General features: G+C 40.8%; 3 protein-coding genes, 1 non-coding gene and 2 pseudogenes across 24 annotated transcripts in view; 4 read left to right on the forward strand and 2 right to left on the reverse strand.

Annotated features, from left to right (window-relative positions):
• The window catches only part of CHD9 (chromodomain helicase DNA binding protein 9), a 234,466-nt gene extending 201,151 nt beyond the window's left edge, over positions 1–33,315 (forward strand). For 8 of the 12 annotated variants that reach the window (XM_078438705.2, XM_078438704.2, XM_078438706.2 and 5 more), the window contains 12 exons: positions 1,095–1,137; positions 2,318–2,537; positions 5,083–5,285; positions 8,343–9,251; positions 10,246–10,409; positions 11,765–12,037; positions 12,773–12,941; positions 19,027–19,166; positions 19,447–19,668; positions 23,936–24,064; positions 27,007–27,111; positions 29,816–33,315. In XM_078438705.2, the coding sequence (XP_078294831.2) occupies positions 1,095–1,137; positions 2,318–2,537; positions 5,083–5,285; positions 8,343–9,251; positions 10,246–10,409; positions 11,765–12,037; positions 12,773–12,941; positions 19,027–19,166; positions 19,447–19,668; positions 23,936–24,064; positions 27,007–27,111; positions 29,816–30,694 (3,456 nt within the window). In that variant the 3' untranslated portion in view covers positions 30,695–33,315. The remainder of the gene's footprint in view (positions 1–1,094; positions 1,138–2,317; positions 2,538–5,082; positions 5,286–8,342; positions 9,252–10,245; positions 10,410–11,764; positions 12,038–12,772; positions 12,942–19,026; positions 19,167–19,446; positions 19,669–23,935; positions 24,065–27,006; positions 27,112–29,815) is intronic. The other 4 variants (XM_078438709.2, XM_078438713.2, XM_078438710.2 and 1 more) reach the window with 3 other exon arrangements.
• LOC144614727 (U6 spliceosomal RNA) lies at positions 24,173–24,276 on the forward strand. The gene has a single exon (XR_013552760.1). It is a non-coding gene; the product is annotated as a U6 spliceosomal RNA (small nuclear RNA).
• A 17,660-nt stretch (positions 33,316–50,975) lies between the features above and the next one.
• Positions 50,976–106,463, forward strand: RBL2 (RB transcriptional corepressor like 2). 7 transcript variants are annotated; one of them, XR_009615371.3, is made up of 23 exons: positions 50,976–51,330; positions 53,545–53,675; positions 56,303–56,503; positions 59,691–59,755; positions 63,280–63,408; positions 67,753–67,913; positions 67,998–68,062; positions 68,701–68,887; positions 72,829–72,995; positions 76,501–76,610; positions 77,310–77,413; positions 79,906–80,043; positions 81,273–81,437; positions 81,955–82,066; positions 84,665–84,934; positions 85,122–85,402; positions 85,493–85,669; positions 93,321–93,392; positions 94,032–94,137; positions 94,739–94,944; positions 96,015–96,179; positions 104,043–104,186; positions 104,993–105,106. XR_009615371.3 is itself a non-coding variant. In XM_060650771.3 (22 exons), the coding sequence occupies exons 1-22, from the start codon at positions 51,091–51,093 to the stop codon at positions 105,161–105,163; spliced, it is 3,423 nt and encodes a 1,140-aa protein (XP_060506754.2). In that variant the 5' UTR covers positions 50,976–51,090; the 3' UTR covers positions 105,164–106,463. The 7 variants fall into 7 exon arrangements, 6 of the variants coding, with proteins under 6 accessions (XP_060506754.2, XP_060506755.2, XP_078294842.1 ...); XM_060650771.3 differs by lacking the exon at positions 104,043–104,186 and having other exon boundaries at positions 104,993–106,463; XM_060650772.3 differs by lacking the exons at positions 50,976–51,330; positions 104,043–104,186 and adding an exon at positions 52,200–52,248 and having other exon boundaries at positions 104,993–106,463.
• Positions 65,096–66,417, reverse strand: LOC132690387 (large ribosomal subunit protein uL18-like; annotated as a pseudogene).
• Positions 73,376–76,488, forward strand: LOC132691286 (putative protein FAM10A4; annotated as a pseudogene).
• A 59-nt stretch (positions 106,464–106,522) lies between the features above and the next one.
• Positions 106,523–116,546, reverse strand: AKTIP (AKT interacting protein). Of its 4 annotated transcripts, none has more exons than XM_060650778.3 (10): positions 116,438–116,546; positions 113,503–113,617; positions 111,758–111,963; positions 109,520–109,584; positions 109,332–109,432; positions 108,754–108,842; positions 108,578–108,676; positions 108,378–108,485; positions 107,496–107,556; positions 106,523–107,332 (listed from the first exon to the last, which is right to left on the reverse strand). In XM_060650778.3, the coding sequence occupies exons 2-10, from the start codon at positions 113,542–113,544 to the stop codon at positions 107,222–107,224; spliced, it is 882 nt and encodes a 293-aa protein (XP_060506761.1). In that variant the 5' UTR covers positions 113,545–113,617; positions 116,438–116,546; the 3' UTR covers positions 106,523–107,221. The 4 variants fall into 4 exon arrangements, with proteins under 4 accessions (XP_060506761.1, XP_060506762.1, XP_060506759.1 ...); XM_060650779.3 differs by lacking the exon at positions 116,438–116,546 and adding an exon at positions 116,243–116,366 and having other exon boundaries at positions 106,523–107,329; XM_060650776.3 differs by lacking the exon at positions 116,438–116,546 and adding an exon at positions 116,243–116,365.
• Between the last annotated feature and the right edge of the window lie 27,633 nt (positions 116,547–144,179).

Raw genomic sequence — 144,179 nt, forward strand, 5'->3', positions numbered from 1 at the left:
CTGTGCTGACAGCTCAGAGCCTGGAGCCTGTTTCAGATTCTGTGTCTCCCTCTCTCTGTGACCCTCCCCCGTTCATGCTCTGTCTCTCTCTGTCTCAAAAATAAATAAACGTTAAAAAAAAATTAAAAAAAAAAAAAAAAAGACCCACTTGAAAAGGAATGACAGTGGTTCTAATTTCAGTCTTCTCTAAAATAACAATAGAAAATAGTAGTCATTGGTAGCACCTGACTGGCTCAATTGGAAGAGCGCACAACTCTTCATCTTAGGGTTGTGTGTTCGAGTGCCACATTGAGTGTAGAGGTGACTTAAATAAGTAAGCAAACAAATAAACAAACTTTAAAAAGATAACAGTTGGGGTGCCTGGATGGCTCAGTTGGCTAAGCCTCCGACTCTTGATCTCAGTTCAGATCGTGATCTTATTAATTCATGAGATCAAGACCCACGTTGGGCTCTGTACTAACAGCACAGAGTCTGTTTCAGATTCTTTCTCTCTCCCTCTCTGTCTCTCTCCCCCCCCGACCCCTCTCAAAAAATAAATAAACAATAAATTAAAATAAACTTAAAAAAATAGTAGTCATTGGAATAAAACCACCAAAGTTATGAATATGTTTACAGTAATGTTGGAATACCTAATTGGAGCTGCTCTGTTGACAGATAAAGATTAGATATACACCACAAGCAAACTGTTCAAGGCTGAAAGAAAAAAGATTTGCTGGCTAATAATCAGATATGAGAATGAATAAATTATGGAAGTTGGTATATAGAACGAAAAAAAAAAAAACCAGCAAGAAAGCCTGGGGCATATTTGCAGGTAGAGGAAGGGTGGGGGGAAAGCAACTGGACCAAAAGTGGTCACGGAAGAGGAAAATTGTAGTGCAAAATAATTGGTCTGAAGTGTAAAAGGCAACAGAGAAGTTGTAAATGGGTGGGAATTTAGAACAAGAAATTAAAATTTTTAATTTTGATAAATTAATCATTAAAAACTCTATTACAAAAAGTTCTCTACTACTATATTAAGAAACCTGATTCTCTTTTCTTCTTCAGTGTATCTTGACCCAATTACCCTGTGACAAATTTCTGTTTTCTTTTAAAAGGATGATGTTTCTTCACCAGGAGATCTTGTTATAGCAGATGGAGGTACATTGCATTTATCTCTTTATTTAGTATTATTGAAAATTCACATTCTCATGATACCATGAAATCAATAAACTGTTCCACTTTTGTGATGTTTGATGCATATGACATTTTTATTGAAGACAGTTGTAATCATTATAAGACATACTAGTTGATTGGAAATGTAACAGTATTTTTAGTTACAAATAGTTACACAGTGACTCACTAAGCTTTTATGGAATCAAAGCTTTGATGATTTTATGGTTACATTACTAAATTTGCGTATGAGATTTCATCATTAAAGTGTTAGTTCAGTAACCCATCCAACAACTTATTAGTTCCATATGCACGTTAGGGTCCATTCTTTCTCACACCCCTTTTCTACAAAGCCTTCCTTTGCAGGGTCTTCCTTCTACTTCCTTCTGGTTATCAAGATAGAAACATACTGTTAGAGTACACTCACTCCCACCTGGCACCCAAGTGGAGTCGGGCCTCATCTTTTCATAGTTTGACTAGGGAAGAAGGAATAGCATTGGCTTAGCATGAATGATTACTGCTTAATTATGGTGTATGTAATTAGAAGATTATTCCCTGGAAACAGAGAGCTAGGTCCTGCACTTTATTAGGTGAATAAGAGCATAAAAGTGACAGCATTGTTATAGGGAGTTTTTTATAATATATGTTCCTCACTAATGGCCTTTAAAATGTTTTGGTTCTCACATAAATTGAGATAGATTTAATACAGAAGAAGGCATTACTTAAAAGTGTCTACAGTATTCAACTTCCCAAAGATTTCAGTTTGATTTTTAATTCATTTAAATTAAGGCAAGTGAGTATTTGCCAGGCAGTAAAACGTATTAGGCCTGGAAATGCAAGAGTTGTATTTTCTGTGCAAGCGAAGTTCAATAGATAATATTGTGGTTCTTTATTCCACTGTGACCTACTTTTTTTGAGCTGCTGTAAAAACTTGTTGTAATGTTTTTACAGCTGTAGTTAAAACCTTTTTATAATGAGAGGTTTGGTTTGTGTGGGTTTTTTCCCCCACATAATCAGATTGAAAGAAAAAATATTTTAAGTAAGGAAATTTTGCTCTTTTTGTGAGCTTCATTTCATTATCTGTTTAGTTTGGTGGGGGGGGGGGAGGGTCAAAATTGTTTTCATTTTTTAGTTTTTTTTTTATTGATATGAGTTTCTTTAAATACAGATGGTCAGCTGATGGAGGGTGATAAAATTTATTGGCCAACTCAATCAGCTTTAACCACACGTTTGAGGCGTCTCATCACTGCATATCAGCGTACTAATAAAAACAGACAAATCCAACAGATACAGCCCACGTTCTCAGTGCCTGCCAGTGTCATGCAGCCTCTTTATGAAGAAGCCACTCTGAATCCTAAAATGGCAGCCAAGATAGAAAGACAGCAGAGGTAAGACAGTAGCACTAAATTTTTAATGTTAGTATCTAAATGTAGTTTTTCATTCCGAAGCCTCTTAGAGTGTGATTATCTCACTTTGTGAAAAACATATATAGGTAGAGAAGTTGGTCAAAGCAAAGTGCTTTTATGCATGCACACAAATATATCAAACAGATAAAGATCATTGCATTTTATCGTTTCTTGCACTCTTCGTACTTAATCATTATTCTGTTATTTATGAATACTGAGGTATTAAAAAAATGAAATTGCAGAGCAAACTCAAGAATTAAATTCTTAATAAAGCATACATTTAAGTTACGTGAAATAAAGTCCATTCTACCTTACTTTATATTGACATTTATGAAATGTAAGAATGTATGGAAGACAAGTCCTTATCTGTTTTATACAGAGGATGAACCCTTGCAACCACTCATATCAAAGGAGAAAAAAATAGTATACCTTTCTGCAAAAGACCTTGTTAAGAAGACAGTCATGCTACTCTCCCCCCAAAAGCTTTAACTTCTTAAAGAGGATAGACTACACTGAAAAGAATAGCAATGTTTAGCAGTAGCCTGGCCTCCTTGTTAAACCTGGATCCTTGGATCTTCTCTGGAAAATATATCTTGTTCTTTGGTATTTATTTGCAGCACATCCATCATAACCAGAGTTTAATTCATCTGAAACAAGATTTCCAATGTTCTAGATCTCTGTAAATACACTGTTTCAGTTACCTACAATTGCATCGTAACCCACTCCAAAATGTGGTGACTGAAACACCAGTTTTTTTTTTTTTATTTCCCATGATTCTCTTGGTTGACCAGGTGGTTCTTCTGCTTCCCGTGTTTTTGGCCAGCAGGTAGGAAGTGGCCTCACTCAAACACCTGGCAGTTGGTGCTGGGCTGCCAGCTGGGAGCTTGAATGAGGGAGCATTCCCAGTGACAAAGGCAATAAAAGCTGGAGATTTCTTAAGGCCTAGTCTCAGCAATTATAAAGCATCACTTCTGCCACTTTCTATGGGTCAAAAAAAGTCACACGGCCAATGAAGTTTAAAAGAAAAGGGAAAGAGATTATACCTGTCCACGGGAAGAGCGGCAAAGAATTTATGGCCATCTTTAACCACATACATTTTCCCTTGGTCTGTCAGATCTCGATCAATCTTCCTAAAATACTAGTTTTCTCTTGATATTCAATGGCTCCTTATTTACTGTAGGTATAAAGTTTAAGTTCTTAAGCCTCAGTCCAAGAGTCTCTTCAATTTAGATGTCAGCATGCATTTCTAATTCTATCCAGTACTATTTCCTCTGCCATAATATCCTACGTATTCTTGACTCAGTACCCTAGCTTATGTTGTTCCTATCACCTGGGATACCTTTCTTCCTCCTCTTTAGTTCATACCTAGCCCATCCTTCAGAGCCCAACCCCTGTCCTATCTCTTATATTAATTTTTTCTCAAACAGGCCAGCTCACAGTATTCTGTTTCCTGTACTCATATAGCACTTATCCAAATAAATTACTCATTATCACACTAATACAAGATGTTATAAGGACGTTTTTCCTTTCCCTGTCTTGTCTTCCTAAGTTGTAAGTTCTTTGAGGGTAGACACTGTGTCATATTTTTGTGTGTTCTGTGTAGTGTTTTAACTCATCCTTTCTATTCTATTCCTACTTCCATCACCCAGGTGTAAGCTTTATAAGATTTAATTGGTTTCCCAGGCTATTTTTGCAGCATTATTACATGAATCTTCTTAATGAAGCACTATGATAAAAATGGCCTGTTGATGTTTTTCAAAGGTCTCATATACTCTTTCTCGTTCTCACAATTCTATAAGTTAACTAGGGAAAAGTGTCTATAAGTTAGACTGTGTTTGGAGATTTGTGGTATGTGAAGGTAATATTACCCTCTTACAATATCTTTAGGAGCTTTCAACTGAATAGAGACTATTTTTAGCCAGGCATATGAAGTGTTTCATAATCAGACCCCATTTCTGCCTCCAATATGAGCCATATCCTTGTCAAACTGGAATGCTCGTCATCTCCCCCAAATGTAGATTACTTCCTACTTTGCTTATACTGTGTCCGCTTCCTAGAATTCCCTACCTGATCTTAGCCTTGTTCCATCTTAAAAGCCACTTACTTCTGTGATGCTTTCTTGATCACTCAGGTCTGAACTGGACCTCCCATCTTCTGCACTCTCCTAAAATCCTTGCTTCCTAGAATGCATACAGCTACAACATACCACCTTATACTAGGGATATGTTTGAAATGTTTCACTGTTTCCTTAAAGGTAGGGTCATCATGTCTTACGTAATCTTGTATCCTCTGCATATTTTCTTACATAGTAGATGTGCAAAAAACTATTATTTTCTGAAGGAAGAGAAGCATGGTTGGACAGATGAGTCAACTGGCATATATTTGCAAGGCAGTAGTACCCTTGCATTTAATCCTTTAAAGTGTTAGGTATTTGAAATGTTTTAAATTTTATTTTAGTCATTATATTCAGCATTAATATTTATTTTAATGACCAGTGTGGCTCTTTCTTTAATCTGACTCAAAATAGATGGACAAGAAGAGAAGAAGCTGACTTTTATAGAGTTGTGTCCACATTTGGAGTGGTATTTGATCCTGACAGAGGCCAATTTGACTGGACAAAATTTAGAGCTATGGCTAGGCTGCATAAGAAAACTGATGATAGTTTGGAGAAGTATTTGTATGCATTCATGTCCATGTGTCGGAGGGTTTGTCGTCTTCCTTCCAAAGAAGGTAGGTATAAAACTTCTTTTTTTCCTGGTTTTGGTCAAAGAGGCAAAAATCCCTAAAATTCTGAAATTTCCAACTTTTTTTATGTCAATACTGTCTAATTCAACACATCAGTTATTTTTCAAAATTGTAAATTAACTATGTTCAGAGATTCCCCCTATTTGTTAATTCTGCTATTAAAGTTAGATCAAAAGAGAATAAAGTTGCACCTTGAGTTTTGAGGAATAGCCAGTGCTTATTCAATATTAGATTGATGATCGGGGGAAGGTAGAAGATAAATAGTAGCTTCAGATAAACAGAACTAACCTGTAGTTTTAGTCCATCTCATAGGAACTGTTTTACAGGGTTTATTCAGTGAATAATTTTGCAAGGAATGAGGCCTCCTCTCTAAAGACATTTCAAAGAGTTTTAATAGGGAAAAAAAAAATCACCCAGAGCCTTCAAAAAAAGGAGAACAACAACCAATCAGAGGTGCTTATGCTCAGCCAAGGCACTGGCGAGGCAGATTCACCCAGGAGAGTGACTTTCATCGTCTTTGAAGCCCAGAGAAATCACTCATCCTGTCAGCAATTCCTCTCAATCATGCTATTATAAGCAGCTGTCTCCATTCTTTGTTGAATATGATTTCTGACTGCTAAACCCAGTGGCTTCCTAATCCTATTTCGTAGTCAAAATATAAATTGCTAATAAAAGGACGTAAATTTCATGTGGGTTGGTTGGTTTGTTTTAATTTTATGTCCTAACAGATCTGTTGTCAGTCTACTGGATAGAGTAGCCCATCACTTGATTACCCAAATACCAGATAATCCAGAGTAGTCTACTTAAAGGTCTTTTGAGAGACTATCCATGGGTTTAAAGAGATAAAGCAAAGTATTGTGTCTTCTATTATTTATGGTTACTGAGAGGCCCTCATTTCTTTTTTTTTTTAATTTTCTTAATTCCCAAACGATATAAAATGTGATGAATAAATTAACCACTTTGACTCCAGTTTTTAAAAAGAAAGGGTTAATTACTGACAATCAATAATGATCGAAAAGGTAGTTTTCTTGTTAGAAATGTGAGTGAGGTTTTACTTAGATCAGTTTTCCAAACTTCCTCAGCTCATAGATCCCTTACTGTCTCAGTAATTTTTCACAGCACCTGAGGCCAGAAGTTCTGTTTAATGAATAATTAGATCCAAACAACTTAAGTATTTGTTTCCAACAATCTAGTAATTGTTTGAAAACATAATAGAAGCTGAAAGAAAAAAAGTACTACTTTTCTTTCTTAAATAACCTCAGTTACTTACTAATGAGATGTATACACCTGTCAGGGACTATACAACTGTCACATCCTAGAGGTAGAATGGATATGCCCACTCTTGTTTCCTGTTCTACACTGATGTCTGCATGGTCTTTTTTTTTTTTTTTTTTTAACTTTTTGTTCTAAACTACTTTCAGACTTTGAAAAAAGTTGCAAAAAACCACAGAAGTTTCCATGCATTTCTCACTTTGCCTCCCCTAAAGTTAAAATCTTACATGACTAATTACAGTATAATTATCAGACTAGGAAACTTAACAGTACAATGCTGTTAACTAAATTGAATGCCTAGTCAGATCTTACTGGTTTGTCCACTGATGTCCTTTTTTGTTCCAGGATCCCACATTGTATTTAGTTGGTCTTTCCCCTCAGCTTCCTACAGTCTGTAACAGACCCTCAGTTTCTCTCTTGTCTTTCATGACCCGATTGCATTGAGGTTATGCATTTTTGTCAAGAGTACCAGAGAAATGATGTGTCCCTCTCAGAACATATCAATGGGTTCATGATGTCAAGATAGCTAACACTGATGGTGTTGCCCTTGATTGCTTGGTTACAGTAGTTTATGCCATGTTTCTCCAGTGTAAAATTGATATCCTTTCCCCTGCAGTTAACAGATACCTTGAGGAGATACTTTGAGACCACACAAATCCTGTTTCTCCTCAAACTTCCACCCATTGACATTAGTATCCATGAGTAGATCCTTATGTGTAACAGCTTTTAATGTGGAATTCTGCTACAAGCAAGAACTGTTGTTTCCGTTTCATCTGTTGATCAATTATTCACTTATTCATATCAGAATGGACTCATAGATATTTATTTTACTCTATAGGTTAGAACCCAATACTCTCATTATTTTGATACTCAAATTGTTCTAGATTTGGCCACTACCAGCTCCTTTAAGTGGGCCCACATTATTTCAACAAGCCCCTGTCGATTTCTGAACTGCCAGTATCTCTGCCCACAAAGATATAACCGCATCAAAAGGAATATAGCAAGATCTAATGTTGAAACTGAGCCAGCTCAAGCCACTACTTCACATAGCCTTTGACAGTGTTCCTGCACTTCCCTGAAATTTTAAGAAAGCCTTAAGTGTTCCTGTGAGTTCACCACAATGCCCTGAATTTCCTTGGTGCAGCTAGAAATATGTGGACTTCTGTTTGTTTATCGGCTATGATTTAACAGTTTTAATTTGTATTTATAAATGAGTTCAAGTAAGTGTTTGTCTCTTTGATTAAGACACAGATTAGTGGGGTACCTGGGTGGCTCAGTCGGTTAAGCATCCAAATTTGGCCTAGGTCATGACCTTGCTGTTCCCCAGTTCAAGCCCGGCATCGGGCTCTGTGCTCCAGAGCCTGGAGCCTGTTTCAGATTCTGTGTCTTCCTCTCTCTCTCTGCCCCTCCCCAACTTGTGCTCTGTCTGTCTCTCAAAAATAAATAAACATTAAAAAAATAATAAAAGACACAGATTAGTAAGGACATAGCTCATAGGGAATTTTTTAAAAGTAAATTCATAGTTATATTAACATATTTCCCAAAAACATTACGTTTTCCCCACTTTCAGAAGATCCAGTGTTATACACTGTATGTATGGATTTTGGTACTTTTAAAAACTTCTATCTTTCCTCATTTAAAAATATTTTAAAAATTCTGGAAACTACACAGTGATATCGAGTAGAGTTGCATTTTAGAAGTTGCATTATTTGTTTAACTCTGTAATAAAGTGTTTCCAAGATTAATGTTTTTGTTCTTGTCTTAACATAGAATTGGTGGATCCAAATATTTTTATCCAGCCAATCACAGAAGAACGTGCTTCAAGGACTTTGTATCGCATTGAACTTCTAAGGAAAGTACGGGAACAGGCCCTCCGACATCCACAATTGTTTGAACGCTTGAAGCTTTGCCATCCAAATCCAGACCTACCAGTCTGGTGGGAATGTGGCCCTCATGATAGGGACTTGCTCATTGGAGCTGCGAAACATGGGGTGAGCCGAACAGACTATCACATTCTTCGTGATCCTGAACTCTCCTTTATGGCAGCTCAAAGGAACTACAGTCAAAGTAAGATGGCTCCTTCAAGGACTTCTACCCCACTTTTACAGCAATATCAAGTAGCACTTTCTGCTTCTCCTCTTACCTCTCTACCTAGGCTCCTAGATGCTAAAGGTATTATTCTAGAGGATATGAAAGTTAAAAGTGAAAATCTTAAAGAGGAGCCTCAGTCTTCTGAAGAAGAATCTATGTCTTCTGAGGAAACCAGGACACTAATAAAGTCTGAGCCTGTAAGTCCAAAGAATGGTGTTTTACCGCAGGCCACTGGAGACCAGAAATCTGGTGGAAAAGGTGAAACAGACAGACGCATGGTTGCAGCCAGAACAGAACCCCTAACTCCAAACCCAGCTTCTAAGAAACAGCGAGTCCACAAAAGAGGATCCGAATCTAGTTCTGAGTCTGACTCTGATTCTGAGAGATCATCCTGTTCTTCCAGATCATCTTCTTCCTCGTCTTCCTCCTCCTCTTGTTCCGACTCTCGATCAGGCTCTAGTTCCTCTTCATCCTCCTCCTGTTCTTCAGCATCGTCTTCATCCTCATCCTCATCCTCTTCCTCATCATCCTCCTCCTCATCTTCATCAGAAGAAAGTGACAGTGAAGAAGAAGAAGTCCCAAAGCGAGGTATATGCATAAAGTGCTTTTGCTGTTTTAAGACATTTCAAGTGAAAATGAAAACGAATTCGGTTCACATAACTTAAGCATGCTTAAAATTGTTAACCTAAGTCTTATATGTACAGATTTTCTTAGAGAAGCACTATCGAAAAGGAAACTCGTGTTACTGGTGCACACTCCCTATTCAGTACTCAAGGCATTGCAAAACGGGTTAATCAAACAGGAATTAGACATTTTGTACAATAATGGGTTTCTTTGTGATCACCTTCAGTTTAGTGTTCCTTTTTTTCTGAACATGCTGATCAGTGAACACATCAAGATCATATTCTGTAACAGCCAGCAGGGTTCTTAGATTAAGCCGTCAGACCAACAAGAGTATCATAGGCCCTCCTTGGCAGCTGTCTCCTCAGAACGACACAGGAACTACAGTTTGCCTGTAGAGGAGTGTCAGGTGGCTCTGTCCTTGCTGCAGCCCACAGTTCAGGTGCAAGGCAATGAGTTGATGGCGAGCGGGTGCAAGAGCCAGTCTGGCCTAAGGAGCCTCAGATCCTGCAGAAGCCAGCGTCTCTTGTGACGGCTCTGTGAGCACAAGTTTCAGGGTTGCCACAAGGACATGCCCCGGCATACAGGTCCCCTCCTGAGAGGATGTCAGTGTACTCCTCAGGTTTTTATGGTCCCCTCAGTCCAAATGCACTTTATCATTCTGGAGTTTATATGTGTCCAGGGAGACAGACCTACAGGGTTAACTGAGGGTCAGATATTTATGCAGAAAGGGATATTTTGTTAACCCTTCCCCCTCAACCTCTTTAATGCCACTTATTTTGCTTTTGTGATAATTTTTTTAAACAGTGGGCACCGCATTGTATTCTAGGTGGATTTTTTTTCCTTTTTGGCCATTTGTTTTTACTTCTAACTTTTTCCTTTGAATAGTTATATAAGATTTGAAAAGTATATATAAAATTGTTTTATAAAGTCTTTTTAAAACGGTTATAATTGTTCTCAGCAGAAGGTACCCCTCACGTGAAAGCCTACGATGAAGAAAGTGTTGCGTCACTGAGCACTACCCAGGATGAGACCCAAGATAGCTTCCAGATGAACAATGGGACACCAGAGTCCGCTTATATCTTACAAGGAGGATACATGCTAGCAGCCTCATATTGGCCAAAGGTAAATGAGTAATGTCTTACCAGAACAGATCATTTTTTGAGTATTTCTCTATGTTGCTTTCATGGTAGATAACTTACTGTGTGGAGAAATAGGTCACTATAAAACATAGGATGGGGGTGCCTGGGTGGCTCGGTCGGTTAAGCGTCCGACTTCGGCTCAGGTCATGATCTCACGGTCCGTGGATTCGAGCCCCACATCGGGCTCTGTGCTGATAGCTCGGAGCCTGGAGCCTGTTTCAGATTCTGTGTCTCCCTCTCTCTGTGACCCTCCCCCGTTCATGCTCTGTCTTTCTCTGTCTCAAAAATAAATAAACGTTAAAAAAAATTAAAAAAACAAAACAAAAAACATAGGATGGCATTTTGGTGTTAGCATCAGAAGTATCAACTACTGTTACCAAGTAAATAGGTGTACTTGAATATGTTTATTTCTCAACATAACCTTAGAATGTTTAGAATAAGAGATAATGGATGCTGACATTCACATACAATATTCAAGGGCTTGTTTATGAATGGGTGCTTCGAGCTGAGTCTCCTTGAAGAAATTTACCATAGCCATTTATGACTTAAAAAAAAAGTTCACTTGGGGCACCTCGGTGGCTCAGTTAAGCGCCTGACTCTTGTTTTTGGCTCAGGTCATGATCTCACACTTCATGAGGTGGAGTCCCTCACTGGGCTCTGCGCTGACGGTGCGGAGCCTGCTTGGGATTCTCTCCCATCCTCCCTCCCTCCCTCCCCCCCTCCCCCCCTCCCCCTCTCCCTCTTTCTCTCTCAAAAATAAATTAATTAAAACAACCATTTTTTTGAAAGTTCACTTAAGTGTATATACTTTCAGTGGTAGAAGTTCAGATCGGATTAATGAAATTCTGTCAATGTGGCTAGACTAGTACAAGAGTACTTACCTTTAGGAGGGAGGTTGTGAAATGGGGAGGTGAAGAACTCTACTCTTACCTGCTTCTGAGTTGATTGAATTTTTCCAACGAACTTGTATTACTTGTATAATTATGAAAATAACAAGGCTGAGATACCTGGGTGGCTCAGTTGGTTAAGCATCCAGCTTTTGATCTCTGTTCAGGTCTTGATCTTGGGGTGTGGGTTCAAGCACCGTGTTGGGCGTGAAACCTACTTTATAAACAAAAAATGAAATTACAGAAGACTATCTGTCATATATTTTTGGACTCCAATGGAAATTTGTACTTGAACTCTTACGGAATTACATATGTATGTGAGAGCATGTATACACACCAAATGCACATAGGTTGTACCAGGGTTAAATCCATCAAGGCCCTGAGCCATTTTATCTCCGAAGGGCTGGCCTGACTATGAAAACCACACTTAGATGTTTGCATGCTTTTCCAGGATCGTGTGATGATCAACCGGCTGGACAGTATTTGTCAAACAGTTCTGAAAGGGAAGTGGCCTTCAGCTAGAAGAAGTTATGATGCCAACACAGTGGCCTCTTTCTATACCACAAAACTGCTGGACAGCCCTGGCGCAGCTACAGAATATAGCGAACCCAGTGTACCCACACCCCCAGGCGCCGGTGTTAAAGAAGAACACGATCAGTCAACACAGATGTCAAAGGTGAAGAAGCATGTACGAGAAAAGGAGTTTACAGTGAAAATCAAAGACGTATGTTTATTTTTATTGCCCTAGGACCCGATTGCGATTGCGTGTGCAGCATGCTTTTTCTGCAAGTGGCTGCCTGCTCTCACTCTTACTTCCTTCACATACTTGTTTTCTGGTATTTGGATTGTTTTCTTTTTGATATCCAGGTTATTAGACTTGAATATCCTACTAGAAGGATCATCATTAAATGTTTCTCTACCTATACTTCTGAAAATAGTCCTGCCAATCAAGAATGCTTTCTTAAACAGTCTGACAAATGCTAATTGTTTTGGTTCTTTTGTATAATATTTAAATGGTATGTCAGTGCACTTTCTCTTTTAAACATTTAGCATGCTCTGTTCTCAGTAACATTTCATTTTTCAGTATGATTTTTGAAGCTAAATTGATTATTCGGTGTCTAATATGTGGGTTACGTCCTCTGAAATGTCCTAATAATGTACATAGAGAAGTATGTCTCAAGCTGATAGTGTTCCAGTGTACCAGTCACATGTAAAACTTTGTTTTGCTCAGAAAAGTGTATGTAGTACCTGTTTTTTTTTTCATTTAAGACAGAAAACATAATATTCATTATAGAAATTGGTTGACGTTCTTTTTCTTTAGTTCATTTCTGAATAGGAAGATGATTAACGTTTCAGGGTTTTTACTTCACTTTTTCTAAGTAAAAAATTTCTCTTACTAACCTGAAATGGGTTCTTTTTTTTTAATTGTTTCTTTCTTGATAATGGTGTTTGTTAACAGGAAGGTGGTTTGAAGTTGACGTTTCAGAAGCAAGGGCTTGCTCAGAAAAGACCGTTCGACAGCGAAGACAGTGCCCTGGGGCAGCAACAGTACCTTGCTCGGCTTCGGGAACTGCAGAGTGCGTCGGAGACCAGCCTCGCCACCTTTCCCAAATCCGTGCCAGTATCAGGTGAATACGGTCACAATAATTGCCTCAGTAGGAAATATTCCTGCTGTCGTTTCCAAATCCTCTTTTATTTATTCTTCTAATAAAAAGTCATCTATCCTCTAATGTCGGGGTCTCTTTTAAGTCTGTAATCAGTATAATTTTAGTTCTTAATAAATACCTGTTGAGGCGTTTAATATGACATTTTAAAGCAGGGTGCAGTTTTATTTGGGGGATTTAAATATTTGGGTGGAAATATTCTGTCGAGTCCCTTTATGCAGGTAAAAGCTCAAACAGCATTTCAATATAAAACCAATGATGAATTTGAAAGCAAACACCTGAACCACAAATGAATGGTGATTTGTAGAGAAGGTTAAAATGAGAAGTTTTAGAAAGACTTTAGAGACAGTGTAGTCCAGTCGTCTATAGGATACAGGAATTGTCATGACTAGTCCCTGAAAGACAATCTTTCATTCTCATGGAATATTTACAGGAAAAAGATTGTTACTACCTTAAACAGCCCTTTATATTACTCGGCAGCTCTAATTACCACAAAATTCCTTCTTACTTAGAAGAAAATTTTGCTTGCAATTGTTTTTTCTCAGTGATTGAGATTCTGACTTTAAAGGCGTCACAAGGGGTGCCTGGGAGGCTCAGACGGTGGAGCGTCTGCCTCTTGGTTTCAGTTCAGGTCATGATGTCGCAGTTCATGAGAAGGAAGGAGCCCTGCATCAGGCTCTGAACTAGATGTGGAATCTACTTAACACTCTGTCTCTCCCTCTGTCTGTCTGTCTCTCTGCTCCTCCCCCACTGGTGTGCATGCTTGTGTGCTCTCTCTCTCTCTCTCTCTCATAAGTAAATATTTTTTTTTAATATGTAAATGTCTGACTCTTAATCTCGGTTCAGGTCATGATCTCACAGTTTGTGGGTTCAAGGCCTGCATCAGACTCTGTGCTGACAGCATGTAGCCTACTTGGGATTCTCTCTCTCCCTCTTTGTGTTCTCCTCCCCACTTGTGCTCTCTTTCTCTCTCAAAATAAATAAATAAACTTTAAAAAAAAATTTTTAATTATTAAAAAAGTAAAGGCATCAGAGAATTAACCTATTCCTATGTTTGCATGATCATCTTAACATTTTGAAAGCAATGATCATATCTCCTCCTCTTTGGGACTGTATCTCTTCTAACCTTTTAACAATTTGAATCAATAGTGTTTGTTAGATACCAAATCGGTGCCACATGTTGTGTGCTCTGTAGGTGCTGAGGTCCATAAGAAGTTTTGTTTTGTTTTGTTTTGTTTTGTTTTGTTTTGTTTTGTTTTGTTTTCTTGATCTTGGTCTAGTGTGCTTTAATTTGTCTGTGTCCCGTTTAAAGTGCAGTATCGGAAATTGAGAATTTTACTCATGATCAGCTGAGTCTTTACAAAATGCAGGTTTTCAATTAAAGCAGATTAGTGACTTGAATTTCCATTACACCTACCATTTACATAAGGCTGAGGACCCTGTTTCAGTATTCTACTTGATCTGGTTGCCATGCAGTATTTGAAAACATTTCAGATCTCCTGCTGTGCATGAGCACAGTGTGTGGGACTCCTACGATTTGGGAAAATAATGCTTTGTTATAAGTGTTAAATTGGTTGCTATTCCCAATTGCTGCTGTCATGACTTTTTAATTATAAATCATAGTTAAATTACAAATTAGTACCGTCAGTATTACTTACAGATTCATTAACCATTCATTGTAATTCTCTAGTTCCTGGACTTTCAGACATGTACAGATTGCAGTTCAAATATGAATCAGCCATGCTTCTACTACTGAAGTATAAATCCCCAAACTGTGCTTTTCATTAACAGTATTGTATTAAAGGAGCTCTGTGTTTTTAGGGGAAAAATGGGAACAAATGGGGAAGATAAGCTGTGGGCTCTTTTGACTAACCTAAGTGGGGTTTAGAAATACAATTTCTTGTACTCTGATAACTCCACCATAAAATGGGATTGACACTAATATCATCTGACCATTTTATTGCTATTGCAGCTGAATTGTACAGTGTTCACCTTTAAGGTTATTTAAAGGTTACTTTGGCAAACATTACTATTTTTAATAGTATAAGTAGTAATTGTGACACTAATCTGCAGCTATGTAAAATATTAAAAAGCCTCAGACATTAAAACTAGGAAGAGTTATTATCTAAATTATATCTCATCCGTCTTACTAACTGCAAATGTGAAATCTAGATTTGCCTTCCTATTCGACTCTTAGAACATCTCTTAACAATTTTTTCCCTTTTCTTGTTTATGAAATGAACGGTTGGGGTAGGAGAGAGTTGTTGGGTGAGATAAATAATATGTGTAGAGTGGCTAATACAGAGCCGGGCACATAATTAGATGCTAAACCAATGTTAAAATTGGTACCTCACAGGTTTTAGAATTAGATGCTGAATAAATACTATTATCATAATTCTTAATATTCCAAAGCCTAGGCCCTTTTTATGTTTATATGGGTCCCTCTGAATTTTATCTGAAAGTTTCCAATAAAGATACAGGTTGTAATGTAATTTAATTAATGAAGGGGATAGTAAAATAGCATAAGTTACAATAAGACAAAACTAAAGAGCCCATTCCAGAAACTACCTAGAATAATGAACAGAGGGTGTTGATAGAGCCAAACAGCCTAGGGTTTAATTCTGTCATTTGCCAGCTGTGACATTAGGCCAGTAACTTAATGCTTCTGAGCTCATTTATAAAATAGGCCTCAGATTACTTCTGTGTTGGGGTGCCTGGGTGGCTCAGTTGGTTGAGCATCCAACTCCTGATTTCTGCTTAGGTCATGATCTTGTAGTTGTGGAATCAAGCCCCACACTGGGCCTCGTGCTGAGTGTGGAGCCTGCTAAAGATCTCTCTCTCCCTTTGCCCCTCCCCCACTCTCTCCCACATGAGTGCTCTGTCTTTAAGCAGAAAAATTTTTCTTTAAAAAAAAAAAATTTTTTTAATGAAAAAATAATGATACCTCTATGATTTTATTGTTTCGTTTTTGATGATTTAAGAAAACACTGTTTAAACCGCGTTCGGTGTGTGGCACCTCGTAGACATTTAGCAGAAAGAAGCTATTTTTAATAGTGTTATAATTGCATCTATGACAAAGGCAATACAAGCTTTATAAAGGAGATTAAGTTAAATTTTCCATTTTGGATTCTAGCTTAAATCAGTAACGTTTATAAAAATCACCCTCAGAAATAACTCAAGGTGGCTCAGTTTTTTTAAGAAAGAAAAAAAGGAAGGAAGGGCATCACAGTAGTATATAATTGGCCAAAGAAAATATGTTTATGAATTGTCAAATAGGGTATGTTTATAAATGCACACTTTGGTGTATATGCAGTTGTTTTTCCAGAGATAATTAAGTACCTTTTTATATTACACCGGAAATATAGTAAAGAGAAAGTAAAAAGAAACATAGACACTGTCTGCCTTTCAGTTGCTTGGTAGACTAAGACCTACATGTTAAAATATTAGACAAGACTTTGGAGCACCCGTGTGGCTCAGTCAGTTAAACATCTGACTTGGCTCAGGTCATGATCTCCCGGTTCATGGGTTCAAGCCCCGAGTGAGGCTCTGTACCGACAGCTCAGATTCTATGCTGTCCTGCTTCAGATTCTGTGTCTTCCTCTCTCTCTGCCCCTCCCCCTCTTGCACTCTTATTCTCTCTCTCTCTCTCTCTCTCTCTCTCAAATCTAAACAAACATTAAGAAAATTTAAATATCAGACAAGACATTAACAAAAACAAGATAATATGTTTTGCCACACAGCACATTATAGTTACTAAATACCAGAGAAGAGGGGAGCCACTGCTGTCTAGAAACTTAGGCAGAGTCCTCTGGAAGAGGTAGAATTGAAAAAGATGTATAAGAGGCAGATTAGATAATGGTCTTTCTGGAAAGTGACCTTCCCAGGAGAGGTGGAAGAGAAGCAGAGAATAGCATGAACCAGAGACTTGATAGTATGGTTTTGTGATAAGATTGACATAGCTAGTATGTAAATCCCTACTGGAGAGATATTTGTATGAAATCAGAGCCTGCTTAGAAAAGGTGAATCTAGGTTATACACAACATAAAAACTGAGCTGGGGCAGGGATTGAGGGTTGGGGGTCATGCTGGAAAGGGGCTGATACAAGGTATTTCATTCATATTAGAATAGGAAGTCATGGGGCACCTGAGTGGCTCAGTCAGTTGAGCGTCTGACTGTTGATTTTGGCTCAGGTCATGATCTCATGGCTTGTGGGTTCGAGCCTTGCATCAGGCTCTACACTGATGGCACGGAGCCTGATTGGGATTCTCTCTCTCTCTCTCTCTCTCTCTCTCTCTTCCTGCTCCACCCCCTGCTCACAGTTTCTCTCTCTCTCAAATAAATAAACGAAAGAAAAGAAAAAAGAAAAGAATAGGAAGTTATGAGAAGTTCTTATAAAAAAGAATAGTACTTTTGGGGCGCCTGGGTGGCTTAGCTGGTTGAGTGTCCGACTTCGGCTCAGGTCATGATCTCACGGTCTGTGAGTTTGAGCCCCGCGTCGGGCTCTGTGCTGACAGCTCAGAGCCTGGAGCCTGCTTCGGAGCCTGTCTCCCTCTCTCTCTGCCCCTCCCCCGCTCATGCTCTGTCCCTGTCAAAAATAAATAAACATTTAAAAAAAAATTTTTTTTTAAAGAATAGTACTTTAAAAATGGTACTTTGGGAAAGTTTATTGTTATAGCTGAAATGTGCTAGGGGCACCTGGCTGGCTCAATTGGTTGAGCATCCAACTTCAGCTCAAGTCATGATCTCAAGGCTCATGGGTTCAAGCCCCACATCTGGCTCCCTGCTATCTGTGTGGAGCCTGCTTCAGATCCTCTGTCCCTCCCTCTCTATGCCCCTCCCCTCTTGCTCTCTCTCTCTCGCTCTCGCTCTCGCTCTTTCTCTCTCTCAAAAATAAGCCTTTAAAAAAATAAAGTAAAATGTGCTATAGTGAAAGTATTTCCAAATCATTTATAATGTTTTGTGAATCTGGTTATAATGAAATTCACTAGGTGGATAATGAAAGCTTTTCTTTATAAAGTTATGTCACATTCCTAGTGTACTTTTTTATATGCAAACCTACTTTTTAATCATTGTAACTAGCAATTCCTTACCATATGATTTAAGGTACCTTTTTGAAACTGAGATGTGATGAAGGTAAGTGGCTTCCGTAAGGTTGCACAGCCAGCCAATGGGCAACTCCTTATTCAGGGATACCCTGGACTTGCTCTAAAAATTTTCCTTGAATTGATTAAAAATGCATTTCTCACTATAAGCTGTGAATTATTTTAAACAAACATCTCATCCTTAACAGTATTTTAAGGAGAGCTCTAGATTATGTACTTTTGAGGACAGGAACACCATTTAACTCCTCTTCGAACCATTGTAGGACCTTGTACCTACGTACAAGCTATTCGATAAGTATTTATTTATTGGAAAAAAATGGCTGAATGCATGGAACTTTAATTCATACCACTTACAGACATTTTTATTGAAATGTGGAACAATAAAGGTCAGTTTAACTTGGCAACTAAAAAGTTAGTGGTGATCTTAAAACCCCTGCCAAAAGCTGGCACAGGAACGGACTGTGGGAAATTGAGGAAGGAGCTGGTCGTGAAAAAGAGAGCACAACAAATACTAACCTTTCGAAGGTTTGGGGAATTATAAAAGGCTGAAAGAGGTTTATTTGTTGTTTGAGTTAGGCCATGTTTTTAAGTCAGGGAAAAGAATCTGATATAGAATGGGTATTTTGGCACAAGAAAGTAGACTGATAAAACAAGCTTTCAGAAAAGGTAGGAATTAGTGGCTGCAGAGGAAGGAGAAGCATTTGTCTTATCCGTGAGAAAGACACACTTCCTCCTCTAAAAGGGAGAGGAAGATAAGATGTGTGAGAATCAGGGGGGGAAATTTGAAGAGACAAGTCAAAAAGTTGATTATAGTTTTCCAAATTTTCAAATGAGGAATAGGGGTGGTGTAAAATAAGAACTAACACTTCCATATATTTAGAAAAATTATTGCTTTTAACTGAACATCTAGATTCTGACCACTGTTTTGCATTTTTTTATTTGATTAGGTACTTCCATTCAGTCAACCCTTGGTGCCAATGGAGTTAGATTAGACAACCAGCCTATAGTCAAAAAAAGGCGGGGAAGGAGGAAGAATGTAGAAGGTGTTGACATCCTCTTTTTTAACAGAAATAAACCACCTAATCATGTAAGTAAAAACTACTGATCCTTGAGTCCAAAATTCAGTCCTAGTAAATATACATATTGCTGTTCTGTGAATGTTTTATAGCATAAAAATATTAATTAGGAAATTAGATTGTACTTTGGATTCTATTTCAGAGGCATCCAACACTGCCTAAGATTCATGAAAATTTTAAATTTGAAAAACTTACTTTTTTCCTCTTCAAAAACAGTTGCTTCATTGGACTTTGCAAAGAATTGAATGATAAAGCATAGCAATAAAATTTTCATTTGGTGTTTTTCTACAGGTAACTGTAGGCCTAACCAGCTCCCAGATTTCTACAGGGATAAATCCAGCACTGTCCTACACTCAGCCTCAAGGAATTCCGGATACAGAAAGTCCGGTTCCAGTTATTAACCTGAAAGATGGGACAAGACTTGCAGGCGATGATGCGCCAAAGAGAAAGGATTTGGAAAAATGGCTTAAGGAGCACCCAGGTTATGTGGAAGATTTAGGAGCTTTTATTCCTGTAGGTGATGCCTTACAAATCTTGGTATTGATTTTATTTCTGTGACTTACCAAATCTGTGCTGATGAAGCATAAATTTTTACCCACTTATGTAAATACACGTTCTGCCCAAGATTTAGGAAAGCTAACAGAAAAAAATACCATTTTCCCCATGAGTGCCTTTTTCCATTTTTCCATTCTGTGCTTAATAGTAATATATACAGAGTACCATGTAAGACCATGTTACCATGTAACAATATACAGAGTACCATGTAAGCCCAGTGAAGGTTATAAAGGGATAACATTTCCAATCCTTTTCCTCAAGGAGTTTATTTTAAAATACTAATGACCAGGGGCACCTGGGTGGCTTAGTCAGTTAAGTGTCTGACTTCAGCTCAGGTCACAATCTCACAGTTTGTGAGTTTGAGCCCCGCGTGGGGCTCTGTGATGACTGCTTAGAGCCTGGAGCCTGCTTCTGATTCTGTGTCTCCCTCTCTCTCTGCCCCTACCCCTCTCACACTTTGTCTCTGACTCTCTCTCTCTCCCCCTCTCTCTCTCTCAAAAATAAATAAACATTAAAAAGTAGTAATAAAAATAAAGTAAAACACTAGTGATCATATTAAGGGTGCCTGAGTTGCTCAGTCTTGGTTAAGCAAGACTTGATTTTTGGCTCAGGTCATGATCTTACCGTTCTTGAGATTGAGCCCCATGTCAGGCTCTGTGCTGACAGCGTGGAACCTACTTGAGATTCTCTCTCTCTCCCTCTCTTTCTGCCCCTCCTCCACTCACACACATGCTTTCTCTCAAAATAAATAAATAAACTTAAAAAAAAATACTATGATCATATTAAACATGTATTGAGATTTAGCTGTGTACCTGGCATCATAATTAGCACTTAACGTATATTATCTCATTTAACACTCATGACACCTTTATCAGAATGGCGTTATTATAACTTTTTTAGATAAAGAACTTAAAATACTAAAATTTTAAGTAAATATTACAAGCTACACAGTCTTAAATCCAGTGTCCAAACTACTACTTTTAAGCTCTTCTTCAGGCTATAACAGTATAGCTGTGTCTCTCCAGATGCACATTGAGTTTACATTAATCAAAGTGAGAATTGTTACATTTCATTTGCATTTTTACATCCCCTGAAATACTTTGTGCGCACTATCTTATAGGCATATGGCTTTCTTACTCATAGAAATCTGTTATTTCATCTTGCAGTATTTTTTTTTAATTTTTAATGTTTTATTTATTTTTGAGACAGAGAGAAACAGAGCATGAGCAGGGGAGGGGCAGAGAGAGAGGGAGACACAGAATCTGAAGCAGGCTCCGGGCTCTGAGCTGTCAGCACAGAGACGGACGCGGGGCTCGAACTCACAAACCGTGAGATTATGACCTGAGCCAAAGTCGGACGCTTAACTGACTGAGCCACCCAGGTGCCCCTCATTTTGCAGTATTTTACTATTAGATACTGATTACCAAAATTTGTGCCAGATCCTCTATACAATGAAGCTAGCAGACCTATTGTATCTGCCTTCATTATGAAGATTAAATGGACAGCCCAGTGAAGCTGTCTTAGTACTCTGTGAGCTTCTTAAGGACCGTGTCCTAGTTACCCCAGGACTTTGTATCCCCAGGACTTATTTAGTACATAATTCCTGATACATAGACTAGTATCTAGCTTTCTATGAATATTCACTGAGCCAGTGATTAAAAACTGAAAGTCTTTTGAAGATTAAAAAATTCTATATAAAGGTAAAGTTGTTATTTTATTAACAGAAAAAATTACTTGTTATTTTTTTCATGAAAACGAACTACAAAAGCTCCAGTCCCTACAGTGGTCTTTGTGTCTGTAATATGTACTTAGTCTAGAATTTTACATTGCCATTAATTGACACCAGGAAATAACCAAGTGCCTCAGTCTTGAGTTTCACATGCCTTTCACATCCCTGGTTTTCTCAAAGGATGCCACTAATTCTCGAATAAGCTTTAAATATGTTTGATTTTTTAAAAGCCAAATAGGGATGCCTGGGTGGCTCAGTCAGTTGAGCATCTGACTCTTGATTTCAGCTCAGGTCATGATCCTAGGGTGGTAGGATCAAGCCCCACATCAGGCTCCTCACTGAGTGTGGAGCCTGCTTGAGGTTCTCTTTCTCTCCCTCTGCCCCTCTCCCTACTCACACGTGTGCTCTCTCTCTCTCTAAAAAACAAATTAAAAAAAAAAATGTTTTAAGCCAAATAAAGCTCTTATAATTATGAGGGGAGGAATTTTCCCTAAATATGATGGATAATCTTAGAATGAATACTGCAATTCTAACAATAATGAGAATCATTAGTTTAACCCTATAACTTAACATGTTAGAAAATAACATTTATCTAGGCAACAGATTTTTATTGAGTAACTACTGTGTGCTAGCCCCTCTTTTAAGGGATGGAGTATAAAACCATGAGCAATATAAAGTTCTTGCCATCGTGGCATGTATACTGTAGTCTGTAAAGGATTCTCCTGTCTGTCTCTCATCGCTGCAAAGGAATCTTTATTAATTTTTTAAACTTACAGCCATTCATCATTTTCACTGCAAATAAACTTTTTATCGTAATGTTTTAGATAACGTTACATACTATTATTAAGATTTTGAAATATTTTTAAAAGCAGCATTGTGGGGCGCCTGGGTGGCGCAGTCGGTTAAGTGTCCGACTTCAGCCAGGTCACGATCTCGCGGTCCGTGAGTTCGAGCCCCGCGTCAGGCTCTGGGCTGATGGCTCGGAGCCTGGAGCCTGTTTCCGATTCTGTGTCTCCCTCTCTCTCTGCCCCTCCCCCGTTCATGCTCTGTCTCTCTCTGTCCCAAAAATAAAAAAAAAAAAAAAAAAAAAAAAAGCAGCATTGTGATAAAGAATACAAGATAACCGTTAGTTTGATTTCTGAAGGATACTTCACATTAATGATTTTTTGGCTCTCATACTCTATTGGGATATGTCTAGAGCTGAGTAACTATAACATGATAGATACAGATATATAATAACAGGTATGTATAGAGTACCATAGAAACAGATAAAAGGAATATGAATGACTCTGCCTAGGCCAAGTGTCTAAGGAAATGTGGAAAGAAAAGAGAGTTGACATACGTGACTGATGGATGATAAAGAATAAGTAGGTTTGACCAGGTTAACCCAAGAGGAGGCTATTCTAGGCATTATAAAACAATTATGAAGAGTTGAAAGAGGATAGGATTGTAAGACACATTCATAAAACAATGGCTAGCCTGATGTCACAGGGTGTGTGGGGGACCGAGTGGGGCAGTAGTAACTAGACAGAAAAGGTGAATTTAGGCCCAGGCTGTGATGGGACAGGTATGCCTTGCAGAAGAGTGTGAGCATTCATCTCTTGCAATGTTCTCGTTGGTCCGAAACAGCTATAAACATCAAGCCCTGCTTTGCTAAGCTGTACACGTAAGCAGCATGGCCTGATGCAAAGAGTTTTATTGCCAGATCCTGCCACTTGCTAGCTGTGTGGCCTTGACGAAGGTAACCTCTCCAAAGAGATAAAGACTATTAGTGAGATGAGATAAAAACTCACTCATAAAGACTATTAGTGAAGAGATAAAAACTATTAGTGAGATGACGAAAGAGGAGAGCCACAGCTAGCACAAGTACAGATTGTATCAGCACAGAAAATAACCCGATGTGTCAGGAGAAAAAGTAAAGAAGTGTACAATTTACAGGAGGCTGCTCCAACATTATTGGTAACTCTAAAGCCTTACTTAGTATTTTATTACACAGCGACCCTCAAACAACAAGGTTTGAATTGTGCATGTCCCCTTATACATGGGCTTTTTACAGCACAGTATGGAGAATGTATTTTCTCTTCATTCTGATTTTCTTAATAACATTTTCTTGAGCTTATTTTGTGGTAAGAATACAGGATATAACACATATAACATACAAAAGATGTGTTAATCAACTATGTGTGTTTTCAGTAAGGCTTCTGGTCAACAGTAGGCTATTAGCAGTTAAGTTTGGGGGGGAATCAAGATATGAGGATTTGTGACTATGGCAGGGGGGAGCACCCCTAACCCCATGTTGTTCAGGGGTCAGCTGTATTAAATATAAAAATATTTAAAGTTTAAGTCTTTTAAAGTATAACTAAAGGGTAAAATCTTCAATGTTAGATATAGATATCTAATATGTATTATACAGTATTACAGGATTAAGTAACTTGGTTCAGCTCTTTTGTACTGTTTGCACTGTTTTAAAGCTATTTCTTTGCTTATATATTTTAGAGAATGCAGCTCCATGAGGGGAGGCCCAAACAAAAGAGGCATCGGTGCAGAAACCCTAATAAACTCGATGTTAATAGTCTTACTGGAGAAGAACGTGTTCAGCTGATTAACAGAAGAAATGCCAGAAAGGTATTTATATATTTGTGGTTAATCCTTTGTATTGGTTCAGTGCTTAGGATTTCTCCAGAACCCTGTTTCATTATGCACAGTTTCCTAACAGACCTGGACAGATGTATTGTGTTCGCTTCGGCAGCACGTAGAATGAAACTGGAACGATGCGGAGATCAGCATGGCCCATGCACAAAGATGACGCACAAGGTCTTGAAGCGTTCCATATTTAACTAGCAGATTTGTGAGAAGAGACACGGGCTGTGGTTTTATACGGTCTAATTTCAAATCCCGCATCTTTGGCTAAGCTGTGGAACGAAATAAGCAAGTCACTTCACATGTCTGTGCCTATGCAGTGTGGCACTGCACAGGAGCACCACATCCAAAGCAGTGGCTCTCACTGGGAGCAATTTTGTCTTCCAGAGACATTTGGCCATGCCTGGAGACATCTTTGGTAGCCACAACTTGGGAGGTGGGGTGGTGGTAGGCAGGGGAAGGATGCTGCTAGCTGCTAAACGTTCTCCAGTGCAGACGATAATCCCCTACAGCACCAGCCCACAATGTCCATGGTGCACGGGTTGAGAAACTCTGATGTTCTCGTCACAGCCATCATGGATTTATATATTTATCACTCATTCCCTGTCAGATGGTCATAAAGTGATTAAAATCAGCGTATTGCTGGGATGAGCACTGGGTGTTATACGCGGGAGGTGAATCCCTGGAATCTACTCCTGAAATCGTTATTGTACTATTATGCTAACTGATTTGGATGTAAATTTAAAAAATAAATAATTTTAAAAACTGGAAAAATAAATAAAATCAACATATTGCGTAATTTTCTGGTAGATGAAAATAGAATGTCTTAAACAAAGGTCCCTTATAGAATAAGGGCACTGCTGTGTTTGTCTTAGTGCTTTATTGACTGATGAATGGCAAGAGTCAGGTTTTTCCAAATTCTAATTCTAAAACCAAAGGTGACTCAACATTTGTTTCCCCAAATTGTTTTTGTTTATGTTTGGATTGGTAGGTGTCTCTTTCAACTCACAGCATAAATGATACAACACTTGGACGCCCTTTTTGTAATCTTATAGCTCCGGTATTTTTATTCTGTTTTTGTTTTTGTTTTTGTTTTGTTTTAATACGGCTGAACATGCAACAAAATAAAGAAAAAGATGACCTCAGAATAAGAACAGCAGATTTTTCATTGAGTTCCTTCACTCATAAATTAATTTAACAACTGTTTTGATATTGTTATGTGTGCCAACTCATTAAAATTAATACAGATCTTTCCCCAATTTTGTAGAGATAGCTTATTCAGCTTTTGTTAGTACTTTAAAATGATGTCATAGGTGTATTAGGGAAAGAACAAGATGACATTCTAGTAGCATTTTACTTAATTTTGTGCTTATGTAGATTGTGTTACAAATCTTTGCACTTCATCTTAAAACAAAAATTAGCATTACTAGCTATGGATAAATTTGTCTTAGCCAGTTTTAAGGAAATGGAACAGTTTTGTATTTTTACTTGTTAGGTATTAAACACTCCTAATCTTATTTTAATTTGTGGTAACCTGATAAGGGACCTATTCATTTCCCTTAATTTATAGTTAGTTCTTGTTCAGAGTCTCTAGAGTACAGGCCTAAGGCTTGAAAAGAATCTACCTTCTAAATCCCCATAAACCACCCAGAGGGCCTCCATTTAAATTGGAGCTTAATGAAGGGAATAAAGAGAAGGAGAGTAGGACAGAAACTGCAGAGACTAAGTAAAGACTGTAGGAAATACTAGAAAAGGTTACGTACGGGTATTATACCTGGCCACATTAAAATCCTGTCTGTGTCCTGTCAGGAGATAATATATATTCGTCCAGAGAGGTATGGAAAAAGGACTTACGAAGTATCTTTAGGCTCCAAAGGAACATGAAGTTGATAGGTCCAAATCATTTTAATTTCATACTAACTATTATATATAGGTTTTAAATTTTCTCATATTGTGATTACTTGGTTGGTTGTATCGCTTTTCACATTCAAAAAATATGTATATTTTTTATAGTTAAGGTTTCAATTTACGTGACAGATAAGAGCGTGAGTTTTTGAGACCCGAGGTTGAAAGTTGACCCTAACACTAACTAGCTAGCTTTGGGCGATTTATATAACTTCTCTGAGGCTTAATTCCTTCGTTTGAAAAACAGAAATAATACTGTCTCAAAGGATATAGTGAGGACTAAAGTAAGTCATATACTTAAAATCCTTAGCGTACTTGGCATATCATAAAAAGAATAAAATATTTGTTATGTGCGAGATGCTAAAGCACTTGAGTTGTCTCATTTTTATCCTCATAAAACCCTATAAGGGAAGTATTGTTATCCCCATTTTCAAGATCAGAAAGCTGAGGCTCAGAGGGATTTATTGATTTGCCCCAGTTCACATAGCTGGTAAGTCTGACTCCAAAGGGTATATATGCTCTTAACTAGGCGATATCACCTATCCAGCATAGTAAGTGCAGAGTAAATGGTGGTTATTTGTTTTACTATTCTAGTCACTTAAAGCATTTAAAAGTTACATTGCCACATGTCTATATGTTATGTTAATAGTGCTTCTGGGGATGCCTGGGTGGCTCGGTCGGTTAAGGGTCCGACTTCGGCTCAGGTCACGATCTCGCGGTCCGTGAGTTCGAGCCCCGCGTCGGGCTCTGTGCTGACAGCTCGGAGCCCGGAGCCTGTTTCAGATTCTGTGTCTCCCTCTCTCTGACCCTCCCCCGTTCATGCTCTGTCTCTCTCTGTCTCAAAAATAAATAAACGTTAAAAAAAATTAAAAAAAAAAAAATAGTGCTTCTGGCCTGTGGTAGTCCTTTTTAATAAAGATTGTCAAAGGTGGTTCAAGAAATAAACTGTACAGCACAGAATAAAAGCAAGAAGTGTCTTCATATTTAGTATCTTTATCTAACCGTCTGTTTTTCATTTACAGGTTGGAGGTGCTTTTGCTCCCCCTTTAAAAGATTTATGTCGATTCCTGAAAGAAAATTCAGAATATGGAGTGGCTCCTGAATGGGGAGATGTTGTTAAGCAGTCTGTGAGTATTTCATACGTACTAACTCAGGCATCATCTCAAAAATTAGACGCTGTTTAGTCAAACTGAGAAAGACAGCTACCATATGATTCCGTTCATAAGTGGAATCTAAAAACAAAAATCAAAAACAGAACGGAACAGAACAAAAAGCAGAATCAGATCTTTAAATACAGAGGGGAGGTAGGTGGAGGCAAAATGGACGAAGGGGAGCGGGAAGTATGGGCTCCCAGTTACGGAATATGAGTAAGTCACGGGAGTAAACGGCACAGCATGAGGAATACAGTGAGTGACACCGTAACAGGACGGACGGTAGCTGCACAGCATAATGTATAAACTTATCAGATCACTAAGTTGTACGCCTGAAATTAATGTAACATTGTGTGTCAATTATACTCAAAAGGGAAAATTAGATGCCATTTAATTATACCAGAGATTAAGTTTTAAGAATTAAATATTGCATGAACGTGTGACAGTGTTTTTTAGTTCACAGTTTTTATTTTGCAGCACATGTTACAAATTTCTCAGATGCTTGTTGAGTTAGAATGCAGAATCAACATAGGCTGATCTGTTTTCATTTTAACCTCTAAGATAACTATTTGAGCAATGCTACCAAGATTAATCAAAGATGTGAGGAAAGGTGTTTAAGTATATTCATCATAGTATAGTAGTAAAAAATTGGGAATATATTAATGGTCCAGCCATCTATTGGAAAACTATGCAACTATTTTATTTCATTTTATTAAGTTTATTTATTTTTTATTTGAGACAGAGAGAGAGGGTGAGCAGGAGAAGGGCAGACAAAGGGAAAGAGAATCCCAAGCAGACTTCGCATTGTCAGAGTAGAGCCCAACATGGGGCATGATCTCAAGAACTGCGAGATCATGACCTGAGCCGAAATCAGAAGTCACCTAACCAGCTGAGCTACCCAGATGTCCCTTTGTGCAACTATTTAAAAAATTGTATCAGGGCACCTGGGTGGCTCAGTTGGTTAAACATCCAACTCTTGATTTCAGCAATCAAAATACAAAGCTATTTTTTCTACAAGTGTCTAAATGACAAGGGCAGGCTATAAAACTAGGTTCATTATGATTCTATTTATTTTAGAAACAGAAGTGGGAAGAATTGTAGAATCTGTAGATATGCACAAGGGAAAAATGGAAACACACATCCTGAAACGTTAGCCATGGTTCTCTCTGAATGGTGAAATTATGGATGATTTTTTTTTCTTTGTATTTTTTTGCTGTCTTATTTTCTGCAGTGAACCCTAATGCTTTTGTAAAGAAAACAAGTAAGTTGATCAGTTCAGAACACCATTTAAAAATAGTACCATGAGTGTCTTTGAAGCTGCTGTCGGGAGCTGCACTGTCACAAACGGTCGTCACCAAGCACGTGTGGTGATTGAGCGCTTGGAATGTGGCCAGCCTAAAACAGAGTGTGTGTAACAAGTGTAAAACACTGGGCTGGAATTTTGTTTTAGTATAGTTGACACACAATGTTACATTAATTTCAGGCGTACAACTTAGTGAGCTGACATGTTTATACATTATGCTGTGCTCGCCACAGTGTAGCTGCTGATGCTATCACAACATCACTGGGCTATATTCCTTATACTGTGCCTTTTATTCCCATGACTTATTCATTCCATAATTGGAGCCTGTGTCTCTCACTCCCCTTCACCCATTTTGCCCATTCCCCTACCCTGGTTTGGGTCTTTAAGACTGAGTTTGGAAAAAATAGAAAATATAAAATATCTTTATTTTCATATATTACATATTGAGATGATAATATACTGGTTAAATTTTATAAACAGACTATATTACTAAAATTAATGTCACATGTTTCTAATATTTTTTCTTTATTTTGAGAGGGAGAGAGAGAGTAAGCAAGGGAGGGGCAGAGAGAGAGAGAGAGAGAGAGAAAGTCCCAAGCAGGCTCCGCATGGTCAGCACAGAGCCTGATGCGGGGCTCGATCTCACGAACCATGAGGTCATGACCTGAGTCAATATGAAGAGTTGGATGCTTAACCAACTGAGCCAACTGAGCCCCTAACATCACCTATTTCTGTTTTACCATTTTTAATGCATGCAGTTACTAGAAAATTTAAAATTACATTATGTGGCTTGTATTTCTCTTGGACAATGCTGGTCTAGAGATTCTAAACTCCTATGACTTCTAAGAGTTTCTAAGCCCAGAGTCATGGGAGAATCACTTGAGTATCTTTTTCAGCGTGGCTGTGGCTCTCCCTCCCTATTCCCAAAGTGACAGAAGATTTGCAAGAAGCCTCTCATTTAACCTTTTACTTACTTTCTCTGTCCTTTTCCTTATCGTTCTTCTAGACTGCAGGAGAGGCACTTCTTTATTAGTCTCTTAGAGTCATTGGTGATGTGAGACATGTAAAGGTGTGGAAGCAACCCTCATGAAAAAATGTCTTTGGACCTTCTTTTTTCCAGAACTGTTGCACAAATGTGTGCCTCACAGTGTGGAAGAAAGCTAGAGGCCTCCTTCTGCTCTCTTGCCCTGTGAAAAAAATGATAAGTGGAAGAACTATTTCAGGCCACCACTTATAATGTGAAATTAGGCTATGTCTTTCATAATTGATTATGTTCTACCAGCACAGACTAAGTTTCTGAGTAATTATGGATTTCATTTGATAGCTATTGATTTTATTTTAATACAGCTGTTGTTGCTGATTTTTTTTTTTTTTTAGGGGTTTCTTCCAGAAAGTATGTATGAGCGTATTCTCACTGGTCCCGTTGTGAGAGAGGAGGTCAGCAGGCGGGGGCGGCGGCCCAAAAGTGGAATTGCGAAGGCCACGGCAGCGGCCACAGCTACAACTGCCAGCGGTGTTTCAGGCAGTCCTTTGTCGGCCAATGGATTACTTCCAGGTGTGGATCTCACAACTCTTCAGGCCTTACAGCAAAACCTACAAAACTTGCAGTCACTGCAAGTCACTGCAGGGCTGATGGGAATGCCTGCCGGCCTTTCTTCTGGAGGAGAAGCTAAAAACGTGGCTGCCATGTTCCCCATGCTGCTGTCAGGAATGACTGGATTACCAAATCTGCTGGGCATGGGAGGGCTCCTGACAAAGCCTACCGAATCTGGAACAGAGGAAAAAAAGGGAAATGACCCTAAGGAGCTAGAAGGAAAAAAAGAAAGGACAGAGAGTCAAAATTCAGAGAACGGGGGAGAAAACTCTGTGTCAAGTTCTCCTTCGACATCGTCTACTGCTGCATTAAATACAGCTGCAGCTGCCAACCCGTTAGCTCTTAACCCACTCCTACTCTCCAATATACTTTATCCAGGGATGCTTCTCACTCCAGGCCTTAATCTTCATATTCCAACTTTGTCCCAGTCCAATACTTTTGATGTACAGAAAAACAAAAACAGTGACTTAGGCTCATCTAAGTCCATAGAAGTCAAGGAGGAGGATTCCAGAGTTAGAGATCAGGAAGACAAAGGAGGAACTGAACCCAGTCCTCTCAACGAAAACAGCACAGATGAGGGTTCAGAGAAAGCCGATGCTTCATCTGGATCTGATAGTACATCGTCATCATCCGAGGATTCAGATTCTAGTAATGAAGACTGATTCCCAGACTGCACTTAAATTATGAACTGATTTTGGATTTTTTTCTTTAATTATTAATTGTAAATACCCCAGTGTTGAGTGCATCAATAACTTACTGACCGAACATTTCAGTTCTTTGTTTAGAAGTGCAAACTGCTTTCAGAGACGTTTTGCATGTAATATTTCTTAAAATTCCTAAGTTTCTGAACTCGTATGTACTATCAAATACATAAAGGTGTAAAATTGCAACAAAAGGCATTATAATTTTGTTGGGGGTTAATTTTATGAAAATGATGCTCAATAAGAGTTGTATATTTAATATATTTGCAGTGAACACAGAATACTTTATGCATATTACTGATTTAATTTGAATATAGTTTTACAGCCTCCTTGACACCTATAATTTACAGATCAAAACTCAGCAATAATTTGGGCAGCTAATGAATGTCATGAAAGCTGTAGAATCTACATCGCCATCCATTGCTTTAATTACATGAAAATGCTCTAGTGTTGTGACGCACTGCTGATGCTTCCAATTCAGGTACAAGTGTGTTTTCAAGAAGAAATAAGTTTCCCAATCAGCCAATTTAACTGGCTACCTGTTACCTCAGCTGAGTTAGTTTAGGAAGTTTACATTCGTTTCTAATTCTATACTTGTTTTCAGGGGTTTTTTAAACACATCCTATATATCATGTTAATCTGGCAAGAACTGTGACTTGCTTTTTGCTGAGCTTAACTCTGCTGTCGGTAAAATCAAGTCATAAAATAATCCTGTGTCACGTGACTTTGGCACCCTCTAGACATACTTAGTTTCACTTTTTCCAAGTTTGGCCTCCTCTTAGAAATAATTATGTCTCAGATGAGTAATGTCTGTTTCCAGGGTTCAGAAAAGGCAAACTCATGAAATGCCACTGAAAAGAACTTTCAACACAGCATACTTCATGTAAAAGAAATTGTTTGTTTGCTTTATTTGTGTAGATTTCTATTTGTGTTTTATGTCATGGAAATATTCCAGAATTAACAGAGGATAGTGGTAAAGTAATATGCAGAACACTCTGAATTCATTTTGAGTTTCTAGGTAGAAGCAGATGAAATGTTGCCCAGAATCAGTGTTGGGTTATCAGTTTATATTAAATATACTGAGTTGGCCCATTTTGAATATGCACTTTGAATAATCTCAAAAAATATATACAAGTTATACCTGTAAACCACAAAAACGAAGCCCAAGGCTTCTGATCAATTTCTTAGAACCCTTTATCATGCAAAATCTGTCTGATATTTGATTTGTGATACAGTTTCTCCTGCTAAAGCTGCTATTCCGACAAGATGGAGAGGTCCAGTTTCACTTTCATATACATTTAAAACAATTAGAACTGAATTGGAGTAAAATATCATTTACATCCTAAGGAGAGAAAGATGTTAGCATTTTCTGGTACTTGAATAAGTCAGTGATAAAGTTTGCGAGGGGATAAATTTAGGGGGAAAAAGTACCCCACTTCTCTCCCAGAGGAAAAAAATAACTTTCAGTGCGTTTTGATAAAACTCTGTTGTTTTGTCATGAACCCAGCAATTATATTGGATTTTCCAAGATCTTTACCAGTAAATTATGTTTCTGTGTGTAAAATAACTAACCCCTTATTAGAGAGACAGTGTTACATGTATTTACAAAATCATATAACTTCCATTGGGATTGTATTGATTTTTGTATTTTCCCCAAAATAGTGCTTTGAATTGATAGTCCTTTATGCAATGTCTTAGCAATAGTCACTCTAATGCCCATCCAGGAGAAGTGGGTAGTAATTCTTCATCATGAAAATGATATATTACATATTTAGTATGTTCCCTTTGCAGTATTGCACTTTTGTTTAACTAGAATACACCTATGAGATAGCCAAAGTTTCTCAAACACAGTTAACCTGGTTTGCCGGTGAAAGTATTTCAACAGCATCCACATTTCCCCCTCTCTCCCTCTAGTTCTACCCACATGATCTTTATTCCTTTCTTTCCCCAATTAAAAAATAAAAGGAAAAAAAAAAGCCCTAGATCTTATCGCTAAAAATCTAATTTATATCAAATTTATGAGATAAAGTATTTTCCTAATTACGGTCAAATGAATTTGGTTAACATCTTAGTGATTCTCTTTCTATGTAATAAGGCAATTTGCAGTTTTCAAAGCATTAATACTAACTTTAAATGTTCTCTTGGGTTTCAAGACACTTCTACTTAGTATTGATTGGGGAAAAGTCGTCCAGCTATCAGCTTAAAAAAAAATGCATAAATATGGTTGTGTAAAGTTAAGGGTTATAAGGAAAAAAAAAAAAAATCAGTAGAATTCCATAATACTAAAGTTGCAGTTGAAAGGATATCCAAGTATGTGTTGGTAGTTACTAAAAGAATTATAGCTGTTATTGCCTTGTATTTATAGCTCTTGTTTCAGGTTTCATGATTCAAGTCTTAGTCTAATTTTTCTTTTGGACATTTGCAATATTTACCAGTTGTGTTTTGTGTAGTCTGAATTTGCTTTCTGTAGTTGAGCAAACGTCTTAAAAAGTCATTTGTAATTTATTAAATTACTTTCTATGATGTTCTATAGAGCAAATGGAAGTTTAATTATTTTTTATTAAACATATTCTTTGACTACCCATGATGTCAGCCTCTGTACATGACAATACTCCTTTTTTTTAAATTGACTTTTGTATATAATTGATCTTAATCCAGTTATAAAAGAAACCATAGTCCTAAATCTTTAAAAGAAAAGGATACTTTGGAAGAATTTTTAAAAGGAGAAGTTGGCTATAATTATATCCACAATATCGTTATTTCCTTAAGTTTTCTTCCCATGACCTTTAAAAAAAAAGTCCAGAAAGACTCAGAGCTATACCTAACCTCTTCACGGAGTACGTTTTGGAAATCAGTAATTTTTTTTTTTTTTTCCCTTGTTCTGAAGAGTCTTTCCTAATTCATCATGATTGTTTTGGTGTTTTTATAAACATGAAAGAAATTTAGTTTTCCTCTAATTAGAAAAGTAGAACAGTAGAGTCTCATCATACACTCATTTAACTTGGAAGCCATTCAACTATACTTTCATGCTTAGAAAACCCTTCTTTTTCTTTTCTGTACAATGTAGCATGTAAACAAACCCAAGCCAACTGCTTCCTCTAGTGCTCATCAGAGGAACAGTAATCTACACAGTGCTAGAGGAAGAATTGGCTATGTTAGATGTTTTGGGGAGACAATACACTATGTACAAAACGGTATGTTCTGTATTTTGTGAGCTATAGGAGGGAGAGTGATTGTTGACTACAAGTAATGTTCACCTTAACAAATTTAGAACTTAGTCTCTACGTAAATACAACTCCAGTACATAAGCTATTTATTTTAAAATGCAGGAAAGCACAAAGAAATATATTTAAATCGTCATAAACCCACCCCAAGATAAATGCTGTTCATACAGATACCCAACGTGCTTAATATGTATGTTACATACATGTAGTGGGTTGAATCGTGTCCAACAAAAATTTATGTCAAGCCCAAACCTCCAGAATGTGACCTTATTTGGAAATAGGGTCCTGGCAGATGTAATTAGTTAAGATGCAGTTATACTAGATTAGGGTGGGCCCTAAATCCAATGACTGGTTCCTTATAAGAAGAGGAGAGGACACAGAGACAAAGGGAAGAAGGCTATAAGACAACAAGCAGAGACGAGTGACACTACTACCAGCCAAGGAACACCAAGGAATGTCAGCCACCACCGGAAGCTGGGAGAGCGGCATGGAACAGATTTTGCTTCAGAGCCTCCAGAAGGAAGCGACGCGGCCAACACCTTGATTTTGGACTTCGGGCCTGAATTGTGGGAGAATAAATTTCTGTTGTTTTAAGCCACCCCGTTTGTGGTAATTTGTTATGGTAGCCCTAGGAAACTTACACACTTTCATATTAAATCAGTATTATATTTACTGTTCTGCCCTTAATATACTGACCTATGTCAATAAGTACCCTGTGTTGTGATGTTTAACACCTAGTATTGTCTCATACAGATGGAATTTATTTAACCATGTACGTACAAGTGGACGTTCAAGTTTATAAATGCATCTTTGGCATCCACCCCTGTGACTTCCTTAATCCCTAGAAGTGAAAATACTTCCTCTGTTCTTGAGGATTTTGATTTGTGTTGCCAAGTTTACAATGATGCCATTAGTAGCAACTTATACTACCACAGCAGCATGTATTTTGTGCGTGCTCACCCCAAAACCTTACCAATACTGTGTATTGTCTTTTGAAGTAATCTTTGCCAAATTAATAGGCAAAAATAACATCTTGATGAATTTTTAAATTATTCTTCCCTTTTCTTACTAAAAAAAAAAAAAATAAGACGTACATATTCTAGAGAATTTGGGGGGTGGGGGCTCGGGGAGGAGGAGTTGGGGAAGCACAAAGTAAACCAAGACCCCCATAATGTTAAATGCTCAGAGATAAAACTGTTAAGCTTTGGGTCATTTTTCTTTGCATATACATATATATTATTTTAATAAGAATGGAGTTATACTGTACATACCATTGTGTAACTTTTTTCGTTTATTATATCATGATAATTTTTCCATGTCATTAAAGAATCTTCCACAGCATTTTTAAGGACTTTCTCATTCCACTATATAGATGGAACGTAACTTATTTAATGCCCAATTATTGAGCATTGAGATGTTTTTCAGTTTGGGACTACTTAAACAATGGTACGTTTGTAGTTAAGTCTTTTCAAATACTTAGATTTTTTCATTAGAATAAATACCTAGGCATGAAATAGTTATGTTTGAGTTTTAAGACCAGGCAGACTGTATTATTTTCTACCCCAACAACAGACCATGAAACTACTTCCTTTCCCCATGTCTCTTTAGCTAACCCTGGGCATTAGAATATTTTTTAATCTTTGCCAATTTGATAGACATTTAGTTCATATTTCTTTGATTATTAGTAATATAAAGTCTTTCATATCTCTTCATAAGGCCATTTGTATTTTGTGCATTAACTGTCCTTGTTCTCTCTGCAATACCTGTTATACAAGTGGTAAATATTTTTCTCAATTTGCCTGTGAATTTTGTCGGTTTTTTTTAATGTGAAAGTTTCACATGTTTATGTGGTCATGTAGATACTCCATTTCTTCACGTTTTAAGTTTCTGATATTTTTCCACAGAAAAATCTTTTCACACCCAAATTCTGTACATGTTTGCTTTTTTTAATATTTAGTGCCTTAATTATTATGCATTGTCCCAGCATTATTTAGTATATAGTGTTTCCGCTGATGTGACATGCCTGCATTGATCGTAATCTAAATCATGTTAATGTGAATTATTTAGATATATATGAATTACTTAGATTGTATCATAAATATGCATGATATATCTATAATATATCATGTAAACAGTAAATATAAGAAAACTGGAGTGGCTGTACTCATAAAAGATAAACTTTAAAACAAATGTTGCTAGAAATGAATGAGAATATTTTATAATGATTTAAGGGTCATTCTATCAGGAAAATACAACACTTTTATAGGCACTTAACAGAGCCATAAAATACATGCAGCAAAAAAGTAACAAAATTGAAAGGAAAAATAACTCCTAGATAATAGTTGAAGACTTCAACTTCCCACTTTGAATAACAATAGAACAAATAGGCAGTCAACAAGAAAACAAGATTTGAACAACACAGTAAAATAGCTAGACCTAAGAAGCATTTGTTGAACGCATCACCAAATAATAGGAAAAAAAAATTCTTCTAAGGCACATAAGACCATTCTCCAAGATAGACCATGGAACAAGTCAAATTTTGGAAATAGGTAATTATACAAAGTAGCCACAATAGAATGAAGTTTGAAGTCAGAAAGTGTGGGTATTCACAACTATGTACAAGTTAACACACTCCTAAATAACCAATGAGTCCTAGAAATCTCAATCTCAAAGGAAGTTAGAAAATATTTTGAGATACATGAAAACAAATACACAACATATGAGATGCAGCCCAAATGATGCGTAAAAGGAAATCTGTAAGTGTAAATGTCTACATTTAGAAAAAAATCTCAGTGCACTTGGGTGCCTCAGTCAGGTGAGTGACATTTAGAAGGGGAGAGTGGCAGAGGGGTGAGAGAATCCCAAGCAAGGCACATGCTCAGCGCAGAGCCTGCCACAGGGCTGGATCCCATGATCCTGGGATCATGAACTGAGCCAAAATCAAGAGACAGATGCTCAACTAACTTAGCCACCCAGGTCCCTTGATCTTTGGACTCTTGATCTCAGTTCAGGTCATGAGTTCAAGCCTCTCACTGGACTCCACACTGGGCATACAGTCTACTTTAAAAAAAAAAAAAAAGAAAAGAAAAAAGATATCACATCCAAAAGCTAGTTCTTTTAAAAGACCCACAAAATTGACAAACCTTCAGCTAGACTGGCCAGTAAAAAAAGAGAAGCATCAAATGACTAGATTCAAAAATGAAAGCGGACATTCCTACCATCCTTCCAGAAATAAAAAGGATCATAAGGGAACATTATGAATAATTGTATTCCAATAAATTAGATAAACCTGGATGAAATGACAAATTCTGAGACACAAACTAGTGAAACAATCAAGAAAAAATAGAGGCGCGCCTGGATAGCTCAATCATTTAAGTGTCCAACTTCGGCTCGGGTCATGGTCTCATGGTTCATGGGTTCGAGCCCGCGTCGGGCTCTGTGCTATCAGCTCAGAGCCTGGAGCCTGCTTTAGATTCTGTGTCTCCCTCTCTCTGCCCCTCTCCCACTGTGTTCTGTCTCTCTCAAAAATGAATAATAAGAAATTTGAAAAAAATAGAGACTATAATAAAATAAAGAGTATACTAAATTAACAGATTAAATTACTAACAACAACAATGACGAAAAACATGATAAAATCCCTGGATGAGGTGGTCACTCTGACAGGAGGGGGGAAAAAGCACTTATTCATCACATATTCTTCCAAAAATGGGAGAGCAAATATTTCCCATTTTGTTTTATGAGGACAGTATCATCCTGATACAAAAGCCAAAGACACCACAAGGAAACTGCCAATCGATAACCCACAGGACTATAAAATGCAAAGTTTTTCAACAAATTGTTAGCAAACTTAATCTAGCAACATATGAAAAAGATTATACACCATGACCAAGTTGGATTTATCCCAGGATTACAAAATTGGTTCAACATACAAGAAACAATCGATGTACTACTAACAGAAAAAAGCAGGGGAGGGGAGACCACATAATTATAATTATCTCAATAGATGCAGAAAAAAACATTTTGTGAAATCCAATACCCTGTTATGATTTAAAAACAAACAAATGAAAAGGGTGGGGATAGAAGAGAACTGTCTCCACCTGATAAAGAGCATCTATAAAAAACCAACAACTAACATCATACTTAATAGTTAAAGACTGAATATTTTCTTTTTTTATTTTTTTAACGTTTATTTATTATTGAGAGACAGAGAGACACAGAGCGTGAGCAAGGGAGGAGCAGAAAGAGGGGGAGACACAGAATCTGAAGCAGGCTCCAGGCTCTGAGCTGTCAGCACAGAGCCCGAATCGGGGCTTGAACTCACAAACCGCGACATCATGACCTGAGCCGAAGTTGGACGCTTAACACACTGAGCCACCGGGAACCCCCAAAACTAGACTCTTGATCACTCCTCTCCATACCTTTAGTTGCTCAGATCTAACATCTGTGTCATCCTTAACACCCCCCCACTCCCGCCAGCCGATCCCCAGTATCCAAGCCATTAACAAATCTGTTCTGTATTCCCATTTTCTAGGTAAAGGGAATGGATTAAACATATCCATATAATTCTGCATTCTCAAAAAATCCACTAAACTGTGGTAAAGGGAATTCTGTCTTTCTTTCTTTCCTTCTTTCTTTCTCTTTCTTTCTTTTTTTCAAGTAGGCTGCACACCCAGCAAAGAGCCCAGTGTGGGGCTTGAACTCATGACCTTGATATCAAGACCTGAGCTGAGATCACGAGTCCAATACTTGAGGGGCACCTGGGTGGCTCAGTCAGTTAAGCATCCTGACTTCGGCCCAGGTCATGATCTCAAAGTTTGTGAGTTCAAGCCCCGCATCAGGCTCTGTGCTGACAGCTCAGAGCCTGCAGCCTGCTTCAGATTCTGTGTGTCCCTCTCTTCTGCCCCTGACCAACTCATGCTCTGTCTCTCTCTCTCTCAAAAATAAAAATATAAAATAAACATTAAAAAAAAAAAAGAGTCCGATACTTGAGCCAAAAAGGGAATTGTTTTAAAAGACAAACCCATAATACAGGGAGAATAGGGGAAAAAACAAAAACAACTGTGAAATTTTGGAAACTGAAGCAGACCAGTGAAAATTGACAAGTCTCCAAAAAAGCTGAATTCCAAATTGGCAGGAAGAAAAGCTGAAAACCGAGAGCTCCTTTCTGTTTACTGAATGGGATGCTGCCAGATTCATGCATTGCTTAAAGAAGGTAATTAGACGTGAAAGAGGAGAAGGAAGGAAGGAAAGAAGGAAGGAAGGAAGAAAGGTGAAAAAGAAGGAAAACAAGAAGAAAGAAAAAAGAAAAAGAAAAAAGAAAGGGAAGACGAAAACTAATCCCAAGTTGCATTTCTGGATCCTGAAAAGATTTAGGAACTAGCAGCACTGAATTCATCTATAACTAAGGATGAAAGATCAGCTACTAACGGAAAAAATGAAAGTCCTTGGATCCCTCCCCACTCATTGCCACTGACTGTCCTTCTCTCCTCTTCACAGGGGTCTCGAGGTCTATTACATGGAAACTGTTTCTGCACGGGGGTGGTGAGGGGCTCCTGGCACAGGCAAGGACGTGGGTACCATATGGAAATAAAAGGATTAAGTGACTGATACTAAAGCCTAATTACCCTGAGCCATTTTCCCCCAGTTGGCTCCCAGAATTCTGGCATCCAACATTTCTATTTTGCAGCCGGAGATTATAAGACAATTTTCTGAAGACTCTGACTAATTTTTTCCTGAGAAAATACTTCAAAAACTATTTTCAGGATAGTTCCCCAACAAATAACACCCTTTGATGACCGCACACAGTGTTTCTCAGTGGCGGGCAATTTTTCCTCCTCAGGGGACATTTGGCAATGTCTGGAGACATTTTTGGTGTCGCAGTTTGACAGTACGTGTGTGTCCCACTGGCATCTGCTGGGTAAGTATCAGTGGTCCTGCTAAACATCTTACAGAGCATAGGACGGTCCCCACCTCCCACCCAACAACAAGGAATTATCAGGTGCAAAATGTCAGTAGCCCCAAGGTTGAAAAAACCTGTCCTACAGTCATCAGGCTTCACTTATGTACTGAGAGCTTCCTATTAGCTTTAAAAAAAAAAAAAAAAAAAAAAAAGCTTTATTGAGATATTTATATACCATAAATCCACCTATTAAACACATACAATTCAATAGATTCTAATATATTTACAGTTATAGAATCACTACCATTATACAAACTTCAGAAGGTAAAGCCAGACCATGTCCCTAAGACCCTGTTCAGCATCCCTGCTCCTGGGAGCCTGTATCCAAGAAGGTAAGGCATCACTACCCTTTCCAGACACCACTATGCTTGTGCTGGAAAGTCCAAAATCTGCAGGTGGGCCAACAGGTTGAGGACCTAGGGAATAGCCAATGGTTTCTTCAATGGGTTAAAGTTCAAAGGCTGTCTCTAGCAGAACTCCCTTTTGCTTGGGGAGGTCAGTCTTTTTATTCTATTCAGGCCTTCCACTGATTGGATGAGTCCCACCAAGATTATGAAGGGCAATCTGCTTTACTCAAAGCACACTGATTTAAATGTAAATCTCATCCATAAACACCACACAGAATCAATGAATAATGTTTGGCCAAGTATCGAGGCACTATGGCCCAGCCAAGCTGACACACATAAAATTACCACCCCAGCTTCTATACTGAGAAGAAATTGATTTAGGAAGGACAGAAGCAGGGAGACCAGATGGGAGGAAATTGCAACAATGCTGGTAAGAGATGACAGAAGCTTGGGCCAGAGGATTGGCAATGGAAGAGGTGAGGAGTGGTTAGGTTTGAATAATTGAAGACCGCATTGGCAGAAATTGCAGATGAATTAAATGCAGAAGGTGAGAGAAAGGAATCAAAGATAACTCCAAAGTTTTTTGGCCTGATCCACTGGGAGAATGATGTTATCATTTTCTACAGGAAAAATGGAGACAGTGGGCTTAAGGCATGGCTTCGATGACATGAAGGATGAGGGTCTGGTGGGCACAGTGGGCAGCTGACAGGACGCAGCCCCTGCTCCTGGCCTTGAAGTCTGAAGGATATAAGGACATGAGGAGGGTTCCAGAGGGCACAGCGAAAGGGCGGATGATAGGAGAAGAGAGGGAGATTTCATACTGGCTGAAGTCACTCAGAGAGAGAGAGATTACTGGAAGGGTTTACACTTTTAATGATGGCAGAGGAAATCAATCTAATCAGCATGATCAGTCTTGTCTTGGGAGCAATGGGCTGAAAGTCCAGCTAAGTGTTTAAGTTCATTAATATTTATTGAACACCTATTAAGTGCTCAACACTGTAATACTGTTCTAAGTTTTAGGGATATGTGAGTGTCACTGCCGTCCTTAACCTAACACCTTAAGCAGCTTCACCTTTATTTTTTTCAAATGTTTATTTTTGAGAGAGAGAGAAAGTGCAAGTGAGGGAGGGGCAGAGAGAGAGAGAGAGAGAGGGAGACAGAGGATCAAAGCAAGCTCTGAGCTGTCAGCACAGAGCCCAGCTCAGGGCTGGAACTCACGAACCGTGAGATCATGACCTGAGCCAAAGTCAGATGCTTAACTGACTGAACCACCCAGGAGCCCCTGGGCTTCACCTTTAGAATCAAGTCCAAAAATCTTTCCTAGGTCTTTGACTTCATCCCTATCCACACATCATGGCTTTTCTTCTCCATCTTTTCACTTAAACCACATTCATATTCCTGCAATTCCCTGCACTACCCATGCCTTTTCCAGATTCAAGTTCTTTGTGTAAGCATTTTTTCTCCACCAGAAACCCACCCTTCTTCCCTTCCTCTAGCTATGATTTGGTATATGTATATAGAATAAAACCTTGGATTGTGAGTAACTTGTTCTGTGAGTGTTTCATGAGACAAACAAACATTTCTAATAAGTTTTAACCTGAAAAATAAGTGAGGTCTCACAATACAAGTACTACCTGACATCAAACGTCACTTGATCACAACTGAGCCAATGGTTTTTATTTCTCTGTCTCTCTGTCTCTGTCTCTCTCTCACTTGCTCACTCACTGTGGAATTGTGGGTGATTGTTTCCCATGCTCGGATGTGTCAGGCCATGGTGTTTGGCAGAAATCAGTGATTTTTCAGGACATTGGAAGGTGCCCGCGACTGGCAGTAGTGTATTTTTTGTCACTTCGAAGCACCGATGGACGGTCCTTTGCTTTTCCATACAAGAGTAAGGTTAGGAATTGTTGGCTTCCTTCTAGGTCAGTCTGCCTGCGGATATAGACCCTTTCCTCCGCTGCCTTATTGCCAGTTACATTAACTACAATAAATGACAAGTGTTTATTAATACTGTTCCGTCCTCAACATCTGTGCGAGCGTATACAGTGGCCCCCATGCAGAAGAAGTTTCCATCGAGCCAACAGACAGCAGTGATTGCGTTAGTGATAGTGAAAGTCGTCCTACACGGTAACCCTCCTCTCTCTGGTCTCCCTCACACCAGCCACGAAGGTTTTCCAAGCTAAGTGCCGGTTAATCTGTTTATTTTTCTTTATATTTTGTATTTTATTACTTTGTATTATATTACAGCATCGTAATCATTTTTATATGAATATTTTGGGGTTGTGGAATGAATCATCTGAGTTTCCATTATTTCTTATGGGGAAATTCGCTTTGATATACAAGTGCTTTGGATTGCAAACATGTTTCTGCAATGAATTATGCTTGCAAACCAAGGTTTTACCGTATTATGGAATGAGTAACACCATAAGCTTAGTTAACATCCCTAACCATACATAGTTACACTTTTTTTTAAAGATATCTCTTCAGGGGGGCACCTGCGTGGCTCAGTCAGTTGAGCATCTGACTCGATTTTGGCTCAGGTCACAATCCCAGGGTCGTGGGATTGAGCCCCCACACTGGGCTTCGTGCTGAGTGTGGAGCCTGCTTGGGATTCCCTTTGTTTCCCTCTCTGCCCCTCTCCCCTGCACGTATGCTCTTCTCTCTCAAAAAAAAATTTTTTTTACTTAAATTTTTACTTAAAATTTTAAGGTAAATAATTAAAATAAAGATTTCTCTTCAGGGAAATGAAAGGGAAGAATGGAAAGCCTTTGTCTACCTCCAAACACTCAGTCACCAGCACCCCAACCCCTGCACGTGTGCCTGCACACAACACACACAGACACACATGTGCCTGAGGTCTTCTGTCATGCACCCATAACTCCCTGAATTTCCTTTTCATAACATATTTATACTTGACAATTGTTTGTTCTGGGTCTGTTTCCCCCATGAGACCACAAGCTCTTTGAGAACAGAGACCATGCTTGTCTCATTCACTACTGGATCCTCAGTTGTTAGCAAAATACTTGACATATAGTCAAGTAAGGTGGTCAGTAAACACTTGTTGAGTATTTGAAAGAATTGATGGTAGACTCCCTGGCTAAGTGAATAAACGAATGAATGAATGAATGAGTGAGTGATCAGACCCCAAGAAAACCTTTGAACATTGAAGATTGATTTTTAAAAAAGATTTTTTTTTAAGTTTATTTATTTATTTTGAGAGAATGCAAGCTTGAGCCAAGGAGGGGTACAGAAAGGGGCAGAGAAAGAATCCCAAGCAGGCTCTGCATTGTCAGTGCGGAGCCTGATTTGGGGTTCAAATTCACGAACCATGAGATCTGACTTGAGCCAAAATCAACAGACAGATGCTTAACTGGCTAGCCACCCAGGCACCCCAAGATTGATTTCTTTTTAAATCTGTTTTTTTTTAATTGAGGTATAATTGACATATAATGTCCTATTATTTTAGGTGCGTAACATAAGGATTTGATATATGTGTATATTATGACAGCAAGTTTAATTAACATCCATAACTGCACATAGTTACATTTTTTTTCTTGTGATGTGAACTGCTAAGATTTACTCTCTTAACAACTTTCAAATATACAATACAGTATTGTTAACATAGTCATCACGATGTACATTGCATCCCCAGGAATTATTTATTATTTATATATTTATATATTAATATATTATATTATATAATTGTATTATATATTATATATTATAATATATAATTATATTATATTATAAAATATATAATACAATTATATAATATAATATACTATATTAATATATTATATTATATAATATATATTATATATTAATATTTATATAACTGGGTATTTGTATCTTTAGACCACCTTCACCCATTTTGCTCACTCCCTACCCGCTGCTTCTTGCAGCCACCAAGTTTTTTCTCTAATCTGTGAGTTTATTTGTTTTCAGATTTCACATATAAGTGAAATTATATAGTACTTGTCTTTCTCCGCCCTCTCAGCATAATGCCCTTAAGGGCCATCCATGTTGTTGCAAATGGCAGGATTTCCTTCTTTTTACAGCTGAATAATATTCCATCTTACATGTACATAGACATTTTCTTTATACATTCATCTATCGATGAACACTTAGGTTATTTTCATGTCTTGGCTATTGTAATTAATGCCGCAGTGAACATGGGGGTGCAGATATCTCGTCAAGATCCTGATTTCAATTCCTTCAGATAAATACCCAGAAGTGGGATTGCTCATCATATGGTAGCTCTATTTTTAATTTTTTGAGGAACCCCCATTACTGTTTACCAAAGCCGCTGCACCATTTTACGTTCCCACCAACAGTGTGCAAGGGTTTCCTTTTCTCTACACCCTTGCAAACACTTATTTCTTATCTTTTTGAGAATAGCCAGCCATTTTAACTGGCGTGCAGTGATATCTTGTGATTTTGATTTTCATTTCCCTGATGATTAATCATGTTGAGCACCTTTTCATATATTTGTTGGCCATTTGTATGTCCTCTTTGGAAAAACATCTATTCAGATCCTCTATTTTTTACTGGAATTGTTTGTTTCTATTGAATTATATGAGTTCTTTATATATTTTGGATGTTAATCCCGTAGCAGATATATGAATATGATTTGCAAATATTTTCTCCCATTCCTTAGGTACCCCTTTCATTCTGTTTGTTTGTTTGTTTTGCTACATAGGAGCCTTTTAATTTGACGGTTTTTTATTTTGTTTTATTTTGTTACTTTTATTTTTGCTTTTGTTGCCTTTGCTTTTAGCTACAAATCCAGAAAATCATTGCCAAGACCAAAGTTGAGGTGATTACTACCCATGTTTTCCTCTAGGAGTTTTATGTTTTCAGGGCTTATGTCCAGGTCTTTAATACATTTTGAGTTGATTTTTGTGTATCATGTAAGATACACATGATCCACTTTAATTCTTCTGCATGTAGCCATCCAGTTTTCTCAACACTATTTATTGAATAGACTATCTTTCTCCCAATGTATATTCTTGGCTCCTTCGTTGTAAATTAATTGACCGTAGATGTGTGGATTTATTTCTGGGGTTTCTATTTTGTTCATCGATCCATGTGTGTGTTTTTATGCCAATACTGTATTGTTTTGATTACTATTGTTTTGTATAGGAAATTAGGAAGTATGATGGCGCCAACTTTATTCTTCTTTCTCAAGGTTGCTTTGGTTTTGGGGGACCGTTTTTGGTCATGATTGATTTGTTTTTTTAAATACATATTTATTGGGGCGCCTGGGTGGCTCAGTCGGTTAAGCGGCCGACTTCAGCTCAGGTCACGATCTCGCGGTCCGTGAGTTCGAGCCCCGCTTCGGGCTCTGGGCTGACGGCTCGGAGCCTGGAGCCTGCTTCCCATTCTGTGTCTCCCTCTCTCTCTGCCCCTCCCCCGTTCATGCTCTGTCTCTCTCTGTCTCAAAAATAAATAAAACGTTAAAAAAAATTTAAAAAAAAATACATATTTATTTTTGAGAGAGAGAGAGAGAGAGTACACAGCGAGGGAGGGGCGCACACACACACACACACATACAGAATCCAAAGCAGTCTTCAGGTTCTGAGCTGTCAGTACAGAGCCTGACATGGGGCTCGAACTCACAAACCGTGAGATCATGACCCGAGTCGAAATCAGATGCTCAACTGACTGAGCCACCCAGGTGTCCAGGTCAGGATTGATTTCTTAAACTGACTCAGTTAATGTCCATGCTCTCCACTCAAAGCAAGGCCCTCATTCATGGCCTATTTGTCCTTAACTTGACATACGTTCCCAGCCACCTCAGTTACTGTTTGCAAGTACTCCTCCCCCCTCCCCCCGAAAAGAAAGGAGAACAAAGGTTATCAACAGGTCCTATGGTGACCTCAGTGAAAAGAAACATCTTATAACCTGAAAGCAAGAAGGAAGATGAAAATAAACAAAGCATTTGAAAACTCAGCAGTACAAACAGTGGAGGGTATGTAGCCCAGTACCTGCTCCACAGGCCTCATAGGCACCATGAGGCAATAATTGTTCATAATCGTTTATTGAAGGGTAACAGGACATGTATTCCAGATTGCCAAGGCTTCCCCGTGTATCAGATGTAGTTTTCTTTTAATTTTTTTTTTAACATTTATTTATTTTTGAGACACAGAGCGAGACAGAGCACGAGTAGGGGAGGGGCAGAGGGAGGGGGGCGGGACACAGAATCCAAAGCAGGCTTCAGGTTCTGAGTTGTCAGCACAGAGCTCCACGCGGGGCTCCAACTCACGGACTGCGAGATCATGACCTGAGCCACAGTCGGACGCTTAACCGACAGAGCCACTCAGGCGCCCCTCAGTCTAGTTTTTGTAGTTTACGCTTGGATTGGGTTTTTGGCAGGCAGATTCTCATTCATAATGGGGAAAGTTGGTTTAAAGAAGAAGACCTGCTTGGCTTATAGTAGCAGTCCCTAAGGGACCCAAATACCTGACTAGAATTCATCAGGAATACAATGCTAGTTAACTCAGGTCTCCAGATGAGACTTTTCATATCCCAGCTGAAATAGAAAGCCGGCTCAGCCTTGCCTGAGTAGATAGCACCCCCGACTGGAAGGTGAAAACTAAGGGTTTTTGCTGGTACCAACACATGGTTCTTTGAACACTTTTGAAGACACGTAAACACAGTGCAAACACAGTTGAAGCCACAGTCGCAGTAACAGCCACCTGATCGCTCAATCTGAAAGGAAGACAACACTTCTAGCTTCAGACCATAGGACATATATTTAAAATGTTTTTCAGTATAAGAATAATGACATACAATATTCTATCAGTTTCAAGTGAACATCGTAGTGATTCAGTATTTAATACATTAGCAAAGGGTCCTCATGATGTCTAGTGACCATCTGTCACCATACCAAGGTATTAGAATATTATTGAGTATATTGCCTATGCAATACATTGCATCCCCATGACTTATTTATTTTGTAACTGGAAGTTTGTACCACTTAATCCCCAAACTTAAATTTCAGTGTGGGTGGGAATGTAAAATGATAGAGCCACTTTAGAAAAAAAAATTGGCAGTTTCTTATACAGTTTGCTATGTACCGTATAACCCAGTAATACCATTCCGTTTTGTCTGCTAGGTTGACTCCTCCCTCTTTGTTCACATGGCCTTTCTTCAGTCTGTGCATGTGGCTTTCTTACAAGGCCACACATTTTATAACCTCATTTAACCTTAATCGCCGGCTATAAGCCCTATCTCCAAAGACAATCACATTGGGGGTTAGGACTTCAGCATATGAACTGGGGAAGAACACAAACTTTCTGTCCAGAACACACTCCTAGGTATTTACCCCAGAGTCATGAAAAACTTGTGCTACACAAAACCGTTTACATAAATGTTATGGTAGCTTTTCTCATAACCGCCCCCAAATGGAAACAACCAAGATGTCTTCAGACGTCTTCAACTTTTGAATGAATAAATAAACTTGGGGACATTCATACAGTAGAATACTACTTATCAATAAAGGAACAAACTACCGGCACATGCAACAACTTGCAGGAATCTAAAAGACATTTTGCTAAATTGAAAGATGTCAGGCTCAAAGGCTACTTATTGTGTGATTCCACTTACATGACCTTTTGGAAAATAGGAAAATCTATGGGGACAGAAAATTGGTCCGTGTTTTCTAGGGGCTACTTGATGAGGGCTTTACCATAAAGGGGCAGTAGGAAACTTTTCAGGTGATGGAAATGTTCTATAGTTTCATTGTGGTGAACACAACTATATGTATTGGTCAAAATTCATAGAACTGTATACACTTACAAGAGTGAATTTTACTGCATGCAAATTATGGCTCAATGAATCTGCCATAAAAGAATAAACAGAAGGATACTTGAAAAAATTCATTTGTATGTATGGTCTTCCTAAAAGTAAATATGAAAGAAACAATAAAGAACTTTCAAGCACAAAACATATTAGGAGAAAATTTTGTTGGGATGGGAATATGAGGTAAAGGAGAGAAAAGAACGGTATAAACTTTCTAATTGTTAAAGAGAAGTTTTGTTCATGTATTTTTAAATGTTTATTTATTTTGAGAGAGAGAGAGTTTGTGTGCAAGCAGAGGAGGGGCAGAGAGAGAGAGAGAGAATTCCAAACTGCTCCATGCAGTGAGGGCAGAGCCCAGAGTGGGGCTCAAACCCACAAACTGTGAGATCATGACCTGACCTGAAATTAAGAGTCAAATGCTTAACTAGCTGAGCCACCCAGGCGTCCCTTGTTCATGTGTTTTTAAAGTGGATGCTAGTGAGTTATCAAATTGTTATGATACATACCGTCCATTGGATATGTTTAACGATTAGTAACAGTTTTATTTTACATGTTTGATATTACACCTGATCAAACTTTTAATGAAATGTTTTATATGTCAACCTTAAAATATGCTAGAAGGTAATCCTTTTAGGAGGACATGATCAAAAAGTTGCAAGATCACACACACATTATTTAAACATTTTTAATGTTTATTATTTATTTTTGAAAGAGACAGAGAGCATGAGCAGGGGAGGGGCAGAGAGAGAGAGGGAGACACAGAATCTGAAGAAGGCTCCAGGCTCTGAGCTTTCAGCACAGAGCCCGACGTGGGGCTTGAACCCACGAACTGTGAGATCATGACCTGAGCCGAAGTTGATCGCTTAACTGACTGAGCCACTCAGGCGCCCCAACACACACCCATTTTTGTCACATAAAAGCTTAGGCGAAGTTTCTCAGTTAAGTCATGTATTTTAAGGTCATATACACAATGCAAAAATAAAGGTTATTTTTAGATGACTGCTATTTATGATCTTTGAAATTCTATTGGGCTATTAGATCACAGCATAAGTAAGGATGTTACCCGTGCAACATTGAGGAGTCAATAGAAACAATCGATAGGTACATGTCTTATATTTCATAGGTGTTTACTTATTGCTGCATAACAAGCCATCCTCAAACTTTGTGACTTGAAAGAATAATAATCATTTCTTTTGCACACAAATATGCCATTGGGTAGAACTGGGTAGGGATCAGAGGCAAGGTTCATCTTTGCTCCGTGCAGCATGAGCTGGACAGTTGACTGAAGGCTGGACGATCTGCTTTCACCACTGGCTCATTCAGTATGGCTGGGGCTGAAGGCCAGGGGCCTCAGGTCCTTTGCACATGGCAGAACTTTTCTCCAAACCTCTACACTATGAGATGACCACACTAGAGCATAGCTTCCAGTAGCATCAGGCTGTGCCCTAGGATGACTCCAGTACTGCATTAAAATGCCTGTCTGAGAAAACTCAAGGCTCCCAGTGTTTATCATTTGTTCTAGCCAAAACCTGATGGTAGGTCCCAGACCTCCCTTTTCTTATAGCATTTACCCAAAAGGGCTTACAACGGTGACTCCTTCTTCTGTCCCTTTCAGATGTGTATGTATCTCTTGCCATTTGAAGTGTCTTTCTCAATGATCTGAGAGCCATATAGGGCCTCTGTCTCCTAGTCTCTGTAGGGAAAAAAAGAATCCTAACTTCAATAAATCGCCTGCTGGCAGCTACAGCTGGCCTGATCACATTTACACTCACCAAACCTTTGTAATTTTTTGGTTCAGCTCCACTCTCTCCCCTCTCTACTCCTTCATTCGCACTTTAAATCATCCAGTCACTTCTGCATAGATTGGAACGGAGATCAGCTCTTTACCTTACTGTCAATAGTGTCTGAATAAAATCTGTTTTACCCCTTTTACTAACGCCTGGCTTTGTCTACCACTGATAAGAGGCTTCTCCAAGTGACCTGGGCTTCTTCACAGTGTGGTGGCTGGGTTCAAAGTGTCAATGAAGACAGAAGGAAGTGATCCCATAGCAGACAGCAATGTGTTATTGGCTCCTCAAACATAAAAATGTTTTATACCATGGGGGCGCTTGGCTGGTTAGGCATCTGACTCTTGATTTCAGCTCAGGTCATGATCTCACTGTTTGTGAGATCAAGCCTGAAGTCAGGCTCTGCACTGACAGCACGGGGCCTGCTTGGGACTCTCTCTCTCTCCCTCTCCCCTGCTCAGCCTCTATTTCTCTCTCTGCTTCTCAAAATAAATAGACATTTAAAATATGTTTTACACTATGCCCACTTACAAATCAAAAAGGATTGTTAATAAAGTGATTCAAGTCTACTATAGGTATGAAAGAGAAAGCAAAATAAAAATAAAGGAATAAAGTTAAGCCATTTGGGTGACTGAGGATAATACAAATGCATCACTTACAGAAAACATAAATTTGCCCTTTGGGAAATAAAAGAATTACTGTTTTTTAAAAAATCCAAAAATTATTTGAAAGGCTCACATAAAATTAAAACACAGGAAAGAACAAGAAATTAGGAGCGATGCTGAAATGTGAACTTGGGCAGACAGGCCGCCCTTGCTTGCTATTACGCTTGCCATTATCCTTATTTTTGAGATAAGGACACCCAGATATTGAGTATTCATTTTGGAGACACCTTGAACACTAAATCGTCACGAGTCGATGTTTTTTCTCTTCAGTACGGTCCTGCTGAATGGTCCCAACATGGGGGCCTACTTAAAACGTAGCGAAGCCTGTTTTATTTTAGCCCACTACAGGAGTTTCTTTTTTAAATATGATTTTTGACCTCCGTGGGCTTCCGGCCCGAACTACACTTCCCAGCAGGCCGTGCTCAGAACTACGGGTGCCTACTTGAGGTCTGGCTTCCCCGGTGGCGGCGCAGTCGCCGTGCGGACGGCCGACGGGCGGGCGCTTCGCGGTTTGAATGGCTGCGGGCCCGGGCCCTCAGCTCACCTGAGGACCGGCCGCCCAGGGGTGCGCTATGCCGTCGGGAGGCGACCAGTCGCCGCCGCCCCCGCCTCCTCCTCCGGCGGCGGCAGCCTCGGATGAGGAGGAGGAAGACGACGGCGAGGCGGAGGACGCCGCGCAGCCGGCCCGCTCGCCGGCCCCTCAAACCCTGCAGCGGTTCGAAGAGCTGTGCAGCCGCCTCAACATGGACGAGGCGGCGCGGGCCGAGGCCTGGGACAGCTACCGGAACATGAGCGAGAGCTACACGCTGGAGGTGCGCCGCGGGGGAGGAGGCGAGGGGCTTCCCGGGCCTAGTCGCCGCGCCCCGCCGCGGGAATGGGCCCCTCCCCTCCCCGGGTCGGGCGCCCGGCGGGGACAGTGGGGCCGGCCCCGGGTCTCCGGTCCCCAGCCTGGAGGGCGGCGGGGATCCTCCCTGCGCGCCTTAGTCCTGGGGACCTGGCTGACGGCAGGCTCCTAGCGGCCCAGAAAGTGAACCCCGTCTCGCAGCTGTTCCCTTTCGGGTTCCGAGTGGGGGCCATTTCTTGCCCTAAAGTGGCATCGCGAGGCCGAGGTCGTGCCGGGGTCACGATCGCAAAGATACAACCACCTTGTCGGCCGAATGAACAGGTGCAGTTGTTACGACCGTCAGGAGAAGGGGAGGGGACTTGGCTGTGCTCCCACTGAGATTAACCCGCGTTTAGCGCCGGGGCCGCTAGGCTTCTCTCTCAGTTCTTTTCCTGCTGTGCCCACTGCCTTTGTCCCGGCATTGCATCCGTGGAGTAAACGCGTTGTTAAGTTTCGGGCTGTGCTTGTGTGTCAGCTGTGTTCCTTTCCCTCGGGCAAATGAAACGGGCTTTCTGCCCCCCCCCCCCCCCCCCCCCCCGGATATAGACACACGCCCGCATTTGTCCCTAGGAAGCTGGCACTGCGACGACCTTGAGGACCTTTTGGTCACCCCAGACGTTGCCCAGGACCCCGTAGCCGCTGTGATTTCGGCTTGTTGTGTCCCTTTCTTCGGATGGGGCTTGCAGATGAGAAAAATGGCCATTCCAGCCAGTGAGGCTCAACCCTGTAGGCACCTCCCCTTTATGGACCAATGGGAAGTGACACGGAAGTCGGGATTGTTTATCAGCTGTTTGCTTGTGTGTGGCGTTGAACTGGAGGCCGTATGATTTTCTTAAGCTGTTTTACGGTTTGTGGAAAGAGAGGGCAGATAGGCTCAAACTGGGAAGGCCTAACCAAAGTATCTTTAATGATAATAGTAGGGTGTTTCTGAGTACATGTGACTCACTGAGGTTACTTGTATTCTTGCCTTAACAGGATTGTATTTCAGTTCTTCCCCCGTAGTTATATGTGCAGGGGCGTGGGGGACAGGCCTAGTAATCTAGTGTCCATAGAACTTGACAGACCTAGGTGACATTGGACAATTTACCTAACCACTCCAGCACTCGATTTTGTGATACGTGAACTTGAGATTCTTTGTACCTGCGTCACAGAGTTGTCTTGCAGGTTTAATAAGGGAATGTGGAGTTTCTGTTGTGGACAGTGCTTGTGCTGCAGAGTTTGCAGAGCTCTTTCCTGTTTGTAGGTGATGTGGCCGCACAGGCCACGTTCCTATTTATTTTTCAGTGGTTCTGTGGTCAGTGGTTCCTGTGGTTCCTTGGTTATGGGCAGAAGTGCTTCCAAATAAGCTATAATCACGATAATCTTTTAAGTTACACAGAACAAGTACTATCACCATTCAGTTGAGGTGTCTCAACTCATGGGATTAAGTTGTATGAAGTCCAGTGTTAGGTAAGCAAGAGGCTAATAATGGTTAAAATTATTTTTGAAAACACGTTTGATTAGCTCAGTTTACCCAGTAAGTGAATGAATATTCATTTATCAATTTTTTTTTCCGCCTCTTTTTGGCCAGATACTGTTGTAGATGGTGGGGACAGAGCAGTGAGCAAAACTTAAAAACCCCCACCCTCGTGGAGCTTGTTGTCAGGGATGATGTGAAATGTGAAATAATGGAGGATGTCAGGCTCGTGGAAAATAAAGCTCATATGATATTTAATACAGAGTATCGGTTATAGAATTTTATCTTCTGATTTCTTGTGTTTTCTATGCTTTCATTCTCACAGCCCTCAGATAAGGAAGTTGAGGCTCTCTGTTCATTTGTCCCACATGGGGACCCCCAAAGCACATGTCCTGAGGGAGTGAGGCAGGTGGAATCTTTATTGCCTTTTATGATCTTACAAGTTACCTAGCATCATCTGCACCTCGGTTGAGATAGTTCAAAACGAGGGCATAGAACACAGATTCCTGTCTCCCAGTGTGAAAATGTCAGCGTCACAGTATGAGAACACTCGGGATGGAGCCGTCATTGAAAACACAGCTTCCCACAGACATAAAAAATTAAACTTTGTTTAATCATAAAAGTTTTTTCATATTGAAATGTATATATAGCTCATTAGGTAAAAATCAATATTCCTTTATTTTACAGGGGAATGATCTTCACTGGTTAGCATGTGCCTTATATGTGGCTTGCAGAAAATCTGTGCCGACTGTAAGCAAAGGGACTGTTGAAGGAAACTATGTATCTTTAACTAGAATCCTGCGATGTTCCGAACAGAGGTAACTATGTCAGAGTTGGAAAAGTAGAGTGTGACAAATGTAAAAGGTCAAAAATCATAGTGATAGAATTCTCTGTTTATCATTTCCAGGGCATTTTTGTACCTGTAGAGTGCTGAATTTAGAGACTAGGTCATGGCTTTCCTTTACCGCATCTAAGTTGGTAGCCATTATTTTTTACTTCTTTTGTGAAAAGTATTGAAATGTTAATGTATTAAGACTTGTATGGGAGCACCTGGGTGGCTCGCTCAGCCGAGCATCCATCTCTTGATTTCAGCTCAGGTCATGATCTCACAGTTCATGAGTTTGAGCCCCACATCAGGCTCTGTGCTGGCCTGCTTGGCCTGTGTGGTGCCTGCTTGGGATTCTTTCTCTCTTTCCCTCTCTCTCTGCCCCTTCCCTGCTCACTCTCTCTAAAATAAATAAATAAACTTAAAAAAAAAAAAAAAAAAAAAAGACTTGTTTGTATGAAGAGTACTATTAAAGGTTAGGACTTGTTATTATGTGATATTGGAGGAATTCTAAATAAGGATATTAGAGAAACTTTAGGAAATATTCTAAATTGTAAAGGTAAATAAAATATGGTATTAAACTTAGAACTACATGCCCAGGATTTGTATCTTTATATATAAATATATGGAATGTGTAAATACTTCTCCATTTGCTGCTTGGGGGGATATGCAACACTATTACAATCAGTTTCTGAAAGGGTCAAATAATGTTTTAAAGAAGAGGCAGAAATTGCTATTTCTATTTGTTGTGTAATTGAATTGATTATATTTATTTGTGCCTTTTGGGTGAATTTTCTCTTATGGCTTATTAAAGATTGGTGGGAAAAAGGATATTTGGCAGTTTGTAGGGGGAATACCACTGTCAAAATTTATGTACCTAATGGTTTAAAAAATCACTTACTATTAAAATAATTAACAAGAAATGTAATATTCTATCTGTAGCCTATTTATTAACCTTGAACTCCATCCTGAGTTATATTTAGGCCTAAGGACAAGAGGCAGTGCATAAAGAGTTGAACACCTGGTCTGCAAACCTGCAGAAGTGGACTTAAATAAGGTGCAAAAGTATAATCATTACGGAAAAGCAAAGTGGAGACAGAGTAATCCAGTTAAGTGACAGACAAGGAACTTTAGAAGCAAAGGTCGAATTATGGAATTATAAACCATAGTAAATTGAATTCATCCAACATTTTAATGCAAGTAATCTAGTTCTAGGCTTCAGTTGTGTTTCCATTTCAAAAACTCAGTTTCTGTCTTTAAATTTTACCTCTGGGCTCAGATTATTTACTTTTTTGCCATAATAGACTAAAACGGGTTAAAAACGAAGAGTATGTTGGGAGAAGATATTTACAATGTGTATAAATAACAAAAGATCAGTGTCCAGAAGTATATAGAGAACGGCTAACAAATGGTTGCATGATTGACAATGGGTCCTAAAAAATGGGTAAAGAATATGATTTCACAAACCTCAAAACTCACATAGCTAATAGATGTATGTAAAGAAGTTCAGTCTCACTGGTAATAAGGAAGTTCAAAGTAAAAACAAGGTAACTGTCATTCTCATCAGATTGGGGAAGTTTGAAGGCTGATAAAACCCGCTCTAGTCACTATGTAGGGAAACAGGAAATCTGTATTGCTGGTGTGCATTGGTGAGAGTATAAATTGGCACGACCACTCGAGTGGCAAATTGGCAGTCTCTAGTAAAGTTGGAGATGCACCTTCTCTGACTCGGCAATTCTTCATCTTGGCCTAGTCCCTAAAGAAGCTCTTACATACAGGTGCAAGAATGTGTTCATTACAGCCTTTTCGTGTTATAATGTAAAATTGGAAACCTCAGTTTGCACTGGTTGGGGAATGAATGCAAAAAATCATGGTAGTTCATATGCAGGAATATTTTTAACATTAAAATTAATGAATTAGATCTGTACATATTAATGTTAATCTCAGAAACATTGAATGAAAAAGCAAGTTGCTGAATGCTACTTACAGTGTGATACTATTTATATAAAATCTTAAAACCACACATAAAGATGATACTACTTACTGTTTATGGATACATATAGATCCATATATGTGTAGATACAAATGTATAGATACATATAGATTCGTATATGTATAGATTCGTATAGATGCCATATAGTAAGGGTATTAAGTAGTAAGTATATAAAAGCAAGGATGGGAAGGATTCGGACTCACTTGAGAATGGTGGTCATCTTTGGGGAAGAAGAGGGGGCCATGGGTTTGGGGAGGAGTACAAATGAGAATTTGGCTGTTTCTGTTGTACCTGAAGCAAACATGGCAAAATTTATTCAATATGTTAATGTTTGTTAAATCTGGCAGTGGGATACATAAGTCTTGGTTACATTACTCTGGCTGATTGTTTTATATTTTTATATATTTCATAATTTAAAAAGTCAGGTCATCTCAGAAAAAAGGTAGATTAGGAAAATCAGAGACATACACCAATCTGTAAGACAGGAAGCTAGTCAGAGGCATGAGTTGTGATTTTATATCACTGTCTAAAAGTAATTTAACAAGTTCATTTTGATTTAATTATATTTGTGTTCTCTCCCTTTGTGTTAATTTTGAAAATGTCTCATTGTTTATTTTTAATATCAGCTTACTTGAATTTTTTCACAAGATGAAGAAGTGGGAAGACATGGCAAACCTACCCCCACATTTCAGAGAACGTACTGAGAGACTAGAAAGAAACTTCACTGTGTCGGCGGTAATTTTTAAGAAATATGAACCCATTTTTCAGGACATTTTTAAATATCCTCAAGAGGAGCAGCCTCGTCAACAGAGAGGAAGAAAACAGCGGTATATACATATACATATTTAAAAAATTTTTAGTGTTTTATTCGTTTTCTGAGAGAGAGAGAGCAGGGGAGGGGCAGAGAGAGAGGGAGACACAGAATCCGAAGCAGGCTCTGAGGCCCAGAACCTGATGGGGGCTCAAACTCACGAACCATGAGATCATGACCTGAGCTGTAGTCAGACGTTTAACTGACTGAGCCACCGAGGCGCCCCGCGGTATGTTTTTTTTTTATATTTGTTAGTCAGGACTACACATTTTTAAAATCTGTGCTGCAGTTTTGATCCCTCGGTTTGTGTCACTTAGCTTATTTTGCTAGTCTTAAAAAAACAAATGTGATTTCATAAGTAATCTTTCTTTCCGATGGCTCTCTTTTAACAATAATTTCTTGCTTTTCATTGTATGTTAGCCATAAAGAATTTGGCTTCCTTCATATTGCAAAGTGTATGGGATTATTGTTTCTGTAAACTTTCCCTTTTTATTTAAGCAACCCAAATGCAAAAGTCAGAACTTATGTATTTTCACCAGTTAGCCACCTGGGTATCGAATTTGACTCCTTAATTTTCTGTTATTGGCTATGTTGACTATTACTATTATTTTCTGTATATTATAATATCAACTATTTCTCTTATTTGACTTCTATGTCCTACTTAGAAATCGATAATCCCCTCTGAGCTGGCTTCTATATGTATTTTGATGTTTATAACTAACCAAGAGTAGACAAACTGGATGGAGGGAGAATAAGGGGACAGAAACTATTATGAATATGTGCTTTCTGATCATGTCTTCAAAATCTGTAACCTGACTCTGGCTCAGTGTTTTCCATCTTTCCTGATAGGTAAAGGCAGTCATGGGATACACATTCTCTACCTTTACCATGAACACTTTTTCATAAAGTAGAAATGGAAATTGTTCTTAAGATAGAACTAGAAAAATATTGACAAGAAAAGTGGGGGGAAAGGAGTTACTACAATTGAATGAATAATGGGTGCTTCTCTTTCAATATAAAATTTTTTCCCAAATTGTGAAGGATGTTTGTAGTAAGTGAGCAGGTTTTAAAAATCAAACAAACTATGTATTTTCTTGGATAGTTGACCCCACTGTTATGGAAGCAGCTGGTCCAGTTTGCTTGTAATTTGGGGGGAGTTGACTATACACAATGAAATAAAGTTTGGATAGATGCTTTGTTGTAAGTCTGAGCGAGGCTGATGTGATCATTCACAGGAAGATATAGAATATCTTCTTTCTTTGGAGTGTTGTAGGAAATGATTTTAGGTTGTGCTTGCTTTGATATTTATTAGGGTATGTATATTACCTAATTCTGGTTAAGAAAATTGTAAGATAATTTTAATTTTAAAAGCTTAAAATATACTGTATACTTTTATTAGTACTTTTGGCTAATAGTAATAATCATGTATACCATTTACTGAGCATTGTTATGGAGCAGGAACTGTCCAAGATTTAAACCTGTATAACTTGAATGAATCCCTATGACAACTATATAAGATTGATGCTGTTGTTACAGGCGGGGGAACATAACCCCTTGAGAGGTTAAGTGATTTGGTCACAGTCACACAGTAAGTGTGGAGCTATTATTGACACTGGTAGTCTGCTTGCAGAACCCATGTCCCTTACCACTTCTCTGTACTGTGCCCCACACATACCAGTCTCTGAAAGTTTGTCATTGGGTATTTATTGAGAACTTACTGTGTGAAGTATGTTGTTAGGTATTTTATATAGGACACAAATATTGAAGAAAAAAAAAAAAGCCCATAGCCTCTGTCTTTTGAGAGCTTACAGTATAGTTGTGGAGAGGAGGCATGTATGAATGCAAAAGATAACAAAAATATACAACTTCTGAGGCAAAATTAAACCACTGGGCATGAGCCAGTCAGGTACGGTTCCATGAAGTAAGGAACGATGGGTAGGATTTTGATGGGTGAATTTGGAGATGTAGATAGAGCCTTCTTTGTACAGGATATGTATGCGAAAATAGCAAAGAGGCGATTGGCTGAGTAGGTTCAGTAGGTCAAGTTCTAGGGTTCTCAAGTCATAGATTCACTGTTGAGAGTGGCTTGAGTTCTAAGCTAAAAAGCTTGACTTTAAAATAATTAAATTAATTTAAAAAAGAGGCATGTCTGGGAGGCACGTTGGTTGAGTGTCTGACTCTTGACTTCGGCTCAGGTCATGATCTCAGGGTTGGGGAGATGGAACCCCCATCGGGCTCTGTGCTGAGTGTGGAGCCTGCTTGGGATTCTCTCTCTTTCCTTCTGCCCCTTTCCCCAACTCTCGCACTCTCTCTCTCTCTCTAAAATTAAGAAAAAAGCGTTTTAAAAAAAAGTTTGACTTTTATCTTGGTAGGCATCAAAACTGGATAGTTATCATGTGCCTAGGGTAGGGAGGCCACTTCTAAAAGCAGGGCACTGACATTTAATCCTTGCCACGGACTGGTGAATTAAGTACAAAACTCTACCCAGGAGACTAATTGTTCAGCAGATGAAGAGACTGGGGCACATGGGGGGCAAGTGTGTGTAGCTAAGGACCGTGGGGGAACTAAACCCTTGTCTCCCGATCTTCCCTTCAGAGCTCCTTGTTGGGATGTGGAGACAACAGATGTCTTATCTGAATATTGGCAGAGGTTTTGGTAGAAAAGCCAAGGGCGTAAAACAGGTCTGAAACTCCCTTTAGCAGACAACTTGGCAAAGTATAATGGATAGTCTTAACGATAAAGAATAAGGAATTATAGCAAACCCAGGATTTACCTTAAGTAGTCCTTTTGTGACTTGATACAATCTGGAATATCTTTGGGGAGGGAGGGTTTACAGTTCCTTAGCTATGATGAAGGGAAAAAAATAGAGAAATACCTGATTGCATACATGGGTCCAAAAGCAGCATGAGCCTCTCTGGTGTCATCAAAACATCTATGGTCACTCATTTTCTACCTTACCTGTCTTGACCTTGAAAGCCTTTTATAGTTCTTCAGAATTTTCTTCTTTCTGAGGTGAACTCTTTCCCTGGCTTTGTCCTTGCCAGTATTTGGTTGGAGCAGAACTTCTTGTACATTTTCCACGTGAAATGAATCTGCTGTCACTCCCTTCAACTGTGGGTTTTGTTTCTCACCTGATTTATAGTCATTTGTGATGTCTTTTTCAAATTCTTCTGTTATCTCATGACTTTCTTTCTCCCCTGAAGGCGACAGCCCTGTACCGTGTCCGAAGTTTTCCATTTTTGTTGGGTGCTTTTTATATATGCAAAAGGTAAGACAGAGCAATATTTATCTAGATGTTAGCTTATGTAAATGTCCAGGTACTACTTTTGTCAATCTGTATTGTGTATCAGGAAAAGATTCTCAACTGAGAACTTTCTCAATGACTTTAATCTCAGATTCATTTTTAAGTATTGCCTTTTTGTAAGTCTTTTGAATGTCTGTAATGTCCAAATCTTATATTAAATGGAAAATCCTTTTATTTTGTTCTTCCATAACATCTTTTCCATCCAGAGCTATTCTTCTGAATTATGGACCAAAAGCACATTAGTAGTTTGTATTGGTGTCTTGAGCTGTATTTTTCGTGAGCCGTGTCTTATTTTGTTGAGGGTGACTGCTCATCCTCAGTGTAGTTCAGATGACTTTTTGCATCTTGTTCAGATAAATACATTTGCTCAAATGCCTTTGGATACAATTTATTTTCTCTCCCTTTTCATCTCCCTTAACTTACCCAAGGTCTGTATTCAGGGAAATACGTTACTATTTTTTTGTGTCCTGTCTATATTTCTGTGTAGAAATGATTCTTAGTGATCTAAAGAAGAAGAAAAAATACAATTACATTAATTACATAAACTATGTAGAATGCCTTTGCTATTAAGAAAGCCCAATAAAATGCAAAGTTATCATCAAAGAGTCATAGAGCTGGGAGGAATTTCATAAATGTAAGAGATTTTCATTATTAGATCAAGTAGCCCAAATTATTTACTTTTAAGATTAGGTAACTGAGGCCCCAGAATTAGCTGCTAGAAACAGAGCTAGGATTTGAACCCAGATCTGGCTCTTGGTTTCATGCCAGATGTGAAGGCCCTTTAGCAAGGATGTATCACTCCATTGGTCTCTGGGTTTGGTGTGTCGGATTATAGCTGGTTCTTTCTAGCTATTTAGGTGAGAACTCATTCTTCCTCCCTGAGCTGTGTGGTTGATTGAAAAGAAAAGTCTTTCTTCTGCCAAAAATAAACTGTTAGTTATTTTGCTGCCCATCACACTGGTGTGTTTCTTTAGTGGAGATAAAGGTAATATGATAAATGGCACAAAATGGAGGTGTAGGAGCATATAAACGGCTCTCACAGTAGCCAGTAACCCCTGCTGCTGCTTTTAGCTTGCTGTGGCTGGTATTATTTATGACACTAATCTTGTCATTGGATTGTGGGCAAGTGTATCTGACTTCTGGGATTTTATCTGTTCTTATGCTTTTTATGGTGTGTATGTATCTGGGAATGAATGTGTTTGATACTATAGAAATTATTTAAAAATTTTATTGTCCTTATTTACATTTTGGTCTCTCTTGATCAACTGGGTGTCATATTTTTGTCTCTGCAGTTAACTCGGTGTTGGAGTTGTGTTATTAATTCAGTCTGTAATTATTTAATCTGAAGAGTCTTTGTTTCCTGACAGTCCAACACCATGATCTTTTATGATTCAGTAAGATCTTTTCTGATAGAGTTGTTTAATTAGTTTTATTCAGTTCTTGATTTAGTTATTTGGGGGAGAGTTGTATTGTACTCTTTTATAGCCACCTTTCTCATGACTTTCTCTGCAGCATACGGGCATCCCAGATTATGTTGTTCCTGATAGATAAGCCATTTTTTTTGCCTGTTATCTTTGTTGACTTCCTATGGCAAGTACACCCTCGTGACAAGTTTGGGCTTGTCATCCTGAAGGGCTTTGTGGCCCCAAGACCAATTTGGTGCCACTTCCTGTTTTACAATCTCCAGTCTCTTCATTCCTGATAAATCAGCCAATTTTGGAGTTTCAACAAGTTATCTTTGTTGTTGGAAAGATAACCTACCTCGCAAAGTGAGATTTCTTTCTGAAGTCAGGATTTGAAACTCGAAGTCTGTCACGTTGGGACAGTCCTGGAGTTTAAATTAGATTCTGACCCGTGGGGCATTTTTTGTTAGAAGTTACTGTGCTGCTCTTTTTTTCCTTTATGGCAAGTACACACCAGTGACAAGTTGAGGCTTGTCAGTGTGATGGGCTTTGTAGCTTGAAGCCGTAGGTGCCACTTCCTGTTTGACATTTGAGAAACCGTCTGCTTTAATATTAAACATCTTTATAGTGGAGCCAGGCAGGTTAGTTTGGTTCTATCAGTGCAGAACTTAACCACCTATTCTCATTCGCCTTTCTGGCAACAGAAAAGCATTTTCTCTCTTTAACTCATTTAAATTGATTTGTTGAATCATCTGTACGAAAAGAGAATTATCCTGCTATGCAGAGGTAAGTGGTAACTTTCTTTGGAGGAAAGGAGGAAAAGGGGGGAAAAGAGTCTGAAACAAAGCAGTATGAGAGAGAGAGAGAGAGAGAGAGAGAAGAGAGTGCGCGTGTGCGCGTGTGTGTGTTTGCATGCATTTGGGTAGGCATTAAGTGCGAACATGTTTAGAAATAATTCCTCAGATGTATGTTAGCTGTTTAAATTGAATTCATGTGATATAAAATCACTAGGAAGACTTTACATGCTGTGTTTCATGAGAAAAGAGATATGCTCAAAGTTATTTAAAAAATCTAGAAATATTTCTTAATTTCCAAAAATAAAACTGTTCAACTGCCTATAAAAACTGATTTCAGTGTTAGACTTAAACTAGCATCGCAGAAATGACATGTTTCTCTAGGTTTGAGCCTGGGTTTCTTTTTTCTTTGTTTACTAAGCATCAACATTATTCCCAGGATATTGGCTCTAGACTTAAATATCTTTCATTGTGGTCCTGTTGTTAATTTGTAGGAGTTTATATTATTATTAGAAAATATTTCAAATGTTACCATTAGCAGCCTGATTATATGTTCTGGTCTTTTTAAACTATATACATGAAAAAATCATTGTTCAGCTATTCCTAAGTATATCTACTAATCTTTTTTTTTTTTTTTTTTTTAAATAAATTTCCCTTTTAGAACTGCTTTTTGTACATCCTAAAGATGTTGGACCATTGTGTTTTCATTTTCATTTGTCTCCATGTATTGTGATATTTTAATTTTTTTGGTTTTTAATTAATTAAATTTTAACTAATAGTTTAATAGTTTAATTAGTTAAATTTTAATTTCAATATAGTTACCATGCTGTTAATATTAGTTTTGGGTATTTAATATCTACTAATTTTCTTTTTTTTTATTTAATTTATTTTTTAATTCATCTACTAATTTTCTTAACAGAAAAATATTTTCACATGAAAGAATTTGCTGCAGTTTGAGATAATTTATGAAGTTGTTTAGAATTTTCAAAGAAAAAAAACAGTGATAAAATTTTAGTCAGCTACTGGGGAGTTAATGCTTATTTAATGAATATTGATTGAGTGAATGAATGCCATTTTTTGTAAAGTTTTGGTTTTAATTACACTCTCAGAAATTTATTAGACTTTAAGAGCAATATTTCAAAATGTAAATTTGCCAGAACACTTTATGTAGCTTTTGAGTCAGGTTTGGTACAGTGTTTGTGTAATGTCATTTTAATTAAAAAGAGAAATTATGTCTAAAATAACGTAACATGGATGCAGATTTACTTGATAACTGTTTGTATTCCTGTAGGTAATTTCCCCATGATTAGTGATGATTTGGTCAATTCTTACCATCTTCTTCTGTGTGCTTTGGACTTGGTTTATGGAAATGCACTTCAATGTTCCAACCGTAAAGAACTTGTAAACCCTAATTTTAAAGGTAAGTTTGTAAATCAAAGATTATTGGACAACTCACATTTCTACCTTATGTTTATTTTTGGGAGCTGTACACATGCCACAGGTTTCCTAGCATCAGAGAGCGTTAAGTGCTTTGAAAAGCTCCATCATCATAATCCAGAATACTTGCAATTACTTAAACCCAGGAGTTGAGCTCTCTGTAAAAATATTTATGGAAAGTGCAATCGCAAATATTACAAAGTGTGAAGTCTTACATGACAACTGTAGAAGTTTCTGAAACAACAAGAAGGAACTTAAAAACTTATAGTAGCAAAGTCGCATTAAACTGATGTTGTTTTCTGCATTGCCGAGCTTTGTGCCTGACACACAGTAGGAGCTCAAAATGGATTTATTGAAATAATCTTCATTCAGGTTTTTTCCTACAGAAGAGGAGTAGTTATGGTTGTAAATAAGTAAAATGAATTTTTAGCTCTTAAACTAAAAGATGGATAGAAATGATTTTGGCAATGCATTTAAGCAGGCTTTAAGGCCATGTTATTTCTATGAATGATACACAGTAAGAGGCCAAATTATAACTCACAGACAATATTATAAATATTAAACAGTATTTATAGAGGTAGTATATAAACTGTTGACATTTGAATAATACCATGGTAGGATTCTGAGTGATTTTCAGTTTTGGGGTGGTTATCGTTAAAATTTTAGCTTGTCTGACTCTGAAGTTTTTTTTTTAATGTTTATTTATTTTGAGAGAGAGCGTAAGCACACGTTTACACGTAAGCGGGGCGGGGGTGGGGAAGTGCAGAGAGAGAGGTAGAGAGAGAATCCCAAGCAGGCTCCTCACTGTCAGCACAGAACCTGACACTGGGTTTGATCCCACAAACCGTGAGATTGTGACTTGAGCCAAGATCAAGAGTCAGAAGCTCAACTGACTGAGCCGCCCAGGTGCCCCTCAAGGTAGATTTTTAAAGTTACTGAAGTTACTTAGTTGTTCCTGCTTCAGTACATTTAATGTTCTTCGTATTCTCTCCTTTCCTTCCTAACTCCCTTTATATTTCTATGTAGTAGCTGCTTTTCATTTTTCTCCTCTTATTTATTTATCCATTTTGTTTGATTTTAGTTTATTTATTTACTTTTGAGGGAGAGACAGAAAGACAGAGAGATAAAGAGAAAATCCCCAAGCGGGCTCCGTGCTGTCAGTGCAGAGCCTAGCATAGGACTCGAACCCACAAACTGTGAGGTCATGACCTGAAGCTGAAATCAAGAGTAGGATGCTTAACCAACTGAGCCACCCAGGCCCCCCTTATTTATTTATTCTTATACTGAGTCTTGGGTAAGAATAAACCATAAATCAATATGTTACCTACATCCAGTATGATGAAATGAAAATATATAAACAGTATATACTTTGAATAGTAATTTTTTTCAAAGTTGTATTTTTTATTTGAATGTCAGACTTATTTGCAAAGTTTTATTTTTTTATGTTCTTTAGATCTTATTGCAATATACTAAAATTGTTATCTCAGCTTTTTTTCCTTTATTTCCAGATAAATAATTAACTGAAATCTTTTGAGTAGTGATGTACTTTATCTGTATTTGCTGTATATTTATTTTTATTTAAGTATAATTAACATACAGTGTCATATTAGTTTCAAGTGTGCAACATAGTGAGTCGACAACTCTGTACATTACTCAGCGCTCACCACAGTAAGTGTAGTCACCATTGTCACCATGCAGTGTTCTGACAATATTATTAACTATATTCCTTATGTTGTACTTTTCATCTCCATGCCTTATGTATTTTATTTTATTTTAATTTATTTATGTTAGCTACTTGGTCGATAAGTTTATTATTGTCTTTGAAAAATCTTCATAAAAATTGTGGTTTGATTTAGCTCTCAGTGGCCCACTCCTGAGCTCTAAAGACGCTTGCCTTCTTCTGAGCTGCCCAGTCTTTCTTCTGGGCAAGAGACATTTTGGGATAGTTCCACCTCTTTTTAACTTCTTTCTTAGGCTTCTTCTTCTAGACTGGATTCTCTCCTAGAGCAGTGTGAGCTTTACACATCTCCTCCACCATGTCTGGAGTTATTTTGTTCTTTTTTTTTTTTTTTTTTTTTTTTTAATTTTTATTTACTTTTGAGAGAGAAGGAGAGAGACAGAGGTGCAAACAGGGTAGGGGCAGAGAGAAAGGGAGACACAGAATCCGAAGCGGGCTCCAGGCTCCAAGCTGTCAGAGCAGAGCCTGACGTGGGGCTTGAACTCATGGGCCGCGAGATCATGACCTGAGCCAAAGTTGGACACTTAACCAGCTGAGCCACCCAGGTGCCACCTGGAGATACTTTGTTCTTTATGTATTAAGAGAATTGTTTCTTGTAAGCGTCTTCATCTTCTTCCATTAGGTAACGCATACAGTCTGCAACTTTTTGACCCATGATGTACTGCCCGTGTCCTTCTGCACTCAATTACTCGCTTTCCAAATCATAACCAGGGAATCATTTGGTACCATTAGGGACAGAGAAGGCACCATCTACAGCTCTCTTGAGGGCCCCCAAAACTTTATTTTGAGGAGTGGTTGCATCCAAATAGTAGGTGAAGGTACCAGGTTGACCCTCAGTGCTTTCCACAGTACTCATCTCCTGTCACCTCCACTTGGCCTTCTTAGATCTTGTCCAGGCCTGCTACAGTACACTGCAGCCTAATTTGTCACGCCAGCCATCACACCTCTCTTTGGGAGTTCATAAGCACGTGCTGCACAAACCGTCGCATTTCCTTCTGTACGGGCATTAGCAGTCTGACAGATGATCTCTCTGGTCTCTCTGTGGACTATCATCCTGTATTTAGATGTGTTCTACTTATTTTTATCCTGAATTACCAAGCGTTCCCAAGCATAGTAATTAGTTTTGCCCTCTTGTCTTCTTCTAAATTTCACTTGGTATCTCTTGATGCAAGCCTTATTCTTGACAACCTTAACAAACCCCATCCTGTAGAACAGAGACTGGCGTCCATGGCTCACCACAGACAAGCAGGCCCAGAAATACTCCATTGGCGGGGGGGGGGGGGGGGGTGGCAACTTACTATTTTATAACTGGAAGTTTGTACCTCTTAATCCCTTTTATCCATATTGCCCATTCCCCCATCCACCTCTCCCCTGGCAACCACCAGTTTGTTTTCCATACTTAAGAGTCTGGTTTTTTTTTGTTTGCTTTTTAAATTTCACATGTAAGTGAAATCATATGGTATCTATCAACTGTTTGACTTACTTCACCTGGCATAATACCATCTAAGTCCATCCATGTTGTTGTAAATGGCAAGATTTCATTTTTTTTTTTTATGGCTTAATAATATACCTGTGTGTGTGTGTGTGTGTGTGAGAGAGAGAGAGAGAGAGAGAGAGAGAGAGAGAGAGAAAGGGAATATGAGAAAATGAGAGAGAGATCTATTCATATATTGATGGACACTTGGGTTGCTTCCATATCTTGGCTGTTGTAAATAATGCTGCAGTAAACATGGTGGTGTGTAGGTGTTTCCAAATCAGTGTTTTCATTTTCTTTGGGTAAATACCTAGTGGAATTATGGGATCATACGGTATTTCTGTTGTAAATTTTTGGAGGAAATTCCACACTTTTCCAAAGTGGTTGCACCAATTTACCATCCCACCAATAGTGTATGAGGATTCCCTTTTCTCCACATCCTCCCTAATGCTTGTTATTTCTTGTCTTTTTGATTGATAATGGCCATTCTGACTGGTATGAGGTCATATCTCATGGTTTTGATTTGCATTTCCCTGGTGATTAGTGATGTTGAGCTTCTTTTCATGTGTCTGTTGGACGTCTAGATGTCTTCTTTGGGAAAATGTCTATTAAGGTCCTCTGCTCATTTTTTTATTGAACTGCTTGGATTTTTTTGGTGTTGTGTTGTATAAATTCTTTATATATTTTGAATATTCGCCCCTTATTGGATAAATCATTTGCATATATCTTCTCCCATTCATTAGGTTGCCTTTTTGTTTTGTTGATGGTTTCCTTTGCTGTGCAAAATCTTTTTATTTTGGTATAATCCCAGTAGTTGATTTTGTTTTTGTCTCCCTTGCCTGAAGAGACATAGCCATAAATATGTTGCTATTGAATGATAGCAACATTCAATATTGAATGATATTGAAGAGGATGATATTGAAGAGATTACTGCCTATGTTTTCTTTTGTCTTTGCTATCTTTGAGGTATATTTAGAGTCAAATTATGCCCCTCTACACTCTTTCCTATGTACACTAACTCATAGGCTGATTAGATTATTTGTATTTTGGTTTATTACAGTTTGATTTATTGAATGCTACCTGATCTCTCTGTTCTGTGATTCTGTTCATTATAGGCCTGTCAGAGGATTTTCATGCTAAGGATTCTAAACCTTCCTCGGACCCACCTTGTGTCATTGAGAAACTCTGTTCCTTACATGATGGCCTCGTTTTGGAAGCAAAGGGAATAAAGGAACATTTCTGGAAACCCTATATTAGGAAACTTTATGAAAAAAAGGTTTGTAAGTAGTAAAGTGAAAATATTTTCTGTGGAAAGATTTATTTTAATATGATGACTTAAGGATCTTTTCTTTCATCATAGCTCCTTAAGGGAAAAGAAGAAAATCTTACAGGGTTTTTAGAACCTGGGAACTTTGCAGAGAGTTTGTGAGTATTTGTATTATCAGCCACTTTAATATTTTGTAAACTATGTACTTAGGAAACCTCGGAGTTTAGTGTCTTTATTGTTTGTACCCTGGAAACTTAGAATATGTTTTGTGGGAGAACATCAGAAAGCAATCAAAAGTTGTGTCAACTGTTACTCTAAGCACACAGGTTAAAATTTATTGGAAATTGTATGGGCTGTTTTTTAAAGTTTTAATAGTTAAGCTTTTGGATCATAATTTTTGAGATAAAAGAAGTTCTTTGGGAACTGTATGGGTTCAAATGATGATGTAGAAGTAGCGAGATCTTCAAAGGTGCCTAGAGCAACTGGGAAAGATAATTAAGCATCTCACCAGAAACTGCACCTCCCAGGTAGATCGGTACAGGGTTCCTCCCCTCCAATCCCCGCCAAAATACTGTCAGCAAGATACACTCGCTGTATGACAGGTGAGCCTAGTGTAGCAAGCTTGCATTTTATACAGCTCAGATGTAAGTAACTGTGATCTGAAATTTAACTTTCACAAAATTATTAGAACTTGGAGTAAATAAAAAAATGACCTAATTAGGTGGCGTAAAACACTAACTGAAACGGCAGTCCTGTGAGTGTACATTTTGCCTGTCTTTTTTTTTTTTTCCTATAGTAAAGCCATCAATAAGGCCTATGAGGAGTATGTTTTATCTGTTGGGAATTTAGATGAAAGGATATTTCTTGGAGAGGATGCTGAAGAGGAAATTGGGACTCTGTCACGGTGTCTGAACACTGGCTCGGGAGCAGAGGCTGCTGACAGGGTGCAGATGAAAGCCATCCTCCAGCAGCATTTCGACAAGGTGAGCTGACCAGTGCCAGGAAAGCAGACATGCTGGAGTCTCTGTGTTATTGTGGTAATTGTGTGTGTGTGCGCGTGTGTGTGCGTGTGTGTGTGTGTGTGTGTGTGTGTGCGCGCGTGTGTGTTATACTTCTTCCAGTATGAAAAGGGAAATTCTTGTCCTACTTAATTGAAAAAGTGGTCTCTGTGTTTACTGACTTAATTTTTGTTAACATCAACTTTCCAAGTTTTCGGTTGGATCTGAGAGAAAGAGCCTTTGATATAAATTTAAATGAATGTATCATGCTGATATAACTGTTGGTTTTTTAAAAAAAAAAATGGGCCAGTAATGTACAGTCTTTACATATTGAATGTAGTAAGCATTTTAGAAAATGTCAATTGATCTGAATGGTACCTTCATCTAGACACTAGAGAAACTGATCATCTATAGTCTTTAGGAAAATTCCGTTAAATTGACATTCAGGATCATTGAATTTCAGGTGTTATTTCATGCATACAGTTAGGATGATGGAGACTAAGAGTTTGTCTTCTATTGTGTGATGTTCACAGAAAATACACAGCTTCTGACAAGTGCTTCCAAAGGCAGTGTGTATATTTCCAAGGGGTAACTCACCTGTAAGACCAGATTTAAGCCTGGTTTGCTTATTCATTCAGTAAATATTCTAAAGGTATTCCACACGCCAGATTGTGTCCTGCATACTGGTGATACAGCAGTGAACACAATAGCCATGAATACCTTGTTTTATATTTCAGTGTGGGGAGATGGACAATAGATAGCCAAACAAGTGAATATATTGGACGTCGGATGATAGTGTATAAAGAGAAGTCAAATAGGGTAGTAGTTCAGAGCGTGGGGAGAAAGGGAGAACGGGTGGGCCTTGGGCTGCTATGGATAGGGCGGTGAGGAAAGACATCTCCGAGGGGGTAACATCAACAGAGATGTGAAGTGAGGAAGCAAATCATGTGACTAGCTGAGGAATGTGTTTGAAGCCCAGAGAATAGCATGTGCCAAGGCTTGTGGTAGGAGCTCGACTGGCTTTTTGGAGGAATGATGAGAGAGCACTGTGGTAGGAATTGAGTGAGAGAGTGGTTGAAAAGTGAGGTGGGGGTGGGGGCAGGGTAGACCTTGTACGGCTTTGGAAGCTCTGGTAAGAATGTTTGCTTTTGCTCTGATAGGAAAGCCATTAGGAAGGTGTTATGGAAAACAGTGACTGAATTAGTCTGATCTGCATTTTTCAAGGTCTTGTAGGGGGTGTTTGGCAGGGGCCAGGGTAGAAGTAGGGAATTAAGAGGCTGTCGCACTGGTTCTGGTGATAGCTCATGGTGGTTTGGATCAGAGCAATGGTGGTATTGGGGCTGTGTTTTGGAGACAGGACCCACAGGATTTCCTGATGGCTTGGATCCAGGGTGTGAGAGAAAGATAATGGCGATGACTCCAGTTGCATAAATGGTATAAAAGCTGAAGTCCTTCCAAAGGCCTCTGAGGTCTTTAGTGATGTAGCCCGCTGCCTCTCTGAATTCATCTCCTACCACTCTCCTCCTCACCCATTGTGCTCGTCACATTAACCTCTGTTCTCCTTCTTCAGATATGCCGAGCATACCCCAACTCAAAGCCTTTGCTCTTGCTGTTTTCTCTGCCTAGAACATGTTTCTTCAGGATATTCATGTGGTTTATTTCCTCACTACATTCAGGTCTCTGATAGACTGACCACTGCATAGAATAATAACCACTGACATCCTCCCCAACCTTCAGCACTTCCTTCCCCTTTTACTCTGTGATTAGTGTTCCTCTTAGTATTTGTCACTGTCTTAAGGTAAGTGGGTGGGTAGAAAGAATTGTTTGTCTGACAGTAAGTAGATAGATAAATACAAAGATGGGAAAAAAGAATCGTTTGTTATGGGTCTCCTGCATTAAAACATAAACTTCATGAGGGCTGTGACCAGTGCTGTGTTCAGTGCCTGGCACATAGTAGGCATTCCATGAACATTTATTATTGACATTTATTCAGGGAAAAAACTCAGAGATGGCGTTATGATGGTATGTTATTTGAGATATCTTTTTAGGCATCCTCGTAGACAAGTGGAGTCGGCAGTTTGGATGTACAAGATTGGTGTTCATAGCAGAAGTTAGGGCTGTGTGTGTGTGTCTACTCTGGAGACACCAGGATATAGATGGCTTTTAAAGCCATGAAGAGTGACTATGTGAGTTGATAGAGAATGGAAGAGGTCTAAGGACAGAGCTCTGGGGCACTCCAAAGTTTAGAAGTGTTTACTTGGAGAAGGAAAGTTCTAAAGTTTCAAAAATAGCAATATTTATACCTGAGTCAAAGAAAGACTCCTCTTGATCAGAATGCCCAGGAAGCTTTAAGCCAAGAGCTAAACAGTGCTGCCGAGAAGCTGTATGCTGACCTTGAGAACTGTGGGCAGAAAGCTGTTTGTGGCAGTCATACCTCGTTCCCTGTGTGGAAGCATTGATGTCTGTGGGCAGTGGGAGATGCTGCTGTTGCTTTTGCTGTGCACGTGCAAGGTGTTTTTCCCTCCCAGCAAAGCACTGGTTTATATACAGGGAAGAAGCTGGCTGTAGGAAAAGACGTGTAGAGCAGGGAATAGCCTTCTGAATGTAGTTAATCCACCCAGATTGTCTTATTGACCTAAAAAAATTGTAGAATTAATTTCTTTGAAACCAAGTGGAGGTCTTGGCTCTCTCCTGTTTGAGTCACAGAAAACATGTAGATTTATATCTGTATGTGTAGAGTTATATCTGTATGGCAAATTCCTCTGCGTATCTGTATCTCCTTAAACTTGAGTAGTCTGTTTTGCCAGGTGAAAATTTTACTAGGTGTTTTTATAGCTATCTCTAGAATTAATATACTTAGCTACGTGGGGAAACACAGTTTATCTTGAATGTTAAAAAACACTCCTGGGGCACCTGGATGGCTTAGTTGGTTAAAGTGTCTGGCTCTTGGTTTCAGCTCTGGTCATGATCTCACGGTTCCTGAGTTTGAGCCCCGCATTGGGCTCTGTGCTGACAGTGCAGAGCTTGCTTGAGATTCTCTGTCTCCCTCTCTCTCTGCCCCTCCCCTGCTTGCGCTCTCTCTCTCTCTCTCTCTCTCTCTCTCTCTCTCTCAAAATAAATAAATAAACATTAAAAAAATAATAAAATAAAAGACACTCTTAAGCTCTCTTAACCTTTCAGAGTTTATTCGAAGAAATAGAAAAGATGTTTTATTAGCATATGTAGTCATGCTTAAATTCTCAGATATTAAGTCCTATCTTTTTCATATTTATATTCAGGAATGTTGACTTAAATTTATTTCCCTGAAGATCTGTAGACTTGAGTGGGGGGGAACTGATAGATTCTAATAACTATAGGTAAAGGAGGGGCAAGAAGACTGAAGGCCATTCTGTGTCAGGCTGTTTTCTCATCTAGGAATGTTTGTTTTGTTCCATGTCTCTGAAGCAGATCTGATGATTTAGATGGGCTTTTGTTAAATCATGGAATTCATTTGGGCCGGGGTTAGTTCACAGCTTTCCTTTGTCAATCTTTGAGTAGTTACAAAAAAGTGGTGGGTGGCAGCTGTGAAATGCTGTTTCTCAGCGATGCTCTTTACTGTATATTCCTTCTTTGTGCCTTCAGGTTTAGGCCTAAAGTAGGGATGACAGGGAAGTGCGGGAAGTATGCCTTGTCTTAGGGTTTAATTTTTAAGAGACAGACTTTCTAGTTGGCTAAAATACAAATTGTCCTTTCACACGTCTTCACATGGAGGGTGGTGGCTCCTAGTGGTGTTATGTTCAGATTCCAAGAATGGAGATATTTGAATCATTAAAATTTATTGATGGAGTCTGATTGGTTTGAATTCTCATTTGTGAAGTAACTGAAAGTCATTCTAATCTAAAATAGTCTTCTCCCCCCCCCCCCCCCTCCCCACCGCCCCCATTTAGTCTAAAGCACTTAGGATCTCCACACCACTGACTGGTGTGAGGTACGTCAAGGATAACAGCCCTTGTGTGACCCCAGTTTCTACAGCAACACACAGCTTGAGTCGTCTTCACACCATGCTCACGGGCCTCAAGAATGCGCCAAGTGAGAAATTGGAACAGATTCTAAGGTGGGTTTGAGCCCTTCTTGCCTTCTAAGATTTGATTGTTGACCATTTTCTATTTTAATTTTTTTTTTTTTTTACTTTTTAGTGGCTTAATTCACCCATTATTAATTTTATACCAGTTGCATGCTCAGACGTGTTATTAGTCTGTAGAGGACATAGGTCACCGTCTATGTTGGTGATCATTTTTCCTCAGTGTGTTCCTCAGTATCTCAGTGTGTTCCAGCTGTTATCACAGAATACCGTAGACTGGTGGCTTATAAACAACAGTAATTAATTTTTTACAGTTCTAGAGGCTGGAAGTCCAAGATCAAGGTTCCAAGATTCAGTGTCTGGTGAGAACTGCTTCCTGGTTCATAGACAGCTGTCTTTTTACTGTCCTCACAATGAGCGAGGAGGCAAGGAAGCTTTCTAGGGCCTCTTTTATAAGAGCACTAATCCCATTCATGAGGGCTCCACTTTCATGACCTGATCAGCTCCCACATGCCCCACAGCCAAACACCATCACATTGGGCATTAGGTTTCAACATAGAAATTTGGAGGCGGAGCACAAATATTCAGTCCGTAGCACTCAGATTTCTTCTGTGTAGTAGAGGAGACAGTAATTAACAACACTAGACACTGTAGAATAAGGCACCAAACTGTTACCAAATGTTCTATCTTAAGATTTCAGGAAGCAGGGCGGGGGGCGGGGATCAATAAAAATAGCAGTTGTCGAAGGACTTCATGAAGAAGATTGGACCTGAGCAAATTTCTGAGGGGTAGGTCAGATTTTAAAAGATAAAACAGTTACATTCATAATCAGTGTCAAACCACCATAACTTTTGTAAGTTGTGTAAAATACCCTTAGTGTGGAAAGGAAGTTAACTGCTTTTAGTCCTTTGATCTGCCGGAGACTGGTAGAAATATCAGTGAGCCCTAGTGAAAAGCCTGATAGACTGGATTTTATTACCTGTGCACAGTTTTTTGCAAGTTTATTTGAAAATATTACCTCCAAGGCCCCTCTGTCCTAAAAAGTATCGGATTTGATGACATAGATCCTATAGGAGCCTATTTTATTTCTGGTGGTATAGTATAAGGAGGCCCAGTATACACTAGTAATTTCCTACTCACAGCTAGACTTATTAAATACCAAGGTTGACTAATTTCCCTTCACATTTTCATGAAGTCTGCTTTATTCATAACTTGACTGTGATTAATACCCAACAGGCTGAGTCTGTATGGCCTCTTCCGCAGATGGACCTTGTTGGCCTAGAATACAGAAGCATTTTATAAATACATTTTAGAAGACTGACTTTATAGCGTCCAGATCTCTTTCCAGGTGTAGGAGCTTCTTTAATCTTAGACACCATTAGTGGGGTTGAATATTTCCAGTAAACGCTAAGTAAAACCAAAGACTCCTATTTTCTGTAAAAAGGTACCTGTGAGTGTGTTCATAAATAAAATTCTGTTTGTGTATGATAGTCAGTAGCTACCTCTAGCAGGATTATAACTGATTTTTATTTTCTTTACAATTTTCTAAACTTGCTACAATTTTATATTTGTGATCAAAATAAAATCACAGTTGCTTCTACATAGCACCCACACCTGGAATTGGGCCGGGCCACAGCCTCTGGCCTATGGACCCCCTGCAAAGTGAACGAACTTCAGGCCTTCATGAAAATGTGTAAGCAGGACCTGAGTGTTCTGCACACCAAGGAAATGCACTTCCTGAGAATGGGTGGTGAGCGTGGCGGGTTAAATACCACCTGCTACAGTGAAGAAAAAACAGCTAGTAAGAAGGTGGAGGAAAACATAAGACAGATGAACCATCAAGCACGGAAAGTCATCTAGAAATTGACAGTGAAGGTGTGATTGAACCAGATAACAATGCCCCTCAAGAAATGGGAGATGAAAATATAGAGATGAGTGGGGAAATGATGGATCCAGCAAATGATGAAATAGTGGCTGTCATTGGATGCCCTAAATGATGATGAGTTGCAAAAGGCCATTGATTTGTACCCAGATGCCATCAAGCTGAATCCTCGCTTGGCCATTCTGTGTGCCAGGAAAGCCAGTGTCTTCATTAAATTACAGATGCCAAACACTGCCATCCAAGACTGTGATAGAGCTATGGAAATAAATCCTGACTCAGCTCAGCATTACAAGTGGCATGGGAAAGCCCAGGCTTCTGGGCCATTGAGAAGAAGCAGCACGTGACCTTGCCCTTGCTTGTAAACTGGACTATGATGTAGATGCTAGTGCGATGCTGAGACAAGATCAGTGAGGGCCCAGAAAATTGCCAAACATCAGAGAAGGTATGAGTGAAAATGTGGAGAGTGAAAACACGAAGAGCGAGAGATCAAAGAAAGAATAGAAAGTAGGGTTGAGAAGGCTTGGGAAGAATACGAGAGAACCTGGAGAGAGGAAGAAGCTAGATGACAGAAGCTCAAACTGGCTCTTTTCTAGGTGCTTTCCTGGGGGCAAGCCAGGAATGGCAGGAATGCCTGGGCTCAGTGAAGTTCATAGTGATCCAAAGGTTCTTACAGCCATGCAGGATCCAGAAGCTCCGGTGGCCTTCCAGGATATGGCCGAGAATCCAGCAAATGTGTCAGATATCAGAGCAACCCAAAGGTTATGAATCTCCTCGGTAAATTGTCAAATTTGGAGGTCAAGCATAATGCCTTTCTGACAAGTAAAACCCTTGCTGAAGGAAAAGCAACTTAGATCACCTCATGGGCGTCACAGTAGTACAGACCTGTGTAGTGACCTCGTGGAGCTGGGGTGCTATGAAGATGGTCTCTACCCCTCTGCCCCACATGCAACCAAAACATTTTATAGTTGTTTCCCACTGGCTATTCATTCAGGTGGGGTTTTCCTAGTAGCAATTACTAGGAATCCCTGCTAGGAATTTTACGCCTTAAACATATTTAAAAACGAGTTTTAAAAGGATGTGTTAATTCCTTAAAAAAAAAAAAAAAGAAACATAGTTGTTAACAACTGCTGATAATTTGTTTACTGCTTCTGCATTGAATATATATTGCCTTTCAAGTTAAAAAAAAAGTCAATGAAATACACCTCGCTTTGGAGGAAAAAATGAAAAGTGCCAGTAATGGTTTCTATGAGTCTGTAGTATAGTTTATACACCCCTTCATTCTGTTTTCTTCCAGGAGTTCCTAATGGGACTTGTATTGCCCTCTGAGGAAACAATTGAAGGCAGTTTTGTTTGTTATCAGTGATTGTAGATGTGTAGGGTAGATGGGGGCCAGTCAAGAATGCTAAATTTAACTGCATGCAGCTCCACACAAGATACATTTTTTTCATGCAAAACGGGAGTACCAGCACCTGCGATAAGGAAGTATGGCATCTCCTAGAATACTTTGGGAGGTGTAGTTTCTGTTCAAAGTATTTTATATTTATACGTTAGTAAAACTACAGAATTATACACAGTTTATTTGTGACTCAGCAAGACCTTTAAGTTGGATACTTTTTTTTTTTTTTTAATTTAAAATTTTTTTTTAAAAAATTTTAGGACATGTTCCAGGGATCCAACACAGGCTATTGCCAACAGATTGAAAGAAATGTATGAAATATATTCTCAGCATTCCCAGCCAGATGAGGATTTCAGTAATTCAACTAAAGGTACAGCTTAATATTGTCTGTATTGTTCATTTTTGAAGTTTAACTACAGGGTCCTTTCTTGGTAACTAAATCAGAAAGATGAAGAAAAGATTTATGACTTTAGATTGAGGTCTGAGATACGGATATCCAATTTTTTTTTGTCAACCAAGTAGTTTCTGGGCCTTTCTCCATAAGAGAAATTTTAGACTGGTTGGACTTCTGGTACTTTGTTTGCAAAATCTTTAGTTTCACTTGTAGACTAGATACTATTAAATATAGAAGTATAGTGATTCTTTAAAATATTAAGAATAAGTTCAGAAGATATAGCTGTTTCATGCTCAGACCTGTTCTAGAAGTTGTTTGATGTTATGAATTAGAACCAAGTATGAGTAGAATAGCAAACCAATTGTATACCTCCTAGCATACAGCCGTTCAATTCAAACTTACAAAAAAAAAGAAAGACTCTTAATGGAATGCTATTGCAGTTTTCTCAGTGCAAATTTCATTTCATAATTTTAGAAAATTTTGAGCGTTAGTATGGTTACCATGAAGAAAATTAAGAAATCTTAGGAATGATGGGAACAGCAGGTGTAAGAAGTGCATGTATAGGAAGTAATTGGTTGGTTTTTATATTTTATTTCATGGGCAGGGGATGGGATAAACTCTCACTTTCTACAATAATTTCTTTGCATGTGACTGTTTCTTTTATTATTTATGCAGAAATTGCCAGCAAACATTTTCGTTTTGCAGAAATGCTCTACTATAAAGTATTAGAATCAGTTATTGAACAGGAACAGAAAAGACTGGGAGACATGGATTTATCTGTGAGTAAATGACCAGTGTATTGATCAGCACAATAAAATTTAATTCCCTTTTGGCCCTACCCATACAGAACCCAAACTAAACAAAACAAAGACAAAACCATGGCTCTGAGGGAGTGATTGGCACCTAAGGAAACTTGTGTTCTGAGTCTCCTTACCCCACTTAGTGTTTCTCAGTGCAGTAGGCCATGTGCTATAACTCATGGTTTCTATGGGCCCTAAGACTCTGTAGTCAAGGATTAAAACATTCAGGAGCTTCTGGGTGGCTCAGTCAGTGAAGCGTCCGACTATTGATTTTGACTCAGCTCATGATCCCACAGTTCGTGGGTTTGAACCCTGTGTTAACCTCTGGGCTGACAGTGGGGAGCCTGCTTGGGATTCTCTCTCTCTCTCTCTCTCTCTCTCTCTCTCTCTCTCTCTCTGCCCCTATTCCCCAATAAATAAATAAACATTTTAAAAAAAGGATTGAAACATTCAGACTTAACCTGAATTGAGTTTTTAGAATACATGAACTTATTAACCTGTATACTCTCCTGACAAGCCTTGGGTAGCAAGAATAAGTTGAGTGTTGACTCGATAGGACTTTAGCATCGACATTCAACCAGTGCTCTTTGATGAAGGTGATTACTTTTTGTAGATTTTACTAGCCAAATATAAATTGATTTTGAAATAAGTGGTATTTACTTAAATGACATCAATAAAAATTTTTAAAAACTTTTTTTTTTTTTCATAAAGTATTTATTTATTTTGAGAGAGAGAGAGCAGAAGGGGCAGAGAGAGAGGAAGAGAGAGAATCCCAGGCAGGCTCTGCATTATCAGTGCAGAGCCTGAGGCAGGGCTCCATCTCACGAACCTTGAGATCATGACCTGAACCAACATCAAGAGTTGGACACTCAACTGACTGAGCCACCCAGGTGCCCTAAAAACTATTTTTTAAAGTAACATTTTAGGAAAATTTTAAAATTGATAATTGTTCTAATTTCTTGTAACTATTTACATTTCTTTTTTATATGTAAAATTATGACTGTTGGAATTTAAAAGTTGTTAATGACAGATTTCTAAACTTTGAAATATACAGAAGGGTGTATAAAACATAGCTGCAGTTTAGGGGGTGATAATAATTATTGGATACGTGTATACTCACTTAAGAAACTTATTAAAACAACTTTTTTATTGTAAAATATACATAACATTTAACATTTTAAGCATTTTTTAAATGTATAATTCAACAGCATTAAGTACATTCATGGTGTTATGCAACCCTTACCACTAGCCATCTTTAAAACTTTTTCATTATTCCAAACTGGAAGTCTGTACCCATTAAACAGTGACTCCCCATTCACTTCTTTCTCCAGCTCCTGGTAATCTCTACTTTGTCTCCACGAATTTACCTATTCTAGGTATAATCATACAATATTTATTCTTTTGTGTCTCATTTATTTTACTTGGCATCATGTTTTCAAGGTTCATCCATGTTATCATATGTGTCAGAACTTTATTCCTTTTTAAGACTGAATAATATTCAGAATATTATCCATAATATTTAGTAGTATTGTCTGCCTTTTGTCAAGTTGTAGGAGTTCTTTATATAGTCTGGATATTAATCCCTTATCAGATACACGATTTGCAAATATTTTCTCCTGTTCTGTGGGTTGTGTTTTTACTTCATTGATGGTGTCCTTTGATACAGAAAAGGTTTTAATATTTTTAAAAATGTTTATTTTTGAGAGAGCGAGTGAGTGTGCACAAGCAAGGGAGTGGTAGAGACAGAGAGGGAGACACAGAATCAGAAGCAGGTTCCAGGCTCCATGCTGTTAGCACAGAGCCCAACGTGGGGCTCGAACTCATGAACCATGAGATCATGATCTGAGCTGAGGTTGGATGCTCAACCAATTGAGCCACACAGTCACCCCCAAAAGATTTTAATTTTGATGAAGGCCAGTTTATCTGTTTTTCTCCTGTTACCTATGTTTTTGGTGTCTAAATAACTTTAATTCAAAAATAGTAAATGTTTATGTATAGAGTTGGAAAATTAATAAGCAAAAACAAAAAGGAAAATGTGATTATGTGTCCTGAGATAAACGTGTTGACTTTTGATCCATGACGATCTAACCAGTCACCTGCCTTCCTTCCAGCTGTCTTTTTATGAGAGTGGCCTCTAACTATAAATACTGTTTTGTAACATCTTTCCATATTATTATTCCTCTAAGCAGCAGGGTGTATGTATATTTTTATTAGGGATGTAATTTTTTATTACCTATATTTTACAATATGTAAGATTTTTAAAAGTTCATATACATTCTTTTAATACTTGTTTTTGCTAAAACATGGTCTTATTTATAAAGTTAAGAAAAGTTTTATAAGGAAGTTAAGCACATACTTCTCACTAACTCAGAAAATTACATGCTTTGGTATTTTTATTTAACTTGACTGGGGAAGAAATGTCTTGTTAGAGTAGGCTTATGTTTCTAAATGTTAATAACTTTGTTTTGTAGGGCATTCTGGAACAAGATGCATTCCATAGATCGCTTTTGGCCTGCTGCCTTGAGGTCGTCACTTTTTCTTATAAGCCTCCTGGGAATTTTCCACTTATTACTGAAATATTTGATGTGCCACTTTATCATTTTTATAAGGTATTTAAAAAAATATGACACTTATGAGGAAATTATAGATGAGATGAACTTCCTGTTGTTCAGCAGCTAATTCATTTTGCTACCTACGTACATTTCTTCTCTTTTCTTTTCTTTTATTTTTTTTCAATTTTTTGAGAGGGAGTTTGAGCAGGGGAGAGCGGTAGAGGGAGAGAGAGGGACAGAGAGAGAGAGAGAGAGAGAGAGGGAGAATCTTAAGTAGGTTCCATGCTCAGCATGGAGCCTGACCCAGGCTCAATCCCACAATCCTGGGACCATGACCTGAGCTAAAGTCAAGAGTGCAGTGCTCAACTGACTGAGCCATCCAGGCACTCCTTTCTCTTCTCTTTTTAATTACATATTTAGTAAGTTCTACTCTATTTGGAGAGAAGAAATAGAACAGTCTTAAGAGCCATTTAAATTCTTTTAAGATGGTATGAAGACTTGTTTTTGGGCAAAACCTTCATTTGATTCTTCTTTTTATCTGATAAAAGCTTTTAGAATGCTTTCATTTTATTAGCTAAGTAGCCTTCAAAAAAAGTGGCAAGCATATCAGTAGCTAATCTTATATAGCAACCTTTTTTATTTTATGGAAATAACAATGAAAGTATCCTTCAGAAGAAAATAAAAATTATCTTTCACATGTTATATAGAGGTGCAGAGTGATAGCATTGATTTGGTAGTTGTTTCTGTCTTGATATTGATTCAGTATATGAATTTATCTTAATTCTTTCTAATGTAGTAGCAAAATCAGCTTTTATAATGGTATGGATTGAATGTTTAGAGTTTTTATTTGATTATTTTTTTAAGTAATCTCTACCACTCAACGTGGGGCTCAAACTCATAACCCTGAGATCAAGAGTCAGATGGTCTACTACTGAGCCAGCCAGACAGCCCTAGAGTTTTTAAACATGAAGTTTTGAGAGTAGTATTTTTCAACTTCAATAAGTAGGCATCTTTTTTCTTAGAAAATTGTTTAAAATATACTGTTATACCAAAGATTTTATATAATTCCCACGTGCATTTTATATAATAATTATTTATAAAGACAGTGAAAGGAAGACCAGCTATTTCAAAATAGTACTATTCTTTAGGCTTCGAATTTTGATGAGTTAATGTATCTATAAACATGTATAAAGCAGCATCTGAATAAATGTATCCATTTTACTTCACACTTAAACAAGTTTGTGGTGAAAAAAATTATTAAACCAGAATATTTTTTGTTATTTCAGGTGATAGAAGTATTCATTAGAGCGGAAGATGGTCTTTGTAGAGAGGTGGTAAAACACCTTAATCAGATTGAAGAACAGATCTTGGATCATTTGGCGTGGAAACCAGAGTCTCCACTCTGGGACAGAATTAGAGACAATGAAAACAGGGTTCCGACTTGCGAAGAGGTTTGTGAAAATACCTTCGCATCTTTCTAGAAGAAAAGTATATCAGTATCAGTCTATTTATATTCCTGTTTCACCGAGAGCAATGAAACTTAATGTCTTTCTTATTTATGGGAAGTGGGAGGGTGGCATTTAGGTTTGATGTGGTATAGTCACCCCTGTATCTAAGAAGAAACCCCTAAAGCTATGACTCAGAAATAATTTGTGATTGTGCCAAGGTTTCAGTGACAGAGTAAGAATGCAGTATTCTCTCTTAATTTTCTGTACATTAGAGTGATTGATATTCTAATTCTCTAAATTGGTAATGAAGATGGATTTGTATTTAGTATTGTTATTAGTTTTGAATTTTTTAAGCCTGCCAGAATTTTTGTCCACTTCAGTATGAAAATGAAAAAGACAACTGATTTTATTTAGGTTGAATAACTGATGAGCCAAGTTTTCTTTTGCCTCAGATTGTTACTGTATTCTAATTAAAATGCTTTTTTGAATAATGATATTCTGTGCATATAATTCTTTATAGGTTATGCCACCTCAGAACCTGGAAAGAGCAGATGATATTTGTATCACTGGCTCTCCTTTGACTCCCAGAAGGGTGAGTGAAGTTCGTGCTGATACTGGAGGACTTGGAAGAAGTAAGTTTAAAATACTAGGGGGGAGGGGTGCCTGGGTGGCTCAGTTGGTCGGTTCAGGTCATGATCTCACAGCTCTGTGAGTTCGAGCCCCACATCGGACTCTGTGCTGACGACTCGGAGCCTGGAGCCTGCTTCGGCTTCTGTGTCTCCCTCTCTCTCTGCCCCTAACCCACTTGCATTCTGTCTCTGTCTCTCTCAAAAATAAACGCTAAAAAAAAAAATTTAAAAATAAAAATAAAATAAAATACTCACGGGGAGCATTTGGGAGCCTCATATCTGGGAATTGAAATTCTGTAAAACTACAAGTGAAGTTAATAGGGTTTATATAGAAGATAATATTCTGTGCATTATAGTACCACATGGATCACTTAAAAGTTAATGCTCTTGAAGAATATTTAGGAACACAGTAAGATGCATGAAATAACGAATGGCTTTACAAAGAGAATACAGTATATTAATGTGATTACTGTATTTTAAGTGTGTGTTTATATATAAGCATACAAAAGGGCTGAAATGGAAAAACCAAACTGTTAAGAATGATTATTATTGGATGATAGAATTCCAGGTGCTTTCTATAAATTTTTTAAGATGAATATGTATTACTTTCAAAATCAGAAGAAACAGCAAAGCTTCTTAAAGATAGAGCTGTATGGTGCAATTAGGTGTAGGCAAGCCAGTGAGTTAAAAGTACTGAATGGCCCGAGTGTGTTCAGCTTTGACTCTTGTCAGTTGAGCTGTGCTACACTGGTTAATACGACAGCAGTGCTGACCCAAGAAGTACAGAAAAGAGAAGTTTTGCTATTCATAAGGTTGTATTTAGGCAGCTTTTTTGGTTTTTAAGTAACTTCTTTGCCCATTGTGAGGCTTGAACTCACAACCCCAAGATCAAGATTGCATGCTCTATTAACCAAGCCACTCAGGCTGCCCCACCAGGAAGTTCTTTGTAACATCTTCCAGGTGTAAGCTTTAAGCTTATGTTCAGAGAGTTCTAAATCCTTGGATGCCATTAGAAGGTATTATTGTTTCTAGGTCAACCTTTTAATATAATTGATAAGAAGAAAGATCAGTTTTAAAATTAGACATCATTGGGTGCCTGGGTGGCTCAGTCGGTTAAGCGTCTGACTTTGGCTCAGGTCATGATCTCATGGTTCATGAGTTCAGGCCCCATTAGAGCTCTGCACTGACAGGAGCCTGCTTGGGATTCTCTCTCTCCCTCTCTCTCTGCCCCTCCCCCATTTGCACACATTCTCTCTCTCTCTCTCTCTCTCTCTCTCTCTCAAGATAAACTTTAACAGAAAAATAATAAAGAATAAAATCAGGAATCAGTTTATATCAGTGCATACTCAGTAAATAAGGATGATCTCTGAAAGTTTCCTCGTTTTTTGGAAGAGGAATCATAATGGCTTAACTGTTTTTCTGCTTCCCTGATCTATGGGTTAGGACTTGCCTTTAAACTTCATTTTCTTTATACTTACCACTTCTCCATTTTCGTGATGTTTCTTAATACTTTACAAGATAATGATCATAATGCATTCCTCCCAACTGCACTTTGTTCCAAATACAAATCTGGTAAGTTTGTTCGCTTCTGTGCCATTAGAAATTGAAATGTTAAGCTATGGTCTGTCAGGACTGCTCCTGTCACTCCCCTTATGGCACTCCCTACAATATATTTTTAAATTTAAAAACCCACTGATGTGCAGATTTTATAGCCAGACATGGAGGAGGGTGGGATTGCTGCATAAACATTAAGCCACTAGTGTGAATATTTAACAACAGACTGAGCCATAATAGTTCAAGTTTGTTTCTATTTGGGATGATTAAGCTTCAGAAAGAGACAGTGGTGATGGTTGCACAACATTGTGAATGTAATTAATGCCGCTGAATTGTATACTTAAAATGGTTAAAATGGCAAATTATACATTATATATATTTCTGTTAAAAATGAATTAACATAATATACCAAAAACCATTGAATTGTACAGTTTAAGTGATTAAAATGTATGTGAATTACATCTCATTCAAGTTTTAAAAATAAACTAAGCTTGAGTCCAACTCACATATATCTGTTCTTGCTGAAGAACATTATTGAGTCCTAGTAATTTTCTATATGTGGAAAAACACAAAGATGAAAATTTATAAAACTGGGGGAAATGCTCCCAGATGATACCACAGTAATATCAAGTCCATCATGTCCCCTTATCGAGTAGTGGCTTCACAGTGAAATCACATTGCACTCGAGTGGCAGGTAAACATTGAATATAGTCAAAAGTATCCTAGGAAAATAGAGTAATTCTTTAAACTGCCCCTAAATCATCAAGGCCCTGTAGCAGTGGAGGGCAAAGTTTGGTTCGATGCAGCAGAAGGTGGAATGTAGGAGGGAGCACTGTGGAACAAATAGAGAAGAATTCCTGTGTTTAAATTTTGTTCTTAATAGTGTTCGGTTGAACTTTCCTTAGTTGAGCAGAGCTATGATATGACCCCTGTGATGTTTGTTTATGAAGTATTTCAAACACTGATTAGTTTTGAACATAACAGCTTGGATGTAAGATCTCAGTTTCCTTGAGTTAAACTGTTTTTTGGTTTTTTTTTTGACCCTAGGCATGACATCTCCAGCCACATTATATGACAGATACAGCTCCCCGACAGCCAGCTCCACCAGAAGGCGGTTATTTGTCGAGAATGATAGCCCCTCTGATGGAGGGACACCTGGGCGCATTCCCCCACAGCCCCTAGTCAATGCTGTCCCTGTGCAGAATGTATCGGGGGAGGCTGTTTCTGTCACTCCAGTTCCTGGGCAGACTTTGGTCACCATGGCAACAGCCACTGTCACAGCCAACAATGGACAAACAGTGACCATTCCTGTACAAGGTGAGGAAGGCAGAGTTGGATGTTGAGTTCTTTGTCGGGGGCCTTTATTGGAAAGTTACCTGAGACTTGGCTGGAATGACCATATGAGATAAGAGTGGAGAGGGGAAGGAGGTTGGGAGGGGAGAAATTGGAAACCCGTGCCTGGAGAACCTTTCATCATCATCATTTTCTTCCTAACACATTATAGGTATTGCGAATGAAAATGGAGGGATAACATTCTTCCCAGTCCAGGTCAATGTTGGAGGGCAGGCCCAAGCTGTGACTGGCTCCATCCAGCCCCTTAGTGCTCAGGCCCTGACTGGAAGTTTGAGCTCTCCACAGGTGACAGGAACAACTTTGCAAGTCCCTGGTCAGGTGGCCATTCAGCAGATCTCCCCAGGTGGACACCAGCAGAAACAAGGCCCACCTTTAACTGGCAACAGTATTAGGCCCAGGAAGACCAGCTCTTTATCGCTTTTCTTTAGAAAGGTAATTTTTCATGTACCCTTCCCAGGGCAGAGCTTGGTAAATAGAAGTGTTAGGTAAACAAAGTTTGAAATGTTTTTGTTTATCTACCAGGTGTACCACTTGGCAGGTGTCCGCCTTCGGGATCTTTGTGCTAAACTGGATATTTCAGATGAACTGAGGAAAAAAATCTGGACCTGTTTTGAGTTCTCCATAATTCAGTGTCCTGAGCTTATGATGGACAGACATCTGGACCAGTTGTTAATGTGTGCTATTTATGTGATGGCAAAGGTGAGTACCATTTGGAGTATAAGAGGGAAAAGTAAAGAAGCTACTTCCTTACTCTCAGAACACTTTTAACAGTTTTATTGGGATAGAATTCACCTACCATATATTCGCTCATTTAAAACGTACAGCTCAGTGGTTTTTAGTGTATTTACAGAAATGCGCAACCATCCCTACAAAATAATTCTGTTGTATGAATATATGATATTTTGTTTATCCATCAATGGCCACCTGGGTGTTTGCACTTTTTGGCTATTTGACTAATGCTGCTGTGAACATTTGTGTACAAGTTTTTGCATGGACACATTTTTCATTTCTCTTTGGTATATACCTAAGAGTGGATTGCTGGGTACGTACTGTGTTTAACCATTTGAGGAACTGCCAGACTGTTTTTCCAGAGTCACTGCACCATTTTATATTTCCACCTGCAGTATGCGAACGTCCTGATTTCTCTACATTTTTGTCAACACTTTTTGTTATCAGACTTTGTTTTTCAAGATAACTTACTGAGGTGAAATTCACATAATGTAAATTAGCCATTTTTAAATGAACAGTTCAGTAGCATTTAGTACTTTCCCAGTATTGTACACTCAACCTTTATCTTGTTCCAAAACATTTCTATCCCTGCAGAATAAAACTGCTTTTTTTATTAAGTAGGTTCTCTCTATTCCCCATCCCCCTAGCTCCTGGCACCCATCATTCTACTTTCCGTCTGTGACTATTGTACAATATTTGTCTTTTTGTGATTTCATCTGTGTCATCGCATGAGTTGTAACTTCCTTCCTTTTTAAGGCTGCACAATATCCCATCATATGGACATACCACATTTTGTATATCCATTCATCCATTGATGGCCCCTTGGGTAGCTTCCACTTTTTAGCTGTCACTCCTGTGGACATGAGGGTACGAATGTCTCTTCGAGTTTTTGGTTTCATTCTTTTGTGTATATGCCCAAGAGGGGAATTGCTGGGTCATATGGTAATTTTGTGTTTAATTTTTTGAGAAACTTGCCATATTTTACACAACAGCTGTGTAATTTTACATTCCCACCAGCAGTGCAGGAGAATTCTAGTTTCTCTACATCCTTACCAACTTATTTTCTATTTTTTGTTATAGTCATCCCAGTGAGTATTGATATATTATAGTGGTTTTGATATGCATTTCCCTAATGACTGATGATGTTGAGTGTCTTTTATTGTGCTTTATTGATCATTATTTGAGTTTTTAATTCTGGCCATCCCAGTCAGTCATTCGCTTACTGGTCATTTGTGTATCTTCTTTGGTGAAATATCAGTTTAAATCCTTTGCCTATCTTTGAATTGGGTTGTTTGCTTTTTGTTTGTGGTTGAGCTGTAGGAGTTCTTTATATATTCTGGATGCAAATGTCTTGTCAGATATTAGCAAATATTTTCACTCATCTGTGTGTTTTTTTTTTCACTTACTTAATAGTGTTATTTAAAGCATAAAAGTTTTTAATTTTGATGAAGTCAGTTTATCAATTTTTTCTTTGTTGCTTATACTTTTGGTGTCCTACGAATACATTGCCAAATCCAAAGTCATGAATATTTATCTCTGTTTTCTTCTAAGAGTTTTATAGTTTTATCTCTTACATTTAAGTCTTTGATCCATTTCTAGTAATTTTTATATGTGGTATGAGGTAGGAGTCTAACTTTATTCTTTTGCATGGGGCTATCCAGTTGTTGTCCCAGTACTACTGTTGAAGAGAACATTCTTTCTCCACTGATAGTCTCAGCACCCTTGTCAAAAAAAAGTCAGATGACTATAGACACATGGGTTTATTTCTGGACTCTTAATTCTATCCTTGATTACTATCTACTGTAGATCTCTCCCCCCACCCCCCCCCCTCGATTACTATTACTGTTAATTTGACCTAAGTTTTAAAATCAGGAAATGAGAGTCCTTCCTCTTATTTCTTCTTTTTCAGGTTTAGTTTGGCTAGTCTAAATCCCTTGACATTCTTTATGAATTTTAAAATCAGCTTGTCAATTCTGACTTCTTGTCTCAAAGAAGTCAGCTAGCATTCTGATAGGATTGTGTTGAATCTATAAATCAATTTGGGGAGTATTGCCATCTTAACAAATTTTCACCGTCCATCTGTGAATATAGGTTATTTTTCCCTTTATTTAGATCATCTTTAATTTCTTTCAACAGTATTTTATAGTTTTCATAGTATAACTTTTACACTTTTTTTTGTTGACTTTATTCCTGTATGTTCTTTTTGATGCTATTACAAATGCAGATGTTTAAATTTGATGTGCTCATTGCAAGTATAGAGAAATACAGTTGATTTTTTGTGTCCTGCAACCTTGCTGAACTCATTTATGAGTTCTAATTTGGTAGATTCCTTAGGATTTTCTATGTATAAGGTCATGTAATCTGCTTACAGAAAGAATTTTACTTGTCATTCATACTGCATGCCTTTTCTTTTTCTTTCCTAATTGTTCTGGCTAGAACCTCCAGTATAATGTTGAATCGAAGTGTTGAGAGCAGAAATTCTTTTGTTTCTCATCTTAGGAGGAAAGCATGTAGATTACACCATTAAATATGATAGTAGCTGTGATTTTGTTCATGACTGAAAAAACTTTATCAGGTTGAGGAAGTTCTGATATTTTTTTTTAAGTGTTTTTATTGTGAAGGGTGTTGGAAATTGTCAGATACTTTTTCTGAATCTATTGAGAAGATTGTGTTTTTTTATTCTACTGGTCTTTAGATATCAATGTTAGATATAAGTATTATAGATATAATTTGGATATATTAAATATTTACTAATACTTAAATGTGTATTATATTTATTTTCGTACATTACCAACCTTGCATTTCAGAGGTAAATACCACTTGGTCATGGTGTATAATTCTTTTTTTATGTTACTAGGTTCACTTTGCTGGTATTTTTGTTTGGGAATTCTGTCCTATTTATTTAACAAAATATTTTTTAACATTTTTGAGAGACAGAGCGTATGTGGGGGAAGGGCAGAGAGCCAGAGAGAGGGAGGCAAGAATCTGAAGCAGGCTCCAGGCTCCAGGCTATCAGCACAGAGCCTGACGCAGGGCTCAAACTCACGAACCGTGAGGTCATGACCTGAGCTGAAGTTGAACACTTAACCAACTGAGCCACCAGGAGCCCCAACATTTTTTTTTTTTAAGTTTGTTTTGAGAGAGACAGAAACAGCAGGAGTGGGAAAGGGACAGAGAGAGAGGGAGACAGAGAATCTCAAGCAGGCTCTGCACTGTTAGCACGGAGCCCAGTGCAGGGCTCAAACTCATGAAATTGTGAGATCATGACCTGAGCCGAAACCAAGAGTTGGACAGGAAACTTAACTGACTGAGCCACCCAAGTGCCTCTGTCCTAGTCATGAAAGATACAGTGTTTTTTTGTCATGGTTTTGTTATCAGGGAAATATTAGAGTCATATAATGCATAAGGAAGTTTTCCTTTTCTGTTTTTTTTGGAAGAGTCTGTGAAGAATTGATATTAATTCTTCTTGAAATGTTGTATAGACTTCAGCAGTGAAGCCATGGGAGTGGGCCCATATTTTGCTCTGTGGGTGGTTTATTGATGAATAATTCTTTTTATAAGTCTATTCAGATCATCTATTTCTTCTAGAATCAGTTTTTGTAGTATGTGTCTTCTTAGGAATCTGCCTATTTCATTCATGCTGTGTAATTTGTTGGCACACAGTTGCTCATAATATTCCCTTATAGTCCTTTTTATTCTTTGTCACTAGTAACTTGAATCTTCTGTTTATCTTGGTTTGTCTAGCTAAAAGTTTGTCAATTTTGTTGACTGTGTCAAAGAACCAGCTTTTGGTCTCATTTATTGATATGTATTCAGATCTTTATTTCCTCCTTTCTGTTTGCTTTAGGCTTAGTTTTTATCTTTTTTCAGCATCTTAAGATGGTTAGGTTATTGATTTAGTATCTTTATTAATGTAAGCATTAATTAAGCTGTAAGTTTCCCACTAAGCCTCCCTTTAGCTGCATCTCATAAGTCTTGGTATGTTATATCTTCATTTCACTCAGTGTTTTCTAATTTCTCTTTTGGCTTAAGACATTGGTTATCTAGGTGTGTTAATTTATTTCAGTCCTTTAAAATTTATCAAGGTTTGAGTTTTTTGTTTGTTTTTTGAGAGCATGAGCAGGGAGGGGCAGAGGGAGAGGGTGACAGAGAAATGTCAAGCAGGCTTCAAGGAGCCTGATTTGGGGCTCGATCTCACAACTGTGAGATCATGACCTGAGCCAAAATCAAGACTTGGAAGCTTAACTGACTGAGCCACCTAGGTGCCCCTGTCAAGGTTTGTTTTCTAGCCTAGCATATGATCTGTCCTGATGAATAGTCAGTGTGCCCTTGAGAATGTATATTGTTTGTCCTTGGGTAGAGTGTTCTGTAGATGTCTGTTAGGTCTAGTTGTTATATAGTGTTGTTAAAGTCACATCTGTGTTGATCTTCTATGAGTTGTTCTGTCCACTGTTGTAAGTGGGGTATTGAACTCTCCAAATATTATTGAATTATCTGTTTCTCCCTTTATTTCTGTTTTTATTTCATATATTTTGATGCTGTCATTAGGTGCATTAATGTTTACAATTGTTATAGCTTCCTGATGGATTGACCCTTTTATCATTTATGAAATGTTGCTCTATATCTCTAGGAACTTTTACTTTTTATTCTAAAGTCTGTAGTGTAATATTTGCATAGCCACCCAGCTTTTTGGAAGTTGCTGTTTATATATAATATAGCTCTTCCCATCCTTCTTTCAAATGTGTTTGTATTTTTTTAAATTCATTTATTTTTGAGAGAGAGCAGGGGAGGGGCATACAGTGAGGGAGAGAGAGAATCCCAAACAGGCTCTGTGCTATCAGCACAGACCCCAATGCAGGGCTTGATCCCACAAACCATGAGATTATGACTGAGCCGAAATCAAGTCAGATGCTTAACCGACTGAGCCAGCCGGGTGCCTCAGGTATACTTGTACAAGGTATATTTCTTGTACGAGTATAGTTGGATCTCTTTATTTTATTTATTTTTTAAGCTTATGTATTTATTTTGAGAGAGAGAGAGAGAGAGAGAGAGAATCCCAAGCATATGGAGCTCAAATTCACAAACCATGAGATGATGACCTAAGCCGAAGTTGGACACTTAACGGACTGAGCCACCCAAGCGCCCCTAGATATCTTTTTTAATCCAGTCTGACAGTGTCTGCTTTTTGATTGTGTTGTTTAATCCAGTCACACTTAGTGTTATTGTTATAACTGTCATTTTACTTTTTATATGTGTCTTTTTGGTCCTCTGTTCCTCCTTTACTACTTTCATTGCATTAGATGAATATTTTGTGATATAGCATTTTTTTCAGTAGTGACTTTTTCCATTTTTAAAAATTTTCTTAGTGGTTACTTTTTAAAAAATTTTTTTTAATGTTTGCTTATTTTTGAGAGACAGAGCGTGAGTGGGGGAGGAGCAGAGAGAGAGGGAGACACAGAATCTGAAGCAGGGCTTGAACTCATGAACCGTGAGATCATGACCTTAGCTGAAGTCGGACGCTTACCGACTGAGCCACCCAGGAGCCCCTCTTAGTGGTTACTTTAGGGCTTACCATATACATCTCTTTTCTCTCTCTCCCTCCCTCCTTCTCCCCCTAGTTTTATTGAGATAAGTGTTGTACACCATAGAGTGTACAATGTAATGATTTGATACATGTATATGTAATTGCATTTCAGTTACCATAAAGTTAACATCCATCACCTCACATTTAAGATCAACTCTGTTACCAATTTTCAAGTATATAAATACAGTATTGTTAACTATAGTCACCATGCTTCATTTTAGATCCCCAGAACTTACTCATCTTATAACTGGAAGCTTGTACTCTTTGACCAGCATCTCCCCAATTTCCCCACTCCTACATATGCATCTTAACTATATCAAGATCAGCTTTAGATTTATACTAACTTAACTCTGGTGAGATACAGAGGTGTTACTTGTTTTTTAATTTTTTTTGAATGTTTATTTTTGAGAGAGAGAGACAGACAGAGACAGAGCATGAGCAGGGAAGGGGCAGAGAGAGAGGGAGACACAGAATCCAAAGCAGACTCCAGGCTCCGAGCTGTCAGCACAGAGCCCGACGCGGGGTTCGAACCCACGAACTGTGAGATCGTGACCCGAGCTGAAGTCGGACGTCCAACGGACTGAGCTACCCAGGCGCCCCACAGGGGTGTTATTTGTATATAGCTGTTTCCTTTTAATCTTTTGTGATATATTGTGATACATATTACATCCATAAATGTTACAAATCCAACAATTACATTGTCATGTTAGAATTCTATGACTTTTAAGGAACTGAGAGAAGAAAGGAGTATACTTAATTTATAGGTTTTGTTATATTCATCTTATCATTTCTGATCCTGTTTATTCGTTCCTGTGGTTTCAAGTTGTCGTCTGGAGTCATTTCCTTAGCCCAGTACAGCTTTCCTCCTCCTCTTGTGCTGGTTTTGGCAGATGTATCACATTTTGGTATGCTTTAGGTCCAATAATACATTAATTATGTATTGCTTTATACAGTGGCTTTTTAAATTAGTGGAGAAATATATATGGATTTTATCCTGTCTTTACAGTCACATAATTATCTTTACCTGTGATTTTTTTTAATGTGTGTTTGAGTTACTGAAGTCACTTTTTATTTTTGTTTTTCGAGATTTTATTTTTGTATCTTCACCCAATGTGGAACTCAGACTCACAACCTTGAGATCAAGAGCTGTGTGCTGTACCAACGAGCCACTAGGCTTCGCATGGGGTCACTTGCTTTTAGTTTAAAGAACTGTTAGTATTTCATGTAAGATAAGTCTGTTAGCAGACCTAACACTGTTGTTGTTTTATCAGATTATTTTTCATTCATTTTTGAAAGATAACTTTGCTGGACACTGAATTCTTAGTTTTTTACTTTAAGCACATTCCACTGTCTCTCAGCTTCCATAGTTTCTGATGAGAAGTTGCCTGTTATTTTATTGGGGTTTCCTAGTAAGCAAGAAGTTGTTTTTTGTCTTGATGCCTTCGAGATTTTCTCCCTTTGGCTTTCAGCATTTTCACCATATGTCTGGGTATGGATCTCTTTGCATTTATCCTACACTTGGAATTCTTAGAACTTGTTGGATATATAGGTTACTATTTTTTAAATAAATTTGGGAAGGATTGAGCCTTTATTTCTTATAACATTTTTTCTGCTTCTCTCCTGTGTATGTTTGCTGAATGCAACAGCTCCCTGAAGCTCTGTTCATTTTTCCTCCTTCCTTTTTCTCTGTTCTTCAGATTGCACAGCCTATCTCAAGTTTGCTAATTCTTTTTTTCTTTGCCAGTTTAAATCTGTTTTGTCCCTCTGGTGAATTCTTCATTTGTTAACCGTACTTTTTTAGTACAGGTTTTTGTTCAGATACCACTTACTCCCTGTCTTGGTATTGAATTTTAATAGGTTTTCTTGAATAGTAGTTCTTCATTTTTTATATGCCCTTAGGACCATTTCCAGAGACTTGAAATGGCTGTTTGTTTATATGATTGTCACCACTTTCACTGGGGAGCAGATTCACAGAGCTCTTCAAAATATTTTGCTTGAAGTCAATTTCTCTCTCAGGATACTCTCATTATTTGCCAGGTCACAAAAGAAGACAAGTCCTTCCAGAATATTATGCGTTGTTATAGGACTCAGCCACAGGCCCGGAGCCAGGTAACTATATTTTCTCTCAGGGCTGAAAATAAAGCTTAAAGTGTTTGATAAGTATAAAAAAATAACCACAGTTGATTCTAAGGCCTTTTTTCCAGGATAAAAACTAAGATTCTACTTTAAGAAAGTCTTTTCTTTAATCTTCTTCCCATCTTGATTAGTTTACGCCCTCTTTTCTCCAAACGATGAGGTGAAATATTTGATTTCTTCTTAGTTTGGATAATCACAGGATAGATGGCAGTTGAGGAAGTTGTTTGGTTTCTGTGTCACCTTGGAGGCTGGTTTAGCTCCACTAAAGGTAAAGCTCACTTTACCTTTAATGCTGCTCGTTTATTTCAAAGGATAGGTATGCAGGATCTTTGTATTTGACTTAGAATAACTTGATTTCATGGTTCGGTGCTAGCACTGCTCTTTGTATTATCCTTTTATAGGCCTGTATTTGGAATTTGAGGCCAAACAGGCCCTAATGTAAGTCCCGGACCTGTTATTTAATAGATCTTTGACCTTAGCTGCATTTATTAACCTCCCTGAGGAGGACAACTATACCAAATGGAGTTGTTGTGAGATTTAAAGAACAAGTCAAGGTCATATCATCTAGGATATGCTCAATGAATCTGTCTCCTTCTTGTGGTCTCTCTAAAGGTATATAGAAGTGTTTTGATAAAAGGGAAAAGGAAAAGAAGAAATTCTGGCAGCAGTGACAGCAGAAGCCATCAGAATTCTCCAACAGAACTAAACAAAGACAGAAGTAAGTGTTTAAGATCTTTATGAACACTTACAAAGACAAAATTAGGAGCTTCTCACTTTTTAGGCCTAGAGACTGAGGCTTACTAAATGGAATTATGACTAGAGAAACTGAAAATATTGGCAAAAAACTTAACAATAAACAGAATTCTGAATTCAGTGGCAAAGTTGTTTGTCCTTCATCCCATAGCCTGGAGGCACATTGTGTGTAACATTTTTCTCCAGGGAAATTAGACAAGGTTCCCGGCAGGAATTTGTTGGCCTGAGTTCCAGAAACATCTGGCACGCTAACTGAAACCATGCTATGGAAATACCACCCTTAATTGTTGATTTGTATCACTGAATGAAGGGCACAGGTCCTAGAAAATTTGGTGTAACTTATTAACGAAAACTACCCCGGAAGCTTTTACTACATTCACGGCAGGGGGTCAAGTTACTACTTAATATTCTGCGCTTTCTCCCTGGGATGAAGAAGAGAGTGCCCGTTGGCTGCCATTAAACAAGTACAGAGGGTAGCTATTCGCCTTTATCTTCCTGAATTTTCTTTTTAAAGACAAGCTGCATGAGCAGTGTCTGTTTATCATCCTGTGTTCTACCTGCTGCAGCCAGCAGAGACTCCAGTCCCGTCATGCGGTCCAGCAGCACCTTGCCTGTTCCACAGCCCAGCAGCGCTCCTCCTACACCTACTCGCCTCACAGGCGCCAACAGTGACATGGAAGAGGAGGAGAGGGGAGACCTCATTCAGTTCTACAACAATATCTACATAAAGCAAATTAAAACATTTGCCATGAAGTACTCACAAGCAAACGTAGTAAGTGTGACGGATTATTTCATACTTTCTTCACCTGTGACAGGGAGGAGGAATCACATAGGTTGAGCTGCTCTGTATGTAAACTGGTCTTATAAATCATTCATTTGTTAAATAAAGCTGAGGAAATCTCTAACAGAAATCATATGCCTAACCAACAGAATTTCTTTTATTGTGAAGCATTAAACAAGAATTAGATGGTATTTGGATTCCCTACAAAGTACTGTAATACAAGAGAGAAACTGCATGCATTCATAGTGTCCAAAACTGATCAGCTCTGGTGCCCTTCCAGGAAAATGTTTGATGTTTATTTTTGAGAGACAGAGGCAGAGTGCAAGAGTGGGAAGAGCAGAGAGAAAGGGAGACACAGAATCCAAAGCAGGCTCCAGGCTCTGAGCTGTCAGCACAGAGCCCGACGTGGGGCTTGAACTCAGGGACCAAGAGAACATGACCTGAGCTGAAGTCCCATGCTCAACTGACAGAGCCACCCAGGTGCCCAACCTACTTAGCTTTCTCTCTGCCTTTTGTTTCCTCATATATAAAATGGCAATAGGCGTAATCCCTAGTTTATAGGGTTGCTCTGGGGATTAAATGCTATAATGTATTAAAAATGCTTAAAACAGCGACTGGCACAAAGCCAGCACTTACATGTTATTTGGGTGGTTTTCTTTAGGTGTAATTGTTGCTGCTAATAATTACTGTTTGCCATTCATAAAGCTACTGGCTTATTATATCTCTCTACTCTTTCAGTAAAAATAACCATTTTTAGGGGCACCTCAGTGGCTCAGTCGGTTAAGCATCCAACTTCAGTTCAGGTCATGATCTCTCATTTCATGAGTTTCAATCCCGCCTTGGGCTCTGTGCTGAAAGCTCAGAGCCTGCTTCAGATTCTGCCTCCCCCTCCCCCCTCTAACCCTCCCTTGCTTGCTCTCTCTCAAAAAAAGAAAACATTAAAAAAATTGTTTTAAATAAAATGTTTTAAATAAAAAATGTTTTAAGTTTTTCATAAAAAATACCTGATTAGAAATTTCATTACCTTTCTTAGGAATGCTGACTTTTTCTCCCCCAAACAGATGGATGCTCCTCCTCTTTCTCCCTATCCATTTGTCAGGACAGGCTCTCCTCGCCGAATACAGCTATCTCAAAATCATCCTATCTACATTTCACCACATAAAAATGAAACGATGCTTTCTCCTCGAGAAAAGATTTTCTATTACTTCAGCAACAGTCCTTCAAAGGTGAGCCTAACATAAATCTTGGCCTTTACTAACCCCAGAATGCCTAGGATGCTAGAACTGGGGTTGATGGAAAACACTCAGCACTCCCATGAGCGATGGGAGCTACCAGGGAAAAGTCGGTCCCAGCAAAGCAGAAATCAGGGGTTTGGGGGACACGTTAAGGCTGGAAATAGAGTAAAGGATTTAGATTTATCTTCATTCCTTCCTTTTCCTGTTTGTGTATTTACAGTTCACTCTCCTGTAGATCTGGAGTTGGGGATTTTTACTCCATTTAAAATTCCAAATTTTTGTTAAGAAAACTTGAATTTCTAAACTGATTATTGAATATCTATTTCTGGGACAGGTAGCATCTCTGTCTAAGGGGAGCAGTGGACGTTTTGTACAGTGTGGTGTGCTAGTCCTGTTAGTGCCGATTTGTGCAGCCGCATCTGCCTCTGTCTGCGATGGGGAGAGAAGCTTGCATCAGACCTTGATGGAAGAAAAGTCAGCAAGGTGCTGACATGTGGGAGGAAGGGGTATCCAGGAAGTAGGAGAACAGGGAAAGAACACAGTGTCCTTGAGGCACCGGGAATCACGTGTGCTGGGTTTAGGAGGACAGTTCATTCCTAAAGGCCCGGATGCAATACTCTTATTCATAAAGATTGCTTAGAAAGAAACACACACAAAAAAGGGCCTCGACTCTTCAAAAAAACATGTCAGTATAAAGAGAGAGAGTAGATGGGGGAGGGTAGTGTTCTAGAGTGAAGAGGATTAAAGAGACAGGACACTCAATTTTAGTATATGTGCTGCCGAAGCGAGCACGAGACAGGACACTCAAATGCAGTACATGATCTTTGGATTCTGCACAGAAAAGCACAGTAAAAAGGACATTTTGGGGACAAGTGGGAAAACTTAATGGGGGAGTTGAATGTTAAATTTCTGTTAAATTCCTTTGGTATTGATAGTACTGGATTATGTAGGAGAATATGTTTAAAGTAGGCACAGGTGAACTGCCTCGGTGTGAGCAACTTATTTTCAGATAGTTCAACTAAAAAAAAATTATACAGAGAGAACAAATGTGGTAAAGTGTTAATGACTGATGATAGGGTGTTCAATGTATTATTCTTCCAACTTTTAAAATAAAAAGTTGGAGGGGGGCGTGTGGGTGGTTCTGGTCATGATCTCACAGTTCATGGGTTTGAGCCCCATGTTGGGTTCTGTACTGGCAGCATGGAGCCTGCTTGGGATTCTGTCTCCTTCTCTCTCTGCCTTTCCCCCACTCATGTTCCCTCTCTCTCTCTCTTCCTCAAAAATAAATTAAACAAACATTAAAAAAATAAAAATAAGTTAGAGAAAACAAAGATAGCAGCAAAAATCTTAGAAAATGAAAAAACTTTTACTACAGTATTAACATACCTTGGAATAATCTTATCCCTTGTAGAAAAATCAGTTAACTTTGAATAACAAAGACACACTAATGTTTAGTAGACCAAATATTGAAAAGATAAAGTTTCCTCCAGCCATTGTGTAAGTTTGATCTAATTCCAGTGATATTGCCAGTGGGATTGTGAATGCTGGAAACATAAATCAGCAAAGCCCTAAAAGCAGTTGAAGGGATACACAGCTCAGAGATACTGTGGGTTCAGTTCCAGACCACTACAGTAAAGCCAGTCAGATGAATTTTTTGGTTTCCCAGTGCATATACAAGTTATGTTTATACCACAGTCTATTGTGCAATAGCATTATATCTTAAAAAAAATGTTCATACCTTAATTTAAAGATGCTAACCACAGATTCATTTATCTGAGCAGTGAGTCATAATCACTGATCAAAGATCACCATAATAATGAAAAAGTTTGAAATATTTAGAGATTTACTAAAATTTGGTAGAGACACAAAGTGAGCAAATTCTGTTGGAAAATGGCACTGATACACTTGCTCAACTCAGGGTTGCCACAAAAGACACATTACCTGCAAAGCACAATAAAGCAAAGTATGCCTGTGTTAGATTTTCACCCTCTAACCAAATAAATTCCATTTAGATTAGAATTAACTGAAACAAAATGAGTAGAAGTCAGAATACCCAATTCAAAAGGCCAAAGTAACAAACAAATAGCAATTAAATGTAAATGGTCTAGGGGCACCTGGGTGGCTCGGTTGTTAAGCGGTCCACTTCAGCTCAGGTCATGATCTCTTGGTTTATGAGTTCAAGCCCCACGTCGGGCTCTGTGCTAACAGCTCAGAGCCTGAAGCCTGCTTTGAATTCTGTGTCTCCCTCTCTCTCTTTTCCTGTTCCCAGCTTGCGCTCTGTCTCTCTCTGCCTCTCTCAAAAATAAACATTAAAACAAATTTTTTTTAATGTAAATGGTCTAAATACACCAATTAAAAGGCAAAAATTTTAAGACTGGACAAAACAAGACCCAGCTATTTACTGCTTATAAGTAACCCATTTTAAATATAAAGTCACAAACAGTTTAAAGTAAAAGGATGATAACTGAGATATCCAATTAACTGACGAATAAAAAAAAAATGCATGTCCATACCATGGAATATTACTCCAATAAAAAGGAAGTACCACACAGGCTACAACAGGGATAGATCTTGAAAACATTATGGTAAGTGAAAGCAGACACAGGATAAGTAAATACTGTACGATACCATTTCTATGAAATGTCCAGAATGGGCAAATTTATAGAAGCACAGAGTGGATTAGTGATTGCCTAGCTTTGGGAGGGATGGAGGGCTTCTGTCACTGGGCACACGTGGAAATGACCACACAATGAACTGCACGATGAAATGGGATAATGACTGCACAACTCTAGGAGCACAGGGAAAGCCATAGATCTGTGTACCTCGAGGGGTTGAACTGTATGGTATGGAAACTATATCCCAATGAAGTGGTTTTTAAAAAAAGTAAAAGGATAGAAAAAGTTATCTGTACTCTACTGACACTAATTAATGCAGCCACGCCAGCTTTCATGTCATTATCAGCAATGAAGTCATTTCCCAGCACAGGACATAAAATCCTTAAATAGAAAAAAAAGATTTTGCGATGATTGACAGAACAAGTAGACAGAAGTGAACAACCAGACTGGCTGACATTTCTAGAACACTCTAATAGCATCAAGTGCACATGGAACATTTACCAAGAGAGACCACATTCAGGACCATAAAACAAGTCTCAGTAAATTTTAAAGGATTCAAATAATGTATTTACTCTTACCACAACAGAATTAAATCAGAAATCAGTAACAGAGATACCTGGAAAACCCCCAAATATTTGCAACTAAATTGCATATTTCTATGAGTCACAGAAGAAATTTTAAAAATTACAAAGTATTTTGAAAATGAAAACTTGACTTACCAAAATTTGTGGGATGCAGCAGCAAAAGCAGTATTAAGAGAGGGAAATTTATAGGACTAAAATACTCAGAAAAGAAGAAAGGTCTCAAATTAGTGACCTGTGATTTCACCCCACACAACTAAAAGCAGGAATCAATGAAATAGACGACTTTGTATATTTTAAGACCACTAAAAACTAGGGTTTTTTTTGAGAAGATTAAAAAAATTGATCCGTCTGTGCTAATGAGGATAAAAGAAATGATGGATTACTAATATCAGAAATGAGAGCTATCAGTACAGTTCTTACAGATATTGAGAATATAATGAAGGTTAAAAAATAACTTTTTGCCGATAAATGCATGATGCAGATGAAATAGACCAATTCTTTGAAAGACGTAAACTTCCAGAGCACAGTCAACAAGTAGTCTCAATGGCCCTCTATCTATTAAACTGATTTGTAACATAAAAACTTCTTCTCAAAGGAAACTATAGACCCAGATGGCTTCACTGGTAAATTCTACCAAATAAATATTTAAGGAAGAAATACAGTTGACCTTTGAACAACAGGGGGAGTTAGGACATCCTATCCCTGTGCAGTGGAACATCTGTGTATAACTTTTGACTCCCCCAAAATGTACCTACTAATAGCCTGTTGATGGGAATCCTTACCAACAACATAAAAACAGCTGATTTACACAGATTTTGTATATATACTACATACTGTATTATAATAAACTAGAGAAAATATTAAAATCGTAAGGAAAAGAAAATGTACTTTATTGAAAAAAAGCCATGTGTACGTGGACCCATTTCAAACCCATGTTCAGAAGTCAATTGTACTGCCAGTTCTATACAAACTCTTCTAAAAAGTGAAGATGATAAATCATCTCAGTAGTTGAAGAAAAAACATTTGACAAAATACAACATTCATTCATGATAAAACCTCTCAGGGAACTTAATCGGATAAAGAATACATACTAAAAAAATCTATAGCTACCAATACACTTAGAAGGCATTCAGTCTTCCACTATTTTTTTAAATTACTTTTTAACTATTTATTTATTTTGAAAGAATGTGGAAGGGGCAGAGAGGGATAGAGAATCCCAAGCAGGCTCTGCACTGTCAGCACGGAGCCTGATGTGGGGCTCAATCCAATGAACCTTGAGATGATGACCTGAGCCGAAACCAAGAGTCAGTTGCTTAACCAACTGAGCCACCCAGGCTCCCCAGTTGTCCACTATTAAGATCAGGGACGAGGTATCTACTTTCACTATTCCTATTCAACATTATAACCATATGCAAGGTCATATATGATAAGGCAAGATAAATAAGGCATACAGACTGAAAAGGAAGAAATAAAGCTGTCTTCCATATAAACAACGTGATTTTCTTCATAGAAAAATCACAAAATCTAAAAAACGTTAGTGGAATTAGTAAGATTAACAAGGTTCTAGGGCTAATATACAAAAATCAAATTTACTTCTGTATACTAGCAACAAGTGAGAAGTAGAAATTTTCTAAAGCACTGTAACATTAAAAACTGCTTTGGGTAAGTCTTGACGAAAGATGTACAAGATTCATATCCTGAAAACTACAGAACATTGGTTAAAGAAAGATGGAGAAAATGGAGAAATATCATGTTTATGAATTGGATGACATTTTCAAGATGTCTGTTTTCTTTCACTTGATCTATAAATTCAACCCAATTCCTGTCAAAATCCCAGAATTATTTGTGTAAGGTAGCAAACTGGTTCCAAAATGTATATGAAAATGCAACTAAAATAATTAAAACAATTATGAAAAATTCGGAAGACTTACATTCTCTGATTTCAAGACTTAACTATAAAGCTGTGGTTACCAAGACAATGTGGTATTGGTAAAAGGAGAGACATACAGAGCGACAGAACAGAATAAAACACAGAAATAGACCATACGTACATGGTGAGTGGATTGTCAGCAAGGTGCAAAAGTAAGTTAGCGGAGAAAGAACAGCCTTTTCAGCAGATGGTGCTAAACAACTGGGTAACCACATACAATAATAATAGTAAACCTACATCCATACTGTGCATCCAGATCCAAAAATGAATCAAAATGGACCACAGACCTAAATGTAAAACTTATGAAACTCCTAGGAGAAACCATAGGAGAACAAAATCTTTGTGAACATGGTATAAACAAAGATTTCTTAGATAACAGCATCAAAAGCACAATCCATAAACGACTGATAAATTGGACTTCATCAAAATTAAAAATATCTGTTTTAAAAGATAGAAAAAAGCCACAAGCTGGGAGAAAATTTTACATACCTCTTATCTGTACCTACAAAACATAAAGGATTTTCAAAATTCAAAAGGAAACCAACCAAATTTAAAACTAGGCAAAAGACTTGAACGTGCTTTATCCATTAGCCCAAATCTAAAAAATAACATGAACAAATTCTGGCAATGATGTGAGACAACTGAAACTTTTATGTATTGCTGGTGAGAGTGTGAAACGATACAGCATAGCTGTTACACCTAGAAAATAGTTTGGCATTTTCTTATAAACATCCCCTTACCATATAACCAGTAATTTCACTTTTGGGTGTTTACCTAAGGCTCATACAAAAACATGTACACGAATGTTTAGGACTGTTCCTAATTGCCCAAAAGTGGAAAACAACCCCCATGTCCTCCAGCTGGCTACTGGATAAACAAACCTGTGGTACACCCAATAAGGGGCAACTCCTTTGCCTGCCATAAAGGGGAATAAACTGATAAACTCAGCAATATAAATGTACCTCGGATGCATTAGTACTTAAGTGAAAAGTACTAGATTCAGTAGGCCACTTACTATAGGGTTTCACTTCTGTGACGTTCTGGAAAAGGCAAAACTATAGGGACAGGGAACATCATCAGTGTGTGGGGGTAGGAGCTTAACTAGCAGTGTGGGAACTTTTTGGAACAAAGAAACTTACTGTAGTTACATACGTTTGTCAAAACATGCAGAAGTGTACGCTTAAGAAGGATGAATTTTACTATATGTAAAGCTTTAAAAAATGACATTTTGTGGAAAAAAAAAGTTATGTTAAGCACTTAGATCAGTGACTGTCCTATCACCACCTGGGAAGTTTAAAAAAAAAGTTTTAGCACAGAATTAGGAGTTTCTCCATTAAATAGCAAAATTAGACTATTGGTTAAAGAAACATTTGTCATGATGACTTGACAGACAAGAGCTGAGATCAGAAGTACCTTGAGTCGGGGTGCCTGGGTGGCTCAGTTAAGCATCAGACTTCGGCTCAGGTCACCATCTCATGGTGTGAGTTTGAGCCACACATTGGGCTCCGTGCTGATGGTGTGGAGCTTTGCTTGGGATTCATTATCATTCTCTCTCCACCCTCCCCCTCTCCCCCACCCCCACCAAAATAAACTAAAAAAAAAAAAAAAGTACCTTGAGTCTAGAACCAACCTGTATTATCCTAACGTTTAACAACCATGAGAAAAGAATTCTAGAATACCACACAAGATAATTAGCATGATTAGGAATCATTAGTGACACCTGTAGGGCAGTTTCAGTGGATTGGTACAGCCTGTTGAATATTACGTTGCTTACATTTTTAAACAGTTGGGAGGAAATAATACATCAATAGGGGATTAAACTAGGATACAGACATACTGTAGAATACTGTATAGCAGTTAAAGAGATGTGATGCATATATACTGATATGGGAAGATCAAAGACAAAATGTTGACTAATATTCCAAACAGCACATAAGATATACCATTTCATTTTTTTCCCCAAAAAACCACGTAATAATTACATTTGTATTGAGAGCATTCCTAAAGAGCTGAAGGCTATACAGTAGCCTGATTTGTTCAGTGAATGAAAGATAATAGTAGTTATCCTGGGGATTGGGTGAGGACAAGAAATCTAGGCATATGCTGTGTGAATTTTTTGTAATCAGTATTTGTGTTTTAAATATGTACATATTGTGTAAAATTGTGATGTGTGAGATACTGGGTATCCTATATAAATTATATGTAATATATTTAACACTAGTATATAATATAAATGTATGGTATGTATTGTCTTATGTGTATTAAGTTATACAGTTGTACACTGTGTAATATATATCCTATAATGTATTCATTATATACAAATAACATTTATACAATTAACAATTTAAGGAATATTCAAGTAAACGGTAGACTAGAGATTAGGAACGTAAGAGGGCAGAAGTCAAAAGAAAGCTTTCTTAAGATGGCTAAGATTTGAGAAGGTGAGAAAGTGCATACGCTAATAAAGAACATGTGATTTTATTTAAAGCATCAGAAAAATTTGTTCAAAATAAAATATTATGAATAAAATATGTCTAGGATTAGCTTTAAAACAGTGTGGGGACTGGGAAATGAATGAGGGTATGTAGATCAAGTCAGACTGGCCAGAACTGGTCAAGTGGGTTGATGGCCATGGGAGGATTTCATTACACTCTTCTCCCTACTTTCCTGTTTGAGGTTTCCTGTAACAAACACAGGTGAATAACCAGAGTATATTTTCCATAAGGAAACATGGACAATGAAGTAACACGTGAAAAAAGAATCTGTAACCAACAAACTACCAGAAAATGACGTTGGTAACTGACTTTTGGGCCTTTGGAGAAACAATGCTGAAGGCACTCTATGTCGGTCTAGTCTCTCTGGCATCCTGGTAGGTCCTCTCAGTCAGGGTTCCTCATGATCACCACATAGCACAGAAAATAATTTGCCTAACTTTTCTCTATTCTCCCAGGGATGGGAGTACCTTCTAGATCATACTAATAAATTACCTACAATGGATGCCTTAGGGAAGTAAGGCTTACTTGTCCTGTGAAATTCCAGTTGAGAATAGCTACTAAATGCATAACACTGGACTGAAAAAAGGCATAATACAGTGTAAAATTACACTTTTTTTAAAAAGGACAATGGAGAGGGGCGCCTGAGTGGCTCAGTTAAGCGACCGACTTTAGCTCAGGTCATGATCTCGCAGTTTGTGAGTTCGAGCCCCGCGTCGGGCTCTGTGCTGACAGCTCAGAGCCTGGAGCCTGCTTCGGATTCTGTGTCTCCCTCTCTCTCTGCCCCTCACGTTCTGTCTCTGTCGCTTGCTAAAAAAAAAAACCTTAAAAAGGACAGTGGAGATGTAGGGAGTTGACTAAATATGGCATAGCAAGGTGGTGCTCCCTATTGTAAAAAAAAAAAAACAACCCACAAATTTGCAATCTCTTACTTTTGGAAAAGTGTACATCAGAATCACCCCTGGAGCTTGTCCACAATAGAAACACTCTGCCCTCCGACCCAGGTAGTCAGGAGAGTCAGCCAGCTGAGGGGTGAAATCGGAAGGATATACGGCTTAGTTCTTTTCTTTATAAAGAGGTTCATCCTCTTGAAGGTAAGCTCTTCATTCGAAGGTTCTTGGACTGAACACCGAACTATGTTTATTAGCATTTTAAAGTTGTTATCTATTTTTCCCCACTCTAGAGACTGAGAGAAATTAACAGTATGATACGGACAGGAGAAACTCCAACCAAAAAGAGAGGGATACTTTTGGAAGATGGAAGTGAATCACCCGCAAAAAGAATTTGCCCAGAAAATCACTCTGCCTTATTACGCCGTCTCCAAGATGTAGCTAATGACCGAGGTTCTCACTGAGGTTAGTCTGTTGTATTGAAATTATCTTTTCACAAACCCTGTCCAGCAGCACCATTTAATGCATGCTCGCATATGGGGCTCTTTTCCTAATCTTCCAGTATCCTCTTTGGATATTTCTACTCATCCCAGCTGCCTTTTTCCTACCACTCAGTGCTTGCCATCAAGACTGCTTAGAATCCAAATGTGGATTTTTTTTTAACTCTTCGGCAAAGCTTTTACAAGAGCTGCAGAGAACAGAGCGTGCTCACCTCTGTGTAAGAGGTCTCTGTGGATGTGCTCCAGCAGAGGGACTGTATTTCGGTTCATTCCCACCTGTTTCATGGTCAGCTTCTGGCCCTCACGAAAAGCAAAACAAAAACTTAGGTGTTTGTCCCAAAATGCCTGGTAGGAGTGGGAGGTTTTTGCATTCCTGCAACAGAGTGAGGGCAAGAGCCCCGATCCGGAGGCCCTAGATTCTTACCCCAGTCTCCTGTTCCTGTGGTGTAACTGTTCCCTCTCCCCTTTAGGTGTGGTGGTGTGGGAAGTGCTGGGTTGTTTGGTGTGCAATGTGTGAGTGAACTTGTATAAGAAGTGGCACTTTAGGGCTGTAAAAAGCATGGTTTTGTAACCCAGATTTTGCTGTATATTTGCGATGGCACTTTCTATAATGTGAACTTTATTAAGTACAAAACTTCCAGGCTAAACATGCAATATCATCTTTGATGCTTTTGTACTTTTTTTAAACTGTTAAAGCCCCAGTAGCTGCCTTTGGGCATGTGTTTTTAATTCTCCAGTGTTTTGTTGTTAATAGGGATCAGTTGGCTAAGTAAAGATTTTAAATCAAGTTGAATTAAGGGAATATGAAAAATTCTGACCTCTTCTTTAAGAGGTAGTTATCCTGAAAGACACGTGTCTATTAAGATGATAAACTTAAAATATCTTTGGGTGTGTTCCTGGCAGTTTAAAAAATAGGTTGGAGAATTTAGGTTTTTATTAGTACATAGTACCATTTATAAAAATTAGAAATGTTATTTAACAGCTGTTGAATTATCTCTATATACCTTTATTAATCACTATCGTTCCAGCAGTTTTAAAGTTGAATGAATAATCTTATTAGGGAGAAAATTCAATTGTAAATTGAATCAGTATAAACCAAGTTACTGGGTAACTTCATATTGCTCTGAAAGAAATATGGAACTTACACTGTTCAGTTAGAATAGTGGTCTGCAAAAATATTTATAAAACCTCTTCAAGATACTTACTGCTACTGTAATTTTATATGAAAATAAGTGTATTTTTCAATAAAGCATTTATAAATTAATCTTTGTTTAGTTATATTGGGAAAGGGGTAGCTAGTTTCCTGCATAAATGACAAAGAGCAATCATTTATTGGTTTATTTTGTCTCTACAAAACACATTAGTCATTCATCATTTAAATATCTGACTTCATTAGAAACCGTTTTAACACTTTCTCTCCCTTCTGCCATAAAAATACAGTAAGTAATTTGCTTAAAAAAAAAACAAACAAACAAATAAACCACCATGAACAAGTGTTCTGGTTTCCTCTCCCTCACCTAACATGTACCTCAGTGATGACAGGGGCTGGTAAACCAGGGAGACAGTAGGCTGAAGACTGAGGTTCAGATGATCTTCCACTTACAAGTGCTAATAAGCTATGGAACCTGCTCTCTCTCTACCTCTTTCCCGCGTCCTAACATATGTACAACTGAAACCATGGGGGTAAAGCCACTGGATAGCACGCCCAACTGTCTACTCTATTAGTGTAAATGAATGTAACTTACCTTTAACATTATATTCAGAAAAATACTTAAGCCTCGAGGTCCCCAATAATTTGGAGTACTGAACTAGTTAACCACCCTAAAGACACTTCTGACAGAAGTAATGCATTACTTAAAGAGAGGTTTCCAAAACTTGCTGTTAGAACCTAAGCATCCATGGACACAGATAGCAGTCCTTGTTCGCACAGTTTTACTCTTCTGGCGGCCCTCTGCCACCGGTCAGCTCTCACCAGGCCCGCAGCCGGCAGGAAAGTGCACGGGGCACTGGATTCACCAGCGCTTAAGTTGCTACGGTTTTCTCTTCTTTACTGAAAGGCTGCACCGAACCAGGCTTTACCCATGACAGGCCAGCAACGTGAACGCTTTTATTGTGCTGTTCTTCCGGCTTCTTCTAGGCATAATCAAGAACAGACATTAAAAATACGCCTGAGGAGTTTGTACCGTGCCAAAATCTCCATTTCCCAAAACGTTATTTGTATTTAGGATAAATAGTCTCCAATGAAGACCTTCAGAGAGGAAACAGTTCACTATTTCAAAAATGGTTATGTACTTACTTTCTGAGTCAGCATCTTCTCTCTGGCCTCATCATGTACAGAAGGATTCCACGGAGAAAAGCTTAAGAGAAAAATATTAAACCGCTCTGATTTACTAAATATGTATAACATCCATTTTTTAATACTGAAGTCAGTCCCCTTAACAAAACTTAAGGAACGATAACCCGTTGTCGAACATGTAAGTTTTAGATGTTCATCCAAATGCTTCTCTCACAGGATGACTATCCCTTATAGAGCCCTTTACATGGGTTAGCTCATCTCAGTCTCTCAGCCACCTCTGAAGTACTGCTGTTTACAGGTGAAGAAAGCGCAGGAGTAAAATTAAGTAATTGCCCTGGGTCACCCAAGCCAGTAAGCACAAATACCAAGCATGCGGTCTGCAGAACACAAGCCCTTAACCACTGTGCCACGCGACCTTCCCAGCAATATCTGTTGCCAAAGAGCTAAATTACGAACTCCTCAGTTCTCCATACTTCAGACGCTTCCAAGATTAAATACCATAGTGCTAAAGGAACACACGATTTACACTATTCAGTTTCCCTCCTTTCCCCAAACCTGAATGTCAGTGGGGATACAGCAGCTGGGCTCCAGCTAAAACTGCCAACTGAAAGAAAAGTGTGGATTTGAACGTGCACATTACAAACATCCTTAGGAAATCAAAGTCACTCAATAGCTTACTATTGGCACGATATGCCAGTCGATATAAAGCTTTCTATTTTAGGGAAAGCCCAAGAGGTATCAGAAATCGAGTTGCCAACAAATTATAAAGGTTGTAGGCTAACAGATTATACACTTTCCCTTCAAATCCTCATTCTACAACCACCTGGAAAATGGAAGTACAAGATGGCAAAGTGCAGTTTATCTAGATCACGTACCACTTACCTGATTGCATAGGGGTCTTCTATTTTAGGTTGGTCGAACAGACGAGCAGTGCACATCTTAACACTGTCAACCACTTTACTTTTGAAAAGCTGAACATCTTTTTCATACCTGTGTTAAAAGTTTCAATCAGAAAGTTACCAACGTAGTCTACTTAGCTGTTTTTTCAAATTTATCTGACATAACAAAGCAGAGTAACATACAGGACTGCAGCCTCTGGGTTTAGGGGGCTTGCTGTATCAATCTTGTAGAAAACTCTTCGTGCGTACATTAAAACTTGCCAAATATGATTATGGTTCCGCCTGAAGAGAGACATACATGATTACTGAAGCACCTTCTTGCTGACCTAGATCACCAAAGCAAACACTTCTTTACTAACCTCCATTTGGCAAATGCTCTCTTCACATCCAATTCACCTGAGGTGGGATCGACGAGTGGGTGAAAGACGGGAATATCAAACACCAAGTGCTGTATTTAAAGAGAGATGTGTCCTTTAATGGAAGCAAGGAGCTTATTAGACCCATACAGACAGCTGTAAAGGGAACTTCAGGCAAGGCAGTCCTGCTGTTTTAAGTCAGAGAGCTGCCTCAAGAGGCGTACCTAACAACCTCCACCATTTTCCTATAAAACTCTATTTTGCAAGCAAGGCGGTAAAAAGTCACTGTGCTACAGCACAATGGTCACCATGCACACAGTCGGTGCTATAGCACAGCTCCCAGCCTCTCTTGCACACCCTGAGCAGAGAAACAAGGAAAGCTCATGGCAGGGGCTGGCACGGCAAAAGATAACAACAAAGCACAAAAATTCCCTTGAAAGTTGACAGAGTAGACAAAACATTTTAGGAAACTGAAATCATAAAATCACGAGCTCAGGAAAAGAACCAAGAAATCTTGCAAGTCCTTAAAGCCCCCCCCTCTCAGACCCAACAAATGAAGCCAGACTTGATTTCTTACTTACTGGACAGTCACCATCTGGGTAGTTATCAGGGATGTAAACTGTAAACTTAAATACACCATCCTGATAAAGTCCATGCCGTATGAATATTACTCCAAACCACACTGTAGGAAAAAGTAAAAAACAGTTGAGGCCTAAGTTTCTGTCAGAGGAACCAAATACGCTACGTATTAAGAGTGAATCCTTCTTACTTAATGCAGAGCGGTAAGATGGCTGCACGTAGACCCCCGGGAGCTTCTGCTTCACAACCAAGGTACTAAGACAGAAGCAGAACAGTGAAATTGTACAGAAGGAAACGACACACACATATCAAACAACCCTACGTTCACTTTTCGAGAGAAGGAATAGTCCCTCGAGGGGCAGCTGACACCTGACACAAGCCACGTCACGATCTCACGTGGCCCACACTGTGGCCCATTCCCCAGCTTTATAACTCAAGCTCACAGAGAGACAAGGAGTCAGAGAGGGCCCCGGACTAAGAACGTCAAGCCAAACAAGGATACACAAAGATTCAAGTTTTCCTCCCAGAAGTCAACGTTTCCAAAACATCATCTTGGAAACCGGCTGGTAGGTAATTCTGAACGAGACAACCTGGTTTCATTTCTGGACATTAAATTTTCGGTAAATGAGAGAGTACAGTTCTTGCTTTTGTGACTGTGGACGACAGATTTCACCCACACACATTCAAAAGCCATTTGAAACACGGTTTTAGGTAATTAGAAAGAAAAATCGCACAGGCTTGCCGTCACTGAGGCCTCAACCCCAGTCTTCGTGGCAGAGGGCCGTGCTTACATGTGCAGTGTTCTCGCGGAAGGCAGGCATCGATACCAGGTGCTCATGCTATCCTCTACTCCTACACTGACCCCACCACGCAGACACCTGAATCCCGTGGGTGCTGTGGCAAGGGAACACCAGTGCATGGACAGTGCTGGTACTGGCTCTCCTGGGAGCCCAAGGAAGGAAGACAGGGACCAGACCCTGAATGATGCTGACCGAGGGCCTTAAAATGTGTTTCGCCCGCCACGCCTGAATTTTGTTACAGAAATAACTTTGGGACCTCAGTCGACTGTTCTTGTTGCCTACTTGCCATCATGCTTCTTTTTTAACATTTTTGAGTAGTTACTCCATTTTTAAGTCACTAAAATTTCAGCGTGTCAACAGCAGTAGGGCCGGCAGATGGGTGTACCACAGTGAGGCCGCGCTGTGTTCTAATACAGACAGCAGATCTGAGGCCACAATGGAAGCCTGTCCGACTTGCTCCAGCCTCAAACACAAGGCCTCCATTATAAAGCTGAAGGGACCACTGCCACCAAATCACACTCCGCCAACTGTGCTGGGGCCTCAGACCCTCTGACCGTGACACAACACGAGTACAGTGAGGGAATGTGTGGGGATGCTGTACAAAGGGACTTAAAAATGACAGAAGTGAAGAATTCATTCTCCATACTTTGGCCCCAGGAACAAATGAGCAGACCCAACGCTGTGTGAGCCCCTGTGGCGGGCCACGCGCGGCCAGTGCTCCTCTCCGCCTGTGACAGACGTGCAACCTCAGTCAGGTTCTTACCTGCACGAAGCCCAAATCTTTCGAACTCCCCTGTAACTGCCTACTTCTGTCTTTGTGGGTCACAGAGCAGAACTCAAACCCCCTTTCTAACGACAGGCCTTCAAATACACGAAGGCAGTGTTAACGAGGACTTCCTAAGTTTTCTCTAAGGTAGTGGTTCCAGTTCCTTCAATTGTTGACTCCTAAGGTCTGATTCCCTGACCCTCTGACTGGGACCCTCGCCTCAGCCACAGTCAGGATGCCTCTTAGGAGGTGGCCACCACAGTGAAGCACACGCCTCCAGCTGGAACTGACCCAAGGAAGAACAGATTGCTGCCCTCCCGCTGCCCCGCTCTCTACAAGCACCTGTGCAGGAGGGGACTTCCTCACTTCATATAAAGGAACACCAAAATTAAATTACTCAGTTCCTGACCTGCTTATTAATCTTAGTCTCTTCCTCTTGCTCTCCAAAACAGACATGGAAACGCAAGCCCACATTTACCTTTGCCTTTGTTTATTTAAAAAAAATTTTTTTAATGTTTTATTTATTTTTGAGAGAGAGAAAGCATGAGCAGGGGAGGGGCAGAGAGAGATGGAGACAGAATCAGGAGGCTCCAGACTCTGAGCTGTCAGCACAGAGCCTGATGCAGGGCTTGAACTCAAGAGCCATGAGATCATGACCTGAGCCAAAGTCGGACGGTTAACTGACTGAGCCACCCAGGCGCCCCCCACGTTTGCCTTTAAATCTTATTTACCTGATATTGGAGGGTAATGCATTTGAGCTTTAAGATTCAACGACGCAGCCATTTATAGAGTGCACCAGAATAATTTTCATTTTCATCCTCAAAGGTCATTCAAAATTTAACCGAATAGTTTAAGTACTTACAATTCTGCAAGAAGGGAGTATTCCAGGTAGAAGGGTCCATAAGAAGCATGTGTGCCATTTGTGGACTGTGCTGCTGGCGCGGGGGATGTAGGCTTAGTAATGGGCAAAGCGTTTTTGGGAATACAAGGTAGCTGTTTCTTTGGAGCGGCGCGTGGAGGGCTGGTTACCACGTCCCCTGTTAATGCCTTCTCTTCACCATCCGATCGCTATTCAAGATGAAGTGGTGAGAACATTTGTTAGCATGATTCTTTTTTTAAATGTTTATTTATTTTGAGAGAGAGAAAGAGAACATGCACAAGTCAGGGTGGGGCAGTGAGAGAGGGGGAGAAAATCCCAAGCAGGCTTTGTGCTGTCAGCGTAGAGCCCAGTGTGGGGCTCGAACTCACGAACCGTGAGATCATGACCTGAGCCGAAATCAAGAGTCAGACACTTAATCAACTCAGTCAACCAGGCACCCCTGTTAGTATGATTCTTAAACCATGAAAGTACATGTGATGCACTTTTATCCTTGACTTAAAAGCTGGAATGGCTCTTTCACAAAGACGTTCCAGCACCATGATCAAGGTGACTTGAAAGTCCTCTGAGCAGGCCAACCATTAGAGAACAAAACTGAAGGAAGACTAAAGCAACAGAAAACTTTTTTAAAGCTGTACATCCTATAAAAACAATAAAGCCAATATTTATTTACAGGATTTATGTGAAACAGGAAGAAATGGTTTCTTCTGGGGACCCCAAAAACAGGGCAAGGCGTTACTTAGCAAACAGACAACTGTACAAGACTACAAAGTCCCCTGGCTCTTAGGTGCTGTAGAAGGTCAGGTGCAAAGCAGCTCAATAGTAGTAGGAAACCAGTCACCACCTGATGTTAGCACCTCACTTCAAAACAACGAGTGACTCTATGCTCTCACTTGTGCTGCTCTGATTCTGATCTTGTCTCTGATGGATGTGAACCACGTGTGCACTATCCCCTGTCAGCATACACTGTCAGCCGGTCAAAAACATAGGTCTAAATGAGTCAGAGATTAAACCATCACCTCATAGGCACTTCCTTGGCTCAAGTACAGCCAGAGGCTTTTTAATTCACTTCATTAAAAATGGATATCGTGTGCATAGAAAAAAAGATGATTAATGGTGGTGTCTCCTAAAGGTGGAATTATGGCTTATATTCATTCTCTTTTTGTCTGCATTAAGCTTTCATAAAACGTACTGTTCTTGCAATTTAAAAATAGACATTCTGTTTGGAAAAATTAAACCAGTGCCCACAAGTCCGAGTTGAGCACGGTGAACAGGTCCTTTCTCAAGGCTTCTCTAATGGAATCCTGCAGATTAAGTAAAAAGACTACCATAATGTGTCACAAATTTCATCATGTGTAAATATAACCGAAGTCAAAATAATCTTAGAATTATGATTACGAGAATTGACTTCTATTTGAGCCATGATCTCAGTCTCAGAAACTGACTTTAGTCAGCTAACTACTTATTTCTCAAAGTAAAACCTAGTGGTGTCTGACTGGCTGGGCCAGAAAAACGTGTGACTCCTGATCTTAGGGTTGTGAGTTCGAGCCCCACCTTGGGTGTAGAGATTACTAAAAATAAATAAATAAACTTAAAAAAAAAAAAAGTACAACCTAAAACCAGGAAAGCAGGTAATTTTGTTAAGATTATAGGCAACCTTGGTACGAACTATTTTGACTTCTACTTTGACTCGAATAGGTTTCCTCACTAAATTTATCAACTACACCTACTTTGCGGACAGAGCTTGCAGACATGCTCCAGAAAGGGTTCATAACGTGGACTCCAAACAAAGAAATTCAGTGGTCTTGTGTCATCAAACTCTTCGGTCCTCAGAAGTCACTTTACCTAAAGATGAGATGGGAAAACACAGAAACATACCAACACCAACAGTTAAGACTTCCAGAATAGTTAAGAACTAAATCTGACACTCTAAACAGAAGCTCAACCTAACATCATATAATAGTTATAAAAACTTAAGGGAACAAAGTCTTCAGAAAGTTTCCTTCAATACCCTCCTCCCTCTTCTGACTCCAATTTCTTTCCCAGTTTTATTATTATTACTATTTTTTTTTTTTTTTTTTTGGACAGAGAGTGCACGCGCCCTTAAGGCTGGGGAGAGGGGCAGAGGGGGAGAGAGAGAATCTGAAGCAGGCTCACACTGATCCCATGACCCTGGGATCATGACTCGAGCCAAATCAAGAGTTGGGACACTTGACTGAGCCACTTCTTCCCACCTGTAAATGCCTACAGGAATCTGTGTACCGAGTCCTTGGCCAGGATTCAGAATATTCAGTGATACAGTTGAGCTTTGGTGCCAGAAACGCAGAATGTATGGCTGGACCACAACAGCTGCTGCCGGCATCACTTGTGGGCATCGGGCTACAGGGAGAGCCAGGTGTGGAGTGCTGTACCCACATACACACAAGGCCTGTCACTGCAGTTACAGGAGCTAAAGAGCCAAGGGGGCTGATTTAAGTGCCTTATATGAGTTGTTTTAAGTACAAAATGATTCTCCCCAGCAAAACTAGTAGCCAAAGACATAACAGAGAGAAGACAGAGCGTCTAAGAGAGGGAAAACTGGGTCCTGTCAGGACCATCCTCAAGAAATGGTCTCTTTCAGCTATTTCCAGTAATAAACACGCAAGAGAGGACTGCAAAACGTCTCCTGAACAAATCTTCCAGCAAAGCTTCAAGTAACGGACAAGAAAGTATGCCTCAAAGGTCACAAAGTCAGTGGGTCATCTACTAAAAATACCGAGGAAGAGGCAGAGGAAAAGCAGTGAGCCAGGCTGGAAGAACAGCAACTCCTCAGCTCTGGTGATCTGCCCCAGGCGCGGTTATGTTTAATGCAGATCTCCTTCTGTGGGCACAGGCTTACCCGCACCAATCAAAAAGGCTGAAGGTTAAAAGGGACAGAACTCTGCAACACTCGACTAAATTCATAAGAAGCAAATCATTAGAGAATCACGTACCAAATGTCCCTGACAGCAAACATTTGTTTTATGACAAGCCGGCGATATCCACGGGTGGGTACCAAGTCTCCCCTATCTCCTGGGTGCCAATTACTGCTGTTTTCCTTTCCAGGGCATAATGCCACCCAGTAATTAAGTCACAGGAATGAGGATCCTGGTTCTTCCACTAACCTGTTGACTTACATCCAGTAAATAGCAATATTGCTGAGATCTCTCCACAAATCTGCCTTATTTAAAGGTGACTAGGACACAGATGAAAATGGTTGGGACATTAAAAATGTGTGCTGGCGTGTTCCTGTTTGACCCAACGAAAACAACAGTGGTTTCCAGATCCAGAGTAATGTACAGCACCCCGCTGTCATCTAGGACAGATCTGACTTAACAGGGGACCCCCTCCCCTTGGGACAACAGTGCTCACTACCATATAAGTTTATTGAGGTGAATCATTCACCTGTATGGTCTCTTCCAAGTCTAACATGTAATGATTCTATGACTTTGCCTTTAAGAATCGAAACTTGCTGCCAGTGTCTCCTGTCCTTAAGCTGAAGGTATTTTCTACTGCTGCCAATATTTCCAATAGCACCATAATCACCTGGAAAAATTGTCACCTTTAGAGAATACCTACACCGTTTATTAGATGTCTAGTCTACCCAGGCACGGTACAGCATTTTCCAACAGGAGTGACACAAATGAAAGGAAGCCCTAGGACACAATTTGAAAATTTCTGCTGGTTCGTATGCTGGCCATACGAACCAAACACACTGTCTGTCTTCCTTTACGTCACAAGCTGAGAAATCAGTACCTCGAAGCTGTACGAATGATCTGAACATGACATGAGTCAAAACTTAGAAAAAGGAGCTGCTTTCCTACGTGCCTTAATCCCTAAATAGGCACTAACTTAACACATCACCCGAACAGCTTTAAATTCCACGTTAAGAGGAGTCGAGAACAGCCCCGGCCCTGGCCCGGCTTCCTGCGGACAGCCGGGACGGGCACCCTCGCCCAGGGCGGAAATCCATCTCCACACACTCACGGAATCTGGACAAACCTGTCTCGAGGTGATGCAAGGCAGGGGCTGTGTCCCAGCCTCCAAGGTAGCTCGAGGCCGGCCCCGGGCCCGCGAGCCCCTCTGGTGGGGAGCTGAGGGCCTCCAGGGCTCGGGGAAGCCCCCCCACCCCCGCCCTCAACCAGGGCGCAGGACCGAGGCGGGGAGGGCGGGACGCGGACGGGGCGAGCCAGTGGGGCCTGCCTCCCTGCCTCAGGCCGCCCGGCCGGGAACCCGGACAGCCCCGAGGCCCGCGGCAGCCGGCGCAGCAGGTGCCTGCAAACGCGGACAGGTGCCCGGCCCCGCCCCCGTGTCCCAGCGCGGCCGCCGTCGCTACGAAGTCCAGAGAACCGGGTAGGACAGACAAATACCCGGCCGAGGACGCTAGCGGCCCAGGTTGAAGGACCCCACGGCCCTCACAGCCCTCACAGCCGGCTCAGCAGTGCACCTCACCTCGCCGTTTTCAACGTAGTGCTCCCAGCTGCTGGGTGCCGTCGCGGCCCCACAGCATCTCTGGCCGCAGCACCAGCCCGGCCCCTGCCTATTCCCCGCCCCGCCCTGCTCTCGGTGTCAGGCCCCGCCCCCTGCCCCACGCCCCTGAGCCCGGACGCTTCCGCCCAGCTTCCCGGTGCCAACTGGTTCCCATACCTGTCCGTCAAGGACGTTCTTCCGGGGGCGTTAGGATGACAGCACTCCGTCCTACCAGTCAAATCTGCTCCTCTCGGGTGGGGCAGCGCCTGACCCTCCCCTTACGTAACAGCGCCGGGAGTGAACTGTCCTTCACGGAAGTGTCGGCCCCTTGGGAGGGAGGGGGGAGGAAACAAATAAGCGCCTGAACGTAATTGGCCACGGCACGCGCCAGTCATAATAAAGACCTGCCCACAGGTTAGTGCGTGGCCATTGCCTCCTTTTAGGGAGGCTGTTGTGATTGCTGCCTTTCGAAGCTGGGGCCAGGGCAGGGCCGGGGTGGGGCCGGCGTCCCTGAAAGTACGACCTGCGGACGGGCGGGGCCCGCGGCGTGAGCGTGCCGCTTTCAGGGAGACGCGAGCCCCTCGTCGTGCCCTCTTGGTCCGCGGGGAGTGGCTATCAGGTCGGGGGAATCTGCGGGAACGTTTTATGTAACATTGACAGACGCCCGTGTTCTTTCAGAGTAGGAGGAGCCCATGGTGGGAACTAAACTCCCCAGTCAACGCTTGGCAGTAGCTTCTGCCAGAAGAGCTTTTAAAAAATGTGCCAATCAGACTGAGCCCGTAGAATCCGCATGGGGGGGGGGGGGGGAGGTGAGCAGCAGGAAAGTACATTTGTCACAACCACCTCTGGTGATCTGGCTCAAAGTGAAGTTTGAGGATCTCTTTCTGGCCCCTTGACTCGATTTCTTTTTACCTCCCAAACCCTCCCTTCGATCCAGAGCACCTTTAGCACATCCGACCCTTTACTGCTCAGAAGTTTTCCACGGAAGCCCTTTCGGGCTGAACAAAGCTGAACTCGGCCGGACTTAGAGGGCACACCCCATGCTGCCCTCCTTCCCATATTCCCATCTCATTTCCCACGTCTGTCTCCAGCCGTATTCCGTGATGGCTGCCCTTGGCTTTCACACCGCCAAGCCTTTTCTTACGATGGTGCCTTCTCCCAGGTTGCCGTTCCAATCTCCACCTGACTCAGTTATCTTACACTCAGAAGAGGAGAAATATTGTCTGACTAGGCTGTACCATTTTTGGTTGCCTTTGAAATTCTGGTCATTTTAGACCTTCTTGAGTGGCAGGCAGCCAGACTCTTGTTAATCCCCTGGGCTGGTTCTGAAATCCAACTTCCTCCCCTAGTTGAAAACACTCTTCAGCCACTTCCTTTGGTCCAGGCCGAATACCCTTAGGAATGCTGTCATGTCCTTAATATTAGTCTCACTCAATATAAAGAGGAAGGCAAGCAGGAAATCCTTTGGCCACAGGTGGTCTCCCTTGGCACCTCTCTGGCCCAATCCCTCCCAACCTTGTTTGCAGGTTCATCATCCTCTCCCAAACTTCTTTTCCTGGAGTCACCCTCCTTGGCGAGCTCCTTCCTTCCCCCAGGCTTCACCCAGGACTCCCATGTGTTACTCCAGCTCAGACCGCTTCACTGAGCTTCAGTTGCTTATGTACAAGTGTCAGCTTCGCACTGGATGCCTCAGACACGCCATCAGTTAGAATCCTTACGGTGGCATATGCCAGAAAAATCAGGTCAAACTGGCTTATATAGCAAGGGGATTCATCTCACAAGGTAGGGCAGGCTCCGGGGGTGGCACCCTGGGCTTCAGATATTGCTTCCCAACAGTCCCTGGACTCGTACTTTCAGGCTGGAAGCAAGATGGCTGCTGCCATCCCAGGCACACCCAAATGTTACAGTGTCCAGAAAAATAAAGAGGATCCTTTTCTTCCAATGGTCTTTTCCAAAGAGCAAGAATATCTTTCCCAGAAGCCCTTCAGAAGCAATGCCCGAGTTCCAATGACCAGAAATGAGTCACTGGGACTCTGTCCACACCGAAACCAATCAAGGGCAAGTGGAAGGAGTCTGCCATGATAGGCTAGGGCCAATCAAGATTTACCCTGTATCCCTCCCTGGAGGGAGGATACTGACATAATCAGATTTGTATTTTGAAAAGGCCACCAGAGTAGGAGAGCATTTGGGAAACCATTGCAGTCACTGAGCCAGAGATGGCTGCATGAATGTAATGGTGGGATCGAGAAGTGAATGCATTGCAGAGATATTTAGAAGGTGGATTGGACAGGACTTGGCCATGGATAGGACCTGGGGAGTAGGAGTACAAAGACAAAAGGGTGTTATGGATGCCACCTAGACTTTTGGCCCGAGCTACTGGATAGATGGTGAGAACATTCACTAAGATGAGAAACAATAAATCATGCTGTTTGTGGGAGGGTGGGAAATGGGAAGTTTCTGTTTCAGATCATATTTGGGGTGTTTCTAGGAGTACTGTCACTTGTGTAGTTGATATCCGTGTCCTTCTTCTGCATTGCTGACAGGGCTTCAATTTTTGTTGAGGAGTCCAACCCTTCAGTGGTTTCCCACAGCTCTTAGGACAAAGACCAATGGTGTCGTGGGAAAACACCTACCTGTCCAGCCGCATATGCCCCAGACTGCAGTCACTTGCATTCCTCTGAGGTATGAGGCACTCCCACTTCATTTCACTGCAAGGTGGGGCCTTTGAACGGGTTGTTCTCGTTGCCTGGAACATTCTTATTTCTACCCTACACAGATCTCAGCTGAAACACCACTTCCTCGGGGTGATGTTCCATTGCTTTGGGAGAGGACTTATTGGTGTCTTTGTCCCACACTATATGTAAGTGCCATGAGGCAGGGACCGTGTGTTTCTCTCTTCATGGTCTCCCCGACAGCCAGTCCAATGCCTGGATGTAGTAGGTATGCACCATGTATTTGACAAATGAAGGACGGAAGCAGCTAAAATAAATTAAAAACACCTACCAACCTGTACGCCCCCAGCTCTGCAGTTAGAAAGCAGTTCATTATGAAAACAAAGATGATGGACTCCAAGGGAAATGAGGCAGCCTCAAGGCACTTTAAGATGAAAATAGATGCTCTTCAACGTGATGTTGGGAAAACTGGACAGCAGTATGCAGAAGAATGAAAATGCTCTACTTTCTTTCACCGTACACAAAAATAGACTCAAACTGGATTAAAGACCTAAATGTGAGACCTGAAACCATCAAAATCCCTAGAAGAGAACACAGGCAGTAATCTCTCTGACATCGGCCATAGAAACATTTTTCTAGGTATGTCTCCCGAGGCAAGGGAAACAAAAGCAAAAATAAACTATTGGGACTACACCAAAATAAAAAGCTTCTGCACAGCGAAGGAAACAATCAACAAAACTAAAAGACAGCCTACTGAATGGGAAAAGATATTTGCAAGTGGCATATCCGATGAAGGGTTAGAATCCAAAATATATAAAGAACTTATAAAACTCAACACCCAAAAACCCAAATAATCCAATTAAAAAAGAAAAGAGTAGAAAACATGAACATTTTTCCAAAGTAGACATCCATATGGCCAACAAGACACATGAAAAGATGCTCAACATCCCTTATCAACAGGAAAATGCAAATCAAAACTACATTGAGGTATCACCTCACACCTGTCAGAATGGCTAAAATCAAAACCATACGCAAGTATTGGTAAGGATGTGGAGAAAGGGGAGCCCTCACACTGTTGGTGGGAACGCAAACTGGAGCACAGTATGCAGGTTCTTCTAAAAGTTACCAATAGAACTGCCCTATGATCCAGTAGTTTCACTACTGGGTGTTTCTCCCCAAACTACAAAAACACTAATTCAAAGGGATACAGGCACCCCTATGTTTATGGCAGCATTATTGACAATATGCAAACTATGGAAGGAGTGCAAGTGTCCATCCATAGATGAATGGATAAAGAGGTGGTATAGATACACAATGGAATATTATTCAGCCATAAAAAGGAATGAGATCTTGCCATTTGCGACAACATGGATGGAGCGAGAGAGTATAATGCTAAGCGAAATAAGCCAGAGAAAGACAAGTACCATATGATTTCATTCATACGTGGAATTTAAGAAACAAATGAGCAAAGGCAAATAGAGAGACAAACCAAGAAACAGACTGTTAACTATAGAGAGAGCAAACTGTTCCCAGAGGGGAGGTGGAGGGATGGAAAAATAAAATAAAAATCGTGATAACCACATTAGCACTCAGAATAATACTTAGTGTTCTTGTCTGTGTTACAAGGCTTTGGTCTAGTGCATTTTTGATTTATGTGTAAATCAAGGAAACATAGAAGACAAGAAAAGAAAAATAAAATATATAGGGGCCCCTGGCTGGCTCAGTTGGTTAAACATCCGACTTAGCTCAGGTCAAGATCTCACAGTTCATGCGTTCAAGCCCCACGTCGGGCTTTGTGCTGACAGGTCAGAAGCTGGAACCTGCTTCAGATTCTGTGTCTCCCTCTCTCTTTGCCCCTCCTCCAGTAGTGCTCTGTCTCTGTCTCTCTCAAAAATAAACATTAAAAAAATGTTTTTAAAAATAACATCTGTAAAGTACTGAGGAAAAAACCCAACTGATTCTTAAACCTTACCTATAGGACATTTTCAATTACTTCATTATTCTAAATTTTTAGAGCATATCTGATATTTGTATCAAAACATGAATTATCCTTGCATTAGGACTTAATAGATATGTGATCTCTACAAGTACTTGGGGTTCCTGCTCATATTCCAATCAGCAAAATAGCCACTGAATCTATTCTTCTCTTGGTCCTTGGGAAATTAATTGTACAAAGCCTTTAGGCCACTGATGGACTACTAAAGGAGGGCCTTAACAGAAGGAAGGGGTAAAATAACGAAGCCTGGTTGAAATATGTAGGTGTTTCATACAGGTGCACGCACGAGCCAGTTTTTAGCTCAACCCCTTTGCCCCTAAGTCCTTTCCTGAAAGGTGGATTCCTATTTAGGGTACTATATGTATCGCTGATTGTGTATGTTATTCAAGACATAGGAGATGATTATTTAACTATACATTTTATTTTTTGTTTTTATTTTTTTAATGTTTATTTTTGAGAGAGTGCAACAGTGGGGGTGGGGGGAGCAGAGAGATGTGGACAGAGGATCTGAAACAGGCTCTGTGCTGACAGCAGAGCCTGATGTGGGGCTCGAACTCATGAACTGTGAGATCATGACTGGAGCCGAAGTCAGACGCTCAACTGACTGAGCCACCCAGGCACCCCCATAGCTCTACATTTTAAATAGGCCTGCAAAAACATGTAATCAACACATCATAAGTATGATTTTATGAATAGTAACGTTTAGTATGAAACGTTTTTTATTTTAGTTATTATCTATTTATTTAGAGAGCGCACAAGTGGGGGAGAGGGGCAGAGGCAGAAAGAATCTTAAGCAGGCTCCACACTCAGGGCAGAGCCTGATGCAGGGCTCAATCCCATGACGCTGGGATCGTGACCTGAGGGAAAATCAAGAGTCCCACACTCAACCACCTGAGCCACCCAGGTGCTCCAGGCATTTTTTTTTAAAGTTTTGTTTATTTAAGTAATCTCCATACCCAACATAGGCCTCGAACTCACAACCCTGAGATCAAGAGTTGCACACGCTTCTGACTGAGCCCGCCAGGTGCCCCCAGAGTAGGCATTTTTTTTTAAGTAAATGGATTCAAGGGAGGATATTAATAATACTATAATTCATAATGATCCTTAGATATGGCAGAAATCATGAATTTTTGGCAATTATTGAAGTTTGACAAACACTGCTATGGAGGGATGTTTTTGTCTCCCTGGCTTTTGTCCTAGGTCTTCACTGATCATCACAATTGTTGCTATAACATCACAAATGTGCTTCTGGTTTTTGCTTACACTGTATCTTTTTCCCTGCCCTGGTCCCCATAACTCCTTCCCCCATAAGTTACTGAGTGGCTGGATGGATAGGTGGACACCCCCATAAGTTACTGAGTGGCTGGATGGATAGGTGGACAGATGGCTGGATGGCCGGTAGGTATATGTAGGATGAATTTTACAAACAGACTACAACATATTAAAATGAAAATCAGAGCAGCCAATGGATCACTCTGAATATTGACGCTTCAAGGAAAAGCCAGCTACATATAACACCGCAGCTCACGGAAGGCTGGAAAAGAATAGATTTCCTCTTATAATCAAACAGCGTTTTGAACATGGCATCACACTGCAAATAACCACCCACTCTCTTCACTTGCTGCCAAGCTTACCGCCAGCCACAAGAGCAATCTTCTCTTTGATTGGCGTTATCTTTGCAAAACCACCTTACTCTCTGGTTTCAAAGTATTTAGAAAGATGATAAAGGCTTAAGCTTAGTTTAGCTAGAGTGGCAGATTCAGACAAAAAAGAGAGAGAGAGGAGAGAGAAAGCAGTATTCCTCCACTGGTAAATAATTCAGGGTCGACTGTGGGCAAGGTACTGTTCCAGAAAAGACACCCTCCTTTCCTACATTAGGTAAATAGGGATTCATGAAGGACACCTTATGAATCTTGGTGATTATGAGAGTTTGCCACTCAAAGAAAGGACACTGTCACCATCTCCACCTTTTTTATTACTAAAAGTTTATGACCATCGTTCTGTTCATCACCTAGATTCAACAGTGGTTAATGGCTTGCTGTATTTCTTTTTCCTTTTTTTTCCCCTCTCAAATCACTTAAAAATAAGTGGCAGTCATCATGACGGCCACTCCTAGATACTTCAGCACGTATGTCCTAAGGACAGGGCATTTCCCTGCAGAACTATAGTGGCGGAATCACACTAGAGAAAATTCTCTCAATCCCTTGCCTCAGTCCATGCCCACACCTATTTAAATCACCCTGATTGCCAGACATCATTAAAAAAAGCTTTTACGTAAAGTTTTTTATTTTCCTAAGCCAGGATTCGAACAAGATTCACTCATCACATCTGGTTGGTAGGTCTCTTTACTCATTTATTCTAGAAGTCCTTCCACATCCCCCCTCCCCTGCCGAGACATGGACAATCTGAACACAGACTAGGATGTTTTACATTCTGGATCTCTTGTGATGTTGTTTAGCTTGGTCCTCTCTCTCTGTATTTCTTGTAAACAGTAGGTCTGAAGACTTGATTAGATTCACCATTTCTGGCATGGTGTTTCATGCCAGAGAAGCTCACAGGACTCCACAAACTACCGATTTGGTAGAATTGCAACCTAGTGATTACATATGAAGGACTAAAAACAGAAAGATGTTCTGTGCTAACACAAGTGGCTCAAATATCTGATGCTGAACTACCAACAGTAGCCAAAGTATGGAAAGAGCCCAAATGTCCATCGATGGATGAATGGATGAAGAAGATGTAGTGTATATATATAGAATGGAGTATTACTCGGCAATCAAAAAGAATGAAATCTTGCCAATTGCAACTATGTGGATGGAACTGGAGAGTATTATGCTAAGTGAAATTAGTCAGAGAAAGACATATCATATGACTTCACTCATATCAGGACTTCAAGACACAGAACAGATGAACACAAAGGAAGGGAAGCAAAAATAATATAAAAACAAGGAGGGGGACAAAACCTACGAGATTCTTAAATATGGAGAACAAACTGAGGCTTACTGGAGGGGTTGTGGGAGGGGGACGGGCTAAATGGGTGAGGGGCATTAAGGAATCTACTCCTGAAACCATTGTTGCACTATATGCTAACTTGGGTGTAAATTTAAAAAAAGAAATAAAATAAAAATAAAAAATAAATATCTGATGCTGAAAATACTAGTAAATTTTGAAGTTTTCAGTTGGGTATTTTGGCCATCCCTACACTTCCCGCTCTTAAGGCTGACTTAACGTTGATGACTTTGTTCTCACCAATACCGATGGGTCCGTAAATCAGACTTGCTCTTATGGCCTCTTGCTGGGTACCTAATGCTAGTGAAGCTGAATCCATTTGAAAAAGAAACTGAGCGTGGTTCAGAAGACGCTAGGTGGCAAGCTGTCTGTGCTAGCAAATGGTAGTGAGGGCAAGCAGGACCCATGTTTATGGATTTCCCCCTTCAACATTTACCATCCTTCCTGTAGCCAAACTCAGGTCTCAGGTCCCTGCTAACTGGCACACTGTAAGCTTTCAAAATATTCACTTTTCTTGCTCTCTCTGATGTGACAAGGTACCAAATATTCTCTCACGGTGGAGAAGAGAAAATAAAGGCTGCTTGAAGGAATATTAAACCCAGGGACACCAGAGCTTTCTCCGGGAATGGGAATCCACACAAATGTGACAGCAGAGGCTGTTACTGAATATCCCAATGGGTTCATATCAATGGATTTTTATTTTCCCCAGTAACAGGCAGCAGTTTCTCCTGATGCCATACATGGCCCTTCCCTTTCAACTGACACTAAAAAGCAAGCCATCCCTGTTCTAACTTGGCTCTCAGCCTGGCAAGGCGCTGGGTGAGTTTAAATAACCAGAGGGGAAGGACCTGCACTCCTCCTAGAGGATGGTCGAGTGCCCTCTGGTGGGCAGTGGGAAGAATGCATGCAGCAGTGCGGAATTAATTTACCTCTGTCTCAGAATATATTGAACCTTCTAACCAAACACATTTCTTAAAAACAAAAACCTGCCTCTACATTTGCATTCCTGAAAAACATTCATGCCTAAAAGAGTTATATTTCCCGTAGACAAAGTCCTTATTAGTCTCCAGCAGGGTAGTATCCCTGTCAGGGGTTCAAGTACACAGAAAAGAAGGGTGGAGTCAAAAGGAACATTCTTACCTACGCCTTCATCCAAGATATCTTAAACGTCCTGTAAGTATTATCTCAGAAACCATTCCTCAGGGCTGCCCCGCCTATGAAAGCTCATGCCTTTAGTCCCCAGAGTCTCTCCTTGGACCCCCTCCTCACAATTGGCTTTACCTCTCTGCACCCATTCTCCCACCCCCACCCCGCCCTAAAATGGAAACGGCTAGCCACAATTTAACACTTCCGCACATACTTGGGGCTCATAGTCTGAAAGAAGATGAAGGGCTGACGGTAATTTCCAGCACTGAACCAGAGCACAGGGAGAAGTCTGTCCTCCATGGGGAGATGGTCTGGGGCGTGAGGGGACAGGGATGGGACTAGGAGGAGTTGAGGGCTGGGACTGAGGAGGCAATCACTGTCACCGCCTCCCCAAGGCTCCACACTCACGCCATGCCGCTGCCCAGTGGGAGGCCAGCCCCGAAAGCGCCCACTAAGAACCAGGTTAGTAAAGTGCAGTATGGGATCCCTGACCACGTATTCAGGTTGGCGTCCCCAGGCAGCACTCTTGGTGATCCAAGTTACTCGAGAGTCTGCCCGTTACCCGAGGGTCACGGGATCGATCCAGCCTTGCAGGACACTTACTTTAATCACGGATCAGGTCGAAGCTGCAGGGGTTGCACCAGGCTGGTGGTGCCAGCAGGCTCCTTCCAGACGGCAGATTAGCCCTGGTGACGAGCCCTGGGGTTAGCTGGGAGATCCTCGCTACCAAGAAGGTTCGGGAGAAGATCTGCAGCCCCCAGCCACCATCCGTCCGGATCCTCACGACCAGCATCCCCGTGCACTGGGATCTTTCTACCTTAAATCACACAGCAGGGGGACGGGGCCCTATCTACCACCACCTGGGGGGTCCTCCTCTTCCTCTTCCCTTCCGGACGGCCACAGGCGCTAAACATGGCCACTCGGGCCCAGTGCAGCTCTTCAGAAACTTGACTGTTCGAGAGTGTGTCACTATTGCTTTGAGCTAAGACGGCATGTAAATATCGGCTGGCTGACCGAGACCTTCAGGCCTCAAATGGCTGCCCTTGTCACAGCTGTGGACGGGCATCTTTATTTCTCTCCCTCCCACATTGAGTGTCCACTATGCAGCCCTCATTCCTAGAGGTGGGGCACAAGCCATCACTTAGCATCAATCAACGGATGCCAAGAAAACAGGAAATGATAAAATGAAGTGTCCAAGCTCCTGATGGTCACCACCTCTCCATGGGTAAAAATGGGCCCCAACATCTCTCTCCCTGGACTCTGGGACCCCCCTCCCCCTTTGCCAACAACATGTTAACAGAATTCTCTAAGCCTCTGGCCCAGCAAATGGCCCGGTTAGGTTGCTTCTAAACCAATACGGGCCAAAGAACAAATGACCAAAAATGGCCCCAGGCTGCCAGTTTGCAACCCCTGAAAATAGCAGCTAAATATTGCCCATTTGAGCTAGATGCATATGTTCCTAGAAGAATTCTAGACACCTGATCATTATCAATCTCTATATATTTGGGTGGTGGCACCAAGGAAACAGAGGCCTAGAAAATATGTCCTTTTTACGTGATGGACAAAGAGTAGATAGAGCATTTGACTTCAAAAAGCAGGCAACCTAGTCAAAGAGAGGTGACAAATCCAAGAGAAAGTGGTCAATGCAGCCTCCTTGGATGGGCCCCAGCTAGGTTCTATCAAAGGTACAAGAGGTACCAGAGGCAGGTGGCCACAGTGGCCACTTTAATAATGTGAGGGGACACCTGGGTGGCTCAATCGGCTGAGCATCTGACTTCGGCTCAGGTCATGATCTCTAGTTTGTGGGTTCAAGCCCCGCGTCAGGCTCTGTGCTGACAGCTCAGAGTCTGGAACCTGCTTCGGATCCTACGTCTCCTTCTCTCTCTCTACCCATCCCCCGCTCACACTCTCTCTCAATAATGAATAAATGTTAAAATAATAATAATAATAATAATCTGACACATGAATCTCACACTGGTGAGCAACCCGGGACAGGACAGGAGAGAGATTATGATTATGAAACACAGCCTCCCACAGTCCTCTTGCTTTGGCTGAGTGGCCCCTCAAGGAATCCATGACCTCTCTATTCAGGAAAAGGACACATTTTACTGCCACATAGTACTCTGCAAACCCGTGGGCAGAGTGCCATCACCAGCATTTACAGCACAAGTTATACAAATGAGAGAGGGGCACCTGGATGGCTCAGTCGGTTAAGCGTCTGACTCGGGCTCATGTCATGATCTCGTGGTCTGTGAGTTCGAGCCCCGCATTGGGCTCTGTGCTGACATCTCGGAGCCTGGAGCCTGCTTCGGATTCTGTGTCTCCCTCTCTCTCTGTCCCTCCCCTGCTCATACTCCATCTCTCAAAAATGAACATTAAAAAACTTTTTTAAATAAATGAGCCCAAGCTACATGGAGAGAGACGGCAGGGGGATGTGGTCCAGGAACCCATCTCAGTCCCCCTCCTGACGTGATTGCCACTACTAGCCGAGACCTGGGTCCCACCTTTTTTTTAAATTATTTTTTTTAAATGTTTAGTTTTGAGACAGAGAACACTAGTGGGGGAGGGACAGAGAGAGAGAGGGAGCCAGCATCTGAAGCGGGCTCTGTGCTGACAGCAGAGAGCCCAATGCGGGGCTGGAACTCACGAACCATGAGATGATGACCTGAGCTGAAGCTGGATGCTTAACCCACTGAGCCACCTAGGTGCCCTGTGGGTCCCACCTCTTGTAGGAGAAGCCTCGGCTTCCCAAACTGTGAAATGAGGAGATTGGTTTTGATTTCCTCGTCCCTTCCAGCCTTCAACCCTTTGATTCTAAAGATCTCAAGTCGGAAAGGACTTGAGGGAGAAAATAGTGCAAGCCTCCAATGTTGCAGCGGGAACAGAAGCCCGGGAAGGTGGGGGGGGGGGCAGTTTACAGTCTTATGGCTCATTAGCTGCATGTGTGGTGGTGTGGGAGGTGTGTGGGGGTCTGAGTGTGTGTGCACACGTGTGTGGTGTGCGTGCATGTGTGTGCCCGTATGAAGGGTCAGAGAGCGGGGGGGGGGGGGGGCAGGTGGTGAGCAAGGCAGAGAGAGAGTGCCTCTCTCCTTTCACAGATCACCCCAGAGATTTTCCTGACTTTACAGGTGGAACTGAAGATAAATGGATTAGCCAGGTGAATAAACCTGTATTAAAAAACCTTCTGAAAGAAATCAATTTGTGAGAGAAGATTTGGGAAAATAAAATATGATCAACTGTGTCAGATAGCTTGAATAAATCGATGCCTGCAAGTCTGGTAAACAATTTCTGATCTACGGCTCCCACGGTATCCTCACTGGTGGTAGTTACCTCAGTAATTGGACCGTGGGATGAGGCCAGGCCAGAATGAAAGGCATTAAAAATGATGTTTCTTCAAGTGAAAATTAATTTACTTGCTGACCAACAAAGACCAAGGTAATTTCAGAATTTTAAGGATGGCAAGACATCATAACATTGTTTACACTTTTCACCCCCCCTCCTTAAATCAGGCACGGAACCTGATTGGAAACGAAGAAGAAACCAGCCTCTTGGGCCCCACGCGAGATATTCTGAGCACAGAGGTCATCGGCGGACTCAGAGGGCACAGTTGCCTGGCAGCTTTGGGGGCAAGGGGAAGGAGGGACAGGCGGGACCCCGCACCGTGCTCGGGAGAGCCGTGTCCATGCCTGCGGCAGGAGGGAAATCAGAACAACATGGGAAGCCAGAGGGGGTTTGCTTTTCTGCCCTGGACCTTCTCCACACAAGCGCAGAAGTTAACGCAGGACCTTTTGGTACCGGCATGAGTCAGTGTCAGAGAAAGCTAAGTCCGTCGTTGAAACAAAAGCAAGACGTAAGGCAGAAAAGGAAGGCGAGATGTGAGGAGGAAACGTGCAGGTGGCCCCGCAGGGAAGGTGGGGTGGGCGTGTGTGTCTCGTGGGGCTCCGAGAGGCCCCCGCGGCGGCCAGCATGATCTTCTTAGCGTGCCATCAAGGTGGATCGCGCTCCAGCCTGAACCGCTGGGACGCGCCAGTTAGCGGCTTGTTAAGCTCTGCTTCCTAAGATGCTGTCTAAGGGTGGAGAGCAGAATGCTTGCCATAGAACAAGTCCTGAGGAGCACGGGGCTCGTCTTCACCCACTGGATCTTCTGTCTGTGGTCATCTCTTTCCAATTCCACGTCCAGTGACCTCACTGCAGCAGTGTTTTTGAAATAGGTGCCGGTGGGAGTATTCGCGGCATCGAAACGCGAGCCGATCCGTAGTGTTTGGCCAGTGTGGTTGAACACTTACCAGCTCACCGTTGCCCTCCCGGGGCTCAGACTGCAGTCATCGAAGACGGTCTCCTCCCGCACTGTGGCTGCCGCCGTCCAGATTTCTCCCCATCGCCCACTCTGCCCCAGCTCGGGCGCCTCACGGTGCTCCTCGGATGTTCCCTTGGACAGCCTATTCCTCCTGCCGGGAATGCTTCTTTTCCAGATCTTTGTGTGACCATCACCCCCTCTGTTAGGCCTCGGCTGAAAGGTCACCTCCTCGGAGGGCTTCTCTGACCTCATCCTCTTCAGTCACTGTCACATTGGCCTATTTTATTTTCTTCGCAGGACCCACTATGCCCTGAAATCCTCACTTTGTTTCCCTGGTCTGGCCTCCTGCTAGACATAAGCTTCCTAAACGTGGCCATCTGAACTCACACACGCCTCAGTGTCCAACCCAATGCTCGGCAGTCAATAGCTGTTGAATTGAATGAATGAATGTGCGGGTGGGTGAATGAGCCGATGAGCGGGTAAGTGGGCGGATGAGCGGGTGGCTAAATGAATGGGCGGATGAGCGGGAGAATGGGCGGATGAGCGGGAGAATGGGCGGATGAGCGGGAGAATGGGCGGATGAGCGGGAGAATGGGCGGATGAGCGGGAGAATGGGCGGATGAGCGGGAGAATGGGCGGATGAGCGGGAGAATGGGCGGATGAGCGGGAGAATGGGCGGATGAGCGGGAGAATGGGCGGATGAGCGGGAGAATGGGCGGATGAGCGGGAGAATGGGCGGATGAGCGGGAGAATGGGCGGATGAGCGGGAGAATGGGCGGATGAGCGGGTGGCTAAATGAGTGGGCGAATGAGAGGGAGAATGGGCGAATGAGCGGGAGAATGGGCGAATGAGTGGGTGGCTAAATGAGTGGGTGAATGAGCGGGCGAATGGGCGGATGAGCGGGCGAATGGGCGGATGAGCGGGCGAATGGGCGGATGAGCGGGTGAATGGGCGGATGAGCTAGTGGCTGAATGAGCGGGCGAATGAATGAGCGGGCGAATGAATGAGCGGGCGAATGAATGAGCGGGCGAATGAATGAGCGGGCGAATGAATGAGCGGGCGAATGAATGAGCGGGCGAATGAATGAGCGGGCGAATGAATGAGCGGGCGAATGAATGAGCGGGCGAATGAATGAGCGGGCGAATGAATGAGCGGGCGAATGAATGAGCGGGCGAGTGGGCGAATGAGTGAGTGCGTGGTGGGTGCGCGAGTCATAGCCTCAAATACCACCGAGGACTAGTCACCTTTTTTGGTAAGTATTGCTCCTCCATTTCTGTTCTGAAAGTAAATAATTCCATTTTTAAATTTTTATGTATTTACTTTTTCAATAAGCTTTATGCCCAACATGGGGCTTGAACTCCTGGCCCTGAGATCCAGAATCACACACCCTACCAACTAAGTCAGCCACGCGGCCCTGTCAGTAAACAATTTCAGAGACAATCCCACTTCCAATGATTAAGATAAGTTTGTCTTTCCTCCAGGCAAAGGAGGCCAGAAGAGCCTGGACCAGTGGAAGAGGTCAAGCACAGAAAAGCCCACCAAGTACAGACTTTGCTCATCTGATTCTGCCGAGTGACATTTCTGGATGCCGTGTGGAGAACTACAGGCAATCCCACCTATAATAAGAAAAATACAAACTAAAACTCCTTCTAAAGAAGTCTCCCTGGGCACCTGGGTGGCTCAGTCAGTTGAGCATCTGACTTTGGCTCAGGTCATGATCTTGGACTTCATGAGTTCCAGCCCCATGTCGGGCTCTGTGCTGACAGCTCAGAGCCTGGAGCCTGCTTCAGATTCTGTGTCTCCCTCTCTCTCTGCCACTCCCCACCTTGTGCTCAGTCTCTCTCAAAAAATAAAAAAATTTAAAAAATTAAAAATAAAGAACTCTCAGATGGATAAAAATCAAACAATTTGGTAACAGGCTCTGTTTGAAATTCATCAGAATAGACACTCCCATGTATGGCTTGTGGGTACCTCCTTTGACACTATTAAAAATCCAAATGCCGTGCCCTTTGACCTAACTATTCCACATCTAAACTGATGCAACAGACTTCTGTTCATACAGATACAAAATTTCGAGGTTACCAGTTTAGTAATTGTGGCAAAAGATTAGCAACAATGTAAGAGTCCCTCAGTGAGGGGCTAGTTAAGCGAATTACAGCATGTTCAGAAAATGAAATATTCCAGAAAAGGTACAAGGCAGCTTTTTATGCGCAGGCATGGAATGTTCTTCAAGGTATATTAGCTGAACCATAGGTGTATCCTTGCAAGATGGGCAAAGTGCTTTGAAACAAGGCCAAGAAACAAGAGGAAGAAGAGGTCTTTTTACTGTGTTGTGAATTTCAACCACGTGAATTGAGAAAGGCCATCTCTTACACACACACACACACACACACACACACACACACACACACACGTCAAAAAAAACCCTAAGCGATAGATATGGCACCAGAGCACTTTAGAGAAAATTCTGTGTTTAAGTCCCATTGCTAAGTCAGCAGAACTTTCCCACCCAACTTTCCTTGCTATGAAAGATGAACTAGATGGGGAACCACTTCTAGTTTGGGGGGCAACTGACCGGCTGTCTTTCCCGAGTGTCCCTGGCCTCAGGCTCGGACCTCTTCCGCTCTGTCTACACTCGCACCCTTCGCGAACCCGTCCTGTCTACACACCAAAGATTCCCAGCCCGTGTCTGCCGCATAGACCTCTCTCCCGAGCTCCAGATTCATGTTACCAGCTGCTGACGCCACGTCTACGCTCAGACACTGTCATCTCAAACACCACGGTATCAGCCACAGCACACGGGCCCTCCACGGGCCCCCATGTCATAAACGGTCACAGCCTTAGGGTTATCCCTCTTCTCACCACCACCCCCCCCCCCACAGTTAACCTGTCGGCAAACCTGGGTCACCCCTACACCAACCATAACCCGAATCCACCCATGTGTCACCACCTGGTCTCCGCTACCCTCACTGCTCACCCGGACTGTTGTCAAAGCCTCTTCCGTGGTCTCCCCCTGACAGCCCTCCACATACAGCCAATTGGACCCTGTGAAAACCTAATTCAGAACATGTCTCTCTTCTGCTCAAAACTCCCAATGTTTTCCCATCTCAGAGTAAAACCCAAAGTCTTTGCAGTGTTCCCTAAGACCCCCTATAATCCCTTGTCCTCACCCATCACTCTGGCCTCATCTCCTACCACGTTCCCTGTCATTTGTGCTGTTCTGTCTACACCAGCCTCTTTGCCCTTCCTTGAATAAGCCAACCACAGGGCCTTTGCACTTGCCTTTCCATCTGCCAGACAACAACGTGGTTCACCTCCTCTCTTCCTTTGGCCCTTTACTCAGACATCATCTTCTGGCTGGGGTCTACCTTGGCCCCTCCATCTCTAGTTACGATCCTCCTCCCTCCATCTCCACGAACACCCCCCCTTCCCCTGCTCCGTCCGCTCCCTTCTAATAAATCATGTATTTTACTTATATATCTTCTACATTACCTATTTCTCCCTTTTGAATGTCCACTCCACTAGGGCAGAGATGGTTGTTTCCTTTCTGGCTGTGTCCCCGGAATTTACCACAGTGCCTAACACATAGTAGATACTCAGGAAATATCTGCTGGACAAATGAACCATCTACGTGCTTGGCTCTGGGCAGTGTTTGTCAACCTCCTGGAGTCTGGGTGATATTGCATAAGGACAGAATTCTCAGCAACTGCTCAGATGGACTCAAATAACACCTCTACTTATCATGTTGGTTTCCCATATGTCACCTTCAGCAGAGAAACATCTGTTGCCCTGATCGTACTCAGCATGCAGAGGCCTGTGTATTCCTAATCCCTGCTTTTTGGTGCTACATTGACCTTACCATAGACCATGGGCCAGAAATCCAAACGCCCACAGATGCCCAACAGGACATGGAAGTGAGGGACATGGGCCAGGCCTGGGCTGGGGGGAGGTGTAGGCCCAGCCAAAGGGACAACCGCTGTCTAGCTCTGGCCGGCCAGGGCCAGGCCAGGATGTGGCTCACCGCTGTCAGGTCTTCTGGTGTTTCCAGGGAAACTGGAAATTTGGTGTTTTCAATGGGAGGCCTCCTAGAAAATGCTCAAGCACCGAAGGTTTGATCAAACCTATCCTAAGAGTCACTAGGTGGAGACCTATGCACAGGCCCTGGACCAGCAGAGAGCTGAAAAGGAGAAGTCCCTGGGACAAGTCCTATCTGCAGCTATAACGTGCTGGGGAAAGTTGTATTTCTTCTCCATTGTTCTCTAAGGAGGGTAGGTTCCCGCAACCGAAGGATCTGGTTTACAGACTTCAGCTGTATCCCCCTCACCGTGTGGCCTTCAACGGCCTTGGCTCTGCTTGAAGAGGGTGTTCGCAAGTTTATGTGGGCACGCAAACTGAAAGGATGGGCGACTCCACTCAAGTGCCAAGCGCATCAGAAAGGAGCAAAATGAGGGGAGAAGACAGAGGTGGGGGGAGGAGAGGCTGGAGGGGCCGACAGAGAACAGGGAGGCCAAACGCGGTGTTAATTCATCAGGAACTGTGGGGCGTTCATCGTGGACTCCTTCCTTGGTCTGTATATAAAATCTTTACTCGGTACATCTGTGCTAGTGAAGTTTGTCTCTGCCAGGAGGAGTTTAAAGGAGGAGGAAAGGAGTGAATGGACGTGAGTCTCTGTGGCCAAAATTAGGTTTTTTTTTTTTTTCCATTTATTTATCTATTTTGACAGAGAGCGAGCACGTGCACGTGAGTGGGGACGGGGAGGAAGAGAATCCCAAGCAGGCTCCACCACAGGGTGTCAGCACGGAGCCCGACATGGGGCTCGATCCCATGAACCGTGAGATCATGGCCTGAGCCGAAATCAAGAGTGGGCCAAATCGACCGACTGAGCCACCCAGGCATTCCCCCCCCCCCTCCCAAATTCGCTTTAAATATCAATCAAAAGTTGGTGGCAAGGACCCAGGGGATTCTACTCGTAGCAATATATGCATATATACACAAGAGAATGAAAAACAGACGTTCCAGTAAAAACTCGCACCCAAATGTTCATAGCAGCGGTATTCACAGAATGCAAAGGTGGAAACAACCCAAATGCCCATGAACGAAAGGATGGATAAAACAGGCACGGCACACCCCTGCAACGGAGTGTCATTTAGGCATAAATGCGAATGGCGCTCAGGTCAGGCTGCAACACGGACGCGCCTTGACAACATTCCGCCGAGCGGAAGAAGCCAGTCGCAGGAGACCACGTATTACCTGATTCCGTTCATCTAAAATTACCAGGACAGGCAACTCCATAGAAACAAAGTAAATTGTGGTTGCTCAGGACAGAGCTGGGTGGTGGGGAGGGAGCGACAGGGCTGATAGCTAAAGAAGGCGATGACGATGTTCTAACATTGATCAGTAATGTTTGCACAACTCTGAACATACTAACATCCGTTGGGTTGTACACCTTAAATGGGAGGATTCTATTGGTAGGTGAATTACATCTTTAAAAAGTTATTTAAAAATAAAAAAAGTTGGGGCGCCCAGGTGGCTCAGTAGGTTAAGCGTCCAACTCTAGATTTCGGCTCAAGTCATGATCTCACAGGTCGTGAGTTCGAGCCCTGCATCAGGCTCTGTGCCGACCGTCTGGATTCTTTCTCTCCCTCTCTGCCTCTCCCCTGCTTACGCTCTCTTCCTTTTTCTCTCTCAAATAAGCTTAAACAAATAAAATTAAAAAACTAAAAATTAAAAAGTGGAAGATTCACAATCCACCAGGTGCCATGACTCATCCACCAAAAACTACAGCCAGAGACATGCTTGGGCAGAAGGGGAATATGGACGATGGGGCCGGACTGGGTGGGCTTGGAGTATAAGCCCCCTTAAAGTAACCCCATCAACACAACAAACCCAACCTGAGAAAAGAACACCAGCCTGCTTGCGACGCCCAAGTCAGAAAGGAGCCAAGGACCATTCGCAACTACGTGGATGGAACTGGAGGGTATTATGCTAAGTGAAATTAGTCAGAGAAAGACACATATCACATGACTTCACTCATATGAGGACTTTAAGACACAGAATAAACACAAGGCAAGGGCAACAAAAATAATATCAAAACGGGGAGGGGGACAAAACAGAAGAAACTCATAAATATGGAGAACAAAGTGAGGGTTACTGGAGGGGGTGTGGGGGGGGGGGTGGGCTGAATGGGTAAGGGGCACTAAGGAATCTACTTCTGAAATCATTGTTGCACTATATGCTAACTAATTTGGGTGTAAATTAAAAAAAATAATAATAACGTTAAAACAAAAAAGAAAGGAACCGAGGAACAAAGAAGTCATCAACTTCCCTTCCTGCCGGGGACAATCCCCTGAGCCTTCCATCAATACTACAGTGGCTGTGCCCCCTGAGAACAAGTTTATTTCATAAACTCAAGCCGGCACCCAAGACAAAGCGTGCACATTAGAATTAAGGCCCTTTTAATACTAGAGATTAAGGGGATCAACCAAAGGAAAAGGAGGAGGGACCCGAGCTCTCCGTCTTCTCGCCTTGCAGAGTGGCTTGAAACCTGGGGACGGCATCAGAGCAGCCGTGGGGGCCGTCTCAGCAGGGACCGGCGACGGGAGGGGCACAAGAGTTGGCATCTTCCCGGTTTGTTTCCAAGCACTGACGCTTTCTGAGGGCCCAGAACGCATGTGAAATGGACTGACAAGGGCAGGGACACGAGCGCTCCTTGGGCTCTATCTGCAACGGGCTTCCTTGAACACGGGGCCTTCTTGGAAGGCAAAGGAAGCCCAGGGCCTTGATGGCACATGGTGACATGACTGTGGTCCCCAAGCTGCTGGTGGCAGCCGCCTCTCTCTCCCAGCACGGGCTTCCTCTTGAGCCTCCTCCTGGCGAAGCCTCTTCCTTCTCCCCACCTTGGGCTAGATCTGGTGCTTCCAGATCCTTCTTTGTCGTGGCCTCCTTCCAACTCAGCATCGTCATTTTTCATCAGCAGGACAGGCATGATACTGACCCCAGATGGCGTCTTCACGGCTGCTTAATGAGCAGATTCCCGTCAAGCACATTTTTGCTTCCCCTCATACTGGACATGAGCATGTGCAGTGGGGACACGGTCCCCGGTGTGTAGATGCCCACATGACCAGGCTTTCTAGCTGAGCCAGCAAGATAAAGTCCCAGAGCCGGTAAGATAAAACTGACAAACGTTTGTTTGTGCCACACACACACACACACACACACACACACACACACACACGGCATCCTTTGTGGGAATACCCAAGCAAAACCATAGACAACTTTAAAATGAACTGTGGCTTCTCCCCAGCCACACTCTGGGAGAGCCGAGCCTCCTGGGGGGGTTGGTTACACAGCAGCCCCCAGGCCCAACGTCAGTTCATTCTCTGCAAGCCTGCCTTAGCCGGCCACGCAGGCCCCACCTGCCTCACCCCAAGATGCCACAGACCCTCAAGGGCAGCTTGCAGAGGGGCTCCCGGTGCAGCCGGGGCCTCCGCACGCCCCTCTCCCTCCACGTGCGCACCTCGCTGTCCGGCCACCATCAAGGTGATCGCCAAGTACTAAAGCCGTGCGCTTCCCTTCCCACAAAAATAATCACCGGGAGCCCCTTTGATTTGCAGGGAAATCGGGATTTCTTGCTGCACTTCCTGTCAGGCCGGCCCTTTGAACAGGCTGCCTCCATAATTTAGAGTTGGAATCTCGTTTTAAATGGCAGTTAAAAATTGTATGTGGCAGTTCACAATGAAATTTAGCTTGACAGCTTGGACATAAAACTAAAAATAAATGACTCCACATCCAAATAATAAGTAATAACAATGTTAGCCTGCATAAGAATAGCAGGGCTGGATTCAAATACAATATTAATTTTAGGAATATGAGTGACTGGGGAGAGACAGAGGCAAAGAAACAAATCCTTCATATAGCAACGGTCTCCTCTTATCCCCCAGGCAACTGGCTTCCCTCGCACCTCTGCGGCACAGCAATTATGTGGTGTAATGGAGCCGGCGCAAATAAGCAGAAAGATTTTATTAAACCAAATGAGCAAATCATCTGCGTATTATTGCGATTTGATTGACACTGACAAGTGTCGAGCAGACGCGGATGCGAATATGATAAAGAAGCTTGCAGAAAAGCTGTTGATAATGTTACTCTTGATAAAGTTCCCCGGCCACCCTCTCTAGGTAAATAGAAGGGCGAGGGAGAGGACGCATATTAATTCACCTAGTTGGCAGCCCACTGGAGGGGTGGGAAGGCGGGGTGGGGGTGGGGGGGAGTTGCCAAGGGTTCAGCGTATGGCATTTTATATGAATACCAAAATTGCATTCATGATTCGCACAGACTTTACGATAATATATTAATATTAAAACTAAAGGTCATTCCACATAACGCTTAAGCTGCCTGAGCTTCAACCTTTATGCCAATAACAGACTCTGGAAAGTAAGTGAGAAATATTTGAATACTCAAAAAAAAAAAAAAAAAATTTTTTTTTTTTTTTTTTTTTTTTCCTTTGGGAGGCTTGCTGGCTAACGCCAGCTCAGGTGGCCCCTCACCCACCTGCCTTCTCCGGGGACAATTACAGGGCTACCTGGAGGATGAGACAGCTGGTGCTGCCAGGGCGGAGAGAGGACTAATTACCACAAGCCTCGGGCCCTCCACACTGCTGCGTTGCACTAATGATTCCCTTATGAACTGGAGCGTGCTGCCACCGACGCTGCTCCACGGAGTCAGCACAAAACTCCACGCGGCTGCTCGGGGCGCTCGGAGCAAACGGGCCATGCACGAGGCGGGCTCTGTCGAGGACGATTTAAGGGGAGACCCGCCTGGAGGCAGGGGGCCGGCCGTGATGACCTCTGGAGCTCCCTCCAGGGGGCGCTTTGCTCTGATTCTGTCGGTAGGGCTGGCTGGCGCAAGAGAGTGTCGTGGCCGGCCCGGCCGGCTTGGCGGGTGGGTGGGCTCTAAAGTTTTGCTAGAAGAGAAGCTTAGAGGAGAAAACCAGGAATTGGGAGACCTGCTGAACTGGGGGGACGTCCAAGTTGAACGGGCGTCCAGAGAAGGGGATTCTCAGGGCTGGAAGGCTGATCTGGCCCTGGGTCTCCGTCGGGTGGGCAGACTGACAAGGGTGGTCTCCTAACTCAAGGTAGACAGAGGGCCTGACCTGCTGGAGGCAGCCGGGTCAGGCTGGTCGGCTTCCTAACTCCGCCTGTGGCCTCCCTGGCTGCTTGAAATTGACCGCCCCCCCAGGAAGATTTCCCCCACGGAAATTGGCAAATGCTTTAGATCAGGGCTCCCCTTCCACCAGCCAGTTTTAAAACACTTCACTGACTGGCGCAGGGCAACATATGGGAGAGATTCCACTTCCCACGAGCCCCTGGCCTGCGATCACTGCTTATCTAGCAAATATCTGGTCTTCACGGATCCCCATTTGGTGCAAAGCAAGAGGAAGAAAAAAAAAAAGGCTAAATTAAATCCAACCTAATACGATAATTCCGGCAACTTCTCTTGATACTTTTCTACCTTTCCTGGGAAAAGAAATCAGACTCCCGCCTGCCCGGCCAGCTCCATTGTGAGGCAGCCCTGGAGTGAACGGGACGGGCTGTGCTAGGATGTGTGTCTTGAAGGGTCTGCCTCTCCCCGAAGGTGTCCCTCGACCACTGGCTACGCTCACCTTGCTGACATTTTGGTGTTGGAATTAGCGATCTGGGCCCCCTGGGCCTGGCCAGCCTCATCATTGGCAGGTAGATGCCCCTCCCACCCACAACATCCTGGCCTAGGCAGGCCAGTCATCTTCTGCCGTGGAGCGTCCTTGCCCTCCTGGACGGGAGAAGCTCCTGGCTGCGTCTACTCCATGACAGAATGGAATGGAAGGCTGCTGTGGAAAGCGGTGTTCCTCTGCCTGACCACATACCCCCCACTTCACTTCGCTGTGGCCTCATGCAGGTCCCTCCAGGGGCAGGTGGGTCTTCCGGGGAACTGGGGCAGAAATCGCTCTTCCTTTGGCCTCCCCCTCGTCCTTTTTGCCACGTTCTTTCCCTCTCAAGGCTAAAGTCTGGAGCAGGAAAGTAGAGACGCATAGACTGCCTCCTTCTTCCTCTCCCTCCTCGCACTTCCAAAATCTGCCAAGGCCAATTCCTCTGCCTTAGTGTTTTTCAAATGGGGAGTCATAACCCATTGGCGGGGGATGACATAAAGTCAGTGGGTCATGACCAGCATTAGTTTAAAAAAAAAAAAAAGACAATTTTAAATTAAAAAGATGTTTTGATGTTTATTTTTGAGTGAGAACACAAGTGGCGGAGGGGTAGAGAGAGACAGAGACAGGACCTGAAGCAGGCTCCAGGCTCCAAGCTGTCAGCACAGAGCCCGACGCAGGGCTCCAACTCAAGAACCTGAGCCGGAGTCAGACGCTTAACCGAGTCACCCGCGCACCCCAGGAAAAGACAATTTTAAAAGTGAGAACATACCACATATAATAAGGCTAAGAATTGTTCTGTGAAATGTATTTTGCTTGTGTGTGTGTGTGTGTTTTCTGGTTAAAAATGTAAAATGAGGGGCACCTGGGTGGCTCAGTTGGTTAAGCGTCCGACTCCGGCCCAGGTCATGATCTCACGTTCATGGGTTCGAGCTCTGTGTCAGGCTCTGTGCTGACAGCTCAGAGCCTGAAGCCTGCTTCGGATTCTGTGTCTCCCTCTCTCTGCCCCTCCCCAACTTGTGTGCTCTCGCTCTCTCTCTCTCAAATAAATAAACATTAAAAAAAATTGATATTTTAACTGTTCGGTAATGTTAAATACCATTCTAATCTTAAAAACAGGCAAGGGACCAGATTTGGCCCAAGGTTTGCAGACCATGCTATATACAAATTTTAACTTGAAATAATAAAAATATCATTTAAAATAGTCACAACAGGGGCACCTGGGTGACTCAGTCTGTTAAGCATCTGACTTCGGCTCAGGTCATGATCTCAGGGGTTCGTGAGTTCAATTCCCGTGTCGGGCTCTGTGCTCACAGCTCAGAGCCTGGAGCCTGCTTCGGATTCTGTGTCTGTCTGTCTGTCTGTCTCTCTCTCTCTCTCTCTCTGCCCCTCCTCAGCTCATGCTCTGTCTCACTCAGTTGCTCAAAAAATAAAATAAAATGTTAAAAAAAAACAAAATAAAATCTTTTAAAAAAAGTAAAATGAATTTCTTACTGGCATCACAGAAACCATGTTTGAAAGTCGCAATTCTGCCTCATCTTCTCTCATTCCAGAGCAACAGGTGGAGGGCCACAGGGATATCACCCCCACACTGGAGGCCCCCCGACACTGCTGCTTCCAGGCCTCATTCTTGCTATGCTCCCCAAGGAGGCAAAATAACCCAGAAAATCTCCCCAAGACAAGCCTGGCTTGCCACACAAAACCAACTGTGAATATCGAACATTGGGCGTGACTCCTGTTTCTTGCATCTTTTCCGTAAACAATTGTGACTTCTCCTTACGTCCTGAGTGGGACTGATGCCTCCCTCCAACTCCTTCTCCAGAGCATCCCATTCACAAAGGCTGAAGAAAAAAGGTGATTCGTATATTTAAAGATACTTCTTCTGTTACACACTAATTGTCTAAGTGACTGTTTTGCCCGCCCTGCTTCGGGGCCCTCCACTCAGCCAGCTGCCCGTGGACAGCGGTAGGCCCTGAACCTCACACTTTCTCAAGAGTTACTCAGAACTAGGGGCATCTGGGTGCCTCAGTTGGTTAAGCATCTGACTCTTGGCTGCAGCTCAGGTCATGACCTCAGTTTGTGAGATCGAGCCCCTCATCAGCCCCTCTCTCTCTGCTCACACTGTCTCAGAATGAATACGTACATACATACATAGACAGATAAATAAATAGACTTTAAATAATAATAATAAGATCCACCAGGACCAGGTTGGCACTGTCTGTACTTTAGACTGCAAACTTTAGGAGGGCAGAGAACACATCTGTTTTATGCACAGCGTGTCCTCAATCCTAGCAGAGTATCCGGGGCCTGGGGTGGGTAGGCCCTTGCTAAAATTGTGTAGAGTAAGTATGGACTTATGTGGGAGAAAGGCCAAACCTCCCATGTTTCTTTGAAATAGCTTCGTAACGGACTGCCTGGGTGGCTCAGTTGGTTGAGCATCCAACTTCGGCTCAGGTCATGATCTCACGGTTTGGGAGTTTGAGCCCCACGTGGGGCTTGGCGCTGACAGCTTCGAGTTTGCTTTGGATTCTCTGTCTCCTCTCTCTACCGCTCTCCCACTCATGCGTGCTCTTTCTCTCTCAAAAATAAACATTAAAAAAAAATCTTTGTAATGGGTTACAGGGAATACCGTTAAATGGGATACTCCAAACAGGTCACATCACTGTATTAAAATAAAAAAGTAAGTAAAAAACACCTTCTCTGTATTCTTTTGCAGATTTGCTAACAGGCAGAAATCTAAGATGAATTAAGTGATTTCTGCTTTGTCTATTAATCATTGAACAAAACATTTTTGATTGCTATTGTTCTCGAAGAGTCTATATTAAGAGCCCATCATTTAAAATAAATTCATGGTTTATGGGGGGATATACCAGAGTGTTGCATGCTGTTTGTGTCTTTACACACACACCCTTACTGCTAATAAAAGTGAGATACACACCCATCAGTGTATTTTATGCCCTTCTGTTCCAGAATACACTCAACGATAATATCATTCCCTATTTAATTTTGAATACTGGTCAGAGGGAAAAATAAACAAGGCTATATATTTTTTGGAATAATAGGTCTTTAAATTCTCAGAAATTTCGAGGGATAAAATCAGTCAGATATATCTTAAATGTTAACATAAGAACACAGGGAAATGGCAGTTAACGGAATTGGAAACCACATTGTAGGCTATTCAATGTCTATAAGATATATGTATACTAATCCTTGCTTTCTTTATAGCCCTCTGTAACCAAAACTATTTTGAATGAAGCAAGTTTTCTCAAGATACCATTTTCAACCCTATTTTTCCATTGCCTGCGCTCAGAGCAAACTTTGTAATCGGGCGCTCAAGACCTCTAGAAGGTAAGCCTACGCTACTTTTCCAGTTTCATTTATTCACTCATCCAGTCATTCCATCAGTAAATATCTATTGGATACCAGAATATGTGCTAAGACCTTGGAAAGGCATACAGGGCCTCTCCCCTCCTAGAATTTATATTCCAGAAGAGGAAAGCAAGAAGTAAACCGGCAAATGATGACAGATGGTGATAATGGGCTGTGAAGGAAGCACAGGTGAGGTGATGAAAAGCACCTGCTGGGGAGGGTGACTTTGGGTCCAGGTGTCAGGGAAGGGCCCTGAGGAGGCATGGAGAGCCAGCCACGGGAAGTGCCAGGTCAAAGGGAAACACCCGGGCCACTGACAGAGTAGGGGAGGGTTGAGGGGAGCCCTAATGGAAGTCCGGGTGCCCAATGTCAGGGGTCAGCCCACATAAGGCCTTGAGGATCACGGGGAGAAACCTGTTTCACGCTAAGAGCAATCTGAGTGCAAAGATCCTCTACCACATGATGGCTTCATTCATAAACAACAAAAAAAAAAATGAGGAAAAACTCAAATGTTCCTCAACTGCTAATGGATAAATAAATGGCACATCCATCTAGGGCTCCACTACTCAGCAACAAAAGGGAACAAGCAGCTGGTACCAGATGGATGCCCTGCAGAGACATTACCCTGCAAGAAAAGAGCCAGACTTTGTATCAGGTACCCATTGCTGGGTAACAAATTATCCCCAAGCCGAGCAGGGGCAGGGAAGTACAGTCTTCCATGTGTCTGAAAGGAACACTGGAAATATCTAATAAGCAGAACCGCGAGTTACAGAAGTGACGATGTTGTCGTCTAGAGGAGAACTTTCTATCCTTCGTCACAAGTGATCCTCATCCGCGGAGCTTTGTCAAGTGGTAGAGACAGAACCATATGATTCGCAGGGCTCGTTAGTCACATTCCTGGAAGCCCAACGTACGATTTTATCCGATCGGCTGGGAAAAGAGAATGTCCTAGGACCTGACCTAGCCATGATATGCCTGGGCCAGCACATGACTCATATGACCTGTGGCAGCGGACACACCGCCCCAGAGCCCAGGGCTGCCCCCCTGTGGACACCAGAGTGACCCCAGACCCTCCAAGCTTCGAAGCCTCAGTTTCCCTTCCCCTGTAGAAATTGTGGCTGGGACCTAATCTCTAAGGCCGCTTCCACCTCTAGGTTCTTAGCCATCGTTCTTTGATTTAATGGCACGCTACTTGTTTGCAGCGAGAGCTGGGGGCTCCCTCAGCTCTTTGAGCACACCCGTGCGTATTGCCCAGGGCCATTTGGACGCCACCTTCAGGATTTCTGCCACATCTCCTGGCCACCTGCTCTACTGTGGACTTCATCTTTTCCTTCAAATGAACTCACTTTTTATAAACTCAAACTTAAGTATGTTTATTTTAAAAGCAAACTTTATGTCGTGATGGTGGACAGAAAAAAAAAAAAAAAAAAAAGAGGTCCAAACTTTTCCACCAATGGAAAAATAAAATCAGTGAGACTAGTCAATTAGAAGCCAACGACGAAATAAATACAGTGAAAGCCGTGTTTCCAGTTTCTGGTTCAATAGCATTAGGGCTGGAGACTTGGGTCTAGGTCTGTTTTTATTTTTTTAAGGGGCAGGATTGAAGAGAGGTGTTGCAGCACCGAGCCGAGCCATTCTCCTTGCTTTATCTGAAGGCTTAAAAGAGGATTGAAAAGGCAACAGCTTTGTCCTTTGCCAAGTGCGTTATTTAATGCTGTATCTGCACATGAGGGCACCTGACGCCATTCCCA

Source organism: Panthera onca, chromosome E2 (genome assembly GCF_046562875.1).
Source record: "Panthera onca isolate mPanOnc1 chromosome E2, mPanOnc1 haplotype 2, whole genome shotgun sequence".
NCBI classification, from domain to species: domain Eukaryota; kingdom Metazoa; phylum Chordata; class Mammalia; order Carnivora; family Felidae; genus Panthera; species Panthera onca.

Excerpts from the sequence above, each read along its gene's own strand:
- RBL2 (XM_060650771.3), top strand. The coding sequence starts at position 51,091 with ATGCCGTCGGGAGGCGACCAGTCGCCGCCGCCCCCGCCTCCTCCTCCG. Across the intron at positions 82,067-84,664 it reads TACTGGAGGACTTGGAAGAA|GCATGACATCTCCAGCCACA; the intron begins GTAAGTTTAAAA and ends TTTTGACCCTAG. Across the intron at positions 84,935-85,121 it reads AGTGACCATTCCTGTACAAG|GTATTGCGAATGAAAATGGA; the intron begins GTGAGGAAGGCA and ends AACACATTATAG.
- AKTIP (XM_060650778.3), bottom strand. The coding sequence starts at position 113,544 with ATGAACCCTTTCTGGAGCATGTCTGCAAGCTCTGTCCGCAAA. Across the intron at positions 108,677-108,753 it reads AGAGCATTTGCCAAATGGAG|GCGGAACCATAATCATATTT; the intron begins GTTAGTAAAGAA and ends GTCTCTCTTCAG. Across the intron at positions 107,333-107,495 it reads AGAAGATGCTGACTCAGAAA|AAGAAGCCGGAAGAACAGCA; the intron begins GTAAGTACATAA and ends GATTATGCCTAG.